Source organism: Podarcis liolepis (genome assembly GCF_965112155.1).
Source record: "Podarcis liolepis genome assembly, chromosome: 2".
NCBI lineage: Eukaryota > Metazoa > Chordata > Lepidosauria > Squamata > Lacertidae > Podarcis > Podarcis liolepis.
This window is the reverse complement of record NC_139555.1, coordinates 54,125,898-54,228,155: the sequence shown is the minus strand read 5'-3', so window position 1 is coordinate 54,228,155 and position 102,258 is coordinate 54,125,898. Positions and strand designations below refer to the sequence as shown.

The 102,258-nt window shown below is 42.3% G+C and overlaps 2 protein-coding genes and 1 long non-coding RNA gene across 5 annotated transcripts; all 3 read right to left on the bottom strand.

Annotated features, from left to right (window-relative positions):
• Positions 1 to 8,725: 8,725 nt before the first annotated feature.
• LOC310697601 lies at positions 8,726 to 14,387 on the bottom strand. Its single transcript, XR_014521087.1, has 3 exons — positions 14,227 to 14,387; positions 11,238 to 11,291; positions 8,726 to 8,887 (listed from the first exon to the last, which is right to left on the bottom strand). It is a non-coding gene; the product is annotated as an uncharacterized lncRNA (long non-coding RNA).
• A 13,395-nt stretch (positions 14,388 to 27,782) lies between these two features.
• On the bottom strand, positions 27,783 to 86,513 carry PRELID2 (PRELI domain containing 2). 3 transcript variants are annotated; one of them, XM_083487838.1, is made up of 7 exons: positions 85,926 to 86,507; positions 71,409 to 71,466; positions 68,781 to 68,854; positions 67,466 to 67,626; positions 59,046 to 59,151; positions 52,120 to 52,185; positions 27,783 to 27,991 (listed from the first exon to the last, which is right to left on the bottom strand). In XM_083487838.1, exons 1-6 carry the CDS (start codon positions 85,998 to 86,000, stop codon positions 52,129 to 52,131), a joined length of 531 nt encoding a protein of 176 aa, XP_083343964.1. In that variant the 5' UTR covers positions 86,001 to 86,507; the 3' UTR covers positions 27,783 to 27,991; positions 52,120 to 52,128. The 3 variants fall into 3 exon arrangements, with proteins under 3 accessions (XP_083343964.1, XP_083343963.1, XP_083343965.1); XM_083487837.1 differs by lacking the exon at positions 27,783 to 27,991 and adding an exon at positions 48,512 to 51,920 and having other exon boundaries at positions 85,926 to 86,513; XM_083487839.1 differs by lacking the exons at positions 27,783 to 27,991; positions 52,120 to 52,185; positions 59,046 to 59,151 and adding an exon at positions 65,138 to 65,481.
• A 4,664-nt stretch (positions 86,514 to 91,177) lies between these two features.
• On the bottom strand, positions 91,178 to 98,833 carry GRXCR2 (glutaredoxin and cysteine rich domain containing 2). Its single transcript, XM_083487840.1, has 3 exons — positions 97,818 to 98,833; positions 94,525 to 94,752; positions 91,178 to 93,321 (listed from the first exon to the last, which is right to left on the bottom strand). Exons 1-3 carry the CDS (start codon positions 98,157 to 98,159, stop codon positions 93,142 to 93,144), a joined length of 750 nt encoding a protein of 249 aa, XP_083343966.1. The 5' UTR covers positions 98,160 to 98,833; the 3' UTR covers positions 91,178 to 93,141.
• Positions 98,834 to 102,258: the final 3,425 nt, after the last annotated feature.

The following is a 102,258-nucleotide window of genomic DNA, read 5'->3' as shown; positions in this document are numbered from 1 at the left end:
CACAGCGCAGCTTAGAGAAATGTAAACACAATTAGCAGTTCATGCCTTAATTGCTCTATAACAAACCCAAAGCACACTGCTACCAAAGTAACCATTTATATCCTATAGCACCCCACTGATAGTGCTGCATATTACCTCCAAATGTGTCACAGATTTGCTGATGAAAATCTTCACAGTTTAATGGGGAGGGGGGCGGGAATGCAGAAAGCAACGTAGGCAATAATAATTATGTCGTTTCCATTCAATGCAACTGTTATTCTTAAAACATGGCTTAAAGCGCTGACTCACAGTGGTGTCACTTCAACAGTTAAAAAAACACAGACAGAGGGAGAAATAAAATGGCATGACCATAGGCTGGAGGCAAAAGAAAATGGCAGACACAGAGAAGCTGATCACAGTGCGCTTTGCTATGGATGCTGGGTTGATTGCAGATTTTACACAGAAGCAAAGATTATAAATGTGTTTCACCAAAAAATTAGTTCACTGCATAAAATATCCAAAAATCCAGGTACTAATCCATGTGCTGAGCACATAGTATGCCAAACCAGCATCCTAAAATAAAACAATAAGTGTGTGTGTGTGTGTGTGTGTGTGTGTGTGTGTGTGTAGGACTTTGCTCCCAGGACCACTTCCAAGGCACAGGCAGTTTCTCAAAAGTTGTTTGCTTGCTCCTATAGATGCTACCACAAAGAAAACAATTCATAATCACACTTAATATTTTATTGGGGCCTTAATATGCATGCCCACTTAGATTTCTAACCTATAAAGTTTAATGGGACTTCCTCCCAGGTAGTTGGATATTTTAAAGAAGAAAATCACAAAGTTCTTTTTACATATTTATTATATCTTTTAAAAAGCTCAAAAATGTTTCTCAATTTGTCAAACTCACACATAAGTCGATGTAATTTTCTCTTCAGCTTATTCAATGTAACAATTTAGTTAGGATATGGTGGGCACAAATTAACAGTCCTTTGAAAAGATTCATATAAGAAATGAAGCATATATCAAAACAATAAAATATAGGACAATATGCAGCCTTAAGAACAATTTAAATGAATTTAGTGTTTAGTAATGTCTAGGACAGAATGGCCAGACCTTCGCTGTATATATTGTTAGATGTACGTATCAGAATGACTTACTTTTATGTTTAATTTGCCATAAAGAATGTATTGATGTTGTAATAGTAATGTTGTTGGCATCAGCCAGTCTTGGGAGATAATGGAAGTGTGTGCCTTCAGGGGTGAAGTCAAACCGTTGGAGAGTTACAGCGCCTGCTGTGGTTGTAGATACCAATACAGGAAAGACATGTCTTTGAAACTGAAAAGGGGAAGAAAAGATTCATATAAGATGCTAAAAGTTTTCTTAAGCAGCTAATAAGAAACTTACCTCCCAGATCTTCAGAAATAGCAAGAGTTCCTTCTAGGGTCACCGTATTCCAAAGAGCAAAAACCCAGAAGCCCCCACCACTACCACCATCAGGGCACCCCACTACTACTATCGCGCATCGCCATCAGGCAACTGACATGAGCCAGCTCTGCGCTGAGAGAGATAGATGGGATGGAAGGAAGGGAGAGAGGGGAAGAGAGACAACAACGTCGAAGGGCACTGGGGAGGGAGGCAGCTGGCATGAGCCAGCCCTGTGCTGAGAAAGAAATCAACATTTCGGCAAGAAATCAACCCCGCTGCTATACGGACATTTTGCTGAGTTCCAAAAATTCTCCTCGGACACTATTTTCAGGAGTGGAATCCCAAGTATGTCCAGGAAAACCAGGACGTATGGCAGCCCTAGTTCCTTCAAGACATTCCCAACATCTAAAAAATGCTAGACATGTCTTTGAATTGATAATCTCCCAGTCAAGTTCCAAAATATAGCACAAGATACCGTTGCATAAAACCCAAGAATACAGGAACAGGCTAGACTGTATATGGCTTATGTTGGCTCCTGACAGCCACATGAGCTTGTGGTACTCCACATATCTGCAGAACAGGGAACAACAGTGCTGAAAATGCACTCCCAGGCTACTCAATAAGGGCTATCACAACATGCCCCCAGGGTTCTTCCAAGCCTGCCTCTGGTAGCAACGCTGCAGGTGGTTAGCACTGAGCTTCGGCTCACCTTCTACTGTGATATCCCTATCCCTGCATAGGTCAACATCAGAAGGAGGAAAGTCTGGCTGATGGGAAAACAATGTATTAAAATGGCTCAACCAGACACCAGAACACATTTAGTACACTACTTTGGTAGTACTTTGGGTCCCGCTGATGATTGTTGTTTTTAGGAGGCCAGGCCCCCTCAAGGTTCAGAGGGCCACACATGTGACGTTAGGGTGTTGCATCAGGCCCCCTCAGTTGTCTGGAGAAGCTGGCATCTCTGTTGGACTCCAACTCCCACCAGCCCCAGCTGGTATGGCCGATGCTCTGGGACAACGGGAACTGTAGTAAAACAACATCTGGAGTGCACCAGCCTCCCTGCCCCAGGCCTAGAGTGTATCAGAATAATTTGTGTAGAGGACTAATAATGCCCTTAATCTATGCACAGGAGGTGATGTGTAATAGTAGCAGATAGGGTAGCAATTGCACAGCGGTGTACACTAAGACAGGAAGTAGAAACTTCCAATAGGAGATGAAATCTCTGAATTTGAAATCTCACAAGAAAGAATGCAGGCTAATGGATGAAAGGAAAGGGAGTTGGGGGAAAATCATGAGAATAGTAGGGAGCCTTTATTCCCAAAGTATTTAAAACCCTTTGATTCTACTGCCCCACTCAATGTCCCTAAGACTTCATGGTTTTCAAATGGCCTCATAGCCATTTTATTCATCCAAATCTCACTGCTTATGCGGATTCTCCCTAGCCTAATGGTCAACAGTGCTCTCTCTCTCTCTCTCTCCCATGCTATTTTCAGATAAATTATCTATACTGTGCAACAACTCTGCAAGAAACTAAAGGACATATAAGCTTCAGAAGATCTGAGTTTAGCACACCCTCACTTTCTTTTCTTTTTAAACCAGTAATCCCCAGATAGTAATAAAGATACACATTCATTTCACTGGAAACATAACCCCTCCTGGATATATAATTCCAAAGAACAAGGGGGAAAGAAATCACATTCTATATCTTGCACGTCCCTTCAACATTAACATGGTCAATGAAATCCCATCCGTTGATCTGCTAAGGAAGTGCCACTCACATTCTGTAGTGCTCTCTGGAGACGTTTTTGCTGAGTGTGAGACAAAGAAATGTCCTCTATCTGGTGCTTTTCCATTACTCGTGAGCCATGAACATGCCCTGAAATTGCGTGCCTAATAGCATTGTGAATTATCACCTTCTGCCACTAAAAATATTGCCTTGATCACAGGCTGCCTTGGACAGAGCTCTGTTCTTAGAGGATGCTATATGAATGCTGGCCATTGTAGAAATGTTTTGTACAGGTAAAGAGAAATCTTGAAGAACGGGGGGAGACCATTATTAAAATAATGGCCTATGCCCCTCAATTAAAATGATATTAAAGCAGAGTGTAATCTTTCAGTAATATGTAATCATTTCAAAGTGACTGGAAAGCTTTCAAGAGAGCCTAGTAATGAGTTCCTCATTACCTGCAAAAAGACCAAAGCATTTCGGAAATGAGATGGCAAGAGGAAATGCTACAGCTGTTGTGCTTGGGTATGTTTCTTGCCTGGCACAGAATAAAAACCATTGTTTTAAATCTAATTATGGTTTCATGATCAGGTTCCCACTATTTGCAGTGGAAAAGATAATAACTTGCTGTCAATAGCTACAACTTTTATTCCTCCTGGGAATGATACAGCTGCCCAGCAAGTAAACATTTAAATAAATGCAAGTTATTCTGCATGTATGCTCCCTCAGCATTCACCAGCATAGCATCTAAGGGTGCAGTAATGCCCTTGAAGTCTCTGCCCAGTGCCTGAAAAGCCTCTGGGGCATGTGCCCCCATATTTCCTCCTTGGCTATCAGGTGGTAAGGGTTGTTTCTCTCTTGAAAAGAACTGAAGCTGAAGGAAGAAGTTGGAAGAGTGACACTCTTCCCCACATCCTCTTTCAGGTCTATGCGCTTTTAAAAGACTCAAAATAATTCTGCTGGATCTGGCTTTTACTCAGATCCCTTGGGGAATCTGAATTTCTGCCTGTTTTGTAGCTTTTAATGACACCCTAATCTAGGGTGGCTATTTACGATAGTCAAAAAAGGAGAAACGCAATCACTATAATAGTAATTGTAAAGAGGGCATGAATTTGCATAAAATTTGCTTGTGCACCAATGTGGATATTGACATAATTCGGCAGGCACCTTCTGTATCGATTTTAAAACACCTGCTGAAAATTTTTCTATTCTGCCAGGGCTATGGAGGCAATTAAGAATACATCTTCCCACAATTGACATCTGATGTTAATTGATATCAGTTAACTTTTTGTATGCTTTTTAATCTATGTTTTATGTATTATTGCAATAAAGCACTTTGATATTTTTCTCTTTTTTTGATATAGTGGTGAGAATCTATATCTATCTATCTATCATCATCTATCATCTATCTACTGTGTGTGTGTTTGTGTTGTAGAGGCAGGGGTGGGGGGAATAATATGGAAACCTTATTTTGGGATTGTTGTGATTATTATTTTAAAAACTAAAAATAAATGATGAGTATCAGGAATTGGTCCCATCCACGGGCCATTATTTTCTCAGAGCAAGAATGAGCTTCTGAGCAGCACAGCTCAGAGTTGGCTGAAAGGTAGAGAAGTGTGGAGAAGAGGCACTCTCTCTCTCTTGACTTTTAACAGGAAGATGTCATGCAACAGTGTCACTCCCATTGTAACAGCTTCTGGGTAGAGTGCCAAACTTTGCTTTCTGTTGTGTACTGACTCTTTAAGAAGCGAGCCTAGAAGACATCAGGACAAGCAGGCCATGTGAGTGAACCAGAATACACAGTTTCACTTTTCTGTCAGACATCTGTATGTGGGGCTGCATGATATCCTCAAGAGGAAAATCCTGAGCCTATATGGGTCACTCCCTAGGGTCAATTTTCAGATGAGTTGCACTTGTTTTTGCTTTCTTTCTACAATCGAAGTTTTCCCAGGGAGTTGCAATAATAATCAATAGCTGAGGTTAAGGAGGCAACTGGTACACGATGCTGTTATTGCATATACAGTTGTGCCTTCCTACAATACATTTTCAGCCAGAACAACAAAGCTTAGAAGATGGCAGACAAAGCCCACTCACTTCCCTCCCTTCACAGAGGGAGGGACAGGAAGTGGGTTTCCTAAAGACATATCCACCTACTGTACAGTGGTACCTTGGGTTACAGATGCTTCAGGTTACAGACACTTCAGGTTACAGACTCCGCTAACCCAGAAATAGTACCTCAGGTTAATTATTTTGCTTCAGGATGAGAACAGAAATTGCACGGTGGCAGCAACACGGTGGCAGCGGGAGGCCCCATTAGCTAAAGTGGTACCTCAGGTTAAGAACAGTTTCAGGTTAAGAACGGACCTCCAGAATGAATTAAGTTCTTAACCCGAGGTACCACTGTATATCCTAGCCTGGCTACCTCAGTTGCCAATTTAGAGCTGCAACAGTGACAACAGGCCACATTAATGAATGGGGATGGCTCACCACATATCACTTATATAGTCAAATATGGCATAAAATAGGGAGTTAAGAATGTTGACCAAAATACAAAGCAACTGGTGCCAACTTTTTAAATACTTGCTGTATGACATTCAGCAGTACATATTTTTGAAAGCAAAAACAAATTCATCTTTACTTTGAATGCCTAGTTCTTCCACCATCCCAACTTGCAATTTGTGTGGCAGTCAAATGTAAAACAAGGGTTGAATGCTAACACATTTCAGTTTTGCTCACTTCGTTAAGCATTCCTTTTGTGAAAATGTACATGTGACATGCTTTCTTTCTCCATTTAACACTAAGTTAATAGTCTCCAGATTCTATGAAACAGGTAATAATGGTCCATTTCATATTAATAGCTAGATATATTTTTTTTATAAAAAAAAATGTGCAGAAAGCCAGCAAAAGGTAAAGCTGGATTTAGTCTCTGCCAAATCCTCCCTTTGTTCACCTTAAGTTTATCTACAATTCCAGCCAAATGGAAATCCCTGACAAGAAAACAGAAATGATGTTCCAGGAACATTGAGAGAAGCATTTCAAATCTTCTCCCACAAATCCTCATGGCTGCTCTGACTGACAAAGATGCTCAACAACATGCAGTCACAAAGCTATCTATAAGAGAGATCTGAAAAGCCATGCTCTGTGCTCTCTCCGCTTCCAAAATATGAAATAGACAAGTACATTCAATGGCTATCAAATCTGCAGGATTGGCTATAATTCCTAGGAATGGATGCTGTTTGCACTCTGCCTGTAGTCACTGGTGTTGCTTTGCCATATAAATGCTACGAACAACTTGTTTTTGTAATTTATTTTGCCTTCAGCCTTGCAGGAGAGCCTTCCCATAGCATTTGATGTGAGCATGATGGTGTAGAAAAATAAATGTGTCTTCTTTTATTGCCAATTACAAATCTAACAAACAGGCAAACTAATGTTCTTATTGAGGTTTGGGTGGGAGACACAGTGAGATAAGAAGTAAATATTATACAGGCTTTGTAGCACAGAATTGCAAATTCCAGACTTCCCTACTCCACAGTCTTCTCAGCCTATCAAACTACAGTGGTTACCTCTAGTTACAAACTTAATTTGTTCTGGAGGTCCGTTCTTAACCTGAAACTGTTCTTAACTAGAGGCGTGCTTTCGCTAATGGGGCCTCTTGCTGCCGCTGCACCACCAACACACAATTTCCGTTCTCATCCTGGGGCAAAGTTCTCAACTCAAGGTAACTCTTCCAGGTTAACGGAGTTTGAAACCTGAAGCGTTTGTAACCTGAGGCATTTGTAACTCGAGATACCACCCTATGTTCATCCAGACCACAACTATCCCATGGGAAAGTTGTAGACTCTTCTGAATTTCCAAATCCTGGCAAAATGAATCTCCTTTAGCTGTGTGTAAACAGGGGTGGCATAAACTCTTTCTTAAAGATGTTATTGCAGAGATGGCTATATGTTCATTGTGCATGCACAGGTGAGAAAGCAAAAGGTAAGATCTTGGGTGAAATTCCCACATCTTTGTCCCTGGACAACTTGAGGTGCTGCACAAACAGGACAGAAACCACTCTTGTTTAGGTGCCCTTGTGTGTCTCTACAGCCATGCCAACCCTATAAACAGACTTAAAAGTCTCTTTGCTTGGGAGTTTCACCCAAATTCCTTATGGTTACCCATGCATGTCAGAATGTTAGCCAGATATTTGTTCTCTGTAACTACTGGCATCTTTATAGATGAGATCTGGTGCAGTGAAGAAAGATTTATTTTGTTAGTATTTGAGAATTTGAAAGCATCTTTCTACTGTTCCCATGGGGTGGCTGTACTCTGGAGTCAACGCAGTCCGGCAGACCAAGGGACAAACTACATGTTACATACAATCACATTTAGCATGTCTGGGGGTTTTTTGTTTTTGTTTTAAACACAGCCATGCGGAGAGCTCAGTCAGGATTGGGACAACAGCAGGCAGAGTGGGTGGTTTACCCTTTTACCCTGCACCACAATCTCCATAAAACTCACACCCCACAAAATGCTGTTTTATTTGCCACTTTACACTGTTTGGTCTGTGGCTGAATTAGATGTTTTGTCTGCTGCATCATGCTATGATGTTTTTTAGTTTTGTATTACTATCTGTACTTTTTCATATTTTTAGTCATTTTGACTGTGATGTACTGACAGGGACTGGACTGAGGAAGAATGGTGGAAGCCCCCCCCCCCTTTCTAAATCTTCCCAAGGGCAGAAGGACAGTACAGTATTGATTTAGAACAGTGGTTTGCAGAAGGGCATAGTCCAGAGGGGAAAAACTGGGTGAGGAACAGCTAGAAGAGGAAACACCAGGAGGGAGGGAGAGAGAGCTAGCAGATTCAGTTTTCCTTGGACAGCATTCCTGACCCCCCCCCCCTTCGCCTAAGACTAGATGGGCTTTGAAGTGATAGAACAGAAAGCACATTGGCAACAAGCTCAGATTATCCGATGTAGGAGTGATGTAAGTTAATGGGGACGGAGGGGGTGAACCTTTACTGGGAGCAACATCGTTTTTAGAGAGATATGCTGTGATTATTAAATAACTTATCTGGTAAGAACGCTCCTTTCATTTGATCTGCTTATTTACTGCTACCGGGGAAGGGATCCGAATCCCCAAAGCCTGACACGTACATTCCTTTGGAAATTGGTTGACTTGCAGCAGTGGCATATGTGGCACTGTGGAAGCATTGAGCTTCCTTCTGAACATCAGCACTGCTTACCTGGGTGATGCTGAGGAGGGGCAGTAGCAAGGTTGTACTGACAACTAGGCCAGAGCACCAGATGGGCAGCAGTGCTCCCATTGGTGCAACATTGTGGCCTTGACCTCGCCATTGCCCAGTCTCATTCAGGTAAGCAGCACCAATGTCAATTTCAGGACGGGGGCGCCATGGCTCCGCCCCAACATATGAACAGCTGCTGAATGGGGAATAAAGAAAACCCCAAAAGTTAAAAAAAAATGTGGCTGTTCTCACCATGTCCTTCTGGCTTTTACACATTGATCATAGCAGCGTTATGCAGAAGACACATTTCCCTCCTAATATATTTTATTACAGGTAGAACTGAAATGACATCTTCAAGCACCCTTGGAATTCACAATATTGTTCCAAAGTAGCAACCAGATGCTGAACAGCTGCAGTTTAAGCTCAGCACAGGAGTGAAGAAGCCAGTCTCAACGTTTCAGCGTAATCAGGCTCAAACAAGATATGTGCTCCTTGTTGGGAAAGATTATACAACAGCGATTTCTCCTATGACAAGAAAATGGGATGTATCAGCAGAGAGAAGAGGAGAAAATAGATTGCTGCAGAGTGGAAAACAGAACTTCTTACTGAGTGCACAGTTCTGGAGAAATTCAGAGTCAAATGAGGCTTTAGAGATCACCTGAGTTTTTGCCTAATATTTGCAGGGAAAATTGGTATTAATTAGAACAGATTTATTGCAGAAAGAAAGAAAGATGTCCCAAGAAAGAAAGAAAGAAAGAAAGAAAGAAAGAAAGAAAGGAAGGAAGGAAGGAAGGAAGGAAGGAAGGAAGGAAGGAAGGAAGGAAGGAAGGGAAGGGAAGGGATTCAAGCTGTGTACAATGGAATGTGGTTTGAAAATCCCAGTTGCCCAGCATTATTGAGAGTTGGTTTCTCAGGTTTCTTTCCAAACCCTTTTTTCTTTAAACTTGTTATAAGTCTTATTGCAGAGAAAGGAAAACATATCTTGTTAATGAAGGGGGGGGGAGGCGGGGGGGAGGGAATAGCTATAGCAGAGCCATGAATCTAAGACATACAACAATGCATTACTTCTGCCATCTGGAGGCCTCTCATAAAAATGTCCTCTCGATGATTTAATCTATCATTGGCCTGTCAAAGCTTCTTAGCTACATAACAACTAAGTTCTGCAACTGCTGCATTTCCTCCTTCCCAACTCATGAAGAAATGCCATGCCAAGGCACAGCCAACCTTTCAACTACTGTTCTGCTGGCTTGTTATAGCCCAACGTTTCCCCTATTACAAACCTGTCAAGCTCCTCTCTTCTCCGCAGACATCAGATTGCACGTCTCCCAGTTTTTCAGCCGCTTTCAACATTTGACAACATAATAAATGGGACCGTACAAAACATCCCAGTACAGATGCCGAAGCAAAAACTGATTGGTGGTAGGGAACCAGCTTGAAGGGGTTATGGTTTTCCCAATCCCCATGTGCTCTCCACATTTCTGTTACCATTAGCACCGATGCAGGACTGCAATAGCTCCTTGACGATGCTTATTAATATGTTCACTATGGCAACTGTCAATAGGGTTTGGAGTCTACTGAATCACTGCTTGTAAAGAGTGAATGTATCATAATATAATCAACCGTGAATACAGCTTGTCAGTTGATGGAGAGCAAGAAAACAATTCCCCGTGCTTTCCAAGGGTTATGAGTCTTGAAGTAGAAAGAAAGAAAATGGGAAGCAAAACACAGAAATGGGAAAACAGGGTACAAAGGCAGAGGACTGACTTTGTATGCAATACTTTCAGATCAACACTTAGCCATGACACATGCTGGGAGGTCTTGGGCAAGACAGTCTCAAGTAGCTTATACTATTTCCCTATGGCTTTTGTGAGCATCTATACGCTGTGGTTGCTTTGTTGGATGGTGATGTCGCTCAGAAGTAATTGGTTCCCGCTCAGAAGGTAATTGGTTCGGGCTGCCTTGTGGGAAGTAGGCTACATCTGTATGGAGAGGCCAAGAGCACCTCCTTTGCACTGGGGCAAGATGCCAGGACTGGTCCATGACATCTCTTATTGAAGGATCTTGGCTAGCAGGATTATGAAAGACATCTGCCTGAAGGCAGGTTTGAGTAGGGGATGTCTCATTTTTGGATTCCATTTTTAATTTGCTTTTGTTACATATATTTTCAGTGACATATGTTGATACATTTTAAGTTATTGTAGTATTTTTTTTTTACAAAGATAAGTTTGGATTGTATTCATTGTTGGTCATATTCAGAACAGACTCATTGAAATTAATGAGCATAACTAACTTAATTTCAGTGGGTTTACTCTAAGTAAAACTTTGGCCTCATCTGCACTATACATTTAAAGCAGTTTCATACCACTTTGAACAGTCATGGCTTCCCCCAAGGAATCCTGGGAGATGATAGATAGATGATGATAGATAGATGATGATGATAGATAGATAGATAGATAGATAGATAGATAGATAGATAGATAGATATAGATGATAGATAGATAGATAGATAGATAGATAGATAGATAGATAGATAGATAGATATAGATAGATAGATAGATAGATAGATAGATAGATAGATAGATAGATAGATGAGAGAGAGAGAGCACCCTTCATCACAAGGGCTCAGGGCAGTTCTAAGAATAAACTAAAAGATAAAAACACAAGTAGTTAAAACAAATCCAACTCAGTAATGACCACCGCTCCTTTCCCAGTGTAGTTTGTTAAAAGTGCTGGGAGTTGTTAGGAGACCCCTATTCCCCTCACAGAGTTACAATTTTCAGAACGGTTTAATAGTCAATCCCTCTTTGTGGGGAACTCTGAAGAGATATGTGGAAATGGCATAAGAGTGGAGAGGAAGCACTGAGCAACGACTTACCTTGCCCCTTAGGCATCAGTCTATGTAATACACATTCCCTGCTTCTTGTCATCTCTTGAAACATACATGGGAAGGAGGAGGAACAAAATTAATGTAATCTGGGCAAGAAACCCAGAAGGGACAATTTCAGCCCCCCAAACTGCTTCACTTGTAAATGGGATGTGTATGACAATCATTACCCCACTTTTCTGCCTTCTCCAACAAAAAAAAGAGAGAGAGAAAAGGAAAGCCTGGCAAAGCTGTTTGGAGCCTGATTTACCTCAATTTATCAGATTATCCCCAACTTGAATAAACCTGAATTTACAGGGGACTGTTATTTGAAGGTAATTTTATGTGGACAATGCAAATTAAATGGGAACACAAACAGCTGCAAGGTGGACAAGCCCACGGCCATCCTTCAAAATGCACACTTCTGCCAATTTAGTGATGAGTTCTTCATCCAAATAATCGAAACAAAAATGCACATAGCAGGGTAAAGTGTGCAAAAAGAACATGAAGCATATATTGATGACAATAACATGAAAATGCCTTCTATTGGAGGAGATTGTTTGCAAAAATTTATAAGGCAAAATTGCATACAAGCATGTATATTAGGATAAAATGGCATGAAAATGCTGGTAGATTTTCATGAGTTTTTTAAAAAAACAAATGTAATGGAAATGTGGAGAACTGAATTTAAGATTAGAAAAATGTGAACTAGAGAGAAGCCTACGTTGACAGATCTGCTCTTCCCTATTCCTGATTTTTCACTACTGGATCTGAGCGTGTTCTTGTTGCCATCCTCACTTCAAGCATTGACCCTCCTCCACCACTGCCTAGATATCAATGGGGTTAACACAAGACAAAGATGCTATAGGAAGCAAACTTTCCCTTCACAGAGGCTGATGGACCTCACTACTTCCCTGGGTGGCTGTACTCAAATACAGACTGGTTTTGGTTTTTTGTCCCTGTGCCAAGACGGTATGTTATCTGGATCCATATCTGCAAATGGCGAAGCAATATACATTACATATACTCAAGTTATAGTCAGTTGGAGCTGCTGAGCCACATGTAAATATATTATTGATTTTTCCCCCTTCCAGATGGTGCAATTCAGAAAAAAAATTGTTTTTAAATTATGCCTTGCAGAGACGCTGAGAAGTGCTGCTAATAACAGGCATATTTCAAGTGAATACTGACCTGCTTTTCCTCCCCATCAAGCTAATGCGTCCAAAGTGCTGCCAGTATTTTGTATAAATTACCTGCATTGTAAGAACTTAAACTAGAGCCTCTGCTTCATTAGAGCTATTTAAGTACCATCTCTTCCCAACAGCTTATTTAGGTTTCCAGTGGAAGTCATAGATGGGTGCAGAAAACAATCCAGTCAAATTGCAGGGAGAGAGAGAGAATTCATCACAATCTTAGCCCTAAAATTAAGCTGTGTTATTTTTTGACAGCAGCCCAAACTAAGTGCCTTTGCTTCGATTCAACAAAAAAGTAGAAAAATGAATGTTCATGCATTGGTCTGACATAGGCCTTGTTGAAAACGACTCTCCCTCTCTGCACATTACGAATGAAACTAGCTGCAAGCAGAAACAAGTATCCTCCCTAGGATTGCTCTCTGGAGCAAACCCTGACCTGACATCCTGTAGTATTGTGCTAGAAGGGAATTTTACATAGAGAGTGCCAGAGGAAAGGAACACTCACTCTAAAAATTGCCTGCCTGCCCTGTCTGGTTAAGAAATGGAGGCTGTGGCATTTGGCTCTGTTGGGGAAGCAGCGCCGTAGCATGGAGGGGCAGCCAGGGGGCCCGGGGCCCCAGGTACACATTTCTGAGGGCGCACTACCAGGCGCCCCCCATGACAGGTTCCCTCATTGAGGCCAGAACTATAGGGAGGCAAGCCAAGCTGTGCCCTGTCTGGGCTCATGGGGCTGAGGGGCGGGCAGCGGTGTCTCCTCGTCATTGCCACAAGGAGGATGCCACCACTAGCACCAACAACCAAGGAGAGGCAAGAGGCTCCACCTGGATCAGGAGGGAGAGAGAGACAGGAGGCAGAAGGGCAGCCTCGTTCTCCGGGGTTGTGGCTCCAGCACGGAGCAGCGGAAGGCAGGTTGATCTAGTGGGCAGGTGGACAGAGGCAACAGGTGAGGAGTCTGATGGAGGAGGGCTCTGTTCACCCTTTGTGCAGGCTCTGCACACATCCTGCAGGTGCACGCCTCCACCCCAGCTGCCCAGTCTACCAGGGGACACGACACTTGCCCTGCCTTGCCCTGGGCACCAGCAATCCACGCTACACCATTGTGAGGATGACTGTGCTCGCTTGGTTCTTTAGTAATGGATTACATTGGTATCACACCTCTATTCCAAGGAGCATAAGATGGCATACCTGGTTCTCCCCCTCCCCATTTTTATTTTCACCTCAACCTTGTGACAAAGGTTAGGCTGAGAGATGGTGACTGGCCCATGGTCACCCAGTGAACTTCATAGCTGAGTGGGGATTGAAGCCCTGGTCCCCCAGGCTGTAGTGCAACGTTCTAACCTCTATACCACATGGACTCTACCCTTGCCCCTCTTATCTACCTTGTTCTTTATCCACCTTATTCTTTTTCTGATGACACCTCTGGATCTCTATAGCCACCAGGAATCTGATGCTGGGCACCAGGCCTTTGAGGCTGAAATCATTAGGCTTTGGAGGAGGAGTATATCTAAGTAGCACATCTGTCACACCACCCCAGCTGGTGTGTAGACACGGACAAGGAGAGGTAATAGGCACTTAATCCTTAACAATTTCTTAATCCTCAGTGACCTTTAGTGCTCCTGTTATCTCAGAGATAAAGCCAGAAGGGCTGTTAGCTTCACTGCATGTCTTTGTGAAGAAGCACAGTGTCTAGCACGGGTTCTGAGCAAAACTATAAGGTGCAGGGTTTTCTGGAAGTGAAATACCAACAACATGTTCTGTGGAACAGCATTCCTGTTGAGATAAAATAGGCACCTGCTATCTGTACTTACCGGAAACAATTGAAGACATTTTTGTTTCGATAAGCTATTCCAGCTGGATGAAAAGGTCTATACTGTAGGTGTTTGTTTTGTACTGCTTTTAAGCTTATTTTCAGGGGTGGGGGTGATGTAAAAAAAAGTAAAACTATTTTTGGCTGTTTTATAGCATGTCTTTAAATCGCCTTGAAACATATGTAAAAGGTGAAATAATAGTAATAATAATAATAATAATAATAATAATAATAATAATAATAATAATAATATACTACAGTCATTCCATAATGGACATAAAGTTCAAAACTGGATCAGTAGATAGAAAGATATCCAAAGTAAAAGAACCATTATTTTGCAGGTTTGGGCACTCTGCATGCAATATCAGCTCATCAATATTAGAGACAGACTATCCATAGGCACTGATAATATTTTTATGGTCACTGGATTACCATAGTAGGGGTTCTCTGTCCCTCTGGGTTTGACAGAAGCTCAGAAGGACCTATCCCATCCTATATCTGTTGCAGTATTCCCTTTTCTCACACACAGTGATAGAACACCATTGTGGGCAGGGATGAAGAGAAAATGTGCTACTGAAGTCCACCATCAAGGTGAAAGAGACTGTCTGTCACATAATTCCAGTTTAATAATGAATCCTTTCATTGCTAAGTGTCTGGAAAACCATGTGCAAGATCCCCTTTGTGTTTGCACTGCTTCTGTCTATAAACATGAACAGATTTGTAAATGAATATGACCATAAAATAAACTGATTTCATACATAGAAATTGAATGTGCGGTGATATTCACATATTCAACCATTCACTGACAATAACAGATTTTCCGTAAGCTCCCTTTCAGATATTCTTAAAAGTAACCTGGATAGTACTACAGTACAGTACAAGCATCCTTAAACAACTTTGTTCCACATTGACAGGATAAAAGGATGAAGAACTTCCTTAACATGCTATACAAAGAAAGAAAGAAAGAAAGAAAGAAAGAAAGAAAGAAAGAAAGTCAAAGTTACCTGGATCAAACATGAATGATCTGATATATTACTTGATGCGTGCCATATTAAAAAAAATAGTGATTTGGGAGTTTCAGCTGGGAAATGGGTTATAAATCCCAGTCATAAAGAAACAAATGCCACAGCCTCCTCACCATTTGAGAAGTAAAGCAGGAATGAGGAATTTGTGGCCCAACAGATGTAAACTGACTACAATTCCCATCATCCCTGATTGTTGGTAACATTATCTGGGGCTTGTGGGAGTGGGGACTCCAAGAACACCTAGAGAACAACAAGTCCCCCATTGCCGGATTTAAGACGTTATCCATTTTGAGCATTTTTCAGAATGGGTCTAACGTTACAGTGGTACCTCGGGTTACAGACGCTTCAGGTTACCGAGTCTGCTAATCCAGAAATAGTACCTTGGGTTAAGAACTTTGCTTCAGGATGAAGACAGAAATCGCATGATGGTGGCACGGTGGCAATGCGAGGCCCCATTAGCTAAAGTGGTACCTCAAGTTAAGAACAGTTTCAGGTTAAGAACGGACCTCCAGAACGAATTAAGTTCTTAACCTGAGGGACCACTGTATTTTCAAGGATCCCCATATCTTTGTCCTGGCTATGAGCCATATACTTCTCAAACCAGGACCCAGTTTGTAGAAGAATCATACAGGTGTGGTCTCATGTATATGGCTTTCCCCCTCTCCCTCACATTTATTTTGTCGCAAATGCCTCAGAATAGGGGTAGCCAAGGTGGCATCCTCTAGATCTTGTGGACTCCAATTCCCACCATCACCACGCAGCATGGTGAATGGTCAGGGATGATGGCTTTTGTAGTCTAGCAGTATCTGGAGATACCAGGTTGGGCATTTCTGCATTTGCACATGTATCTGTATATGCCCAGTACTCTTCCAAAGCACTGTTTTGGGATTTTATCTTATATAGATTATTTAGTGCTGTTGTTACTGTTTTCAACCAACAAATAAATGTACTTCCTGTTATCCTTTCCTTCTTTTTTTGATGGGGGAAAGCTCACAGGACATCAGATGTATACATGCACATTTTGGTAACTATTCCAAACACTGGTTGGAATAGTTATATGGTTTCAGTGTTGCAGCGTGTGTCAGAGATCGCTATTAAGGGTCAAGTGTCTGGTTGCCACAGAACTAGACTATTTCTGCATTGAGTTCCTGGCAGATGGCAAGTGAAAATGCCCATGTGTTAAAAACTGGCTGATGCTTAGAAAAGTAAATGGCCTCAGACAGACCTGCCTAAAGAAAATTCTGATGGAAACAAGAAAGTAAAGGGACAGAAGATATTTCTGGAACTAGTATGGACAATCTTATGTAACAGGAGGCGAGGCTGGTTAAATACAGTAACTTCTGAAAGTTGAGTGAGAGAGAAATACACCCATCAGAATTATACATGGCAACTCCTTTCCATTGCAGTGGTACCTCGGGTTAAGAACTTAATTCGTTCTGGAGGTCTGTTCTTAACCTGAAACTGTTATTAACCTGAAGCACCACTTTAGCTAATGGGGCCTCCTGCTGCTGCTCCCACTGGAGCACGATTTCTGTTCTCATCCTGAAGCAAAGTTCTTAACCCAAGGTACTATTTCTGGGTTAGCAGAGTCTGTAACCTGAAGAATCTGTAACCTGAAGCATATGTAACCCGAGGTACCACTGCATTTTTATTTATATGCATTGCTACACATGGATCACAGAAATGAACTTAATATTAGCAACTGAAATCTGGGCTGAGGGATGTTATATTCAAAACTGGGAATATAGTAAATCAGCCCCACGGACACTCTCTCTGGGGTTACAGAGGTCTGGCATACACCAAGGATGTTTAATTTAGCTCCATTGTTTGGCTCTGAAAATTGACACGGGTTGGCTTTCTTTGGGGCTCACTCTGAGCTACTTTAACTTGGATGAACACTACCCTGCATCTTCTATTGTTGGCACATCCTGGGTTTGTTCTACTTCGTGTCAGTTGAAATCAATCAGAACATTCCCACTGGCTTCAGTGGGAGTTGGAGTCAGCCTTTAATCGCTATGTTTTATTCATCAGAGCGTAGGAAGATGCAAGAGCCTTGAACTCATTTCAGCTGACCTGATATTCCTTATATCACCAAAGCTGGTAGACGCGCTCCACCTGCCTCCAAATTGCAATTTTGAAAAGCCAAAGTTCTCCAAGGTGATGTGTAGGATTAAAATAAAAAGCCGATTTGGAACAAAAATGAGGTGTGAGCACAAAGTCACCTTCTAGACGGCATTCATGAACAAAGGTCTGCAAGCCCAACCATGCCATTCACCACTTTGAGGCTTTGAAATTTAATCCAGACGTCCGTCTGTCCGTCTATTTATTTATTTTACTTATTTACAGCAGAAAGAAGCCACATGGAAGTGCTCAAGTCTGTTGATTAATATGGTAAGCTGCCATGTGTACTCACAACAAATCAGTCTTGCACCAGCCTTTGAATATGTGTGCTGCACACAAACAGGCTATTTTGCCTCTCTCTTTTTCAGAAACTTGCTGATGTGGACATAAATGAACCTATGCATGATGGTGGGGTTGGTTCTTCTGAAGCTAATCCAATATCTCTCATTCCTCCTCCCTTTTTTTCAAAATGAAAATGAAAATATTCTGAAGTTTCGCCACCACAGGCCCTCTCTCCCTTATCAATCTTTTGTGTGTTCAAATTTAGTGACTATAAATCTTGGGGAAAGCATGAAAGAACAGATTACATTATGGAAAGAAGGGCAATGAGCATATACAGGATTTATTTTTTTAAAGCATAATATGCATTGATCTGGGACAGAATGGATGGTAGGTAGTCTACAAAGGCATTTTAGGAAATTCTATAGCAGTCTCTATTCTGGACATTTCACCTGATGGATCTTCCTGGATCAATACGTGTCACTGCATGAAATGAGGCTTTTCAATAAATTGCATCTAACAGTGTCCCAGTATTCCTCACTCAGATTTAGGGGAGTAGGACTATTGGGCCCTGGCCAAAATTTTCTAGATGTGGAAATGGTTGTGGCAATTCTCTTTCATCTTTAGCACAATATCTTCAGGATGTGAATGATTTCATTTCAGAGACAGTAACAACAATGAACACAAAAAAATGAATGAATGTAAAGTTCTCTGGGACTTTCCCATGGAAGTGGAAGAAAAGAAACTGTCCCATATCATGAATAAAATAGCCCATATTTATACATCTCAATCAAAAAGGAAGAAAAGGGAGAGGACTAGGAAATGAAACCAAGAGTTACACTTGGCTTAGAATGGTGACCATGCTTTACATTCCCTGCTTTGTCCAAGAAGAATAGATTCAATTAATTCTTAAAGAGTTCTTTGCCCATATCATCCAGTCACATTCTGAACAACCCCCCCCCCCCCGCCTCTTTTCTCACCCTCCTCTCTTCTCTCTTTCAACCACTAAGGACAAATGTCTTAAACACAAGCTGATAAGGAACTGTTCGGAAACATCTGAAACAGAGAAAACTCAGGCTTACGGCTATATAGACAAGTACCCGTTGAAACACAGGATTTCAAGATGATAATTTAGTACCTTCTCAAACTGGGCCATCTTTGTGTGTTTACTTAGAAGTAAAAGTATGACTGTGTTCAATAAGCTTACTTCCAGGGACTCATAGAAAGGGTTGCAGCTGGGCAGAGCAGTGTGTGTGTGTGTCTGGTGATAGGGAGACTCCAGAGCGGCTGTACCCTCACGTCCTATTTGGAAACATAACAGAAGAATGAGGAGAATTAGGAACCTTTGGGTCTAGCAAAGCATCCTCTTTTGGCCTCCATTGCTGGCAGTACATCTACACATGCAGAACTTTCTGCAGGTGTACTGTGCCTGTGTCCTGTGTCCTGTTCCTGTGTCCTGTCACTGTAAGTGCTTCCCCACAGGCAGGACAGCATTTTATGCCACATCCTATGAGCCCTCAGCCAACTGAATGCTGATTGTAGGGTTTCAGCTGTAACTGTCACCAATTGCACTCCGTAAAATAATTCATATGCTAGTAAATTGGTGGCATAAGTGCCAGAAACTTTAAAATATGATCTGCTAAATGGTTTCTGCACCTTTATTATGAAAAGTATACTGTGAGTTTAACAGCATTGTTATTAGGCAAAGAAAACATGTTTTCAAATGCATTTTCAACACTTCAGTGCCTTACTGACTTCCATGTAAAAATTTCAATGCAGATTCTATTACAAAATCAGTGACTTCAAAACCAAATTTAAGGTGTCTGTCAATAAAAACAGTAACATTTTGTGTTCCTACATTGTGTGAATGTTCAGTGAACAAATGCTCCACCAAACAATGTTCCGTGTAATTTATCATTACTCTACCTTTGGTAAGTACTACTGTCAGCTCTGCTAAATACCTCTGCATTTGATTGCTGATATTCTTGTTTCCCTTTATGTTACTCAGTATATTAACTCTCAGCTTGTAATAAGCTCACAGCAGTCGAAGACCTCTTTTTTTTTAATCTGATGAGTCTTGATGACTTGAATAACTTGGTCTAATTAGCTCTAATTGTTTTCTCTCTGTGATAAGAATAAATTGGTTAGATACATCACAGTTAACATGCTTTAGGAATAAAATAAATAGTGAATGGTTTGGGCAATAAATGATGACATATGGAGATTTTCACTGCAAGGCTTACAGCAGTAATCCAGCAAAATGGCCGAACTAATTACACCACCACCACAAATGATGTTGTTACAAGGAAAGAAGACATGTTGTTGGTTATCAAATGATAAAAGTAGATGTATTCAGATCTATACCCACATTTATTTTTATGGAATGGAGCTGCATCACTTTGGCCTCATATTGCAGATTCTTTCTGGAAGCAGGTTCATACATCCATGTTTGTCACTGGACTGAATAAGCAGTATATGACTTACATATGTGAACAGACACCAAAGAATTAACACTGCGGACAGAACATAAATGCTTCCTTACATTGGCTCAAATGCATGTTTTTGAATGAAGTCAGTCCCATGTCCTGCTGCCAGGCCTAATGGTCTGATTCACACTAGCATGTCCCTCATTTGATGGCTGTGTGCATGAATGACCCATCCCAGAAGGTATCTGTATTGTTAGCAAGCCCAGCATCACACCCAACATACCTGGACAGCTGCAGGGGCCCACACACCCCTCCATGGCTCAAAGGGAGTGACATACCCTTCTGGTATCGCCACTGAGATTTGCCACCTCTTCAGGTGCCTGGCAGCACTAGAGACACCAGTTATCCTCTCCCTAACATCAGCAGTGGTGCAGTCATGGGATGGGAGCCAAGGCACTTTGGCTTGTCCTCTTTGTTCCCATTTTATTACACCACCATTGCTACAAGGTAAGGCTATCCAGGGGGGAAGGTGTGATTGCTGGCTGCAGACCTTCAAGAAGATGAAACTGGAATGGGTGGGGGGCATCATTGGGGGCTCAAGTTGGAACAGGGGACTAACAGTGACAGTTCCCCCACCAGCCATCTTTGATTCTCTATCTGACATGAAACACACTGTCCAATTCTTCTATAAAAAGCAACTGTCTTTTAGATGCCCTCCCACTGACACTTGTGTAAACCCAGCTCTCATTGAAATCACCCAAACACATATGTGAGATGCTTACATGGTCTCCTGTCCGTGCAGATGTTCTTCAGGGATATTTGGGTCCCTTTTGACCTTTTGATGTTATTTTCATGGGGAATATCCAATCTATGGATTGGAATTCACCACAAACAAGTTAGCATTGACAAATGAGGAAAGTGCAAACTTCCCACAACTAATTGGGGGCTGGCTGATGAAAGTACAGCACACTGACAAAGTGATTAAACTGACCACATTGATTACGACAAGAGAAGGCTGTCAAAGTCATAAAGATAATAAAATAAAATAGTCTTCTAATTTGGTGTAAGACAACCAAGAGCATTTTCAATATAGTATTTTCCATTGTTTTGCTCCCCACAATATAACTTTATTCTGCTTGCCTTAGTTTTATCTATAATTTCTTGCTTTTTGGGGTTTCTCTCTGTCGTGAACATTATATTGCTTGTTGTACATTCTTGATGCATTGTTTGAATCTCTATATATAATTCTAATTTTGAAGCTCACAAAACTGGGAGAAAACAAAACAGTCTTTTCTCTACCACCACAGCCTGCTCCTATCAAACTATTCCTGGTAAAGCTAATTATTCATTTACATGTAATAACTGTAAAACAATGTAAGCTATGGTTAATTTTGTTCTGTTAATTTAATGAATACGTTGAAATATGTTATTTAAATTTAAATATGCTTAATCTTCATTATTACCCACTGCTCAAGACATTATGGATCACTCTCAGTAGGATAAAGTCTTAATTTTAGATTAAAAATAAAAATTAACTGAGATAAAAAAAATGAGGCTTACTAGTAACATTGACTACTGCAACATACCGCCCATAGGACTGTCTAGAAATTTCAGATATTGCAGGATATGGTGGCTCAGTCCTTAATTATAGTGAAGTACCACACATGAACAGACTATCCATTGGCTCCTTGATCACACTTTAAGGTGTTGGCTTTGATATTTAATGCCCATGTTACATTAAAGCTAAGATAGCCTCGGCTCATTGAATGCCTGGGTTAAGAACTTCCTGGGAGCTGCTGCTGTGAGTTTCCTGGAGGAAGAGTAGGATGTGTATTTAAATGATAATAACAGTAAATGGGCTGCACAGTGTACTGTAAATGACTGGCTATCTAGAGGGATAGTGGGGGTGTGGTCTGAGGAAACATACCTGCCTTGCTAAGCCTTCCAACAAAGCTGTGACCGGAAAAATAATCTCCGAACCTCATTATATTCAGCAGTGGCTAGAGAAATGATTTGCTAGGCAATTCTACAAGCAAACACTGTGTCATGATATCAAAGGGAGGGGAACTGCTATGGGGAGGTGTGGCAGTGGGGGTCAGGGGTTGCCACAGACAAGATCATGTAAATTTAAGGTTGGTGACTGGATAGTCAGCCTTGCTGACATCAGAAGCCACAGCCCATGCCAGGGAACTTGCACAGTGTTGGCTGAAGCACCCCACACCTCCACCTCCATCCTAGCACTGAAATATGAGGATTCCTTTCTCTCCTTAAACAGACAGCGGCTGCCAGCAGTTATACTGAGCTAGCCACTGTGTTGTGTTTCTTTCTGTTCCATGATTAGTTAAGTTGAACATGCAAAGCTGTCTTATGCCAAGTCAGAGCCAAACCACTGGTTTGTCCTCTAAGCCAGGGTAGACAACGTGGCATAGCTGTCAAGTGTCCCTTATTTGAAGGGACAGTCCCTTATTCCAGCGACCATGTCCCGCTGCTTTCCCTTATTGATAGATGTCCATTAAATGTCCCTTAAATGATGTCCCTTAAATTTCAAAGGGAGCAGCTCCTCTCCCTCCCTCCCTCCGTGCCGGCCAGGGAGGAGGGAGGCTCCAACTGTGTTACTTGGCTGTGTTGCTCACCCAGTAAGAAGTCTAAGAACGACTGGGGGTGGAGCTTGCATGCCTTGTGTGTGGCTAGTTAATGCAAGCTGAGGGGGTTTTTGAATGCTGGACACCATTTTGTTGCACGTGCTGCTGCAAACTTTGCAGTGCAAAGCCAGGCCGGGGAGCCATCTTAAGTTGAGGCTGCATAGGCCTTGTGGTGCATGTGGTTCAGATTCTATTCAGTTGAACCTCTGGTTACAAGGTTGGTTGGACAGTGTTCTCGAAGCTACCCAGCATGAGTTTGACCAGACTGCAGGAGGACAGGAAGACTGGAGTGCCTGGAACAGGTGAGGCTGCAGGTCCCTTATTTTGGCTGCTGGTCCCTTATTTTCAAATCTGTGAGTTGACAGCTATGCAACGTGGTGCTCTCTAGATCATCTCCAATGATCTCAGGCAGTACTGCCAAGGGGCAGGGAGGGGCAGGCTTGTACTCCAACAAGACCTGGAGGGCACCATGTTGGATGTCCCTGTTCTAGCCCAATGTGCACTCAAACTGGCAGCATCTCTCCAGCCTCTGACTAGCTCTTTTACAGCCCAACAGCTGGAGATACATTCAGCCAGACCAGGGGGTTTCCATATACAGCACACGTTCTATACCCCTGACCTGCAGCACCTCCCAGCACCCAATTGGACCAGACTTGCAGCGAGCCACAGAGTTTCTGCATCCATCCCGCTTTTGACAACTGTTACTTAACACTATATTTAAAACGAGCTGCTTCTCCAAACACATTTTCTTGAATGTGCTGCCAAGGATGAACAGAAGGTGTGAACAAAAAGATCCAAGAAAATGGTTTTATTTGTCGAGTTATGGAAAGATTTCAGGTATTCCGCCAACTATCATTCCCATCCTGATTCTCTCTCTTTCACCCACCGACACCCCCACACTCCCCTTTTCCCGTTTTTGACTGATGAACACCAACAAAGATCATATTAATCCTGTGAAGTTTAATTTCAGCCTCTTTTACAGAGCTGTCCTGGGGAGTCGTGTATTTGTATTCCTGCTCAATGGGGTTTTTAATAATGCAATTATCAGAATTGAGTGCCAAGACACCCAAGACTCCTAAGTGCTATGTATTTCTGAAAAATTGAGGGCTTCGTGATGGCTATAGAAAGTTGGGAATGATTTGTAGCGCAATCAGGTTCACACAAAAGCAAAAGGACAAAAAAAGGGCTTCGTAGCAGCACATAATGCATTTCAAGACTAAGAAGGGAGGAGAGAAAGTTTGGGGAAAGGAAAAAAAAGGCCACCATTTTCAAACTGCTTAGTGACCATGTTCACCTTCATAGTACAGTACTGTACTACATCAGGCTGTATTGTTGTTGTTGTTGTTCAAACCAGGACTCTCAGGAGCCCCAGGTAGCATGGTCAATGGTCAGAGATAGTGGAAGTTGGTCACAACATCTGGTGAGCCACAGGTTCTCCATCTTTGGTTTGAGATGTTGTTGGACTACAACTTTCATCATCCCTGCCCATTGGCCATATTAGCCAGAGCACATGGGAGTTGGAGTCCAGCAACATTTGGAAGGCCACAGATTCCGCATCGCTTGACAACACCCTGTAGATTTTTAGTTTACAGATTTCAGGTCAAGTCAAGAAAGCCACTGTGGCTTCATCACAGAATTCAGCATTATCTGTTAGCTTTGGATAACACAAGGAAGGAAAAGCCATTTTTCACTAGAGTTGCCACCTTTATGGTTAGTCTCCTATCCTTTTCATAGCTGCATGACAGGAAGAAATGAAATAGTGGAAGCTTGTTCCAGAGTGAAACCCTGTAGCTTTCCCATCAAAACTGCAATATGAAGGCCCACCGATTAATGGGGGAAGGCAGGGTGATTAAATCTGCAATAAAAACATTAATTGATTCATCTAGTGATTAATTCTAGCATTGCTAATATTCTGTTATTTTTTAAAAATCCAAACAGGTAATGGAACCTTTCTGAAAAAACTATGCTTTTGTTCATGCTTCTGCAACATCGATGAAAAGAACGCACTCACAGCAACCTAATCAGACTCAAGTTCTGTGAAAACACTGTTCCAATTCACCAGACAGTGACTAAATACTACAAGATATATTTTCAGGAGGAATGCAATTCTCTGTGCTGGCTAGGAATTGACTAGATGGCCTCATAATAGTTCTTCTGCATCTCTACATTATACTATTTCAATGCTAAGTCATAAATCATGCTCAAGACAGATTTATATGTTTGCTGCCATGAACCTCTGAAGTGAAGCCAGGAAGCTGCAACACCACAGTGAAACCTTAATAGTCTCCATTCCCACCCCTTAATCTTTCACTAGCAGGGCTGGGGGGGGGGGGGGATGCCAAGTAAAGCAGAAGCCAAACGTTCATAACTGCATTAGTGTGGCCAACAGTCAAAGAGCAGGAGGGCAAATGAAAACAGCTAAAACTAAAACAAATAATGGACTGAAATTGTGAAAGGTGGAAAAAGGAAGTACAGAGTGGCTGATGTATTCAAATCATTGCAGCTTCTAGATAAGGCCCCCAACCGTTTAAGATCTGTAGGGCTATGAAACATTGCTTCCCATATATTCAGGATGATCTGCAATGGTGACTGATGCCCGTTGGGACTGATAGAAAGCATGCAGGGAGGCAAACAGTAGGTGGTGCTGGAGACTATGAAAGGTAGAGCCAAGGAATCCTACTTCTGCCCCCATTTCCCTCCCTGGTGAGTTATGCTACGGCAAGACTTATGCTGAGGAGGAATTCCAGTTCCATGACTGTCTTTTTTCCACTGGCTTCGTGCTGAGGAGGAAGCAGCCAGCCAGGTCCACACTCTGGACTGGTTGTAAGAAGGCAGGGGGAAGGAATCAAGACTGATGTTGGTGGGGCAGTGCCCCATTTCCCGTAATGGGCCACTGATGTTTGATGTTCCCTCTATCCCCTGAGCAGCCACAGCTAACATCCACATATTTGGGATAAGGAGGCAAGAATGTGACATCCATAGAAATATAGGGAGCTGCCATGCAGCAAGTCAGACCATTGGTGCACTCTTGTCTACATCAGGAGTGGGGGACCTTTTCAAGCCTGAGGGCTGCATTCCCTCTTGGCCAATCCTTGTGAGGAAGGGCACACTCCAGCAGTGGGCATGACCAATAAAAATGTAGGTGTGGCCAGCACACATGCACCATTCAACTACACCAGGCTTACTCAAACTCGGGCCCTCCAGATGTTTTTGGCCCACAACTCCCATGATCCCTAGCTAGCAGGACCAGTGGTCAGGGATGATGGGAATTGTAGTCTCAAAACATCTGGAGGGCTGAGTTTGAGGACGCCTGAACTACACATAAACAAAGTACATGGCCTCCTCCCTATGACTCAGTTGTTTCTCAACCAGTCTCCAAGGCTAGGGCTGATGGGAGTTAAGAACATCAGAAGAACCTGATGGATCAGGCGAAAGGCCCATCTAACTCAGCATCCTATTCTCACAGTGGCCAACCACATGCCTGTGGGAAACCAGCAAGCAGGACCTGAACACAAGAGGCCTCTTCCCTTCCACAGTTTCCAGCAAGCGGTATTCAAAAGCATACTGCTCCAACCATGGAGGCAGAACGTAGCCATGATGGCTAGCAGCCATGGACAGCCATACCCTCTATGAATTTGTCTAATCTTCTTTTAAATCCATCCAAGTTGGTGGCCATCACTGCCTCCTGTGGAAGGGATTTCCATAGTTTATCAATGCACTGTGTGAAGAAGTACATAATAATAATAATAATAATAATAATAATAATAATAATAATAATAATAATTTATTTATACCCCGCCCATCTGGCTGGGTTTCCACAGCCACTCTGGGTGGCTTCCAACAAAATATTAAAATACCGTAATGCATCAAACATTAAAAGTTTCCCTCAACAGGGCTGCCTTCAGATGTCTTCTAAAAGTCTAGTAGTTGTTGTTCTCTTTGACATCTGGTGGGAGGGCGTTCCACAGGGAGGGTGCCACTACCAAGAAGGCCCTCTGCCTGGTTCCCTGTAACTTTGCTTCTCGCAGTGAGGGAACTGCCAGAAGGCCCTCGGCGCTGGACCTCAGTGTCCAGGTAGAACAATGGTGGTGGAGATGCTCCTTCAGGTATACTAGGCCGAGGTATACTAGACCGAGGCACTTTGAATTGTGCTCGGAAACGTAATGGGAGCCAGGGTAGGTCTTTCAAGACCGGTCTCGGCAACCGCTCCCAGCCACCAGTCTAGCTGCTGCATTCTTGAATCTTTTGACATCCAGTTTCAATGGATGTCCATGAGTTCTGGTATTATAAAAAGATCCCGTTTCTGTACCACTTCCTCCATAGCATTCATAATTTTATAGACTTCTATCATGTCACCTCTTACCTGCCTTTTCTGTCAAATAAAAAATCTCAAACACTTTCCCCATAGGGGATTTGCTCCATCTAGTCATAGTTCAGTATAATCTGGAGGGCGTAAAGCTCCCCACTCCTGCTGCAGATGAACTAACAGCCCTTCTCAGGAGAGTTTCATATGCCTAGTATCCATATGACTAGATAAGCACTAGTTTTTAGGCTAACTAGGTTGTATAAAAGCTGCCTTGAAGAAAATGAACCTGTTTAGTCTGAGCTATGGTTGTAACAGGTTTTGCACTGACAAAAGTACTTAAAGAAAAAGGGCTTGAGAAAAGGTCCTTGTACAAATGAAAAAAAACAACAACTGTGGGCAGGAAACAAATGTCAGAGACCCTTATCAGTTCAAGAAGGTACTTACATCTGGAATGCAACAAATCTGGGGTACAAGATCAAGACCTGAAATAGAGAGTTAGCTTCACAACTTAGCTGATGGTATCCAGTGATAAATAGTAGCCTGTAAGGTTTTCAAGCAGCACCTTTGGGGATAAAAAGCAGGCAGGGAAAGGTGATTTCAGGGTGTTTCAGATTAGGGCCCTGCAGCTGCCTTTTCTTGAGAATAAAAGTGCCCGTTTTAAGCACTAAAGAAAAAAGAAGTGGGGGAGCACAAATAATGTAACATGCAGTTTGGCCCTTGGCTGTTTCTTGTGGTGTAACATCAAATTATACTCAGCATTTCAAATGACTAATTTTTATGTTAATTAACAGCATGCCACAAATTCCCTCATGCCTAATGGATGGGGATTGGAAAAAGCAGCCCTCAAGATATCACACATTACAGTCTTCGTTGTTTTTCACTGTGTTCTGAATAGCATATCCTTTGTTTTTGTTTTTTTAATGCCGATTTGTATGATTGAATTGATTGGAGACTGGCACTTTCAGTTCTGCAGATATAAAGAAAGGGGTTGTCAGTCGCCGGGGCAACAACAGCACTTTCTAAGTTGTCACTTTCGCTGGTTGCCTTGAATTTGTTCATTACTTTATTGCTTGAGACCAGGTCAGTTGCAAATGCATTCACATCCTTTTTTACCTGGGTGTTGCTGTCCTTCAAACCACTTAATGACCAGCTGATCGTGATACTGTCTAGACTCTGAGCATAATAATGACAAAATGTGTATTGGTTGATTCTTTCATGGATATTTATTTTCCATATTGGTATGAAGTTACTCTTCCCCAGGGAAGGCCAGGGAAGGTCGAGAAATTCTTTTGTGTAGACCAGCTCTCAGCATGACTTACTTTTAAGCCTAATGATTTGCATCCAGTGCAAATTGATTACTTGGTATAGGATGCTTGTGAACTGGCATGTGGTCCATGAATAGATGCATTTCAATCAACACAAAGGTCAACAAAATAATTGCTTGCTTGGAAATCTAACTCAAAGGCTCACAACAGATGCAGCTTGAAGTTATGTGTCAAGGCATGGAGGAAGGTGACACAAGATAAGTCTGACGGAAATTGCCCTGCGACAAAACAATTTGAGGCTATGGGAAAGGGCCATGGCTCAGTAGGAGAACATCTGCTTTGCATACAGCTGGTCTCAGGTTCAGTCCCTGGAGAACTGCTTCCAGTCAGTGTAGGCAGTACTGAGCAAGAGAGATCAATAGTCTGACCCAGTATTATTATTATTAGAATTTATATACCACTTTATACCCAGGGGTCTCAGGGCAGTTCACAGAATAAAATCAGGACATAAAAACCACAAAATACCTAATAAAAATAAAAATAAAAACAACCCAATAGCCCCCACCCCACAAAAAACCACATTTAAAAAGGGCATAGGATGTAGATTGGATCAACCAAGGCCTGGTGAAAAAGGAACGTTTTTGCCTGGTGACTAAAGGTGTATGATGAAGGCGCCAGGTGAACTTCCCTGGGGAGAGCATTCCACAGATGGGGAGCCGCTGCAGAGAAGGCCCGTTCTCATGTTGCCACCCTCCGGACCTCTCAAGGAGGGGTGTAAAGTATATTCCTTTGTTCCTTTGGGTGTCCAGAGCAGCACTGTGCATGTCAAGAGGAGATATGTAGGAAAATGTGTCAATGAGCATCATAGCAGAGGAATTTCTTGCAGCCATAGATTTGTGCCGTTCATATTTTCTCATTCTAAATGCTACCCCTTGCTTCTGAAGTTCATTATTTGTACTAAATGTGGGAGAAATGCCCCAGGCCAAAATAAAATAAACTGGGGAGGGAGAGTGAAATGGTTTATTAGCACAGCATGTCTCTTCAATGAAAACAAACGTGGGCCTGGAAATGGCTCATTTTGAGCACTCCGTGCACCACCATGCGCAGAATAAATATTCCATGTTTGGTAACAAACGATACCTCTGCATGATGCCTAGGCACAGACTGTTGATGATTGCTCTTGATTTCAGATTTCCACTCCCATGCTGTGCTTGTCAGGATGGTATGTTATAGACGGGCATTCACTTAAGGCTGCTTCAGACTGAGCATTTCAACTTCCCCACATGGAAAGCACTTCTTTGCAGGGAAAGGCATGAAAAGCACAAAGCAGCAATTGCTTGTGTGTCTTTTGGGTTGCGCTGAGCATTCAGCAGGAGAGATGTACGTAGACATCATTGCACATGAGCATCCACAGGTTCTCTGTTTCAGGGGTAGAATTTGGGACAAATTGCATTTATTTGCTTTGAATGGCCGTCATAGCATCCTCTTTTTTGCTCATCAAAATATGGCAACTCGACACACATCTCTTCTGTGGTCTGCAACTCTGAAGCTGCTTACTCAATAGAAAAATTGTCACATGCACATATAAGCAAATTATCACATCACATTTGTATACCACTCTTCCGCCAAAGAACACCTGGCCAACATGTCCTCACATCAACTTCCCAAAGGTCATGCTGCAACCTTCAAAGATAAGCATGGGTTTCAATCCTGATTCCCACTCCTGTTTCCAAAACTGCATCCACCATACTACTCTGGCTGTCAAAGGAAGAGAAAGCTGATATATTGAGCCATCTGCCTTTGGATGATCTGCAAGCAGCCTAGAGAATCATTGCTGGTCCCATGAGGCTTCCAGGTGTGCTGCACCTGTGTGCTGAATGCTAGGGAAACTGTCTAGCTGGCAGTGCCCATAGTAACCAATTTGTCTCCACCTGGGTGCTGGGCAGATTGACTGGGTCATGCACAATTTAGCACTGGCTGCCAGTTTGCTTCTGAGCTCAAGTCAAGGTGCTAACCTTTAAAGCTCAAAGTGGCTTGGAACCTGGCTATACTTTAAGGACCACCTCCTTCTGTATATTCTTCTCCACATGCTCCAATCGTCCTCTGAGGCCCTCCTCCATATCCCTCAATCTTGCAGGCTTGTAAGCTAAAATAGCTTAAGAAAGTTCACAAAAGAAAAGGTTTCCCCTTCCCTGACCTCCTAGCAGACCCTGTGTCCTGTCCCACAATGTTCAAGAGGACCTCCTGACCTCCAGAGAGACGTGGGGGTGGGCAGTGATCGGGTAGCTGCAAGGGGAATGAGAGTATGGCACATTCCCTTCTGCAAACTTCCTTAAATTAACTTACTGTAGAGTCCAAGCCTACAGGTGTCAACATCTTGGTTGCTAGGTGGTAACTGCTAACCTACCTGGAAAATGGAATGAGTCCTGTGACCTAGCCGATGGTTTGTGTAAAATAATGCAAGTTTTCACATCATGCATTCTTTCTCAAGCGTTGGTGTTCGGAGCAAAAATGAGAGGTGAAATTACACTTTGAAATATGTTCTTAAGAACTTATGCTGCATCCTCCATTGTTAATGGTGATGTAGCTCAGGGGTCAGCAAACTTTTTCAGCAGGGGGCCGGTCCACTGTCCCTCAGACCTTGTGAGGGGCCGGACTATTATTTTTTTTTTTGGTGGGGTAGATGAATTCCTATGCCCCACAAATAACCCAGAGATGCATTTTAAATTAAAGCACACATTCTACTCATGTAAAATCACACTGATTCCTGGACCATCCGTGGGCCAGATTTAGAAGGCGATTGGGCCGGATCCAGCCCCCAGGCCTTAGTTTGCCTACCCATGCTCTAGCTGAATTAAACATACACTTACCTAGCTGGTTATAAAGTGTGAGTGGTTGATTTGGGGGTTTTTAATCCTAAATGAAGCATGCAAGAGAAGGTAGTGCATCTGTCTCTCCCTCCCCTAAACCAGGGACCTCACTGTGCTCTGCTGTTTTGAGCCAACCCACCCCCACCCCTAGACCAGCTTCCCAGTTCTACAGGAACTAAACTGTGAACAATAAAATGCTTGCACACTCTCCAGAACAAAAGTTGATCGATAAAAATGTTCTTATGTATTTTGTGCACCTGGCTTAGTTTGGCTATTTATAGAATCGTTCCAACAATAGAATGCCTAAAGCTCTTGATCAAAATCCCCACCCTAAAGAATAACATTCCTAGCAGGAATAACTTCAGGATATATATTTTTTTTAAAAGCAGAAACTTCCAGCGTTGCAAGTATCTTGATAACAAACTTTGTTACTTGCCACGGTTGGTAGTTCTAGAAGGTACTGAAAGATTTGCCAAGGCCCTGCTCCTTTTATGTTTCTGTCACAACAACGCCCATATACTAACTGCATTCACCAAGCGCTGCTTATTTGCTGCAATTAACATCAATGAACTTTAAAGGAAGTTACGCAGTTATGTCAGGCTGCAGCCCTAAGACACACGAGAGAAAGCCCCACTGAATGCAACAGGACTTACTTCAAAATAAAGATGTATAGCAGGGATGAAGCCTCGGGGATAATGTGTCCTCCATTTGGCCTACTGATTGCTAGGAGTGACACAGATACCATAACTGAAGACCAATTGAACAGCTGTGAGCCAGACATTTGAAGAGACGAATGTCCAATTGTGTGGGAATTCTTGCTGCGGTCAATAAAAATAACTCCCTTCCCTCCCACCATATGGCTAGGCTCCGTCAAGGAGACCTTGATCAAAACCCAGTCTAGAAGAGTAGGCGAAAATCTAATCATAATTTTATAATGATTGAGCAGGAAGTAGAAAGGTTCGCTACTGCTGCTGTATTGGAGGATATAGAACAAGGGTTATTGATATGCACCGTCCAGATCAGTCCTGGAATCTCAATGCATCCCTGAAAAGAAGGCAAAAATAGACCTATGAAGGAATACTCAATCTATAGTGGTTTCTAGAGTGTCCCGGATATATCCAATTCAGAACAAATTAGAGATAATGGTCGCTACACTCTAGCTCCTTAACCCCTTTGCGGTGACCCCATTTCTTATTCAGTGCAGAGAGCTGCCTCATATGATCTCAGTATAATAAAATACCCACAGCAAAAGGGCAATACCCCAAAGTCCACAAGAAACAATCAAATTCCTAAGAGTGTCCAAAGTTTAATTTAAAAAAGCATCCAGAGATCTTGAGATGTAATAAAATGCCTGGTTCCTTTAAGATTATTTATATTTTTTTTAATAAAATCTCCTAAATGTAAAAGCAAAATTTTCACATGCACTCTATGTGCTTTTTATAAGCTTTCAAAATTAATACCAAGAAAATAAATAAACAAACATAAAGTACACAGTGTTTCTCTGCTTTTAAAATAAGTATTTTTGAAGAACTGAACTGACACTTTTTGTTCACTGTCCTCTAGTTTTTACAAAAAAAAATACTTCACAATAACACAAAAGCATCTGTATGGTATTAATGGAATTGACTAATTCTCCTAAGTCCCCCCCCCCCCCCCGTCTGTTCTGTTATCTTAGGATAAATTGTCATCTTAGAAACTAAAGAAGAAGAAAAAAGCATTTTTTAAAAAGATGGGGGAAGTCTCTCAGCTTATTTTGGATCCAGCAGTTTGGATCAAGTAATGAGGCACAGAATCCCATTACGGAAACTGCCACCCACACCATGACAAGACTTACTATGAAAAGAGCAAGAGAGCAACAATAGGAGGAGCTGGCGCTGGCTGAAGATTAATTGAAGTGGCTGAATTTAAGCAGAGGGTGCTGTTAGGTGGGTGGCTAAATAAAAAAACCCCAAAAAGATGCCAAGGCCACACAAAAAATAGCAAAAAATCTGGGTGACAAATTTAAGCCAGTCATCATAGCTTGCATTCAATGAGACACACACTTGCAGGAATTATTATGACAATGGGAAAGTTTGGTGTTCGGGCGCTTATATGTCAAACTTAAGACTCCATTTCTTATCCAGTGTAGGGAACTGCTTCATATGATCTTGATATAATAAAATACCCACAGCAAAAGGGCAATCCCCCAAAGACAGCAAGAAACAACAAAATTCCTAAGAGTGTACAAAGTTTAATTTAAAAACTGCTCTTTAGTGCTCAGTCAGAGCAAATGACAGTTGGGTTTTCCATTCACTTCCTTGGACTTTGGTGAGCTCATTTTGAAGGAAGGCTATGTTTCAGTTCTCGTCCTAACTGGTCTTCCATCCTTGCAGGGGAGAATAGCTGTTGCATGCCTCACCAGGAAGTGGTCTGACCAAGGCAATGGAGTGACATCCATACACACTCCTATTTCCAGACCCCACCTCTCTCCGCCTAATTCAAGGGTATGCCCTGCTTTCTGCTTTGAACTGGTGATGATTTCAAACAGGTGCATGGTATCCATGGAAGCCATGAATTCCTGACCCAGACCTGACACATCCTTAGGATGGATGTTGCAGCCACTCAAAACCACTCCTGAGACCACCACAATACAATACAATACAATACAATACAATACAATACAATACAATACAATACAATACAATACAATACAATACAATAACCTTTATTAGCATTATGAGTTAAAACATTTCAAAACACTGGGATAAATTTAAAAGGGACAGGAGTGAGGCTGTCGAGGGTCACAAGGTACTCAATTGTTCTGCTTCACCCTGTCTATTCCCTAGAGAGATGATTCATTAAGAAGCCTTTTGGGTAAGATGGAGATTGAAAAGGAAGCCACTGAGGCAGTAATGTCCTTGTCCTTATCCACTAGGAGGAACCTTGTTTGGCTTTCTCTTGGAGCTGTGGGTCACAGGTCCAATATCTTGCTCAGCATATGTTTGCGGAGTCTGCTGTGCAAAGGGCAGTGAGACCACTTCCATCCGAGAGGCTGTTGAGCAGCTGAATGGGCAAGTACACTGACAGCATCCTAACCTGTCTCTTTAGCCCAACACTTTGGGTGTGCAGAAAGTTAGTGTTTAATGGTTGAGGGGTGTGTGTTAAATGTCTAATAGTCAGACTAATAATAATATCATAATAATAATAAAATACTTTACTTGAATTATTGCTATGTCTTGTTTTTCCCCTGTCAATTACTACTATTGGTTAATGCAAGAACAGACTATAGGCACTGTCATTTTAAACAGGATTGGTGGCTATTTACCAGATAACTAAAGACTCATTTGATTGAATGCATCATTGGATTCAGATACTGCATTGTTATTTTTTATTCCGTAATGCTGTCATTTTTGTATGTTCCAACACTATTAGATTTCAATCATCCACTTTGCCCCTTTTAAGGTCATTGCTTTTATATTACCAGTCAGTTGTAAATCCACACATTCTTTTCGATCAGAAAGTAAATGAAATTGGGTCTCCTGGCTGTGCAGCCAGAGACTAATGTCTGCTGAAATGAATGATGAGACTCTGTTATCCTCTGGTGCTTCCACCTTTTCTCTACCTTCCTCTTCAACCTACTACAGGGAGCACATGAGAACATAAGAAAGGTCCTGCTGAGTCAGACCAATGACCCATCTAATCCTGCACCCAATCCTGAAGTCCTAGAAGGACTGATAAACATTTACAACTGCACGTGTAAATGTATAATTGTTCATCTTTAAGGGAGAGGATAATTCACAGCTGTGTGCTGTAGCTGCTGTCCCCCCCCTTTTTTTTATTCGCATTTCATTTATTTGTTAACATTCTTATATTACATTGGTAAACGTTGTCATATTACATTACAGGACCTACTATAATATAATTTCCAACATGTATACAAAAATTATATACAAATTTTATCTACCTAGAAAGAAAATGAAACAAACAAAAAAGAAAGAACAAAGAGAAAAAACAAAAACAATTTCCCCCAAAAAATCATATACATACCAACACACTAGACTTCCTGTCTTTCCCATTGTATATTCCTTTTTTACAAATGAATGTACTCTTATTGTTGTATATTTCTTTACATATTATCTAATACATTCCTATATCAATATGTGCTCTTAGTCTTATTTCTCAACTCAGTCTCACTCCAAAGTCAATCAAATGCTAGCATAGATAGCGAACCTTTACTGTATTTTTGAACATATGTTTTATATCTATTCCACTTTTCCATACATTTTTGTTTTTAATTGCCTCTCAGGGTATTTGTTAACTGCACCATTTCAGCAAATTCTTGTAGCTTGTAATGCCAGTCCGTTATTGTCGGGGCTTCTTCTTCCTTCCACCCCTTTGCCACCAAAGTCCGAGCTGCGGCCGTTGCATATAAGAAAACCTCCCTAAAGGCTTTAGGGATGTCCCTGCCAACAATGTTTAACAGAAATGCCTCTGGTCTTTTAAAAAAAGTTATTCCAAACATTTTTTTCAACTCCTCGTAAATTAAGCCCCAGAACACTTTGATCTTCCTACATGTCCACCACATATGATACATGTCACCATTACTCCCACCACACCTCCAACAAGTATTCGCTAAGTTTTTAAACATCTTCGATAGTCTTGAGGGGGTGAGATACCATCTGTGCTGCATCTTTAACATATTTTCTTTGATGTTATAACAGGCCGTAAATTTCATATTTGTTTTCCAAACCTCTTCCCATTTGGCCATCATTATTTGACGCCCATCTAATCATTGTTGCCTTAACCTCCTCCTCCTTAACTTCCCATTCCAGGAGGAGTCAATATATTCTTGAAATTACCCTGATTTTATTATTTATTAATTCTGTTTCGAGTTTAGAGGGCTGATGATCAAATCCAATCTTTTTATCTTGTTTAAATATTTTGTATATTTGATGGTATTCCAACCAACCAGAAAGCTGGTCTTTTATCTCCTCATATTTTCTAAATTTAATTTGGCTGTCCTTTTCTAATGTTTCCAGCAGGATCAGACCATGATTTTTCTACCCTAACATTCCAACAGTGGCCAAGCAGATGCCTCTCAGACAGAGATGAGGAACCCCGTGGTCCTCCAGAGGCTGCCAGACTCCAACTCTCACTAGTCCCAGCAAGCATAGCCAATGGTCAGGGATGATGGGGGTTGTAGTTTAGCAACATCTTGAAGCCACAGCTTCTGTGTTCCTGGTCTAGGAAGTTCACAAACAGGGCATGGCTATCCCTGTAGGTTGTCCCCTTGTGTAGCATCTCAAGACTTGTGGGGGCAATTTATCTGAACTTGTTCCTCTTCATAGGAGCCTACTGGATCAGGCCAGTGGCTCATCTAGTCCAGCATCCTATTCTCACAGGGGTCAACCAGTTGCCTATGAGAAGCCACAAACAGCACCCGAGAGCAACAGCATTCCTTTCTCCTGCAATGGGTATTCAGAAGGCTCCAAACAGTAGAGTGGTCTCTCCTAACTTCCCGTCTCTTATACAATTAAGGCAACAACTTGTTCCTAGATACTACTACTGTCCGCAGGCTCCCATTAGTTCCCCTGATCACTAAAGAGAAGCAGGGGAGCAGAGCCCAGAGCAGCAGGAGTCTCCTGCGACGTGTGGCATTTGTTCCATTAGCATGTCACTCTGTACTAATGCAGATGGACAAAGATCACCCGCCACTTCCAAAGGTTAAAAGCTTTTCCATTTCGAACTTTCTGCTGAATGTAATTTTGTCGAGATAAAGCAGCACCAGAACATAAAACCGTGCCCTTTATTCCTGTACATACATAATTCAAGGACACTAATGAGAACAGAGGAATGTGGCACTGTGACCGCATCGAGGGACTCTTCCAGGAGAGGGCTGCAGACAAAGCGCAAATGGCTGGCCCTTAATGGCTCCTCCTGCGTCACTGCGGTGCGGAAAAGGGTTCAGGGGTTCCAGTCCAATTGTCTTAGTCAAAAGGCTGCCTTTGGAAGGCTTCTTTGAAAAGAAAAGAAAAGAAACAAAGGGGGAAGAGTAAAAAAGAGGAAGTGTTAATTGCAAACAAGAGAAGAAGAGGAGTTTGGATTTGATATCCCGCTTTATCACTACCCGAAGGAGTCTCAAAGCGGCTAACATTCTCCTTTCCCTTCCTCCTTCCTCGCCCACAACAAACACTCTGTGAGGTGAGTGGGGCTGAGAGACTTCAGAGAAGTGTGACTGGCCCAAGGTCACTCAGCAGCTGCATGTGGAGGAGCGGAGACGTGAACCCGGTTCACCAGATTACGAATCTACCGCTCTTAACCACTACACCACACTGGCTCCTAACCACTGGCACCACACTGGGTAAACAAGACTGGCCGGTACACAAGTAAGGCCCATTCTATTATGATCTGTGTACAAGAAGGGTAAACTTTTTCTTAAAGGAATCTTTAGGAAATATCGATCTTATTGGGGGGGGGGGTGTAAGAAAATAAGCTAGGTGTAGAGCAGAGACATCAGCCTTGCATGTAGAAGGTCCCAGGTTCCATCCATAGCCTCACCAGGTAGGGCTGGGAGCAGGGCTGTCTTAAGCATATCCGGCGCCGTGGTGCAAAGATCCCTCTGGTGGCCCCCCGGCAACTCAAAAACAAGGGAGCGGTGGAAAATGTCCTCTGCCTCCCCCACCACCTGGATCCCCACATTGGTGGCAGCGATCAAGCCGGAAAACGTGCTGGCGGACATGCTCTCCGGCGTCGGGGCATCCAAGAAGGCAGCCCGGGAAAGCTGTGTGCCGCTTTTCACCAGGAAGCAGGAGGAGGACGGGAGCAGGGCTGTCTTTAGCAGATGCAGAGGCTTGGGAGGGAAGCTGTGCAGCTTCCATCCTAAGCCTCTTTTGGGATCGCTCTCCTCCTGCAGAGGCTTGGGAAGGAAGCTGCATGCCCGCCAGCCATATAGTTGGCCGGGCACAGCTGGCGGGCATGCAGAGAAAGGGGAGGCTGCTGGCACTCGCTAGGGCGCCCCTGAGAGGCCAGCGCCCTGGCGCAACGAACCACTAAGACCAATGGGAAAGATGGCTCTGGCTGGGAGAGATTCCTCCCTGAGACGCTGGGGAGCCACAGTCAGCCAGGTAAACCGTAGATGGACCAATGAGTCTGACTCAGTATTAGGCAGCTTCCTATGTTCCCAATAAATACAGAAGACATAGTGTTAGTGTAGGAGTTTGTGCCAGCAGCACATGAAATAGACAGAGATTGTGAGAGGTTAGAGCAGGCTTCCTCAACCTCGGCCTTCCAGATATTTTTGGCCTACAACTACCATGATCCCTAGCTAGCAGGACCAGTGGTCAGGGATGATGGGAATTGCAGTCTCAAAACATCTGGAGGGCCAAGGTTGAGAGTCCAGAGCTTGCTTGGTTGCATTCAGTTGGCTGCAGTGTGGTTTGTTTACATGTGGGAGGGGGTGGATTGCTGGGTCAGGTTAGCCATATTAATTTGTATGCCGTTGTGGAAGATATGTCATTGCCTTGTTGTGCACAAAAGTGTCTCTCCCTACATGTAAACAAACTGTGAAAAGTGGAGATGTACTTTCCCCCATTTATTTGCTTGATTTATAGCACAAGAAAATATTTAATAAAAACCAATTTAAGTAAATACAGTCTGTTTGACTCCTGGAATGGTTTGAAAACCAAGGCGTGGCTTCCAACTGAGTGCAGTATGCCGCAGAAGGAGCGTTGTACATTCGACTTCCAAAAAACATTTGCAACCCAGAACATTCACTTCCAGGTTTGCGGCATTCGGGAGCCGATTTGTTTGTGAGCCAAGCTGTTCGACAACCAAGGTACCACTGTAAATTAATACAGAGGACAGAGCAGTACAGGTACAAAAACTAGCAAAGAGCTAGTATAGTGGCTAAGAGACGGGCATTCCAACCTGACAGCAGCAGATCAAACAAAGACCTTAGGTACAAGTGGAAACCACAATAAGTCAAGTATCTCCAGACACCTGAGATAACAGGCATGTTTTCACCATCAGAATTTCTTAGAACAAAATTTATGGCAAGTGTCTACATTTGATAAATGCTTTCATACTAATAATACTTGAACGAGATTCAGAGATGGGAAAAAAGAGGGGATTTAGTCATGGCAAACAATCCACTTAAAAATGGCCACCTGCGTCCCATGAGGTGGCCCTATTTGGAAGAAAAGGTTACCTATGACGGCTTTCTTGTCCTTGTCAAAGCCATCAGAGAGGCCTGGGCTGAACTTGGTTTGCAAACACAAGAATGGTTTTAAGGAGGTAGTCTGCTCCTTCTAAGTGTACAAGAAAAGCGTTTCTCTATCATCAAGGTAACATGTGGAAGGTTATGGCGAAAGGTGCTTGCTTCTGGCTTCCAGCTGCAAATGGATCATTAGAGCCAGTGAGGATTAAAGGTGCACTTAGCTCACCTAGGAGCACTTTTTTCATTTGATGGCGTGTTTCCTGGAACAACTCTACCCTGCTTTTCAAAATAGCATAGAATCAAGTTGAAAAGGGTGACTCTTTGGTAAGATTGTTGGAACAGTGAAACAGCATCTCCTATGGAATGTTTAAAGGAGTGGCTTTAGGAAGCTACAACTCTGGTGAACCTTAAGCACCCATTGTTGTAATCATCTTAGGCTAAACTGTGGCCTATAAGGCCAGTGCTTTTATATGGCTGGCTCACTAAGGCCAGCATTTTAAATCATCATGAGTGAACTTGATTTTATAACCAAAACAAGCAGAGAGGCCACCTTTTTCTTGGGCAGCATTCCTGTCCCTTGACCAGCAGTTTGATGAGCAAGGGCACATATGAACAGGTGAAGTTATCTCTCATGCAGATGCTTTGTTAAGGAAAGCTGCAACCACTCAAATTCTGCTTGTGGTAAAAGCTAAGGAGATCATTAAACATTTAAAAACTTCCCTATACAGGGCTGCCTTCGGGTGTCTTCTTAAGGTTGTATAGTTATCTCCTTGGCTTGGTCGCATAGCTCCATAACCTCCAACATTACTCTGATGAAAATAGGGACGTCCTAAGGAAAAACAGGACATTCTGGGATCAAATCAGAAACTGGGACGGCTTCTGTAAATCCAAGACTGTCCTTGGGAAATAAGGACACTTAGGTTGAATCTACACACATATAAAAAAACATTGTGAAAATGCTGTTGTAAAAAATGTTTTGAAAAACATTTTGAATTTGCCATGGCTCACAATCGCCTTCTAAACACATTTGTATATTTGTTGCACTTTACAACACACTTAAAGTGTTTTATTTGCAGCTGTATAGCTAAGTCCTTGGAGGACCAGTAGAAAAGCTGGCAACCCAGGGTAAAAGGTGCCCAGAAAAAAACTGGTAATGCTATATGTTTCCTCAGTTTATATTTCATACAGGTCTTTCCTAAACACAACAAACTGAAAGAGTGGAAAGAAAATGACTTCTAACCTGAAAATGAGTGGGGAGGGGAGGCTGGGAGAAAAAGTGAGAAGAGGGCACTGAACAGAGAGTGGCATTAACAGGATAAGGGGACGGTAGCAAATAAGGCCACCTTTGCAATGCTACTTGGGTCTTACAATCCTTGGATAAAAATGCTCTTCACCACAGCTAATAGGACCCTACTTGCACATTCAAGGGGAAGGGGGTGGAATTTGCTTCATGAGACATAAAGTAAGAGCTTTTGAAAGAGAGTGTATTTCAGATACCTGGCAGGTAGCAATAAAAAAAAAAGGAAAACAAAATGGTGGAAATTTACAGCCTCTTCACTTCAAAGACAGTATTAGTGACCTGCGCTTTCGTTGGTGTCCCCTCCAATAGCTGTAACTTTTTAAAGCGTTTTTTTGTTTACAAGGTAGCAAGGAATGTGATTTATTTTTATTTTTTACAAAATCATTTCAGAGTGCTTCAAAAGTGTATCTTCATAGCACTGTCTCCTTTTGATCAACCCTTGATAATTGGCTTCTTTTAAAGCAAGTATAATCCTGTTTTCTTCCAAGATCAACCATAATTATGCATGGCAAGTTTCTAAAATGTAGAACTTTTTTTGTTTTGTCTGAAAGAAAGATGCTTCAGTTGCTACTGTCCACCCACATTTTCAAACTGGCTTTTGTGGGGATGGGGTGGGGAAATGAACAGAAAGAAGCTGGCAGTTCTGTTAACCCCCTTTAGGATGGAGTAGAGGAAGCACGCAGATTCGAAAAGCAGGATTGGATTAGGGCCCTCTCCTCACATTTCTCACCCACGCCCACCCACACACACACCTTTAATGGACTTGCAGAAGATAGTAAAAACAAAACAAAAAGACGTCTTTGGGTTGATAGAAGGCTGGTGGTTTTATTTTAAGTTGTTAAATGGAGGCTTTATCTTTTTAGCCTTTTACAGAAAAAATCAGAGCATACAGTGGAGCCCCGCAAGATGAATGTCTCGCAAGACGGAAAACCCGCTAGACGAAAGGGTTTTCCGTTTTGGAGGTGCTTTGCAAAACGAATTTCCTATGGGCTTGCTTCGCAAGACGAAAATGTCTTGCGAGTTCCTGTGGGGTTTTCCCCCTCCCCCCCTTTTTCCCAAGCCGCTAAGCCGCTTATCAGCTGATCCGCTAAGCCGCTTATCAGCTGATCCGCTAAGCCGCTTATCAGCTGATCCGCTAAGCCCGCTAAGCCGCTAATAGCGCTAATCCGCTAAGCCGCTAATGGGCTTGCTTCGCAAGAAGAAAAAACCGCAAGACGAAGAGACTCACGGAACGGATTCTTTTCATCTTGCGAGGCACCACTGTAAATGCTTTAAATCTTGATTACATTTTCATTCTGACCATTTTTGTTTCAATGGGATTGTTTCGTTGTGTACTTTAACTACTGTGCACAATGTTCTCTAAACGGTTCTTATATTTTGTAAACTGTTTAGGATCCTATTTTGGCATTATGTGCATAAATAAGCAGAGGAATGGTGCTGGTCTCCGATTGGTTGACAGTGATGAATCAGCCTGGGGATTTGCACTCTTCCTATGAGATCCTGCAGGGGTCAGGCACATAGAATCAGTGAACCACACTCCTGAAAAATTCTCCACCTGGAAGCACCCAGTGAGATGATATGGGACTGAAACCAGGCTACACGGGCTGGTGCTCAGGCTGATGAGCTCACTGAGCATGAAAATAGGCCAAGTGGCTTGTTTCTTATCTGTATTCCTTCCCTGAGGACAGAAAATTCTTCAAGGCCATAAGGATAGCTGAAAATCCAATAACCTCAGGTCAGCTCAAATGCCTCATTAGGTGGTGGTGGTGGTGTTTAGACGTTGTTTAGACGTCCAACTCTTCATGACCCCATGGACCATAGCACACCAGGCACTCCTGTCTTCCACTGCCTCCCGCAGTTTGGTCAAACTCAAGCTGGTAGCTTTGAGAACACTGTCCAACCATCTCGTCCTCTGTCATCCCCTTCTCCTTGTGCCCTCCATCTTTCCCAACATCAGGGTCTTTTCCAGGGAGTCTTCTCTTCTCATGAGGTGGCCAAAGTATTGGAGCCTCAGCTTCAGGATCTGTCTCAGTGTTAAATACTTATCTGTGTTTATACCACCATTGTCCTCAAGGAGCTCAAGGTGGGGTACATGGCTCTGTCCCTCCTTGCTTAATCCCCACAACAATTCTGTGAGGTAGGTTAGGTCGAGTGGCAGCGACTGGCACAAGACCAGCGAGTTTCATGGCTGAGGGGGGATTTGAACCCTGGTCTCCCAGGTCCTAGTCTGACACTTTGACCATTACACCACACTGGCTGTGTGGTAAAGCCATGACAAGAGTGCTACACAAGGTAATAATGTGGAGTCTATATTAATTAATTTAAGTGATACCAAACTATCCAACCATGGAATGTTGCTCCGGTTTCAACAGCTTCAGAAACGTAGGTAGCCATAATATACTAGCAGTGCAATCATATCTACTCAAAAGTCCTGTTGAGTTCTGTGGGGCTTATTCCCAAGTTATGTAGTACAGGGCTGCAGTCTAAATAAAGGGGTGAACAGGTAATACACTACTGGTTTGATTCACCTCCAGCTGTTCTTTTTGTTTAGCCCTACGCAGTCAATTGTTTAAACTCCAAAAATAAATAGTAACAAAAACAATGTGCCTACACAGAATTTTAATTCAGATAGCATGCTGAAGAATATTTCCTAATGACTGACCATGTGCTAGGAATTCTGGCAAGCCATCTTCCGGTTCTGACAAGCTTGTTCATCATCAAAAGCTTCATGGAAAGAAAAAACATGAAGATTTACTATGGCCTCGAGGATAGGCTTCGGGTGGAAGTTGAATTCTTTACAACTTGACAACTGAATGAGATCACTTTTAGCTCAGCGTCTGGAATACAGAAACTTGGTTTCATTCTAAAAAGCATACTAGCGGTGCGATCCTATGAATGTTTATTCAGAAGTAGAGTCCACCACATTCATGTGAGTTTACTCCCAGATGTGTGCATACTCTTGCAGTCCAAGGCACCAACTGGAATATCAACCCACATTTGCTTCCAGCAAAAGGATGGATTACTAAGCCAGTTAGAAAAATGAAGGTGTACAGCTCAGCCACATGCACACATATTCTGTTGCAACCCAGGGATTTAAACAGAAGCACAATGATCACACAATGCAAACACATATTGCAATCAAATATCAGTAGGTGTAGAAAGGAAATATCAAATGTTCATGAACATTCAGTAGATATTCAAGGCTTTTTACATTATGCCTGTGCCAATGCCAGAAGTCCACCTGGCACCATGGCGGCAGCCACAACCAAAGCTTCCCCCCCAGCAGCTGGTATGCAGTCCTTATTGTTTCTGCACTTCTAAAGCAGCTAAAGCACATTCCCAAAATGTTTACTTTACAGTGGTACCTCTGGTTAAGAACTTAATTTGTTCCGGAGGTCCGTTCTTAACCGGAAACCGTTCCAAACCTGAGGTACCACTTTAGCTAATGGGGCCTCCTGCTGCCGCCATGCCACCACACCCACCCGATTTCTGTTCTCATCCTGAGGTAAAGTTCTTAACCTGAGGTACTACTTCCAGGTTAGCGGAGTCTGTAACTCAAAGTGTTTGCAACTCGAGGTACCACTGTACAGTATAACATTTGAGGTTTGCTCTCAGTTTAGTGTGTCCCAAGAAACCCTGTCCATTACTCACCACACTTTTAGCTGTGAAAAGAATACAGGCGGATAGCTTTAAAAGCAACCACTCTAAAGTTTAGAGTCTAAACAATATTGTGACAAATTTAACTTTCTCTTTCCACCAACCTCCTATCTCCTTTGTAACTTACTTCCCCTCAGGAATTCATCTGTCAGATCTCCTGTTTTCTGTTAAACTCACTTTGCAGCATCCTCAGGGACTCCTTCTGCCCTTGTTGACTAGAATTTCTTTGATTTCCATGCCATTTGCTCAAACGCAAAAAGGTACAGTTAAAACAGGAAAGCAATTTAGGTTGCTCACTGAAGGACAAAGCAATCATGCCGTTTGCCGTTGCAGGCAATTGATTTGGACCAATAAATGAAAGGCGCTTGCAGTCATATGGATCCTAAAACCTAATTTACCTCAATTTTTTGCTTGTTAAAAGTTCGGCCATGCAAAGTGTATAAGACAGACTACACTGAATCAAAGACATTTACTGAGACTGGATCCCCCAACTTATATTCTAGTGTTGTGCCTTTATATTTTCTCAGGATTTCTCCTTTCTACACTTTTTCATGTTGGCTGGTGCCATTTCCCTCCTTCAAGAGATCTGCAAATGAGGCCCTTCTTGTGGACCCCTTAGGAGAGGCTCATGGTGCAATGCCCCAAGATGGACACTGTTTATAGCAGCTCTCATAGAAATATAGAGATACAGAATGTTTTTCTAATCTGCAGGCTGTAATTTAAAGGCGAACATATGGAAAGGGCTCGTTGCAAACTTATTGTTCATGTTCCGTCTTCCAGTTTTACCAGTGTGGTTCAATTTGCTTGTCATATTGTTCTCCCTAAATTTTCCGCGTTTTCACTCTCCTCTTGAGATGCCCATTTCAATTCCCAAATAATATACTCCTTGTCCTCTGTGAGACAGACATTTCTGACAACACACGCCACCTTTCTTTAATTCTGAAAAACCTGGCAAATCCTGTCTTCAGAATTCTTTTACATGCACCTCTTTTCTTGTTTGTCCATAAAGTGCTCAGTTACTATTTTCAATGATGGGCAGGATCCACTCATTTTCTCATTTGGCTCCATTACATGACAGGTTGTCATTTCTTTCTGTAACATTGCACACTAATTTAACTGTGTGCTACCGCCTTAACCTCTACAGCTAAAACTGATTGTACATCAAGCTCCCTGCCAAAAAGATCTGTTTTCTGCTTTTGAGAAACCGGCTGCATAAGAACATAGAGAGAGAAAGAATTGACTACAATCTAATGCACGTTTTCCTGGTGGTAAGCCCCACTGAACATGCTTACTTCTGAGTATACATGCTTAGGTGTGCATTTTACACCCTTGACTTGTTTTCTGCTCCAAGTGGAGGGGGGGTGATCTGGAAATGAGTGTCTCTGAGATCCTGTTGTCATGGTCAGACCACTTGCTGGTGATATTTGGATTCATGGCAGCTATCACCTCCACAGAGATGGGGGACTGACTAAAATGGTGAACCCAAGAAAACTTACAGAAGGATCCCTTAATGCGCCATGGGGCTTCCCAATAGATAGAGGGGATATTGTCAAGAATCTCTCCTCTTGTTGTGGAATGGCAAGATGAGAAGGTGTGCCGATGTGATCGCTCCTTCATGCCCTTTCCAACATTGCAGTGCCCACAAAGCTCCCTGACCTGCTAAGGAGCTGAAGACAATGAAACAGACCAGACCATGGCTACAGCACCTGCAATGCTGATGGACTGCTTTCCCTTTTCCCTTTGGTGGAACATAGGTTGTACGGGCCATGTGTGATTATCCAACACTATCAAACCTATAGTTACGTAAAAACAACTAACAAATATACCCACAATGTAACTGGCTGTGTTTAACTATATGAATTCTTTATAAATCATATAAACATAATTCTTTTCACATTATCTAATTGAGTAGAAGCAATTAAAGACCAACATATAAAACAGGAAATACAAATAGATCAGTTTTTATATACGTAATATCCAAATAGAAGCTTTTTGTGTTCCACGTATGTCTTTGCGAATACAGGTGTCAAACACAACTTTAAGGAACAGTACTTGCAAAAGATGAACTTTTCTTTGTAATGTTCCACATCTGCCTTTGCAAAGTATAGTTGTTGTGTGCAACTGCTGTATGCAGGTATCAAGACGAAGGATACAAAAGATCTTAACATATGCCTTTTCAAAATATAGTTGTTGTATGCAGGTATCAGACAAAAGAACAAGGATTCCCGGAATAATACCTTGTTTCGCCCTGCCAGGGCTCATCAGCTGTGCATACTCATATTTTGTGTATCAGAGACATGTGTGGTTACCAGCATATTTCTACCATGTGCATGGAAGGAATGGGGGCAGGAAAAAGAGGGCTGGAATGAATGCTTATGTGGGTTGCAGAGAACCGTCAGATTAAATTATTGCAAAAAGGTACATGGTCCAATTGTGTGATAAACATAAGGCTTTATATTTGCTACTTCACTTAGAAAACAAAACAAGTGACAGTTTCAGAACAGGTCATTCTGCATTTCTATTCACCATTTCTAGGAAATATATGACTGTGAAAGGTACTTTATTTCAGTGGAGCAGACCATCGCTAGTTCTGACATACTGCATTGAAATGTGTTAGACATCAGTCAAATTTATGTATCTGAGTAAAGAGCAACAGAATCTGGCACAAAATGTCGCTAGGTATTCTCGTCCTTAAACAGGAGTGCTCCTTTTCAAGGTGCCAAACCGCCATCCCCTCCTCCAGGGATACCATAAGCTGCAATGGTCAATCAAGCAGATCAATTCATTCTTCCTTCTGTTTTTCATACTCAACATTCTGTGGCTACTAAGCATGCCCAGACCTCACTGGGCCATTACTGGGGAAGGCCAGTGTGGTGTAGTGGTTAAGAGCGGTAGTCACGTAATCTGGGTAACCGGGTTCGCGTCTCCGCTCCTCCACATGCAGCTGCTGGGTGACCTTGGGCCAGTCACACTTCTGTGAAGTCTCTCAGCCCCACTCACCTCACAGAGTGTTTGTTGTGGGGGAGGAAGGGAAAGTAGATTGTTAGCCGCTTTGAGACTCCTGAAGGGGAGTGAAAGGCGGGATATCAAATCCAAACTCTTCTTCTTCTTCTTCTTTAAAGATGTGTGTGTGTGTGTGTGTGTGTGTACTTCTGCATACAGCAGCCTGGGCAAGCATGCTGAAACATCCCTCTTGTTTGTCAGAGGCCCTATTTTGGCTCCACATCTGTTGGCACTCGCCACTTGAATTCATTATTAGCAACAGTGATGTTTGTCATGCTCAACTGCAATTACTGAAGTTCTTATAAGGCAGAACCACATATACAATGCAGTGAAGCCCCACAAGAATGGCAAGCAATAAATGCTAGATGGAGTTACAGCCTCAAGTTAAAGTCCTAGAATGTGGCTAGATTCCATGTGGCCTAACTTGTTCATAGTCCCTCCCTCTAAGTCCCTTGAATTTCTACACACATGCCACAGGTAGAGAGGGGTGTCTGCCCATCTCTAAAAGTTAAAACATGCTGCATTTCCTGGAACAATAGTCCACAGTACTACAGTGCTAGACACCTTAACACAGAAGTAAACCCCAGTAGCTGCATGGGGCTTACTCCCAGGAATATATGCATAACTGTATTTACTATGAAACTCACCGAGACCTGTCTTGGGGTTATATGTGTAGAATAAGTCTGTTGAAGGCAGACACTCAGATTTTGAAATCCTAACTTATCAGGGTGTCTAAGCATCAGTTGTCCTCAAAATGGTTGATTTTGGGAGATATTTCACCAGGAAATCTTTTTTTAAAAAAAGAGAAAGCTAATCCATTTTATTACTTTACCAAACCCTTGAGAACGACAGCCCCAGATGTCAGCTCGTGACTTTTCTGCTGCATATTTATCAAAGCAATTTTGTGTGCAGTATTAAGACATTGAATGGAAAACGGCGAAATTTTCGAGGAAGGCATTCTTTCCTCATTAATATATTCAACTCACAATCCTGACAAGTTAGAATAACCTTGTGGCCATTTTGTTATTCTCCATCCTTCCTGCTTTTTGCACAGGAGTCATCCTTTATGCTGTTTTGCCTATAATTTCTAAGGAACTCATTTTGAAACCTGGTTTGGTGTGTGTGTTTTCGTTATACGTTTTAGGAGAGAAACAGAGTGTATGGAATATCAATAAGAATATCTGAAGGGCAAGCATCGTGAATGATCAGAACACCTTTTTTAATGAGTTGTACAATTATTACAGAAATGTATGTGAAAAACATCATTTATAATTTCATTAACCCATTCCCTTAACAATTGATTCGCAACACATACACCGCAAAGCAAGTTCTGGGATAATGAAAGATAGCTGCTAATGTAAAAATATTGCAAATGATTATGGGCTAAGAATTAAGTTCTTAAAACATTTTTAATGTTTAACATCTGGAGGTGGGGATGAGTCTGTATTTCTTTCTAGATCACATTATCAAGGCACAGACGTCAAAGGCACTTCATGAAGTTGGTTGCTTTTAGACATCAAGTACAGTGTTCAGGCATTCTTACATTTCAATGCTGTTTTGTAGTTCACAAAGCTGAGGGCTATATCCAAGCATTCAGCGGCCAGTAGCAGGCACTGTAATCTGCAAACAAACATGCAGTTGACAAGGCACCCAACAACCTTGCCTGTGGTTAACTGAAACAATCTGTGATATTGCGTTGGCCTTGCTATTAGAGAACATACATGCCAAAAGGTTTTGTGGTGCATGCAGTGTGACTTGAGGTAGACCTATCTATACATTTACAGTCTCCACAGAGACACACAATGGCTTGCCATGCAAGTCACACCTATTGCAAGAAGAATTCCCATGCCTTCACATTGCTGTGCCTCCATCACATCCTCCTGCAACTGCCAATAGGATGTCAGGAGTCCGTATGGTATGCTGCTCCACACTACAGCCACACAGAGGGCACTTTACGATTATTGTACTGTTTAGACAGGGCCTTAGAAAAGCTGCTTTCTGATACATCGCCATATTTGCACCACCTGACATACAAATGTATTTGCGCCATCCGTCAACAGTACAAGATGCTCCCTTTTTAAACACTGAGATTAATCTCCACATGGGAAAAGGAGAGGCTCTGTGAACTGCTTGGAAAAAAAGCAGATGAGCTCCTCCAAACTCTGTAAGACCTGATATTATATAAAAATGAAAATTTCTAGCTTCCTGGAATGCAATGAGTACATGTAAAGCAGGTGTTAGCTACAACTTAGCAAGTCAGAGACATAATGTGAGGAAGAATCTAATGAGCCTGACATACAATAGTGTTCAAGGAGGACTATAATAAAAAAATCAAGAAAGTAATTATCTCTCTTGCCTTATTTTTTTTTAAAAAAAACAAGAAGGCTGACCTTAATATAGTTGCAGAGACTATATACACACTCCCTGAAACAAGATTGCAACAGCATTATTTGGATTTCAAACCTCTCCAGCTGGAAGACTGTTACTCATTAAACCAGGGGTGGTCACCCTTTTTATACCTACCGCCCACTAATGCATCTTTCTTGATGGTAACATTTCCTTACCGCCCACCAGTGCTCGATGGAAGGAGGATTCAGCTTGTGCCGTAGAACCCCCTACTGCCCACCTAGAATCCTGAAACTCCCACTAGTGGGCAGTAGGGACCAGGTTGACAACCCTTGCATTAAATAGTGCAAGATTTCTACTGCACAAGATCCTGTCCTCTTCCAAATGGCCTGAGAGTAGTAGGGTGCCAAGGCAATTATACCGGTCAGCAGGTATTAGGTTAACAGGTAGTATGTTCTAGGTTAGCTGGTGCAGATGAATTCTGGGGGGACTCCCAGACAAAACAGATGCTATTTCACAACAGTCCTATGGACTCATCTGAGCACTTAAAGGGCAAATGCAGATTTGCTTAGTGCCCAAGTGCTGCGCCTGCAGTACTTTATGAGGTACTGTCACTGGCAATGCTCATACCATAACCCTGCTTCCAGTTCAGTTCAAATGCACACCCAGCTTCCCTGTTTGTTGCATTCCTATTTTAACACTTAAATCACAGATCCTTAGATCCTTCCTTCTTAAGGGCTCAGTTGCTTCTCAGCACTGAGAAGGCTTGGAAACACGTGTCTATTTTTCCTCTTCTTGCTTTCAACGTGCTTAGCGCGAGGGAGCAAGAAAGGGAGGCAGCCAGCAGGGCAGTTGGCACACTTTTCAGTCCCATTAGCCAGCTGTCAAATAGCTGTTCAAATGACTGGTTAGGCTGGCTCATTGCTAAAGGAAATGAATTAAAAATGACCTGACATAACTGCTGTGCCGGGTAAATCTAAATTTAATCCAGACTGCTCCAGCAATCTCAGCCATAAAACTGCAGGTGACAAGGTTGAAAAGGACATGGTTTTATGTCAAAACAACATAATCCTCCCTACTGCTCCAGAACATATTTTATTTAACCAAGACTTAAATATTTCTAACACTGTATGTGTACCTAAGCATCACCCAGCAGACCATATCATGTTTACGATGTCTATCCGGTGCAGAGGAGTTACCAGATTGCGGTTATTATTTGTCCTCCCAGCATTTCACCTAATGTATAACGCTGACAACATTTTGTGCAAATAAAAAGGAAATTTTTTATATATGCAGACATTTAAGTACTTCTTATTAGCATTGTGGCACACATTATGCATTATTAGTAATTTGCAAATCTAGCGTTAGTTCTCCTGTATTTCAGAAAAGGGCATTCAAGTAACATTTCACATCTGAAGACAGAATGGTGTACACACACATTTTTTTAAAAAACAACATCACCAAAAATGTCCAAGAAAGAAACGAAAACCTGAGCCCTTATGTCAACTTACCACTTAATTAGATGTCAATTACCTAGGTACAAGCACTGAAAGACTAAACAAGTTTTCCATCTTTTTAAAGAGGGCTACCACTGGAATTCAGCATTAAGTTAATAAAGATTCTGAGAAGCTTTTGTAGGTTTGAAAAACTAGCAAGGTTTGGCAACAGTTCACATTTTAGAGGGAGACACTTGCAAACTGGAGGTGCATTAATAGCATTTTGGAGGTTTTAAAGAATGGTATTTGCGTAACACAAGAATTTTGAAACTAAAATAATCTTGCAGTTCATGTAAAGTCTTCATGAGATATAGATTCACAGTACCTGTTAATAAAATGCCTCCATTTCAGTTGCACTGCTGTGGAATAGATTCTCTGCCCTGAACAACGGACCATGTATTAAAACAAGAGTAAAATCTTGTTTCTTTTGGCTGATAGTCTTTCCGTAGTGCCAATGTGTGGGGGGGGGGTTGAGGGGGTGGGTGGGAATCTTTTTGATGATAAGTCTATGGGAGATTAAAGAGCAACTACACAGTGATGTATTTTTCCAAACCATACTTTCGTTCGCCATGATCACACTGGTTCACAGATTTTAAGTTCTGCCATTCCACATATGCTGCTTAGTTTGTAGGCAATTGTCTTCCTTCAACTCAGTCTTTCCTTATTCGTCAATCTAACCCATAAAGTTAACTTCAGCAAGAAGCAGGCCTGGTAATGAGGACATATTGCTGTGGTTCTACTTTAGACACATGGAGATTTCTCCTCCTGTAAGGTACAAAAAAGTGTGTCTTAGAAGAACATTTATAACAAACCAATCAATAGCCATTTGCTCTCGTTTCTAGAACTACTTGAAGAATACATACATTGTCCTCCATGAAAAATATAGGGGGGGGGATTACTTTTATGAAAACTACTGAATTTGATTATCACATTCTTATAAAAGAAACAGTATAAACACACTCACATTTCCTCATTACAAAAAGGGGCTCCCAAACTGTTCTTGTAGAAGTTTCTCCATTATCGTAACACCCTGTAAAAAGAACACAGACAGTAATTTTGAACCGTCTGAACATTTTACGAGCACACAATAGCTTTACAAATTGAATCTCTCTGTTTAGAGATCATCTAAGCAGATCAAGACCAATATCACTAAGGAAATATATCAGTCTTTACTGTGATGCCAAGATTGGTGCCCACCACTCTGGGTCCATACGAAAGATTGGGGTGGGGCAACATATCCCTTCCTGGAGCTTTGTCTAGGAGAAGCCTCTCAATAAGACTTTTGATTTCTGCTTCAGGGACAGGGGACCAAACAGGTAACCTCTCCAGGGATAGCTTGGCCTCCATTTCAATTCCTACTGTTTCGTCCTCCTTAACTCAAAGATACTGGCAACCTGATGACAGAGCAGTGCAATGGTGCACTGAAGCTCACACCAATGGATCGGAAGGAAGGAAGGAAGGAAGGAAGGAAGGAAGGAAGGAAGGAAGGAAGGAAGGAAGGAAGGAGAATGCATCACATGGTTGAGGACAGCAATATCCCAGCAGTGGAGTTCATGCCTTGCATATAGAAATGGAGATTCTAGGTTCTGGTGATCATCGGGTCACACTTTCGGACACTCCAGATTTGTGCGCCTACTCACAACTCATACATGCTATTTTAAGTACAGTGAAACTAGAGCTGGAGCATCATTTTGCCTTGTTGTCATTTGTGGGTTGTATAGATGGGGAATCTCCTCTTTACCTGCACATCTACATAGTGCAGAATATTATTTCAGCCCTGGACTAAGTCTGCTACAACTATGAGAAGTTGGCAATATGCAAACCAGAACTTGGCAGATTGGTTGTGGTAATTAACTACATGCTACTTGTTTTGCAGCTGCCATCACAGACCTGGGCAAGCAATGAACAATGACCATGAGTGAAAGCTCTGCAACCACAGAATCTCTCTGTTCCCTTTTAGCAAAAGGGAAGTTTCTACCACATAGTGAAGAATGCCCCCCCTCAAAAAAAGACACAGCAGCTTTCCTGTCACATAGTGCAATATCATGACAAATATGAATCACTTCCAAACAGCAATAACCTGAAGAGACCAACATTCAGTTTGTTTTATCATCAAGTAATGCAAAGGTTTTCAAAGTGATGCTTTCCAAATTCAAGCCAAACATTACTTAAAAAAAAAAAAATCAGGGAAAATGCTTTTTCTTTCTCTTTCATTTCCAGAGGAAGTGAGAATGGGCTAGCACAGCCCATCTGTCCAAATTAAGTTTACCACCATTTACTAAGTAGTTAATTGACATAAGTGAAAACCCCGAGGTTTGCCTTGAGAATTTAAAAATGTTATTTATTGAATCAATTATGTTCACACTGTGACAGTTGCTTTTTCATTTCTCCTCTTAGCACAGCAGTTTTAAGGGAAATTGTTTGACAGAGGGGCTTAAGGAAGCAGAGAAGGGAGATTTATGAAATGAAGACGAAACATTAAATGACAGCTATTAGTAAGCACCACTGTTCTTTACGATTAGACAAGGCTCAATCAAAGTCTGATCAATATATTCCTTTAAACTAAAGCTCTTGTGCTTAAATCTTGACACATGAGATCAAGCTTCAGAATGTTAACCTTACAACATGATGCACTTGAAATGTAAAGGAACCTATTCCTACCTAATAAAATGATATAAATTCTGTTCAATATTTTCTTTAAACCATCTTTTAAAATGAGGCTTAAAAGCCCTTTTCTTTACTTTTTAAACTTTTTCTTCTTTTAATTCAAAAATTCTAAAAATTACTAACTTCACAGCATAGTTATGTGTTCTATTCAGACACAGTTAGTTACATAAGGTTCCCACTTGTTTCAGTGCAACTGAATATCCGCTAATGGGCAGGGCAATCCTAATGCTGCCCCAAGGTTGCTTGGAGAGGTAGAGCCAAGCACTGTATCCAAATCTCTGCTATCTCTTGCTGGTCAGGGCAGAAAACAGTGGGTGGGTGGGTGTTTCTTAATTTTGCTGCACCAGCTCCAGGCAAGCACTCCACCATGGCTCTCTGCAGCAAATGGACAAGCTTAGGATCAAACAGATTGTTGCCTTGCTATGCTTTGCCTCTGAAATGGCTTGTTTCAAGGACTTACACTTCCTACCTCTGGGGGGGAAACAACAGGCAGTACCTCTGCAACAGTCTGCACTTTCAGTAGGTGCAGTTTGGACTTCCGTGGCAGTGGAACCCCACTACCCCCTGCCTCCTGGACATAGCCACTGAATTCATTACATATTGAATTACACACAATACATATTAAAACAGTATTTAACATAAAATGATTGGTTATCATCACAAAATCTAACAAAGGGTGTCCATGTGTGGTCTTTTTTTTTACACTCCTTTCTCAGATATTTTTTGCACAGGTATTCTTTGGTTCCCTGTTAGCTGGTACATGAAGGCCTAGCAACAACATGACCCTAAGTTACCTTGCTTAAAAGTGGATCTCACTGAGTTAAATGGGACTCGCTGCCTAGCAAATTGGTACTGGCTGTAATCCTATGACAAATGACACATGGGAGCAGGTCCCATTAAAGAAAGTGGGATTCTTCATAAACATGCATAGGGTTACTCTCAACATGTCTCCAAATAGTACACTCTCTTTAGCATATGTTAAAAGACGTAATAGGTCAAGTAGTTAAACTGATCTTAAAATTCTCACCATTACATAGATGTAATGTACAATCTAGACAACATTTTAAAACGTTTCTCTAGTATATGTGTTCAAGTAAAAAATATAATAATTTATCTGAAAATATTCCCTAATTATCTAAGGATTTTTCCTGAAATAGCTCAATATATTCTGCCATATAATCTTGACTTGTTGAAACTCATCCAGTCATATTCAAAAAAAAAATCTTGCAGTTTTTCAAATATAGTCTCCCCCCCACCCCCAAAAAAACCAATCTTATTATACTTATCAGTTTGATCTTAAAGAGTAAAGCAGATCACCCTGTCATGATCATTTAAATTCTAATATTTATATATCCCTTCTCCTCCCAATCTCAAATTTTCCTTGCTGTAGATTCAATTATAGGTCATCTATTACAAAAGCCATTAGTGACATTGTGGGTCCAACTGTACTCCATTTCCATCTTACATTTTTGACCAATTTGATAATAAAAAACCCCAATCTTTTTATACTTCTCTTAGATTTGAGCTGTTATTTATTCATGTCACTTACAAGCATAAAAGCTTTTCTGATTGACAAGTCACAGAACAAACACACACACAAGATCCACTCCCCTCAAATAGTTCCTGGCTCAGATGCCAAAGCAGAGGTGGGCAACCTGCAGCCTGAAATTTATATTACATGTGTCCCCCTCCCTGCCACCACCTCCAAGATGCCTCCTGGAGCTGTCCAATCCCCTCCTTCCATCAGAGCTCTTTCTATTGCTGTTTCTCAGCATCTGGTATTCAGTGGCACACCGCCGCTGAATGCGAAGGTCTTCTATAGCTCTCATGACTAATAACCACCGACACACCAATCTACCATGCGCTCGACTAATCCTCTTTTAAACCCAGCTTAGTTTGTGGCCATCACATCTCGTTGCAGCACATCCCATAAATTATTTATTCATTGGTCTGTCCTAAATCTACTCCAAATCAATTTAACTTGGGCGATCTCAAGTTCTAGCTATTATGAAATGGAGACAAGCTTCTCTCTATTACCCACGCCACACATAAATTTTACGAGCCTCTATTATGCCGCTCACTCCCTAGTCTAAACAAAAATGAGAGGCCCAAACGCTTTAGCTTTGCCTTGTGCGAAAGGTGCTCTGACCCCTCAATCATTTCGGTTGACCTTTTCAGGACTTTCTCCAGCTCTACTATATTCTTTCTGGGAATGGCCGGAATTGTACACACACAATTCCAAATGTACCAGATCCATAGATCCATAAAGAACTACAACTCTGGCAGCTTTATTTTCAATGCTTTTCCGAATAATCCCTAGCAAGTATGATCGTACTTGCCAGGGAAGGCCAAGGTAGTCAGGGGATCCTCTAAATGAGTCACATGATAATGAATCCTAACTACATGTTTTAGAAACAGTGGGTTTTTAGAAACAGTGGCTAAACCAGGGTTTGTTTTAACCAGGGATTGTTTCTGAAAACTTGAGTTGCCTCACAGAGAAGTACCGTATTTTTTGCACTATTGGGCGCACCGGCCCATAGGGCGCACCTAATTTGGGGGGGGGGGAATGAAGAAAAAAAAGTATTTCCCCCCCAGGCGCGGGGCTTGGGCGGGGGAAGCCCGAGCTTCCCCCGACCCCAGCCCCCAGAACAGGCTGCTATCCGCAAGCCTTGGGAGCCCTGCGGGAACTCCCGCGGGCTCCCAAGGCTTGCGGACATCTGCCCGAAGCCCGGGGTGCGCGGCGGAGCATTCCCCGGGTTTCGGGCTGCTATCTGCAAGCCTAGGGAGCCCAGAGAGAACTCCCGCTGGGCTCCCCAGGCTTCGGGATGCAGGCTGCTATCCGCAAGCCTAGGGAGCCCGGTGGGAACTCCCGCCGGACTCCCCAGGCTTGCGGATAGCTTCCTGAAGCCTGGAGAGCAAGAGGAGTCAGTGCGCACCGACCCCTCTCGCTCTCCAGGCTTCAGCGAAAGCCTGCATTTGCCCCATAGGACGCACACACATTTCCCCTTTATTTTTGGAGGGGGAAAGGTGTGTCCTATAGGGTGAAAAATACGGTAAATAAGCTACAGCTTGTTTCTCCAAGGCTTGGCTTGTTTTCTAACTGCCCTTGTTTCATGCTTCTGTAGTTTGGGCAAGCATCTGAGGTCAGGTAGCCAAATAAACCATGGTTAAGCAAGGCTACTGGGTTCAGACTTAGCTCCAAATCAGCTGAAACAAACTGTGGCTCATAAACCACAGTCATGGCTTCACAAGGTGGTTTGCCAGAGGAGAGTCCTTGCCTTGGGCTGGTTAGATTTTCAAACCATTCACACTTTGGCAAAATAAGCCAGAGTGCTACGTGCAAATCTGGCGAATGGGTCTAAATTATGTGGCAACACTACCTGATTTGAAGAGTATATCCATCGGTGACAAATAAATATATACTTATAGCACCGTTTAAATGTTACAATACATGTTTTCCAACCTCTATAACAATACAGGTAATTCTCCCTATTGAGGTGCATCTGGTGACTGTTTCAAAATCTAAAGCATGTCCCTCGTAAGTACAGTGCATCCATCTATTTCTTCCTAAACTGTGTGTACTGTGGGTTGCTCACGGATTCCTTGCCTTGCTTGTGCAGTGTATAGACATAATGGAAAGGTCAAAAAGCAAAGCTTTCTCCCAAAGAACAGCAACAGAAAATACTTACAGCTGTAAGAAGATTTGAGCCACCTATAACTACAACAAAAATGTCAAGCATCCATTCAGACAAAATGAGTTTCCAGGTTTATCTGGCAAAATAAACAGCAGAAGTCTGAATGCCTGCTGACTAGAGGGGTTTAAAAAAATCAATGATTCTCTTTATTTAGAAAAGGTATAGAAAGAAGAGCTCATGTGGCATCCATCACTTCCTCTCATGATGTGATGCAGTTCTATCTGCACAATCTTAAAAAGTTCTGACATTTATCCGGAGAACGCCAAAAAGGTGCCAGAAATCAATTGTTTTCTTTTCTCAGAATAATTTTGCCAAGATTTTTAAATTATTCATATAAACTATCTTATCAGCTACCACATGGCTGAATGAAATCTACAAGATTATGGAGAAGGTTGGGGAATACACAGAGAAAGAAAGAGGAAAGAGGTTTTTGTTGTTTTTTCACTTTAACATATTTGCATAGTTCAGTCCCCTGCCCTGAGGACCCTCCTCTGCCAAATGCTCCTGAATTCCATGTCCATGTAATAAAAACTCTAGGAATAAGAAACAGCTATAGTGCCCTTCATTCATGTCAACTATATTTGGGAACTATTTTCCCAATAACATTGTTGAACTATTTAAAACGTCCACACCACGTGGCTGATGCAGATTGCAGGTTGGATAGTCATGGAGATGCAGCACTTATAAACCTTACTACCCTGGAGTAGACATTCTAGTTCAGGGGTCAGCAAACTTTTTCAGCAGGGGGCCAGTCCACTGTCCCTCAGACCTTGTGGGGGGCCGGATTATATTTTTTGGGGGAAATAAACGAATTCCTATGCCCCACAAATAACCCAGAAATGCCTTTTAAATAAAAGCACACATTCTACTCATGTAAAACACCAGGCTGGCCCCGTAAATAACCCAGAGATGCATTTTAAATAAAAGGACACATTCTATGCATGTAAAAACACGCTAATTCCCGGACCACCCATGGGCCGGATTTAGAAGGCAACTGGGCCAGATCCGGCCCCCAGGCCTTAGTTTGCCTACCCATGTTCTAGTAGTATTTAGCAACTACATGCAGCTGGATTTGGATGTGATTTTTCATGTCTTTGAGTAGCAGAGACTAGGGAAATCTGTAAAAATTACAGCTGTGATTGGCCCCAAAATTAGAAGCACGGCTCCATGTCAAAGTACTCTTGTGGCCCACTTGGCATGAAAAGCTGGACCGTCCTCATTTACGGTAGCTCATAAACATTCTCACTTAGTTCAGCACCTGTGTTTCACACATTTGCCACATCCCCATCTGAATGAAATTACAAAGAAATGGAATACAGACAGGAGCCCAGAAGTAGATGTAGGCTATGAATCTAAATTAATACATAATGGGAGTTATTTTGTACAGGAAGCTGCCAAACACCCATCAAGTGAAATTACTGAGCAAGGAGTTGGGGGAAAAGTCATAATGAACATTCACTAAGGGTGACGCATAATGAACATAGAAAAAAACTTTTCCCCCAAAATTAAATTAAATTAAAGAGCTTACCCTTTTCACTCCTTGATTTAAAAAGGTTCGTGCAAAAACTTCCAGGAAACAGTTCAGGAGACCTGACCCTCTTATTGATACTTTGCCATTCTGAATGAACTCTGTCCTACAAAACAGAAACGCAATTAAACATTTTCTTTCCCTCCCAATAGGTACTGTGGTTCTCTAATAAAATTTCACCCTGTAAAAGGAATAAAGACCATATATGAGCACAGAGAGAGAGAGAGAGTGGGTGCTTGTTTCAAAATATCAGGGCCGGAACAGAACAAGTCTTCTTGCATGTCACCACTGATTTTCCAGTATGCATGCAATTGCAGTAAATTGCTGCTACTAAATCTGATTGTGGAAAGACAAACTCGCAGCTGCCGGAGCTCATAAAGTACTGATGTTATGTTTCCTGTAACCAAACACTGGTAATCAAACTGTCTCCATCCTTGTGAAGTTTCTGAATCATTCCAGGCCAGGCTCATCTAGAGTGTAGTACAGAAGTATATAAATGAAAAGTTATCAGCACATGCAACACATTGGCCCCATTCCCCCTTGTTCCAAAAAGGGGAGTAGTTGGACTATTTTAAAGGCAGGAAGACATCCTATGGCCTATTTCATAGGAAAGAGATGCTGCACATCATGAAATAAGAACCACAGCATTGGAAGGGATCCTGGAAGTAACCTAGCCCAACCATCTGGTCAGTGCAGGGGGTGGAATCCAGAACAGCACTAAGACTCTTGTCCCATCAGCACAAGGATTTCCCCCTGCGAAATGGAACATTCTCCCCCTCTTCTCAATTTGTGTGCCCCCTAAATCTGTTCTAAAGGTTCTCCCCAATTTGGGGAGGGAATGGGGCAAGTCAGGGGGGCAGGAGTCCTGTTGTGCAAGCAGAAATACTTGAGCTCACAGGTGAGTTGAGTATCACCCCAATCTGGAATAGCAGAGGCAACTACAACATCCCTGACAGATAACAGCCCTTCCTACGCTTAAATAGCTTGATCCTTATTCCCTTCTGCATCTGAAGCGGTTCAAAGACCCAGCATCCCTATAAGTGGAAGCATTAAAGATCCAAACTCACATTGTTGCATTAGAAGAAAGCTCTTTGCATACGCAATGTGCTGTTGAAATAACCAATAATATCCCATCAATGCAAGCAACTAGTGGGTGAGGTTTTTCCTAAGAGAGGCAGCAACAAAAGGCGAATGGCATTTGGGGAGTTATTAAACCTGATAAAGTAATTATGAGAAGAAGCCCAATGTTGCTGTTTCTTTTTCTTTTTTTCCACAGCCTCTGAAAGACACGAAAAGCTCACAGAAAATATTGATCTCAGATTGATCCTTGCAACGCAGAGCTGGGTGATGCGCCATCATTGCAACAACACAGTGGCAGAGAGAAGTCTATTAGCGAGATCCAACTACTGAATTATTGACTAGTTAAAAGTATAGCAAATTTGGCTTAATTGTTTTTGTGATTGGAGTTTTATACTAAAGATCCTTTAATTAAAGTCTTGATGTTTCAGTTCAGATAAGATTTCTTACCATGGATGCCTTTAAAGGAAAAGGAAAAGTTTCGAAACTTTATCAATTGAGAAGTTCTTGATAAAATATTCAGTGGGGATTCTGAAAAAACTCCCGTCTCTTCTATCACTAGCAGTCCATCTTCTTTTCATGTCATGAAACTGCTCTGATAACTGAAGCATCTCACTGGCTTCATCTGCAGAACTGGAGTGGGGGTCAGTGGGGGGGGGAGGCATCTGCTCAAGCAAGTTTCCACTTTCTGTCCCACAGATTGTTTTCCCCACATTGCACTGTTCATGTGAGCACACTGTTTGACATACTGATACTCATTCAGAGCAAGATAATTTCATAAGAAGAATCAACCCAGGAGTATGAGAACTCTAAAGAAAAAGATATGGACAAGACTGGCATTTGGGGAAATGCTCAGCCGTTAGAATCTTACAGATCTTTTCTTGCATATTATAATTTTTATGGTGGCAAATGGCATTTCAAGGTGTGCAGTGCATGAGACTTGAAGGAAAGGTTCAGCCAGACGAACAGGAAATAGTGGGTGCCTTCATGAAAATGTGATGAAGGAAACAGCGCAATTTTATGCACAGTCACTGGAGAAATAGGTTTCTCATCCAGCAAAGCACATCTACAGACAGAATTATGCTCACTGCTCACTGTATACTTGTGCTAAAAAAAAAGAATCCAAATTCTGCACCTGCATAATTATGGAAGTCTGCATAGTTTCTCCTGCAAAATGCGTCCTTCAGCACCCCCCCCCCTATTTTCTATCATTTACAGTGGTACCTCAGTTTAAGAACAGCTCTGTTTACGAACTATTTGGCTTACAAACTCCGCAAAACCGGAAGTAGTGTCCAGGTTTGTGAACATTACCTCGGTCTAAGAACGGAAGCCGAACAGTGGCAGGGCACCAGCGGCAGGAGGCCTCATTATGGAAAGGGCCTCGGTTTAAGAACAGTTTTGGTTTAAGAACAGACTTCTGGAATGGATTAAGTTCGTAAACCGAGATACCACTGTATTTTGCTTCTTTTAATGATGTGAATAGGGAAGGCACTGAACCTCAGCTCCCTGGAAATCTTAGCAACTCCTATAGCAGGTGTTGCAAACCTGTAGCCCTCCAGATGCTGTGGGACTCTAACTTCCATCAGCCACAGCGAACACAGGAATGATGGGAATTGGAGACCAAAACACCTGGAAGGCCACACATTCCCCACCACATTCCCCTATAGTTTTGGGGGTTTTGCCAAGAACTGCCCACAAACTAAAGCATATGTTCACAATCATAATGACTAGCAATTTTCTTTTTAAAAAAGGGGGGGCTATTAATCTTAGGACTTAGGAAGCTGGATTCTGCTTCCAATATATCACAATTTGTACATCTGTAGAACTGTAGTGCATAGTGCTGGCTATAACTGAGCATTTAACATCTGCTGAGATGGCATGCTTCACAAATTACAAAATCTGGAGATAAATCAGATTTGTCTAAATACCAGTGTCCAATACCCAGTGGCAGTGAACCAAAGTTTGGTTCTCAATAATAATAATAAACAACTCATTGTTATATCAGCCTAACAAATAAGCCAATCTTCTATAGTCATGGATCTACAACATTCAAATTGTTTCTCAAGTTGGCCTTTTAAAGCCAGATTTCCCACCTGAGATTTCTAGAAGGTCTAGAAACTCTTCTTGCCAACAAGAATCAAAGACCAAATTGTCTGATCTTCCTACCAAGCATATTTCTAGTTTCATAAACAGGTATTAGTAACAGAGATTTAGTAGCAGAGAGCACACCAAGTTTGACTTTCCACATTCTGTTTTTCTATGACTACTGAGAAAAATACATTCCTTTGTGCAATGCAGATTAGGGGCAAGGTTCAGTCAAATTTAATGATATAGAACAAAGCTTCAGCAAGCTGTAATTTCAAAGGGAACAAGTGCTGCTGCTGTAATTTCAAGGACTGCCTTTCATATATTCTGGCATCACTTTTGACAGAGTATTTTTTTAAAAACAGGATGAGTGAGAAGAATAGAGGGGGAGCAAAATTCACACTGTAAAAACTTTCCCCCCCCCAAAAAAAATGTATAAGACATAGTGCAACATTGATTGATATACAATAAACAAAATAACCTTAGACACCAGGCAAACATGCATTAAAACAACATAACAGGAACTGGAAATTGTCACAAATTTATTCTTTCTAAATGCATGGGTGTTTCCACCCCAGAACCCATAATCAAATCCATCACCACCAAGTAACCTAGCTGCCAGAACTGTTGATAAGATCTAAGTTTCTAAAAAGCTGTTTTTCAATTCAGTAGTAAGTATTAAGGCTACCAATATATATTATAGGCTTGTAACTTTTGTTGTACCATTGTTATTTTCTCATGTTTGTGCAAGGATACAGATAGCAGCCTCGTACCCAGAATTGCTTAGGAATTCTAAGAAATAATAAATGGGTGCAGTTTTGGAATCATTGGTTAAAATCAATGAAAGGTTCAGGCTGCTATCTTGATTGAAAAAGGAGCTCAATTTTATCCCAATACAGACAAAAACCTGCTCCTTGAGCCTAGGAAAAACTATATTTGGTTACAATATTTTAAGATGCATAGCAACCAAATAAGCAACTTTCCAAAAAGACACAGTAGATTTGGTTATATCCTATCATATATTACTTTATATTTGTAATAGTTTTTAAGGCCAAACATTGAGCCTTATTAAAGAGGGAAGTACCAAGGACAGAAGCACTTCTGTAAGGAGACGAGAATATACTGCAACATTTTCCTGCTCTGCCCCATTGATAATAATATTACCCATTGAATATCATCAGTGAATTCATGTGCTTCACTTGTGTTGCATAGGAACACCAGATTTTGGAAGAAACTAGAAGAGCATTTGTTGTCTCCCTCCACTCACACCACATTTCAATAACGACATAAACCAGATGTTTCAGGAAAGGCTGAAAAGAGAAATATACACCTGGCCATTTGTGTTCTGCCGTAACATTGAAGAGGTTTCCTCTTCAGCCCAGCTGGCCACTAGCTTACACAACCTGAAGTACCTTAATTAATAACCCTTTGATGCTTACACTGAATATATACTGTCAGTGCAGCATATGCTGAGAAATAGTGATATATTGCTGCACCTGGGCCAGGGTGCCTTATACTTTTTACAAATTAAAGGGTAAATTTGTCAGTGGTGCTTTTATTTCCACATGGCAATACAGCTTGGTGGTTCATGGAATCACTCAGGGTTAGAGATGTAAAATTTTCGGAAATTTTGAAGCCATGGGGGGGAAATGTTCTCCCCCCCCCATTTTTTCCAGAAAAAAATGGAAATTTTGGAAAAATTGAAAAAAAGTTCAGTGTGGAGTAGTTTTACAAATTGCGTGAAATGCAGTGTATGTATTATGCTTGCAATAAAACAGGTAACAACGCCCCTTTCCCTCAAAAACAACAAAAAAAGCAAGAAACCATCAACATAAATTATAATCAGATTTGCCCCTTAGAACCAACAGCAAATAAAGTTACGGTCCACCTCAATATTTAAGCTCCACGGAAGGTCTACCCTTTGAGTAGTGCTTTTAAAAAAACAAAAACAGAAGACACAACATATACATGCAGTTTATTCTAACTCATTTTCTGAACTACTGCTATCATTTTCCATTTATTCTTCCTCTTCCTGTTTGTCATTTTTCTCATGGACTTCTAAAAAATGGCTTTGGGGGGAAATGGGGGGGGGGACTGTTCTCCCCCCCCCTCCGATTTTTTCAGTTTTTTCCCGGGCCTTCCCATCTCTACTTGAGGACAGCCAGGGCAAAGCGTAAGGAAAATTTTTTGCATGCCAGGCCCAGAAGGAACCAACATCCAGTTACTGAATAGTATGTTGCGCTAAGGCTCAAACTCTGTTTGAAAGGAAAAGGAGTGTGTGTGTTTTTTAAATTGAATTTGTTATTATATATTATAAACAGCATGATGGTAAGAGAGCTTCTAAACAGTTTACAAAAATATACAACAGAACATTAAAATGATTGATAAAACACAGTTAAAAGCAGGTATTTAAGAGTATTCAAAAGATGATTAAAGTCAGCAGTGGTTAAAAGGAAGTAAATCACATGCAGTTTCTGCGTGTTCAGATGGGCTGTCCCTAACGAAAATGTTTTGAGCAGTTGCCAGAAAGCGTACAGTGAAAACACCTTCCTGGTGTCAGCTGGCAGGGACCTCCAAAGTGTGGGTGCTGGAAAGCCTGGGGGGGAATGGAAAAATGGGGAGGGGGCACAAGTTTTTTTCTGTTTTTCCCCAAAGCCATTTTTTCAGGAAAAATTGGGGGGGGGGAGTGTGCGGAATATTCAAACTATATCAAACTATTTTTTTCATTTTTTCTGGAAAAAAACGGCTTCGGGGGGAAACCTGGTTCCCCCCCCCCCAGGTTTATAAAGTACGGTAACAGATAATCCAACATGCTCATCAAATGCTGTGTGTTAAAATCACATGGGCTAATGCAAAGTTATCAACAAGAAGGAACTGAGCTAGATGAAAAGCACTGTGAGACTCCATATAAAGAGAAAATCTACAAGGGATTTTGAATAAAAGGAGCATGTTTTGCTTCTTCCAGTCTCCAGGGATGAGAAAGCAAAGCTTTAAGTCATGTACACCGGAGCAGTTACTGTTTGATACCAGAGTTGTTTTTTTCCAATGTGTACAAGCATTATGTTAACACTAGAGTTCAGTCTGCTATATTTGTTGCCCATTGTCCCAGTGTCGCAAGATCCTTTGGATCTGTCCAGTCCATCAGATTCCATCTTCCGGATCAGATCCTAGGAGTATGCTTAGATATTCCATTTGATTGATGAGGCACAAATTCTGTTTATAAAACTCACAAAGACCACTTTCCTGACAGTACTCAGAACTTATGTCATTCTTCCTAAAAGTGAAATGAAAATTTCAGAACCATTCCTGGTACCATTTTGAAGGACTATTATTACACTACCTTATTCCTTTTCTTTTTTGCATAAAATCTGAGCTCATAAAGCAGTTACATATTTGTTGGCAGGTTAAAAAAGGAATTCTGCACTCTTTCATAACCCGATAGCTTATTGTTTATATACTTTATTAAGGAGTTAGTATAAATTTCCAGGCAAAAATAGTAGGATGTCAATGGGAAAGGGTAGCTCAGAATTCAAAACAAGTTCACCTGGGGCAAAACTCATATACTCTTCCCTGCAAGTCTTACACCACTATCTAGTGAGAAGCTGCCCTAAAGGCCTCTCTAAAGGCCAGAAATGGCCTTCAGTAGTTCATCTCATGAGCATTAAGGGAAATGCCTTCCTGTCATATTCCAAGCACACAGGTGAAGCCAACTGCATGTCTTCCAAAGCAATTGGCCCCAACCCACTGCTTAGAACAGGGATGGGGCACCTCAGGCCAAGTGGTCAACTGGAGTCCCCCAGACATCTCTACCTGGCCCATGGAACTCTCCTCAGGCCACATCTCCTCTTCCCAAAACCACACCCCCTAGGTGGCCCTGCTATGCACACTCCTTGAGGGTTTTTGCATCTTTGAATCCAGATGATGCTTCCTGCTTGCATGGATGGAAGATAGAGCGTATGTGAGAGTGTTTGTGTAGAAGCTGGCCTGGAGCAGAAGGGTGAAGTTCACTTTTTGAGGGTGTGCATTGATGAAAGGGGCCTAGTTATATGTATACAGGAATAAATGAGCAGAAGTGACTAAGACTTGCTTTAGATTTAAATAAGCTGTTGAAGACATTCCTAAAATAAAACTGAGTACACATAAGAACAGCTATCCAAAATACGTCCCATATGTCTTCACACTTCCAATTGCAATATTTTTTTATTGATCCTTTTTATTAACTTGGGGAGATTGTTTAGTTTTATTTTTACTTCCCGGGTTGTTGTTGTTGTTTTATTTTTGAGGCATTATTGCAGTGAGCCAGTAGAAGAATTTGCAGTGGATTGTGTCATTCAGTATCATTTTACGCTCCATCACATATTTCTTCTTATTACAGCCCAATTATTCACGGGTGCCATTTCTACTCTTACTGAGGGTTCATTACATTTGTTGCTTTTTACCAGAACAAATTCAATAAATATAGTTCAGTTGCCCTAAAACATCCAGCCATATATTTATATATAAATATATATTTATTTTTTATAAACTGGTACTATGAGAAAAAAGCAGAGGGAAGCAAACCTGCCAAACCAATCCCTCCTCCTTAATGTCACCACTGTCACTAAGTACTTTTCATTCATTGTCTCAGCTGCCTCCACTAAACAGCCCTTTAACTTTCTGGACTTTAATTGGTCCAACCTACTCCCAATCTGGGTAGAGTGATCTAGCAGGCAGGCACAGGGTGAATATAAAGGTGCGAAGGCCTGGGGGGAACTGGAAAAATGGGAGGGGAAGTCCCCCGATTTTTCTGGGGTTTTCCTGAGCTTTCACATCTCATTGTGTAAAGTAAGGCCTCAGACCTATTTTTTGCAAAACAAACTATGCTTTTATATTTCCCCCTATGTTTGGCCTATGCAAGTTTTGCCTGTACAACTTCTGACATAGCACAGGAGCCATGTATTTTCATGGCTCGGCTAACACACAGAAAGAGCCTGTTTTGGAAGTCTAAGGCAGGCCACCGGAAGAAGTTCAGTAAGCCTTCGGTTATGCATGCCCAGCTGCCAGCCTGCATTTGGCTTGGTGGGTCACAAGTTGTGCAGACCTAATTTCGGTATCAGCTGTGAAATTCTGGCTTGAAAGCTCCTTGCTACAATGTGGCTGCCTACATTATCTGAACCGCAACCATCAGATCCTCCTGGTGTTGCCTGGTAAACAGAATAAATATAAATTAACTAGAAGGCCATATACAACAATGTGCATATAAATAAGTTACACCTTACCAGTTTGGATTCTCTGAACTTTCCCTGAAGACTGACTCTTCCTTGAGAGTAGCATACTGTGTCCATGTGAGGCACCGAGTCTTCATAGACATAATTCTATCCTGCTTATTAAGCCAAGATTCTTCTTCTAGGTAGACCTCAGGCACTTTCAGGACACTGATCTGTTAGACATAATGATTACATGTTTAAATAATGTCAAGGTGCTTGAAGAAAGAAATGAGGAATTTGTTTATATTTAGCATTTGTTTCCATCCTCACACAATAAAACAATTAAGGACTGAAGCCACCCATAACATTTATCTCTTGATGCTAATACAGAAATTAAAAACTTTTAGCTGTTAGTGATGAAACCATGCAAACAATTAGGGACTTGCTCTCACGGCTCGGTGCCTAGTTAGATTTTGCCAACTGCTGCATCTTAAGCATCAGCTTAATTTATGTGACATTTTAGTTGCCCACATGTCCTGCTTAAAGTAATGTATTCTAACAGAAGACATTCGTCGACCGTTGCACTCAAGACATAAACAGCCAAAACATTTGGTTCATTTTACATTCTGTTTGGTACCTGGAATTTTTATGTTTCCCCATCTGGACGAGGCATGGAAAAAAAAGGCAAACAGAAATGTGACAGAGAGAAATCATTTGAGTTTTGACAGACAGAATAAAGATTGCAAGTAAACAGTTCACAAAACGGAAGGTGATACATAGCAGAATGTAAATCCAAAGAGTTGCCAAGCTACAACTTTAGGACACAGAAAGTTTAAACGGAAGAAATCACTATCCTGTTACGATTTTTTTAAAAAGAGAGTCCTAGATTATAAGGACATTGTTTTGATTTCCTTTTCAAGCTCTCAAAATGGCAGATAAGAGTTGTTTTGGGAAAATGCTCTTTTAGGCACTAAGGGAAGGATACAGGATTTCAAGCACAGTCCCATCCTCAGTAGTGGCTCATATGGGGGGCACAGCATCCTCTGGACAGCATTGCTGTGCTTGTAAGTACAGGGATGGGGCAAATTGGTAGCAGCAAGGTCAAGGGGGCTCTGAGTGTTGGTGGCAGAAGCCCCACAGAAGCCTCTCTGACTTCCACCCCATCCCCATCCAAGCACAGTGCTTCCACCAGGACAAGGCCACTTCCCCACACCCTCCTCGCCTCGCCCACACGAGCTGCTGTTGCCTATCCTCACGTGGTCCACCCAGGATACTTAGAACCTTCCTAGTTCAAGTGGACAATTCATTCTTTGTGGCTACAAACCTGCACCGTTTCCCCTATATCCTTAAAAACCAGCACGCATCAACCTTGACTGACATTAATTACCTGTCTTAAGAAGTGTGGAATTACATTCTGGCACGTTGCAATCCTCCTCCGGTATATGATTCCTGTAGACAAATCTGAGCATAAAAGAACAAACCAACTTAACGAAAGTGCTATTTTGGAAAATAGAGATTTTTTTTATAGTAAGAAAACAAAAACAAAGGCTTGCACTATAGATGCAAGGAGCAAGGCAAGGAAGCCTGAATGTGGTAGAGGGATTCAATGTCCCTTCTTCTCAGCAGCCAAAGGATTCCAGCCCAGCTGCCAGATGGACCATGATGAAAACGTTTAAAGGGTTATATGCTTAGTCCCAAAACTATAGTATGTTTGCCCACCTCAACACATACAAAAAACCCTACTGGGCAGGGGACAGATGGTGTGGTTCAAACATTTTATTGGCATCTATGCTGGCAATGACAAAGCATCACACAATTCCAAATCCGAGCTTCACAGATTTGGCTAGAACTGCAATGGAATTGCTCTACAATTTAGCTGGTAGCAGTTGGGGAGTTAATTTTCGAGGCTCTCATGTTGCTAGCTACAAGCTTCAAATATCTTCCTGGGTCAGCACTTCAGATCAAAAATGGCTTGTTCTGCTCACTCTGCATTCTGAAATACATCCTAAGAGTACAAAATACCTCTCCACCCACCATTGTCAATGTCTGAGGCCTAAAGCAATTCTCTCGAACAATTAGAATTTATTTTTATAATGAGTTGGGCCAGTGACAAGAACAAAGCTCCCTACCAAAGAAAGAAAGAAAAGCCCCACCGCCTCTAAAACCCTTCACAAATTATAGTTATTGAGCTACAATAAGAACGTGACTGGCTTCCAAACTCACTTTGCATGTTAATATTTAATGATCCCAATCAAGTCCAGAAGCCTCAGGATGATGTTAATTGATGATCTGACTAGGCACACAGCCCGGTGGAAAAGGAGTTCTCAGGAAGAGACAAATCTCTCCCGCACAAAGTTTATCTGTGTTTTTTTCTTCCCCTGGTTTTGTTCCTGGGAGGCAGCATTTTGCAGTAGGCTTTAAATAACCACGCTGGCAGTATATTTGTCTTTCCCAATGTGACACATTTACAAGGGGTCATAAACTGGTATTTCCCAAGAGAAAGGGATGGCTAAAACTATTATTATATATAATATGCAATGGAAAATCCAGAATTTGAGCCTCTTTTTTTTTTTCAGTGGTGGGGGAGAATAACTAAACTCAAAAGACTGAAGTGAATGGTGTGAAAAATGGGAAAGGGGAGATTTGTGCTGAGAGCCCTGCCTGCCTCAGCTTCAGCTTCTTGAAGCAGAGATCATCTTTTATGTAGTCCTTTTGCAGCATCTGCATTGGGGAGGGGGAACAACACTAATTCCTTTCCTCCACCCGGGCTGCTCCTACTTTCTGTTCTTCTGGCATCTCAGTATGAGAGACTTGGCTGAGAAGAGGGTTCTTCTGGGAGAACAGAAAAAGCAGTCTGGCTGCAATAAACTTGGTCTGCAACTGCTTCCTAATGGTGGGCAACTGGGCAATTTGTCTTCAAGAGCCAGTTGAGGCATGAGGGCAATGCACAGAAAGAACAAGAGCCAGGGAGATAGTTCGCAAATTGTTGTCTCCAAAGTGCTCTGAGCCACAGAGGCTGAATCTCAGAAACAGGGATGAATATTTATGGATTCTGACTGCAAATTTAGTAATGGGTAAGGGTTGGGTGCGGGGAAGAATTCAGGAGGTTCAATGCGAGATCACCTGATCCACAGCTCCCAAATTAAGATGCAAGCAATTCAGTAACTACTGCCAAATTGGAGTGAAGTGGTCCAAGGGCAGCTTAAAAATGAGCTCTCAGTAATCACCCACCTCTATATATCAGTGGATCAGCTCAACCCATGAGTGGCACAAAACCACTTCAATCTCTGGAAGTGGCATTTTTACAGCTGCCCCATAACATTTAATCTGAACTTGTTAGGAATTGGTGTTTTAGTGTGGCAGCTTTTACACTCAAACTCCCTCACCATTAGGCAGGCCTTTTCACTATATTCCTTTCAGGGCCTGCTGAAATCTTTTCTATTTAGGCAAGCCTACCCAGACATGTACTCCAGGCAGGCAAAGAAGATGAAGGTATTCTGGGGTAGGCAAGGGAGACCTTTCCCCCTATCTCCATTTACCTCACAACCTTAGCAGCACAAGTATAGAGGACTAGAGGCTGAAAGAGAACCCTACTGGTTCAGTATCACCTGCCTAAACCAGAGGCCCTGTAAGTCAGGGCATGATTTGTGCCAGCTGCCTCAAGCAATGTGTGAGGTGAGTACAAGAAATAATTTCCATTACATTCAGAAAAGATAAAGCAGCACTTCCAAGCTGCATACCTGATCCTTTATCAAGAGTGCAAACCACACAGAATAAGCTTGTGCACCTATTCCCCAGATGGAAGAACCCCTAGCCAAAACCTCCCCTTATAGCTAGATTTAATTTCAGTGTGCTTTCCCCCTCCATTTAGCTCCAAGGTAGAGCCAAGGGTCACAAAATACTGATGACATTTCACCCCAAACCTCTGAGTAACATTAGTTGCTGCTCTCGCGTACCTGTAAATTACTGAAAACTTTCTGGAGCCTTCTAAGCAACAGTGAAGTGTCCAACTTACCTGTTTTTTCTTCTACTGTTTTTACAGCCGTGACATGCTTCTCCATGGGACTTGGATACTAAAGGAAAAGGCAAGAGAGTACACATCACAATTTACAGTGTTATTTGTTAAACACTTTGGGAAACGTTTTTCCTGAAAAGTGATGCATACGTTAATTAAATCAGTAAGTAGGTACATAAAAGGAAATTTCCTACTCATTGATAAAATCCTATTAGAATTTGCATGGTATTTCTCAACAGATCTGAGTGTGGTGGCTGATTTATGCTAGGAGTTTGCTGTGATTGTTTAAGCCAATTAAGAAATTGCCCCTCAGGAAAACAACAAACTTCTTTAAATGGTCAGTTAACTCTCTTCACTATTGCTACACAAAACACATTACGCACATATTTTAAAATTGAGATCTAGGTTACAAGATGCCTTCAAAAGAGTAAAATGAATGAGATGGTAATTTTAAACCTGTGTGATATCATCCAAACTCCACCCACTACCCACATCAAATGAACCCAGGCTTTTCAGATGAAGGCTATGCACATCTGTGAGCCGTGATGAAAAACTGGAAACACACCAGGGTGGATTTAAGGACTTAAGACCCTTTGTGGTGTGAGGAAAACAACTGGATGAATCTACCCTAATAGTTGCATAGGGGAATTTGAAATGCATACTCTTGCATGCTCAATCCATTTTAACAGCCTTAAAGCTCATCTTAAAAGAAGCCAACATCATTCTCTTCCCTACACAACCAATAATCAATTTTGAAATAGAAAACCCGGCCTTTGAATTTCTGTATCAAAACTCAGAATCCACCTCTTTCCATTTTAGGATACAATTTGAATAGTAATTATACTTCAACTCCCCCCTCTGCCACCACCCTAGGCATTTCATTTTATGTGGGACGTTGGAGTAGTAGTGTGTCTATTTGACAGGGTAAAGTGTCAATATGATCACAGGGTGTGTCTTGAATCTCTCAATCTTAACACATTGGCCAGGTTAAAGTACAGCTAGAAACCATGGTTTCTTTTCATAGAATCATAGAATCATAGAGTTGGAAGAGACCACAAGGGCCATCGAGTCCAACCCCCTGCCAAGCAGGAAACACCATCAGAGCACTCCTGACATATGGTTGTCAAGCCTCTGCTTAAAGACCTCCAAAGAAGGAGACTGCACCACACTCCTTGGCAGCAAATTCCACTGTCGAACAGCTCTTACTGTCAGGAAGTTCTTCCTAATGTTTAGGTGGAATCTTCTTTCTTGTAGTTTGGATCCATTGCTCCGTGTCCGCTTCTCTGGAGCAGCAGAAAACAACCTTTCTCCCTCCTCTATGTGACATCCTTTTATATATTTGAACATGGCTATCATATCACCCCTTAACCTCCTCTTCTCCAGGCTAAACATGCCCAGCTCCCTTAGCCGTTCCTCATAAGGCATCGTTTCCAGGCCTTTGACCATTTTGGTTGCCCTCCTCTGGACACGTTCCAGTTTGTCAGTGTCCTTCTTGAACTGTGGTGCCCAGAACTGGACACAGTACTCCAGGTGAGGTCTGACCAGAGCAGAATACAGTGGCACTATTACTTCCCTTGATCTAGATGCTATACTATTGATGCAGCCCAGAATTGCATTGGCTTTTTTAGCTGCCGCGTCACACTGTTGGCTCATGTCAAGTTTGTGGTCAACCAAGACTCCTAGATCCTTTTCACGTGTACTGCTCTCAAGCCAGGTGTCACCCATCTTGTATTTGTGCCTCTCATTTTTTTTGCCCAAGTGCAATACTTTACATTTCTCCCTGTTAAAGTTCATCTTGTTTGTTTTGGCCCAGTTATCTAATCTGTCAAGGTCATTTTGAAGTGTAATCCTGTCCTGTGGGGTGTTAGCCACCCCTCCCAGTTTGGTGTCATCTGCAAATTTGATCAGGATGCCCTTGAGTCCATCATCCAAGTCGTTGATAAAGATGTTGAATAAGACCTGCCCCAAGACAGAACCCTGTGGCACCCCACTAGTCACTCTTCTCCAGGATGAAGAGGAACCTTGATGAGCACCCTTTGGGTTCGGTCAGTCAGCCAGTTACAAATCCACTGAGTGGTAGCATAGTCAAGACCGCATTTTACCAGCTTCTTTACAAGAATATCATGGGGCACCTTGTCGAATGCCTTGCTGAAATCAAGGTAGAATGCCTTGCTGAAATGAAGTCCATTAATCATTCCCCCGTGTCTCTTATTTAAGGATTTTTTCCTCCCACCACTAGGTCTGCGTGCTGTTTGCTCCATTTGGTCTATGACATTTGGATGATCATCTTCATCAATTGATAGACTCCTACCTTCAGGAGCACTGTCTCCCTCCCCCACATTAGTCAGTTTAAAGCCCTCCTGATGAGGTTTCTGAGATTTTTGGCAAAAACATTCCTCCCAACCGTTGTGAGGTGCAGCCCATCGCTTGCCAGAAGACTTTGCAGTGGAGTTCCTGGAGGTTGTGAAGACGGAGGGCTACGTTCCACAGCAGGTCTTCAACTACGACGAGACCGGGCTGTTTTGGAAGAGGATGCCCAAAAGGACTTTCATCACACAGGAGGCCAAGTTGCCTGGCCACAAGCCCATGAAGGACCGTCTGACCCTGCTCTTCTGTGCCAATGCAAGCAGCGACCTGAAGATCAAGCCCCTGCTGGTGTACCACTCAGAGAACCCACGGGCCTTCAAGAAACACAAGGTCAACAAGGAGTGGCTGAGTGTCATGTGGCGATCCAACAGTAAGGCTTGGGTCACATGTGTGCTGTTTGTGGACTGGGTCAATCATGCTTTTGGCCCTGCTGTCAAACAGTACCTGCTGGACAACGACCTGCCGCTGAAGGCTTTGCTTCTGATGGACAATGCTCCTGCTCATCCTAAAGGCCTTGAGGAGGACTTGTTGGAGGAGTTCAGCTTCATCAGCATCATGTTCCTGCCGCCTAACACCACGCCACTGCTCCAGCCGATGGATCAGCAGCTCATCGCCAATTTCAAAAAACTCTACACCAAGGAGCTTTTCAGGCGATGCTTCGAGGTGGCTGATTGCACCACCATCACCCTGCGGGAATTCTGGAAGGACCACTTCAACATCGTCACCTGCTTGAAGATGATCACCACAGCCTGGAACAGGATCAGTCAGAGAAATTTGAATTGCGCTTGGCGCAGCCTGTGGCCGGACTGTGTGGCACCAAGTGACTCTGATGCACCAGAGTCAACAGTGGTGCAGGACATTGTTGCCTTGGGGAGGACCATGGGCCTGGAGGTCACAGAGGAGGACATCAGCAAGCTGGTGGAGGAGCACGACCACGAGCTGACCACCCAGGAGCTGGTCGAACTGAAGGCAAAGGCTGCGCAGGAGCAGGCCTCACTGGAAGAGGAGGAAGCAACTGAGGAACGGCTGTCCTCCAAAGAACTGAGGGACATTTGCCTGAAGTGGAAGGATGTGCAGGCTTTTGCACAGCGGCACCACCCTCACAAGCACCCGCACATGACCTTGTGAACACTTTTGATACGAGGGTCATGTCGCCTTTCAGGGAGGTGCTGAAAAGGCAGATGAAGCAGCAGACCATGGACAGGTTCTTCAGCAAGAAGCAAAGAGTGGAAGAGGAACCTTCTTCGAGTTGTCCCCCAGAGTCTTAGAAAATGTACTGTACACTTTGTTGATTTTTAATGTTTTTCTGTCATGTTTAGAAACTTAAATTATTGTTCCTTCAATTTTTGAAATGCTCTTTACAGTATGTGTGACTTTAAAGAGCACTTAATAAACTCTTGTTGTACCAAATTTGGCTTTGTTTTTGATCATAGGAACGCATTAATTGATTTTCAATGCATTCCTATGGGAATTCGTGATTCGCAAGACGAAAAATTCGCTAGACGAAAAAACTCGAGGAACGAATTAATTTCGTCTTGTGAGGCACCACTGTAGTAAATGGGTTGTACAGTGATGATAAACGCCAGGTATACAAGTAAATATAAATCCCAAATGAGAAAACATGGTAAAACTCAAGAAGAAGATACTAACTGAACTATGCATTTCTATGTTCACTGTAAGAAGTTTCATTAAGTGACGTATATGGCAGTTAAATCTGATGCTTCCATGCAGCTTGCTGCTTTCAAATGGTAAGTAACAGTCTAATTACATTATCAATGAAACTTACAGTCTATAAGACCCATTCGTGTGAAACAAAAAAGCCATTTGCATAACTCTTCCACTAAATAGCAGACTCTATTACCCAAGTATTTAACTAGGAATAGACTCAATTTTGTACACAGCTTAATATAAGGGAGATGAGTTAAAAGCTTATGAGTATGTGGACGGTTTAACTATTAGCAGCACCACAGCTTTCCCCATGTCCATAATGCTCTGTTTATAAACAGAATGCAGAAAACCCAAGAGGAAGAAATACATTGATTGAGCAAGCTGAATAAACTCTCTGTTGGATATATAGGTTATGTGCTCATGCTGGGATAGCTCAATCAGTAAAGCAAGAGACTCTTAATCTCAGGGTAGAGGGCAAAAAGTGGCAACCCCACATTGGGCAAAAAGATCCCCCCTGCCTTACAGTGTCTACAATTCTATAATTCTACCATTATATCAGCTACTTTCATGGATGCTAGTACAGTGGTGCCTCGCAAGACGAAAAGAATTTGTTCCGCGAGTCTTTTCGTCTTGCGAAGCACAGTCCGTCGCAACTGCGCCTCTTCAAGCGACTTTTTTTAAAAAGCGCAAGATGTTTTCGTCTTGCAAAGCAAGCCCATAGGGAAATTCGTCCAGCGAAGCAACGCAAAACCGAAAACCCCTTTCGTCTAGCGAGTTTTTCGTCTTGCGAGGCATTCGTCTTGCGGGGCACCACTGTATCTTGTTGCATTCTAAATTGGTGAGTTATGTGTGTATGACCTGTTGTGCCTCAATCACCTGACCAAGGAAAAGAGAAAGCAAGAAAGATCTCACATTTCCATTCCATTTGGTTGTACCATGTAACAGTTGGAGATGATGATTACCATATAAACCCTACATGTGAAAACAATTTAGCTACATATAGCTATCAGTTACATGTAAAAAGAGAGAGAGGAGGAGGAGGAGGGGATCCCAGAGATATGTAGAATGCTTGGTGGGCATTTGCTTTGCACAGGTGAAATATATGGATGAGTGAGCTTAGCTGAAAGTTCTGTTTTACTGGTAAGCACTGTTAACATTTCTTTCCAAAAACAAAAAAACTTCTTCAACTAGACCACAGCCTTCAAAAATGATATGATGCCATCTCGTGGTCAACTGTTCAAGTGCATCAAATATGCAAGTAGGAGACAGCAACCAGCAAGGGGTGTGTGTAATGGGAAAAACATGCACTGTGGCTGTTTATTCCTGGAATCCCTACAGATTAATTGATGCTCATCCAGTCTTCCAAAGCTTCAAAATTGACTGCTTAGCAGATTTCACAGTTGAATGAGAAAGTGGCGTCCTTATGAGGTGTCTTGTAAACCTGCTACGAATTAGGTACCAATCACAAGCATTCCAGGTTGGACCCATATTGAATACTAGTGTGTTATTATCACCAAGCTGGAAGCTTTGTTTTAAAGTTAGACAGCACAACCGTCTTCCATCAGAGACCAAAGATACAAAAGGTTTTACAGTGACCCAGGAAAAGGTTAGGCTCACGTTTATCACAGAGGCATAGGAGCTACTTCTCTGTGGTATAATATATCTTATGTCAGAACCACACAGAACCTGTCTGCAGAATAGTATATAATATATAATGAGCATACATTAGATATATTCTTCATTTTTAAGATCACCCACAGGTCACAGCAATCTCTATGATTTATTGCAATTATGTGATTCACTTTGCTGGGTGCTCCAATATATTAATTAGACGTATTAAAAAGATTCAGTTTTCCTGAAAATTTAACAGATGCCATGCTACATTAAGAAGAGGCCAACAATTCAGGAAGCTTGCATGTGGAGAAGACTTTGGGATTACTTACTGGGACTGTAATTCTTTCTCTCCCCTTCTACCGTCCTCTACAAAGCACCAGGTCACAACTGCTTTTGAAACTCCACTCCAATGACACTATAAAGACGTTTGCTTATGATACAGCGAGAGGCTGTTTTGAGAGGGGGATGAAAGCACTTCTTGGTGTGATCAAGTAGTGCTCATCACTGAATTCTGACATATGATGAGCTATAATGGTGATTTTCCTGCTCTGTTGAAAAAGATGGATTACTTTGAAACTCTGTGTTTGCATAATATGCAATTATTGATTAATATTGTTTTTGCTTTATGTACTGCTTTTTCTGAAAAACATTTGTTTTCCATACAAACCTTCCACAAAGACAAAATAAAGTAAGTATCACAAAAGTCAGCATGAATTCACTTTTCAAATGGGACTTCCAACAAGGTTAAGAGAAGACGCAATCCTTAGAATATGATGAAAACCAAAATACAATGCAAGCACGCTATATAACATTCACAAACACATAAATGGCTTAAATGAAATCATAGCAAGAGAATCATCTAGTCTTCTAGTTGACTGCACAGAGAATTCAGCATGGTTTAATATAATTTGTAATGATAACCAAAATCCTTCAACGCAAGAACTGAGTTGATATTTAAGTACACATGCTCAAATGCAACTAAAAAAATGGAAGCATCACAGGACTGCAAAATATATTTGAAGAATTCTCTTTTAAATCCCAGTGGGAAAGAAATCAGTTCCAACGATTTCAGCCTTCCAGGATATCACAGCAAATAAATGTATCATAAAGTAAACTCTAGTAAATGCGTGGCACAGCTAGTAAGAGAACACATATCAAACACAGTAAGGGGCTGACGAGACCAAAAAAACAAACAAACCAGTAGAAGTTAGAAACCAAGTTGCCATTTTCAAAATCTATCTAAAGTGGCTGGTATTTTATTTTACTCAAGGTGAAGCATGCACCCGCTTCAGATCTCATTCCTTCTACATTAGTAGTTATGGCACAGAGCAAAGATGAGATTCCATGGGGTCCTTGTGCATGCTTTTGAGCAATTGAAACAGCTCCCTTTATGTTGCTGTCCTTACAGTAGCCAAAGGAGTGAAGATATAGAATCATGGAATTATGCAACGGCTTGTCATGGGAAGAAAGACTGCTCACCCTTTTTTTAAAAAACAAAACTTTGACAGTTGAAGAAAGGCATGTTGGGAAAGAAAGGTGCAGAACAAATGTCAACACTCAGGAGCAACTCATACACACACACACACACACACATACACCTAAAGTAGGTACAAAAATTGTAGGAGCATCATAGGTGTGGGTGGTTTCCTCAATTAGTAATCTTCTTCTTTGGTGATCACTCGTAGCCGAGAAAGATTGTCTTCCATAAACACGGGTGGAGGCCAATTGTGGATCCACATGTCCTTCCACAGTGGGGACATTGGCTGCCAATGGCTGCCACACAACATGTTTACGTGGATGTGATGGACAGTGAAGAAATGTCCCGTCCCCGTCCCCCCCGCACACACACACTAGCAACCAGAATTTATGGCTCAAATGCTGGGGGGAAATGCAGTTTACTCACAAGGATTAAGTTAGCATTCCTCAGAAGATTACAATTTCCCCCCAAATTAGTTGCCTCAACCCTTCAAAAGCATTTCTCACATTCCCATGACCAAGCACAGGCACGTTTCACCTTTTCTTGGGCAGGAAAACTAAAATGCTTTCTGTTTTCAATATTATTAGTTACTTTTAAGGGATGTGGGTGGCGCTGTGGGTTAAACAACAGAGCCTAGGACTTGCCGATCAGAAGATTGCCTGTTTGAATCCCCGTGCGGGGGTGAGCTCCCGTTGCTTGGTCCCTGCTCCTGCCAACCTAGCAGTTTGAAAGCACGTCAAAGTGCAAGTAGATAGATAGGTAGCGCTCCGGCAGGAAGGTAAACAGCATTTCCGTGAGCTGCTCTGGTTCGCCAGAAGCAGCTTAGTCATGCTGGCCACATGACCTGGAAGCTGTACGCCGGCTCCCTCGGCCAATAAAGCGAGATGAGCGCCACAACCCCAGAGTCGTCCACGACTGGACCTAATGGTCAGGGGTCCCTTTACCTTACCTTTACCTAGTTACTTTTAAGTTTAAAACTACAGGTCTGTCTCAGCGCAATCTGGTGTTCAAGATCAAGTCAAAATGTTCAGTTATGGAGTGACAGCCTTCCCACACAATCATACCTCTCAGGCTATTTACAGATACATATTGCACACAGAAGTTCAGTTTTTACTGCTGTGGAGTAAATGCTACTTTCCCTTGCATCCACTCCTCAAAAACACACATACAGCCTCTGACTCAAATGCCAAGTGAACCTTCCTTTTTTGCCACCTGAAGCATGCTTCAGGTGAACCATAGTCCTTTCTCTATCATACATCTTGGATAACAGCTTAACACATTTTCTGATTGGTCCTAATAAAGGTATTATCCAACTATGGGTTTCTGGATTTTTATTTTCTTATGGATCACATGGCTACCCTTGGGGTTTTTTATGTGCTAAGATGATACCTGTCTAGATTCATCTTCAGAGTTTGTGGTTTTTTAGAAAACGAATAATCCAAACTAATATTTTGCTGCTGTCAGAGACAGAAAATGCAAAACTATAGAATGGTCACACCACAGCTGCATCCTAGTGAAAATGAGAAGGAATTCTACTAAGTATTTAGGCAGTCAAAAAGGAAAAAGATTTGTCAGTATACTGGACTGGAGTAGTAGAGCCAACACCATCTCAGGGTTGCAAGCAACAACCCAAATGAACCAAGGAAATTGGCCATCACTAGAGAAAGAACAATTAAATGTATGCCTAACAACAACAAATCATGCAGAAATAAATGACCTATCTGGTGTAGATAACAGCGGCATACTGCATGAAATCAGCTGATATACATAGCATTTACAAATCCTGGACAATTCTGAATCAAAGGGTGAAATCAGTCTTTTTTTTAAAAAAAAAAAAAACCACAATACCCACCTCATTGATTTTAATTGAGCAGGTTTGCAGCTTACAGTGGAAAGGCATGACCCAAACTAATAGGAATTGTTTGACTCAATACTTCACACAAAGATTTAGATTAAATTAAAAACCAAAATACACACATGAAGAAATGCACTGTGCAAAAATTGCACTGTTACTAGAGGCAATGATGATCTGTAAAGATGGGGGTCACATTAATTACAAGAGAAATGCACATGCTGAGAAGCAAAACTAGATAAAAATGAAACTGGTAACAGAAGAGTTTGCAATAAAGCTTACATTGCTAGATATAAGGTGGAAGAACACCTCAATGGCAGTGGCTCTCTGTTCTCTTACATTCAGCATCAACAGAAAGTAGGAAGAGAAAGTATGGTGCAAAAACTACAAGCCTGCCAGTGAAGTCCTTCCACTGAATGAAAAGTACCGGGTTGCTAAAAAGTTGTCCTTTTGTACCCCTTGAGCAGAGGAGAGATCGTATTGAGCAGGGTCATCTGACCTTAGTATGCCGATTAAAAAACTGGCAAAGAAATAGCAATTACTTTTAAATTTCAGTTTCATTTCTCAAAAGCCACAGCTAGAGGGCAATAAAGTCACCATATTATGAACATCTATAATTAAACAGTTTCTATACTTCTATTCAGATTAACAATAAAAGAATAGGAAAATACACATAGGAATTGAACACCGAAGCCAGACATCAAACACAGATGCATGTAACCTCTCTTTTTTTTTTCCTTAAATGAAAATAGCCCTTTCTAACCAGCTGCTATCAGGTAAGACCAGCATGTAAGGGGGAGCGCTCAAAAGGAAGATGGCAACTCCCTAAGGCTCCTTTTTCATTTTAAAAGATTGGTAGGGGAGAATTAGGCATCTGTGTGTAACATCAAGCTTGCCCCCAAGAGTCAATCTAGTGTTCTTCTGTGTGCGCTTGAAGCTTCGAGGAGAGGCTGGGATCTCTACCACTTGCAACGGGGTTATGAAGAAGTAAAAAAGACGCAGAGAAAACTCCTGGTGTGTTTTACCTTCCCCAAACCTCAAGGCCCAATGAGATAGTAAGACCCAGCCTGTGATGCACTTTAGAGAAGAAACAGCAAGAGCTTCTCCTCCCTGGAGGAATTTATGTAAAGGATGTGGAGTCATCTGTCTGGGACACTGCTGTCCCACCATGCATTGAGCAGGCCACTGATCAAGCTCTCTTGCAGCTCTGTAATTCTATTATTTATTTAAAAGAAACAAGAGATATACTTGCTACTCCCTTGAGTCCCAAGGTAGAGGCAGTGCCTTATCTCTTATCTAGGTTTGGGAAAGGTAAAAATAATAGAGGTCTCTCCCTCTAGTTTTTGTCATCTAAAAACCACACACACCATAAAGACTTTACTTCCCCCTAAAGCTCCACAACAAGCACCAAAGGCTTGGGAAAGACAGTCTTATATTACTTGCACTCAAGATAATTCCCCCAGTATGCTGATGACACCCATTTTACATCAGTAATGACTTGTGAACTGATGGAGCTCTAGTGAGGAGTGCATGCATGCCCTAAATTATTTGAATGCATAGCACACATGCCATTTTGGCATACCTGAAACATTTTTTTGGTTAGTTTGAACATAGGCATTTTGGCAGCAGTGTTTAAAACTCTCATTGTTCTGGATGCATTTTGCGACAGAGAATTTCATTGGCATGAGCAGTTTCTGAGCTCTGGGTGCAGTACTGCGCCTAAGATTTCAGATTAAAACTGCAGAGTGGAAGGAAAGGAGGACCTTTCTTTGCCTCCCCACTTCCAGCCACTCTCTGAAGACTGGAGAAGAGACCCTCTCAAGAATATTAGGGGGGTGGGCAGGGGAAAGACTAGACCATGTGAAAAATGAACATAGGTGCAGTTCATTCATTTTCAGCTTTCTATTCTTGCTATAAAAGTGAAACTTGTTTGATATCACTTAAAATCATTTAAGGTTTAGAATTTCTTTATTTCCTTCTGAGGAAACTGATTAGTTCAGTGAAATGAGTTTTGTAGCCGGCATCTCGTTAAGTCTTTGTTTAATTTTAGGTTAATTTTTTCTTAATTTTTTTGATTTTTGTTATTTAATTCAATTCTATAGTTCATTACTTCTCGTTTCAGGGATTTTCACGGCAATTCTTTTGTTTTGTGTAATTTCTTGGTTCTGTGACTGTCTTTTTTTCATGGGTTTAGCTTTTGGCTTTCATATCTCAGTTTCTAACACTGTTTGGCGGGCAATCCTGTCCTGTGATGCAGCCAGCCAGGAGTGGACGTCAACCCCCAGCTGCCCCTGCACGTTCTGGCTGCCTGGGCATGGCGGCAGCACAAGGGGCTGCAACCACCACCCAGCCAGCCAGGACAGGGGTTTGCAGCCACTCTACCCTCAGGACTGGTTGCAGTTAAACAGGGGAATACAGATGTTTCTCACACATCCTGCAGTCTGTTTCAGTCTTAAGATGACAGTGCAAAGAACTGTGCCTTTATAGTTACATCTTATCAATATGGTTACACAATGTATCAATAAACAGTAACATAACAGTACAGTATTCATTTTATTATTTACTTATTGCATTTATACACCACCTTAATTGCCAAGGCATCCAAGGCTGTTTACAGTTCAAAACATTAACACACAAATGATACAAAATATTCTCAGGCCAACTTCAGAAGCGGATGGTACTAGCTCCCTGCCTCCGATTCCTCTCTTCTGCTTTTACTTGGAGCACCTAAGTCTTAAGCATCCCCAGGAATGGTTGGGGTAAGGCTGCCCCAACTGTTCATGCAAGGCCACTGAGGTTTCCTCTGGGAGCTGAAGGCAATGTGTTCACTGGCCTGGACTCCTTTGTACTAATGGTAGCACGTTATTAAATGGTAGCAAAACAGTTTGACAAAAGCAGCAAATTAATATGTGATCCTGTGCATTCCTTCTTAAAAATAAACTCATTGATTTCAATAGGGCTTGCTTCCAGATGTGAGCTCCAATAATCTCACTTTGGAAATACAAAAAATAAGTCATTTTCAGATCCCATCTCTGGCATTCTTGTTTTTATGTAACCCAAGATAAGGGTTTCATTTGAGCCAAGGTTTCAAACCAGAACCAGATGTGAATGCCATGGCTAACTATGTAATCCTAACCACATCAGTATTAATTAGTAGTAGTAGTAGTAGTAGTAGTAGTAGTAGTAGTATTGATTGCACATATTCATCACTTACAACAACAAAAAGTCTCAAAGTGACTTACATCTGTAAAAGCATACAGGAAACAAAATATAAAATACCGTACATCAAAAAGATAGAAGAATGTTAATTGACTACAATAACATAAAAGGGATAAACCTTACCCCCAAAATATGAACAAGAATACAGGCTTGGGTATCATTATGCCCTATTATACAACAGCTTCTTCTGCAACCATGTTTGGCCACCTGTGGCAGGTAGATGAAGCCGGACAGGGTCTACACTCCACACAAGATGCATGGATACTATTTGCTCCCCTTTGTGAATAATTTTTTACAGGCTAGCATTCTCTTGGGCCATGGCCTGCTGCCAGATTATAGCCAAAGGCACAAGTGCATTTTATCAGCTCCATATTTTCATTGCTTTATTTATTTAGATATTTGTGGCATTTATATACCGCCTAATTAACCATGTCCCCTGGGCAGTTCGCAAATTAAAAACAATAAAACACAGATGCAATTAACAACTAAATACAATCAATATGAAAGTAGCACCAGTACAAAAGTCTGCCTAAAACCAGCATAAAACCATACAAGTTGCAGTACAGTACTAAGAAGTGGGGACCATCATCCATGCTTCTGTAACTCCCACATTTGATTGCTGTTTGATTGGGTACGTTCCCAGTACATTTCCGAGCACAATTCAAAGTGTTGGTGCTGACCTTTAAAGCCCTAAACGGCCTCGGTCCAGTATACCTGAAGGAGCGTCTCCACCTCCATCGTTCTGCCCGGACGCTGAGGTCCAGCGCCGAGGGCCTTCTGGCGGTTCCCTCATTGCGAGAAGCAAAGCTACAGGGAACCAGGCAGAGGGCCTTCTCGGTAGTGGCGCCCACCCTGTGGAATGCCCTCCCACGAGATGTCAAAGCAATAAACAACTACCTGACATTCAGAAGACATCTTAAGGCAGCCCTGTTCAGGCAAGTTTTTAACGTGTGATATTTTACTGTATTTTTGGTTTTTATGGAAGCCGCCCAGAGTGGCTGGGGAAGCCCAGCCAGATGGGCGGGGTATAAATGATAAATTATTATTATTATTATTATTATTATTATTATTATTGATACATCACATGTGTGGCTTCCCTTTAAGGGTATTTGAATGAGCATAAAATCATGCAAGAATCTCAGCTAAAGCATCAGTGGCAGATGGCTATCCAACCTCTGCTTAAAAACACCCTAGGAAGGAGAGTTCGCCACCTTCCAAGGGAGTCCGTTCCACAGTTGGCTCTTACTGCCAAAAAATTCTTCCTGGTATTTAGTTGGAATCTCATGTTTAGTTTGTGGTCCACTAAGACCCCTAGATCCTTTGCACATGTATTACCAGTAAGCCACGTGTACCCCATCTTACATTTGAGCAGCTGGTTCTTCCTGCCTAAGCGCAGAACCGTACATTTGCTCCTATTGACATTCCTTGTTAGTTTTGGCCCAGTTCTCCAATCTGTGAAGGGCATCTTGAATGCTGATTCTGAATTCATCCTGGCTGTTCCACCAAGGAGATGAAGACATGCACTTTGGAAAGTATACAACACACCATGGGCGTAGCTGGGGGGAAGGGGCAGCTGCCCCCCTCCAAATCAATAAAAATACATAAATATACATAGTTAACTGAGGTTCTGCCCTCCCCCCTCGAAAAAACAAAAGGCCTCCCCCAATAAAAATCCTGAGTACACTCTGAAGACACAAAAAACCTTGTCTCAATTCAAAGGAGTGGGCAGGAGCGCCTTGGTATTTATAAGTTCTGGTGAAGTAACACTTTCGTGAGAACTAAGGGAGAAAAGCAGCAGCGCCCACCAGCAATCGCCAGGGCGAAAAACGCGCCGGAGAGAGAGCACGTGCGAAAGGTAGCAGTGGGAAGGAGAGATCCAGAGGCGCGTTCACACCCCCATCCGATAAACACGGGGAGACTCTGTCTCAGCCAGGAGGGTGGCAGCTGGGTTAGATAGCACGGCCCCCACCCGCGACGCAACCCCCCCCCCAAATACCCCAAAGGCTCGGCCTCACCGCGTGTTACGGGGCCAGCAACAGAAAACTGCAAGGGGACACTGAAGTCGGGGCTCTGCTGACAACCAAAGGAGAAAATCGGAGGCTGGAAAACACTTCCAATTAGTTTTGCCAGACTGGAGAGGGCGTGCGTGGAGTGTTCAATATCAAGATTGGGCTGGGGCGCACCGTTGCCGCCATTTCTCCTCCTTATCCTCTCCCCCCCCCCACACACACACTTGTGAATGAACCCCCTTGAGCCCGAGGAAACGGGGCCTGACACACAGCTTCGGGGAAGGGGGAAGAAAGGAGCTCCCCTTCTTTACCTTGCGGAGATAGCTGGCCACTACCTGCTCGAAGGGGTATCTGTAAACCTTGCGCGCCTCCACGGTCACCCCCATGGCGGGAGCCGAGCAGCCGCCGCCGCCGCCCTTCGAGCGGGCCCCCTCCTGCCAGCTTGCTCCCAAACGCCGGCGGCGCTCGCTCGAGGGCCTGGCCGCTCCCTTCCCGCGCAGGCTCCGGCAGCCCCCTCCCTCCCCCTCTCTGCACCAACACCCGCTCTCCAGCTACGTCGTTTTGCAACGGGCCGCAGCGTTGCCTTCCGAGTAACACCTCCCTAGGTCACAATGCAAACGCGCGCCCAGACGGGGCTGAGCGGCTTAGGCCTCTCTGGAGGTTGTGGGCAGGGGAAAGAAAAGTTCGCTACGGTTACGAAGTCATTGGACCGTTGCGCTGTTGTTTTGAACCAAACTGTGCTTTTTGTTTTTTGTTCTGGGGACTTCATAACGCGGGAACACAACGACACGTGTTCGGCGCTGGCGCGTGGCCGCTCCCACGTTCCTTTACTTCCTTTACTCCCCCTGCCTCGCGGGGGAAGGTGCATTCTCCGTAGAACCTTAATGACGTTCGAAGTGGAGAGAGGCCCCCTCCGGAATCCAATTACGCAGCCCAATTCCCCCACGTGTGCCAGAAGCCACGCCCCCTTCCTCTCTCTCTCTTTGATTCTTGTTCAGAGGGTCAAAGTTTGCGGAAATGCTTGAGAGAAAATGTAACAATACCCCGGGCTTTCTGAAAACAGAAATATACTCCTAAAAATAGCCATAGTACCGCATTTTCCACGGGCATGGTGAGAAGCACCACGCCAAGAGAGAAACCCAACTGCAATCCTTTGCGTGTCTACTCAGAAGTAGATCCCTGTTGACTTTAGTAGGATTTAACTCTCGGGTAAAAGTGCGTATACCCTGTGCACATTTAACTTGGAAGCACGTCACACAAAGAATAAACTTCCTTAGGACGGGGCTGCCTATGCAGATGCGTTCTGTTGCCCTTAGAGGGTGTACAAGGAAAAGGATTCTGGTGAGGCGACAGTTTTCAGAGAGTTAAGTCTCTTGCACAGAGACTCTTGTGCCACCTTAAAGGGCATTTCCAGGCAGGATTTTATTGTCAAGTCAGTCCTGGTCAGGCCCAGAAGTTTTCTGCAGTATCCACATAACATTGCTTTCATCATAATGCCAGCCCCCTTTTCACATTTAAAATGGATCTGATAAATGAAAAAATAACTTGTTATACAGTCTGCAGCCACTGCTAGTGTGGAACACCCCCCCCCCCCCCATTTTTGTGGGCATGGTGACATTTCAGTGGATGAGCTCTATTTCAGCACTCCAACTTCTTTGTGTTCCCACCCAAACACAGCCTAGCCCATGGGTAGGCAAACTAAGGCATGGGGGCCGGATCCAGCCCAATTGCCTTCTAAACAATTGCCTGCGGACAGTCTGGGAATCAGCGTGTTTTTACACGAGTAGAATGTGTCCTTTTATTTAAAATGCATCTCTGGGTTATTTGTGGGGCACAGGAATCATTCATTCCCCCCCCCCCAAAAAAAATAGTCCGGCCCCCCATAAGGTCTGAGGGACAGTGAACCAGCCCCCTGATGGAAAAGTTTGCTGACCCCTGCCTAGCCATTTTGTTTCCAGTGGCCTCCAATACCAAAGAAAGAAACCTATTTCCACCAATTGCCACATGCCCAGTTTGGAGGAGATATTCTCACAGTAAATGCTGGGGATTACCTGGGAGACCAATCTGAATACATACATCAGGCTTATAATATAACACTAATAGGAAGATCTTATGCACTCTTGTGCAAAACCTTAGTGTTTTCTAAAAACGGAAATGGATATTCTCCCCCCCAAAAATCTAGAAGTTTAGTTAAAGCACTTAGATCATAATATAGTCATAGCTTCAACTCTCACCCACATTAGTCCAAACACTGTCATTTGTAACTAGCCTCAAATTTTTGGACCTCCCTAATGACTAGATAGTTGTCACACTTTGTTAATTTTATAGAGCCTGCAAAATGCCCCTTGTCATGACAGGTCATAGAGAGAGAGAGAGAGCTTCTATACTGCAGCAATGTAGGTAGATGAGGAGAGGAGAAGATAGGATGCTGCACTTTCTTGGAGAGAAGCCTAATCAGTGAGAGCCATCCAGTGACAATGGTGGGAGGCAGCTTTCACATTTGCTGCAGTCAAACCCTAAGTGCAGAGCTTAGACTTGAATGGCAGCCCTTCGCGTACATGGAGAAATTAATGGGACACACTCAGGGACACCATTATGACCAGGGTTTAATTTGCTTCCTGTCCCTGGGGACCCCCTATCCTGTCTCTACCTATGTAACCCTATCTCTCTTCCCTTTCAGCCACCCTGAATTCTAATTCTTGGTCACATTAGTGTGTGAGAAAGTGCTACCACTGGCTTTTGACGTGAAAGGGCGGGGGGGGGGGGAGAGAGAGAGAGAGAGAGAGAGAGAGAGAGAGAGAGAGAAATGGCAAGGAAGGCTCACAATGTTCTGCTTTTGATTGAACAGTTAGGATGGATATCTTTTCTGACAAATATGATATAAGATCAGAAAAGAGAAAGGCTTCTTTGTGTTGATGAGGAAACAATAGTTTGTCCCAAATTAGACCTAATATAAACGAGATTACCCAGCAAAAGTAAGCTAACTCGTCTCATTGAGGTTGTGTACATACTTAAGGTACTATGCAAGAGGCTCGTTTATTATTATATTTTGGGAATGATTCATGTACTTAAGTACGGTAGCTTCATTGCTTTATACTTTCTGGATGTCGCATGTTCATATTATAAAGTAGTTGTGTTCTATGTTGTTATAAATCAAGCACTGCTAGGAGTTGTTTCTTTTGTTTCCTATTATATTTCTTATCAACAAAAAAATCAGTGTGGTGCTAGAAAACAGTTTGAGAACCACGGGGTTAAGGCTTGTGGCTGGACCTGCAGAAATGGGTCCATGGCCTGTTGTTATGTCTCTCCAGTGACTTGAGTGACAAGTTGACGGGCACAAGCTACCCGCTTCCCAATCCAGGATGCCCCTGTTGCTGGACAAAATCTTTTCCAGGGCCTGTGGGAAGTGCTCCTGCCATCTTGTGCCATCTGACATCTCTGGAAAATAATAACAATAACCCCACAGGAAGAAATTATGCATTTCAGTGTGCTTCGGGTATAGAGATATGCTGTGTCTTTTGATCATGTTGCAATGTGACCAAGAGATGAAAACCAGGAACCAGTCTTTTTTATATTTATGAGCCTGGTAAAGCATTTCCTTTTGTGCAAATGCTCGGCTCAGTATTTCTGTCACAGGTAGCTTGGCTGTGATAGGCAAATACATGTTGAAATATTTTGTTCGTGTTTACTTATATGAATAATAATGGCACTTAGGCAGTACTTGTCACTGTCTCAATGCTGTATTGTTTTATTGGTTTTATGCATTTCTTACTCCACCCTGTGAAAAGTCCCCAGGGTAGTTTACTGGGTCATATGCTTGCCACAGAGAAGCATGAAAGGCTTGATATTACTATAGAACAAAAAAGAGAGCTTTAACAAGGTTCACATGAAACCTTGCAGTTTTATTATTTTTATCCAAGAGAGTAACATTCACCTTGCCAACAAAGGTCCGTATAGTTAAAGCTGTGGTTTTCCCACTAGTGATGTATGGAAGTGAGAGCTGGACCATAAAGAAGGCTGATCGCCGAAGAATTGATGCTTTTGAATTATGGTACTGGAGGAGACTCTTGAAAGTCCCATGGACTGCAAGAAGATCAAACCTCTCCATTCTTAAGGAAATCAGCCCTGAGTGCTCACTGAAAGGACAGATCGTGAAGCTGAGGTGCCAATACTTTGGGCCACCTCATGAGAAGAGAAGACTCCCTGGAAAAGACCCTGATGTTGGGAAAGATTGAGGGCACAAGGAGAAGGGGATGACAGAGGACGAGATGGTTGGACAGTGTTCTCAAAGCTACCAGCATGAGTTTGACCAAACTGCGGGAGGCAGTGGAAGACAGGAGTGCCTGGCGTGCTCTGGTCCATGGGGTCACAAAGAGTTGGAAACGACTAAACAACAAAAACATTCACCAAATCACTAACATGTCAGTCATAAACACATTTCTTGATGGTGTGTCCCATTTATTTCAGTGGGATGTATTTCCAAATAATACATTTGAAAATTTTCAGAACATCACAATCTAAGCAATGATTAAGGAATCTGACCAATGGCATTTACATATCTGAGACCTGATTGAAAAACTGTAGACATACATGATGCTCTGTGAAGATGGTATTCCCACCTGAGCATGGAGTATTTTCATGTGAGAACTTTACTGTGTATCTCCAAACTATGCGTGCAGAACTATCCCCATTGAATTGAGTGGAAAGCTGTTGTGGATGCCAGTGCTTTTACAAACCTTTTAGATCACAGCCAAACAACCTGACCCAAATTTGTTTCTCTAAGGCAATCCCAGTGATACTCCTAGAATTTACTCACTACTGTATTTAGAACCTCTTAGCCGATGCCTTTGCCTTATTACTTACTAGTCATAAAGATGGTGCTGCCTTTTAGAGTGGCGTTCAAATGGCCAGAATGCAGCCAAATGTGAATTTTGCTTCTGAGGTTCTCAGCAGATGTGACAGCAATGGACCTCTGTCTTCAAAAGCAGATCTGCCCCAATGACACCTATAGGTAACAATAGAGGATGGGGGTGTGATTAAAAGCACCAGCAGTGGAACACATGGTGGGACTGAATCACTGCTGTTAGCCCTTCAGTCTATTCCCCAATATCCTTTGTTCCCCAGCTGGCATCCTTTTCAGGAAGTGAGCCTAAGTGGGGTGTGATGAGTCCCTGGGGATGAGGGTGACTGCAAAGCAGGAAATAGCTGACTGTAAAGGGTTCTGCACCAGGCAACGGACACTTTAGTGCCTTAGATCAAATACTATATATCCCTTTATTTTAGACCCACATTTGAAGACTGAGGTCTGTTGCTCAGACATATAATTTGCATTTGAGGTGCTCAGCAGAGCTCCCACGTTTTTCAGAGCATCTATCCAGAGCAGAACTGATGTGAAGTTTTCATTTCATGGCATTTGCATGGCTTATAAAACGTATAGCCACACTGAAAGGCCTAAAGCTGAGCTGCTGCCATGCCCATTTCAGAATGTGGTAACCTGAAGCTGATGCAATCCAGTGCAGCACTCAATCTTTTTGGAGTCCTGAAGGAAAATGATTTTTGAGTGGTTTGTTTGTTTGAGTGTTTTGAGCATCCTGGCCATTGGCTGGGAGTCAACGCTGTACACAGGACTCCTGTTTTGCTTATGGAAAGGCAAAGTTTCCATACACACAGGGTATACGTAGCTGTCTGTCCCCCCATTGTAAACATGTGCTATTCTGGCTTTTCACAAGTCACAGGCCACATTTGAGGTAGGCTTCAGTCTCAGAATCAGCAGTGAAGCGAAACTGACATGGAATGATTCAGAAATGAAATACAACAGGGGTCATAAGTTCTATGTGGATGGAAGGATAACATCTGAAGCACCCCTCCATTTTGTGCACTAGCCATGCTTCCATTAAAATTCAAGGCATTTTTAGAACTGAGAAAAGCCTTAGCAGTAGTTATACATTTGCAAAGACAATCTTCAAAGCGGAATGGGATTCGTACTTGAGAATTTCAACATTAAGAGAATTCAGTCAGGTCTTAGAAATATGATGGCATTAGTGCTACTAATACATCTGTTTTCAGAGAAATCTTCTAACATACACATCCCAAAGTACACAGTTGACCATAAATTACACTGGCTATCCTTGCGAACTCAGCAGGCAAACAATGTAAGGCATCTCTTAGCTCATCAAGAGCCTTAGATCTCATATGTAAGCAAAGCCAGCCTTGACATTAACAGAGTAACAGTAGAAAGCACTTTCATTTACTTCCTTATTTGTAGTGGTTTTGGCGCTGCAAGTGGTAGCATGCTAAGTATTCAGCAATTAGAGTTCATGGTTTAGAAATTACAACTGGGGACACATTTTAAACAACACAAGCTCCATTTGTTAACAAGTGAATCCTGAGAGAGGCAGAACTTCTCCCATTAACATCAGTGGCAGCATCTCTCTGAATAAGGCCATAAAATACACATTTTTCTCTCTCTTTTCCCCCATTGCACTGGTGTTTCCCTCCCTCCTTCTCTATGGTAGTGTTTAGAACTGGGAGGTGCTGCCTAAATCATGCAGGAAAAGAACACAGTGTGCTCTAATAACAATAAAATTGAAATGAGCTAGATCTGCAGAAAACGGCATGCACCTCAGGAGGGATAAATGTGCAGCTATATGCAAAATGGGGTGTGGATTGAAAAAGATCACAAATGTTCAAGGCAAAAGGGCAAGTGAAATTATAAATCATATAACATGTTATGATTTATTTCGTCAGTTGAGGTGTGGACGCTTCTGCTGTTGATTGAATCTAGAAGGATCCTTATTCTAGCAAGCTGCAAAAGGAGTGTTCATTTCTGTCCTATGATACCCATAACCTGAAACCAGGAAATCAGATTACAAATTACGAGGAATACCATTAGCCTAAACATATGCAAAGTTAGGGTAAACATGTGTTCAGGAGTTGTGATATAGTTATCAATAGGTGCAAAACTTCACTATCTCTTGTGGGAAAGGGGATGGGAGGAGGTGAGATGATTTCTATGAAAAATAACCCAATTTATGCAACAAGGAAAAGCTTCTCTCTCATTTGGCTTCCTCATTTGAGTTTGCTGCTGCTGCTGTTAGCATGGTACTTATTCAATGCTGCTACTTCAGGGACACAAATTAGAGTTTCTCAATTGGAACAGGAGTGTCAACTAAAATAACCCAGGACATGATTCAGCCAAACTTAAGCCCTTTAAAAATGATTTCACTTGGAGAGTTAATCTTAAATCTCATCCACTGAAATCAATGAGACTTGGCTGGATCATGGCCCAATTTGTTAACAAGCTGATAGCAAGCCATAGCACTTTTAATGTCATGGAAGGGAATTGCTATTTTTAAATGGGTACCGCCTTGTGTAACATATCAACACTGCATACAAACACTTTTATACCTGCAGGTGTAGCCTGAGTGCAAAGAGGTAAATACAATAGACATAAAAACTTGAAGGATTCTTTTTCTACACAAAACAAGCAAACGAGGGAAGTAAAAGGAAGCCAGAGAGTAGATACAGTCATTGAACACAGGTCCGGCAGGGTTGCCGGCCATTTTCGTTACAAGCTGGACATCGCAGAGCTCTGTAGGACTCCTTAAATCGGTTCGCCAACATTGAAAACTTGCTTCCGTGGCACACAGAGCAGGGTGCAGAGCCTGACCCCTTACACTGGGAGCAACTGATATCACCATTTGCTTCCTGAAATACAAAGGGACTGATCAAAATAAGCTTCCTTAACACCAGTTCACAGAATCCTTTACCTAAAGTAAATCCAATTGGCAGGCTAAATCCCTCTAAGATGTGTATGGCTCTTATGGTTTTTGAACATCTAGCTTTTCCGTTTGCTTGATAAATATTAGTGGGAATACTAATATCTGTTCCTCCCTGTGATTCTAGTTCCTTGCTAATGTTCCCTTGTTTCTTCTACAAGTTACGCAAAATAAATGCACACACATTTCCTCAATTTGCACAGGTCTGATTTCCGAATTTTAATGACTAGTCACACATGACTTAACTTAGTCATGATCATTGATTTATATGGGTCTACTGCAAGCAACACATAGCTGAGCACCACCCACAACGTTACGGCTCATTTATGTACCTTGTTTTGGGCCAAAGGCCCCCATCCTGAAATATCCCTTTGGTACCTTCTTGCATGTCCATTCAAGTCCCATAAGTCAGTCCATTGTTTCGAACCCTGATGCCTTGTTTTTAAATATAAATTCTTTAGAAATGTTCACTTTATCAGTGAGGCAAAGACTCTTTTTATACAATTTTGAAGCTGCAAAGCAATATCTTGCCGTTGATTTAATTTAAGCGCAATGGATTCCCCAACTGGATATCCCATAAGCTTTAAATCCGTGGCATTCTGAATTAGAGGATCAGTTTGTTTACTAATTTTATTCATTAGCATGCTATAAAGTCCCATTGTATTACTTTTCAATTACAGTGGTACCTCGGGTTACAAACACCTCAGGTAAGAAACACTTTGGGTTACAGACTCCGCTAACCTGGAAGTAGTACCTTGGGTTGAGAACTTTACCTCAGGATAAGAATAGAAATCGTGTGGCGGCAGCAGGAGGCCCCCTTAGCTAAAGTGGTACCTCAGGTTAAGAACGGTTTCAGGTTAAGAATGGACCTCCGGAACGAATTAAGTTCATGACCAAAGGTACCACTGTATTTGTAACAGAGGGCTACATTCAGCCACTGGACCTGAGGTTCCCCACCTCTGCCATAAGTCCTGGAACTGACAGATTTCGTATCACAACATTTGGAGGATGTCATCGTTTCCCTTTTTCTTTTAATGCACAAGCATATACTTTTACATCTCTAGAGCAGGGAGACGCCACTACCTTACGTCTTAATGCCTGCATCTGCTCCCAAATGTACCATGCATGTTACCTGCATATGCTCGTTGTGAACAAGCTCACATTCAGTCTCCTTTATGTTCTCATCACTTGGGTTACTGCAAGTTTCTCCTCTTCCTTCGTGGTATGTGAAGGACCAGTCTTCGAGTCCTTCATCCTGTATTATTTTTCTCACCAGCTCCTTCTTAGTCAGTGGTGATCGGATGATTTTCAGATTGCTAGTGTAGATGATAATCTTCCCAATATCTAGAACAGGGGGATTCTGAAATGAAGCAGGGAACATGTAAATTGAAAGTCCAACAGCTCTCTTAGGTCCCCATCTGCTGTACAGTACACATTTGAAGCAATGTCATACCACTTAAAACAGTCTTGTCTTCTCCCCACAGATTCCCAGGAACTGTAGTTTGTTAAGGGTGCTGAGAGTTGTTAGGAGATCCCTACTTCCCTCACAGAGCTATAATTTCCAGAGTTCCCTGGGAAGAGGGATTGATTGTTACAGTCATACCTCGAGTTGAATGCGCGTCACGTTGAGCGTGTTTGACTTGCGCTCCACGGCAACCCGGAAGTAATGGAGCACATTACTTCTGGGTTTCGCCACTTGCGCATGCGCAGACGCTGAAAATGCTGTCACGCGCATGTGCGGAAGCGGCGAAACGCGACCCACGCATGCGCAGACACGCCGTCACGTTTTGTGTTCCATTCGGGATGCGAACGGGGCTCCGGAATGGATCCCGTTCGCATCCTGAGGTACCACTGTATACCACACTGGAAATTTTTAACTCTGTGAGGGGAATAGGGGTCTCCTAACATTTCTCAGCTTCCCCATTCTTGCCTGGAAACTTTGATGACTCCCACAACCAGCAACAGTGACTGGTACTTCCTATAGTGAGTGGCTCCTGGATATGGGAAGCAGAAATTGTGAAGTGGGAATGGTCCAAATAAGTCTGCTTACCCCTTCATGGGCGCAGCGGCCTTGTGGGCTGGGTAACACCTCCTTCCCTGAACACAACGGGAGTCATTAGTGCCGGAGGACTTCCCCAGCCGTCATGTGAGCTCTGGCTCACATCCTCCTGGCATGGAAGCCGGCTCCGTGCCAGTCTGCTGAACTGGCCAATGGCTAGCCAGCTCAGAGGGCTGGATCCGCCCCCAGGGGCGAGCATGATGGAACATTTAGGCTTCTCTTAGGTCCACTCTGGGGGGATTTAAGCCAGCCTGCGCCAGCCCTTGATACTCGGCTCACCTCGTTGCATCAACACACTCACGCACTCCTTCAACAATGCATTTCGCAGCTGCTTTGGCCTTGCTGTGGCCATGATGGTTGCCATATTGAGAGCCGGGTAGGAATTTGCCTGTCAGGCGAATTAGCTTTGGCCTGAGGGTTTGGCCTACCTCATAGCAATCATCACAAATTTGGCAGTTTAGGCACTGGGTAACCTTAGTCTTGGATGGAGGGGAGGTTGTACCTTCAGCTCCCCCTCCAGAAGTAGGGTATCTCTGAAGGAATTGCTTTTGTCCATATGCCCAGACAGGGGTCTGGGCCTCAGCACTCCTCAAGGCAGTGATCCCTGCAGGGATCCCCCTATTTGACGTAAGTCATATGAATCCCCACTGTCGGGTTGACCCTTGATGTCATTTCCGGCAGGCAGGCCAGAAGTAAATGGTTACCCATTGCCTATGCCAAACCTCTTCATCTGTAGTCAATAAAGTTGTGGCCAGATTCGATCCCATTCTGATGGTGTGGTGTCCTTCATTTCTAGCCCGGTTGGTGAGGTGGGGAGAGTGTGGGTCCTGGGCCTGCAAGGAGACATTCATTCTTTCATCTTTTACCATTATTTCTGTCTTGCAGGGTGCAATTCTTCCTAAGGCAACTTAAAAGTAACATTAAAACACAGTTTTAAAAACCACTGTAGACAATATCCACCTATAACGAGAGTCCCACAGGACCATGAATAGTAGATTGCCCTGTGTGCCTTTGGATGGGGAGTGCAGCTGGAGCAAGCTCTCAGGTATCTGTATCACCTGTATCCACCTGTCCCTTGGAATTTCTACAATGCTTACATGCTCCATTGGGTCAGTATCCTTGATGTGCTTCAAATCATTCATTTTTGTAGGTTTTACTTATGGATTCATCTATTTTATTTTATTTTATTTTATTTCATTTCATTTTATTTCTTATAAGAACATTTCTAGCCCACCCTTCATTAGATGATTTCAGGGCAGGTGCTAATACAAGAACAAAAGGAAGATTACAATAAAACCAATTCATCATAACTTATTACAGCAGCAAAAACACAGCCGATCCTTAAGAAGCCCAAGGAACCACAACCTGAACTCCTCATTCACAGCAGTGACATAACTACTAATAACCTCCCAAAGTCCAGGAAAACAGATGAAAAAAGAGTTTGCCTGAAACAGCAAAAGCAGGCGGCGGGGGGGGGGGGAGATTCCATAGGCCAGGCTGTCACCACAGAAAAAGCCCTGTCCCATACCACCATATAACGTACTGTTCCTGGTGGTGGGATAATGAAAAGAAACAGCCCACCAGATCTAAGAAAACAGGCTGGCTGATACAGGGCAGGGTGAGGTACTTCTTCAGGTATTTGGATCAGGTAATATTTTGATGGTCAACACCATCATCTTTAATTCTTCAGTGGTTCTGAGTACCTGGTGGCTCAGAGTCAGCGAGAATCAAAAGCCATTTGAAATTACCAGCATTAGGTCTGTTGCGCCTTCATTCCCATGTATGTAAATGGACATTGAAACACACCTGTGTTGTAGGAAGGAGAAGGCAAAAAGGTAGCCGCGCTGTTTCCTTCATCGTTCATGTTTTACAAAATGCTTTCTCTCACTGAAGAAAAAGTGCTGCAGAACCTAAAAGCATTGTCTGTGTCCTATTGGATTTCACTTTTCACAATAAGGAATGAAACTGAATAAAGTGCTTCATAAATCCTGCCATTTTCTTCGGTGATATTGATTTTAAAGCTCTCAGTGGTTTTCTGGCTGATGTTTGTTTGTTTGTTTCCTATGTATTCTGTAGCCTTTCCCAGCTATTTTACGCAGGTTGTACTTCATACTGCACATCCCATTGTTGCTAGGGCTGCTCAACAACTTTAGCAGAAAAGAAAAGAAAAGCTCAACAGCTTTTCTGTCCACATTTTCACTTTTTGAAGTATGGCAACTCTACATTGTCGCACACCTGGGTCTAAACACCAAGGCATAGGAAGAGTTGCTTGGCCAACATGAGAACCAGGTTCTGCTTCTGACTACCGCATTTGCCATTTTACAATCATTTCCATAATGGGTCATTATTAAACAAACATTACTTACCAAATGGCTCTCCTCTGCCTGGTGGTCATTTAAGAGGGAAGAGCTCCCCGTGAGCGTGTATTTGTTCCCTTCTCTGAATACACTGATCCTCTGCGCATTCATTTTAGCTGATGGACAAAACCCGGATCCTGGGGCTTCACCAAGCCCAAAGAAGTCGTCTTTGGGTTGAAAGCTGCAGTGCCGAAAACTATGAGGATATTCCTCCTGCGGGATTTCAAGTTCCTGTCCATCTTCATATACCTGCTTTAAAACTCGACCACTGTAGGCCGAGGAGATTTTGAATCTGACTTTTCGGGATCTTGCATCATGCCTGGGGCTCAGTTTCATCTGAAGCTCATCCATAGATAGGGGTTTTTCACGGTGCTTCCCAGAAATTAGTTCAGCAAGGGATAGCTTTGGACTTACAAAAAAAAGGCTGCTTACATGCAGCTAGGCGATGTATAATTCAACAGTTCTAGTTGGCTCTCTCACATTACAGTTTAAGAGGACACCTTGATATGAAACATTGATAGCGCCTCATGAGAAGCAGCAATTGCTGCGATGAAATGCAACGGGAAAGTTGCTCAAGTAAAATGGTGACAGGGTGGGTTTGTAAGACATCAAATTGTGTTGTCTTTGAAGGACAACGTTAAAGTGGATTTATCATCAGAGGCAAAGGAAATAGGCATATAGATGTGTGCACATTTCATAGTGACAGGAATCCTTTCAAATGCACAAAACCTGCACTGGGTTTTGTCATTATTTGGCAGCTGAGTTGAGCCATTTCGCCTTAATGAATCACAGAAATAAGTGGCAGAGTATCAAGAAGAAAGGTTCACCTCCAGATTAAAGAAAATCTTGATTTTACCACCAACAGAAAGAGCAATGTTGTGTACATTTAAAACACGACATTTTAAGCATATTCAAAGCACATTGCTTCCCGCAAAGAACTGTGGGAGCTGTAGTTCACCCCTCACAGAAATCCAGTTCCCAGCACCTTTAACAAAGGACTGCAGGTAACTGCATAATTATACTCAGTCGGAAGAGAGGGAGTCCTGCCAATGGGATGGCACTTGAAATGTTCGTGGGGCAGACTGAAAGGTAGCTGAAGACAAACCTATTTCCTTAGGCCTTTTCAGTGAAGCAATGTAACTGAGACTGAATTCCGTTAATCAATTGTTTATCTGCTCTGAAATTCAATATGTATGCTTTCAAATGCAAACAAGTTTGTTTAAGGTGCAGATTAAGAGTACACATAAGCAAGGAGCCCCAGACAATCCTGGCTGTCTCATTAGTGTAGCTGGATAACACACACATTTTCAAAAACAACAGATTGTGACATTCATACATTGTATTCTCAGGTACGCCCTTAGATTTCCAAATATTACACCTAAAATTTGGTGTGTGAAGAGCCTTTGGTGCTTAGTGGGGTTCAAGGAGAGCCGAGCTTTGACATCAACGCAGCTTGTGCTCCCAGGCTCTAGCACTTTTGACAAGTGCCCAGCCTTCCTTCCAACTTTGAAGCCTCAGAGTTGGACAGGGATGATCCTGACCATTGCATGGCAACAACCACCACCCAGGGTGGTACTTCCTTAGTGCGCTCTTAATTTTTATTGATTGATTTGGTTGATTTCTGTGCCCCCGTGATAGTTGATGCACATGAAAATTTATACCTTGAGTTTGTCTACTAATTAACTGTTTGAAATTAGTATAGAAAGTAGCCATTTTAGGCACACGTGCATCATGCCAAACCCAGAGGTGATCCAAAAACATCACCAAAAGGGATGGGATGGAGCAGGGGTGGAAAGGGGTGTTTGCAGGCTTTCTCCATGGTGTTTCAAATATACGCAATTTCACTTAAATGTGCAGTGTCTTGGAATGTAACCCCTGCATCATCATTCAGCCACAAAGCAGACACTTTGTGGATACAACCCACCTTGCAAGTTTGTTGTGTGGGCAAAGGAAATAAAAAACATATCCACTGCTCTGAGTTCCTTTGGGAAGTGGTGAGATAAAAAGACTAATTTTTTTGGAGATACCAGAATCTCTTGACTAATTTGCACTGTAATTTGACTAATTTGCACTGACAGACACTTTTCTGGAAAAGCATTTGAAGAAAACACCTTGCCTGGCTTAAATGTTACAAGCATTTTGTTTACATCCATGCTATCAGCAATGAACGTCCTTTTACAGATGACAGCTCTGATGAAAATTTACATTTTCATTTCTGGTCTATTATTAACTAGCTAATGCAGTCATCTACCAATTTATCCAAGTCTGCTGTCAGACACATTAAAATGGGTGCTTCCTGTACATAATGTATAATTTGAACCTCCTGCTGTTGCAGTCCGCTACTGTAATTTGCTTTGTTGTTTTTGTTTTGTTTTGTTTTGCTGACGATGATTAACACCAGCATTACGTAAAGTGCTAGGAGCCTAAAACTTGTGACTCTAGCAGGGTCCAACTGTGCAACTAAATGGCACATACAAAATGATTTATGCTAGCACAGTGGAACTTCCCCTCCCTTTCTTCCTCTCACATACGCTCTCCCCCAAATCTCCTCTGGGTTTTCCTCATCCCTCTGGAACAGATTTGGTGGTGGTGCTGGAGGTGGGGAAGAAAGAGAGAGATTAAGTCCATCCACATGCATAATGATTCCATTTGCTACAGCCCTGTATATTTATCTACCTAAGAGTAGTTTTACATACTAGTAGAAGTAGCCAAGAATAAGCCACCTACAAATGTGGAACTCAGTTGCCAAAACTGCTTTTTGATATATGTGCAGGAACTATGAAGGAGGAATTGTGGCAAGATGTGTGGGTTTCACATTATGACCAACACAATTTTGAAACTGGGACATGACCACTATGCTTTTTGTAGTTCAGTAATTTGCATGCTCTGCCCAATTTTGAAAGCGGCAATATTGTTCTCACCAGCAGGCCTTACTCTGGCCAACTCTCTGCTGCTCGGGTATCTCTTCCAGAAGGTTATTCAGTAAGGGACTCAGGTACTGGTGTTCAAGGTCAGGTTATGCTAAACTTTTAAACTGTTGCCCACATATGAGATTGAAACTGGAACAGGGTCAGTTTAATAGAACAAAAAACACCTTGGTGGGTATCACCAATTGAAGCTTCGTTACTCAAACCACTTGGTAAAAAGGGGAAGTGGCCTACATATAGAGATTTACTGAGAGACCAAGAAGGAAAATGGAAATTAAAAGATTATGAGGATCTCAAAGGCTATGCTCATAGTTGGCTGCATTACTGACAATTATAGGAGATGTACAAGGGGTGCGCTCCTGTCGTTCGGTCCCAGCGCCTGCCAACCTAGCAGTTCGAAAGCACCCCCGGGTGCAAGTAAATAAATAGGGACCGCTTACAAGCGGGAAGGTAAACGGCGTTTCCGTGTGCGGCTCTGGTTCGCCAGAGCAGCGATGTCACGCTGGCCACGTGACCTGGAAGTGTCCACTGCGCTGGCCCCCGGCCTCTTGAGTGAGATGGGCACACAACCCTAGAGTCTGGCAAGACTGGCCCGTACGGGCAGGGGTACCTTTACAAGGAAGATAACAAAAAAGGGTTTAGCTATACAATTTCTAGATTTCAAAAGGAGGTTATAAAAGAAGAAGTGAAGCTGCTGAAGAAAGCATATAGTATTCTGCTAGAATGGGAAACAAAAGATGTGGAGGTCAAATCCGTTATGATCAAATGGGCACAAGATATTGGACATAATATACAATTTGAGGACTGGGAAAAGTTGTGGAAGGTAGATTTGAAATTTACAAACTGCTCTCTTTTGAAAGAAAACTATATGAAAATGATGTATAGATGGTATATTACACCAGTAAAAATGACAAAAATGTATAAAATGGGGTCAAATACATGTTGGAAAGGTAAAGAAAAAGAAGGTACTTTGTATCACATGTGGTGGGAATGTAGAGAAAGTTAAAAATTTTGGGAGATGATATATGACGAATTGAAAAAAATGTTTAAAATGACATTTGTAAAAAAAATCAGAAGCATTTTTGTTAGGGATTTTAGGACAAGACCTGCCAAGAAAAATAAAGAACTTATTTATGTATGCTACAACAGCTGCAAGAGTTTTGTTAGCACAAGGATGGAAGAATGAGGAAATCCCAAAAAACAATGGCAAGAAAAATTGATGAGCTATGCGGAGTTGGCAAAGTTAATATATAAATTATGGGAGAATGACAGTTGTGACTTCAAGGAAGAATGGGAACTTTTTACAAACGATTTAAAAAGACAACAAAAAGATTTGGACTCCTTGGCAAGTTTTGAATAAACATCCACAAATTTATTAGTAGAATATATGATAGACAAGGCAATGATATGTACAATTTCACAACATGCAGAGAATAACAGGTATAAACAAATCAGAGAGGGAAGCTGAGGGAAGTCTCTGGTGGGTGGGAGAGGGAGGGAGCGGGAAAAAGGGGGAAATGTAA

Excerpts from the sequence above, each read along its gene's own strand:
- PRELID2 (XM_083487837.1), bottom strand. The coding sequence starts at position 86,000 with ATGGGGGTGACCGTGGAGGCGCGCAAGGTTTACAGATACCCCTTCGAG. Across the intron at positions 71,467-85,925 it reads TGGCCAGCTATCTCCGCAAG|TATCCAAGTCCCATGGAGAA; the intron begins GTAAAGAAGGGG and ends CTTTTCCTTTAG. Across the intron at positions 67,627-68,780 it reads TTCCACACTTCTTAAGACAG|ATCAGTGTCCTGAAAGTGCC; the intron begins GTAATTAATGTC and ends TATGTCTAACAG.
- GRXCR2 (XM_083487840.1), bottom strand. The coding sequence starts at position 98,159 with ATGGATGAGCTTCAGATGAAACTGAGCCCCAGGCATGATGCAAGATCC. Across the intron at positions 94,753-97,817 it reads AGGCAGAGGAGAGCCATTTG|AATCCCCCTGTTCTAGATAT; the intron begins GTAAGTAATGTT and ends GCTTCATTTCAG. Across the intron at positions 93,322-94,524 it reads TTCACAACGAGCATATGCAG|GAAGCAAATGGTGATATCAG; the intron begins GTAACATGCATG and ends TTTGTATTTCAG.